Genomic DNA, 144,179 nt, shown 5'->3' on the forward strand with positions numbered 1-144,179 from the left:
GGACATATGTAATACTTTCAACAATACTTAAAAAGAAATTAAAAGAAAAAGAAAAGTCTGACTAGAACAGGTCATGACGCTTAAGGGAAAAAAAAAGCTGTGCTATTAATAGTGAAAATATTTATGACTGATAACTCTAAACTCCCAGTGCCTTTACACATTACAGTTTATTTCTCTCTTATGTAATGATCTGATGCAGGTGGGAGAGGGACCCAGGAACCATGCTCCTTTGCATCCTGTAAGTTTTGTTCAGCACACAAGTCAATGGAGAAGAGAGAGGAACACATGTTGGAAGTAAGGGCTGGATTGAAAATGGCTCACTTCACTTCCACTCAGCTTCTACTGGCCAGAACTAATCATAGGACCAGATTAGTTTCATGCCAAACTTTATGCCAAGGAAGTAAGAATTTTGTTGAGGAACCAGCTTTCTCTACACAGTTATAACAAAAAGGCATCTATATAGTTAACTAAATTGGCAAACCATTATGGACTCTAACAAGGCATTGTGCTAGAGTCAGAGCCTATAATGTCTGTCTACCACGAGAATGTTCTAGAGCCCAGCCAGTGTTGCTCAGTGGTTAAGAACTGACCCATGCACCAGGAGGACCCCGGTTTGATTCCTGATCAGGGCACACAGCTGAGTTTCAGACTCAATCCCCAGCAGGGGGCATGCAGGAGGCAGCTAATCAATGTGGATGCATCTATGTTTTTCTCTCTCTCAAATCACTTTTAAAAAATCAAAAAAAGAATGCTCTAGAGCAGTAGTTCTCAACCTTCTGGTCCTTTAAGTACAGTTACTCATGTTGTGACCCAACCATACAATTATTTTCATTGCTACTTCATAACTGTAATGTTGCTACTGTTATGAATCATAATGTAAATATTTGATATGCAGGATGGTTTTAGGCGACCCCTGTGAAAGGGTCGTTTGACCGCCAAAGGGGTCGCGACCCACAGGTTGAGAACTGCTGCTCTAGAGACTCAGCATCCTGTTTGTGGCTCCCACCAGAGAGTGACAGGATCACAAGCAACTTCCACAATTCTTCAGAGAATCGTGGCCTCACATATGATACAGTCCTTAAGTACTGGGCCTGGCTCACACCTTTCTAACAAAAAAGTTGTTAGGTGATAGGCATAGACATGAGGAATATGAGAACCCAATTTGTTTTCAGAGTATGAAACATTAGAAAAACGTATAATGTCTTTGGAATTTTCCTAAGACTTGCCAAGATAATAGGCTCTGGACAGTCTGCATGTGCTCAGCTGGAAGCCTCCCGGAATAAACTGTGGTTCTTCTATTTTTCATTCAAAATATATCTTGTCTCAAAGATGTTTCCTCATACTGGTTGAAAATAGAAGTCTAAGAAAGAAATGAAAATGGTTTTACAATGACAGGTCAAGGCAGGCAGCAATTATTGACAAGGCATGGAAGCTGTGATGGAATGAAAGTGATTTTACCGTCCTCTTACTTTAAAGAGAATAATTAAGGGCCAGATACTACTCTTTGAAAACTGTTTTGGTTTTGCACTGAGGCCACACTTCCCATGAGCAGTTCTCTGCTTCTGACAGCCACCTTTGGCTCAAGATCTCCCTGGTGCATTTGCTGAACTTTCCCTTGACTTTATGAAAAAATCAGACACTTCTTCCCAACTTTCTTTTTCTCTCTCACCTGAGATATGACTTGTGTCACAGTCTGATGTTCCTCAAAGCCTATCCTGGCTTCTTCCTTATTTCTTTTCATGTGGGCATTTTGTGTCAGACCCAGACTGTCACAAAAGCTCATGCTTAATATTACTTTGTTGACTATGACTTGAAAAGGAAACACATATACAAACATATGCATACCACAAATTTCCAGGAAGGTCAGTCCAAGAACCTGTGAAGAGGGATGTTGGAGAGCTCATGATCCTTGGGGGTACTGGAGAGTCGTATTTGGATAGGGGAACCAGGGAGTCTGAATTCTATCTCTAGAGGTCCTCAAGAAAAGAACATGTACAGGAAACAATAACAAGTGGGTAATAGTGTACCACTTTAATATTTATTATTGGCTGGCTCAAGCTCAATGAAGAACTCGCTAGTAGGCTGGGCTGGGTTGGGCTTGAGCACCCAACCTAACCTACTCTAAAGATCTAATAGACTCTTCAAAATCTTTAGCTCAAACCTAAATTTCAGAATCCACCTACCCTACATCCAGACACATAAGATCGGAGACAGCAAGATTACCTAAGCTCAGTTCAGCCAGTGTGGCTCAGTGGTTGAACATCAACCACTGAGGGCAAGATGGAAATATGGGAACCAGGAGGTCTCAGTTCATTCTGGGTCAGGGCACATGCTGGGTTGCAGGCTCCATACCCAGTAGGGGGCGTGCAGGAGACATTTGATCAATTATTCTCTCTCATTGCTGATGTTTCTATATCTCCCTCTCCTTTTCTCTCTGAAATATATATCCTTATCTAATAAAAGAGAAACATGGTAATGGGCGTACGACCGCTACCCTTCCCATTGGCTAATCAGCGAGATATGCAAATTAACTGAAAGCCAAGTTGGCGGCCGGCAGCCAGGCAGCTTGAAACTAACATGAGGCTTGCTTGCTTCAGTGACGGAGGACTCCAACGTTCCCCGCCTCCCTTGCAGGCCTCTGAGCCTGCAGTGTGCACATTGTAACAAATATAGAAGCTAAAAAAAAACCCAGAAACCAGCTTTCAGCGAACTGGGATCTCAGAGCTGGAGTCAGAGCTGGAGTTATACATTGTTTCGATAATAGAACCGAAACAAACCAGATACCTACTTTCAGCAGAGGAGGCCTAAAAGCTGGAGCCTTAGAGCTAAAGCTGGCCCAGAATTAAAAAAAAAAAAAAAAAGATAAAAAGGAGCGGTTGGGAGCTTCCGTCACCCGCCAGCCTGAAAACAGCCCTCAGCCCCTCACCCAGGTTGGCCAGGCACCCCAGTGGGGAATCCTACCCTGAAGAGTGTGTGACCAGCTGCAAACAGCCATCATCCCCTCACCCAGGCTGGCCAGGCACCCCAGTGGGGACCCCCACCCTGATCCAGGACACCCTTCAGGGCAAACCAGCCAGCCCCACCCTTGCACCTGGCCTCTATCCTATATAGTAAAAGGGTAATATGCCTCCCAGCACCGGGATCAGCGTGACAGGGGGCAGCGCCCAAACCCCCTGGTCACCCTGTGGCTCTGTGTGTGACAGGGGGTGGGGCTCCAACCTCCCTATCCGCCCTGCTCTGTTCGTGACAGGGGAAGGCACCCCAACCTCCTGATCAGCCCTGCTCTGTGCCTGATGTGAGGGAGCTCCCCAACCTCTGATCGTCCTGCACCTCTGTGTGTGACAGGGTGCGGTGCCCCAACCCCCCCTTCCCCGCCCTCCATGGGCCCTGCTCTGTGAGTGACAGGGTAGAGCCATAACCTCCCCATCGGCCCTGCCCTGAGTGTGACAGTTGCGGCATCCCAAACCCCTGATCAGCCCTGCTCTGTGGGTGATAGAGGGCAGCGCCCCAACCCCCTGATCTGCCCTGCTCTGTGTGTGACAGGGGGCGGTGCCCCAACTCCCCTGTCGGCCCTACTCTGTGAGTGACAGGGTGGAGCTCCTCAACCCCCTGATGGGCCCTGCTCTGTGCGTGACAAGGGGGAGCTCCCCAACCCCCTGATCGACCCTGCTCTGTGCGTGACAGGGTAAGGATCCCCAACCCTCCTGATGGACCCTGCTCTGTGTGTGACAGGAGGCAGTGCCCCAACCCCCTGATTGGCCCTGCTCTGTGCGTGACGGGCTGGCGCCGCAACCTCCCCATCAATCCTGCCTTGAGTGTGACAGGGGGTGGTGCCCCAACCCCCCAATCGGCCCTACCCTGAGCTTGACTGGGGGAGGCATCGCAATCTCCCAATCCGCCCTGCTCTGTGCATGACAGGGGGCGGCACCCCAACTCCCCACTTGGCCCTGCTCTGAGCCCGACCAGGGGCTACACCTAGGGATTGGGCCTGCCCTCTGCCACCCGGGAGCAGGCCTAAGCCAGCAGGGCGTTATCTCCCGAGGGGTCCCAGACTGCGAGAGGGCGCAGGCCAGGCTGAGGGACCCTCCCTTTCCCCCGAGTGCACAATTTTTTTTGCACTGGGACTCTAGAATATATATATATATATATATATATATTAAAAAAGAGTACCTCTCACCTGGGAGTTGATTTTGTCTTACTTTGCCACATAAACCACATGGAGAAAAGAAGGAATAAAGTGGGGCATCCTGGAATTTCACACTGATCCCACTCACTAGTCTTGGAAACCAGTCCAATCAGATTACTGTTGCCTCTTCTCAGAGTAGGAGAATAGGGAGGGGTGAATGATCCCCCCTCAGGGAGCATACCTAGATCCTTAATAAAATATATACCAGTAACCTAAGTGCTCCACGCATGTGTTTTGTGTCAGAAGTCTTATCAGTTAGTTCCCTTGAATTGAAAATTCAGTTGTGAGATGAAACAGATACAAACAGAGCAATCAGATCACAATTCAGTGTTCAGCTCTATGGTTCTGACCAATAGGATAGGTGGGAACAATGTGGGCCTGGCTGTCAGTCTGAGTTTCCAAAAAGCGTTAGGTCTCAGTGGGACCCCAGAAGTTATACCACAGAGATGGGAGGAAAAGCAGTTATTAAATGCTCAGATTCTGGCATGCAACAGACCTGGGTTCAAATCCTGGTTCCACATTTTGTGAGGTTTGTCAGGTTCCTGAGTCTGAGCCTTCATTTCCTTATCTATACAATAGGAATAATAATGCTATATGACAGATGATTGCATATATTGAGATACAGCATGGAAAATGTCCAGCCTTTGTGGTAGATGGCCACTTACCATGATGGGTGGTGGGGAGGAACCATTCTAGCTGAGAGGATCAGCAGCAGCAGAGATGAATATGAGGACAGGAGAAGACCAGCTGGACAGAGAGAATGCACTTTGCAAGGTCATGGGGAGTGAGGCTGGCTGATATAACAGCCTAGGTCAGTGATGGCGAACCCGTGACACGCATGTCAGAGGTGACACGCAAACTCATTTTTTGGTTGATTTTTCTTTGTTAAATGGCATTTAAATATACAAAATAAATATCAAAAATATAAGTCTTTGTTTTACTATGGTTGCAAATATCAAAAAATTTCTATATGTGACACGGCACCAGAGCTAAGTTAGGGTTTTTCAAAACGCTCACACGCAGAGCTCAAAAGGTTCACCATCACTGGCCTAGGTAAAACAGTCATGTAAGGCTGGATGAAATTCAAACTTGATGCAGAAAGACATAAGGAGACAGAGAAGTTTTTCTAGTAAAGAGTAGTGGTTGGGGATAGGTGTTTACTTAAAATGTTGGTTACAGTAGGGTATAAGAGTTCAAGGGGACTTTCTTTTTGTTTTGTCAGAAATGAGGCTGCATTCTTCTTTCTCTAAGGGTCCTACACACAGGATCCCAGACACAGGATCTACGGCATGGGAGGGAAGATTGCATTTCTTCATCTCAAACAATCAGGGATGCTATTAGAGAAACCTGCAGAAGGCTAAGCAGAGTTTGTCTGTTACAATACCAATTGCTTGCAGAATTGTTTTAGCATTCTCTAGCTATAGATGCACTTGCAATGAAGGTACATAAGGAAATAAATGTGACGTGACAGTGTGAAGTCTTATTGAAAAAGTTATTTCCCAAATGTTTACAATTTACATTTTTAAAATCACAACAAATCCAGATATCAGGCACTTGGCCTCTAATTTGTATTCCAACCTACAATACTTGCCTGGCAAGTATTAAGCCACCCACCGTATTCACCAGACCTTGATCCTTAAGATTACCACTTGTTCCAATCGATGGCACATGCACTTTCTGAGCAGCACTTCAAAACGTATGAAGAAGTGGAAAATTGGGTCTCAAAACAAGAAAAGTTCTATTGAGACAGTATCCACAAATTACCTGAAAGATGGGGGAAATGTGTAGCTAGTGATGTACATTACTTTGAATAAAGCATTTTTGATGTTTCTCTTGAAATTATCATTTTTTGATTACAAAATCCACCTTATTAACCGGTACACCTGGTATATAGGTATCAGTTTCAAACGGGACAGAACACATCAGACATCGTCCTGATGCTTTAGGTGGGCCTGCATCTGTTCACTCTAAGGGATGAAGTATGGACACAGACATGTATGTGTCTGATTGATTGCACAGGCAGAGGAAATGCTGTGAAGAAAAACCAAGCCAGAAGCATCCTTCCAAGTCAGGGCTCAGATAGACCTACCACAGTCTGTCTTTTGACAGTGTAATTGGAAAGGGCCCTTAAATTGGAGTGGCATCCAAGAACCTCAAAAACCTGGAAGAGAACAGGATGACACTTGGCAAATAACAACTCTACTTTCAGAGAAATGCGCAAAAAGTACTAGCATCAGAAATTCCCACCAGGATTTCTGGCCCTATGGGGGTTATGTCAAATACAAGTATTCAAAACATATTGAAGATTCACTATCAGCCTGGCACTCTACAAAAACTTGATAAGAATTATCTCATTTAAACCATCCAATGACTCTATGGTACAGTTTGCAGTTAATCCCATTTTATAGAAGGAAAAATTGAGGCACAAAGAGGCTAAATAACTTGACCAGGGTCTAAAGCTAGTAAGTGGTAGAATCAAAGAAGTATGACCCCAGAGCCTGTCCTCTTATCAGATTTGCTTTGCTGCCTTATGGGGATGAAATTACTGGGCAATGAACACTATTAAAACTCTCTAGGGACTGTAGGGCCCACACAGAAACACTTTCCCTGGGATATCCTCTAATACTGTTCTCTCTGCTTTGCTGGAATGTAAATGAGAAAATAACCTGGGTCAACCATGTCCTTGAATTATTTGTGGAAATGTGGTAAAAGGTATTGGTTTCCTGCTATTCACTAATCTAATGCAAGGAATGATTTAATTCATTTCTAACTAGCTTTACAAATGAATTTGGAGGCAGTGCCTCTGGAGCCAGCCTGCCAGGGACAACTACCAGCCTTGGCTCTTTCAGCTAATCTGCCTGACCCTCAGACACTTTATCTGTAGAATATAGTTCCCACTTCAGACGACTGCTGTGAAAATTCAAATACTTGGAAGTGTACTGGGCATGGGAAAGCCCTCAATTAACTGTTACCTTGCTTTCTTTAGAAATTAAGTATTGTTTCATAATGTTACACCTAAAATTCTTGTAGCCAGATATACTTTGGAATTAGAATTTGGGGGATTTTTAGAAAGGAAACAGGGCATCTAGACTGGACACATGTTATGAAAGTCACATAACACGTGGGATTTGGGACAGGGATATGTATGACTTTTTTAAAAAAATATATCTTATTGATTTTTTACAGAGAGGAAGGGAGAGGGATAGAGAGTTAGAAACATCGATGAGAGAGAAACATCGATCAGCCACCTTCTGCACACCTCCTACTGGGGATGTGTCTACAACCAAGGTACATGCCCTTGACCGGAATCAAACCTGGGACCTTTCAGTCGCAGGCCAACGCTCTATCCACTGAGCCAAACCGGTCAGGGCAGACTTTTTAATCTCAGTGGGATATCTAGAGATAATAAGCCTCATATCAGGTTTTGTGATGAAGTGAATTTGCTTGACACTACAAATAAATAAATAAATAAATAAATAAGCTCATTTTTAGAGCTTTTGCATTTCTGAATGGTGGACAAGAGACTGTAGATTTTAACTGCACTACAGGGGTTTTACTGGGCATCTGCTCCCAGCATTAGCCATGTCCTCATTGAAGCGGGTCTCTCATTTACTCTTCCAGGACTTGCTCACCTCCTCATGTCTCACTGCAGAAAGGACACTGCAGGCCTGACTCATTGTTTTCTTCCCCACCAAGGCTTCTTCCTTAGCCCATATTTCTTCTCTTGAATAATGGCTCCCCAGCATCCAGTCCCTTTGGAATCCCACCTCTCTACCCAGCCAACTGCTCTGAGCTGTTGCTGGTGCTTTCTAACTGTCCCTCTGCCTCTCCCACATTGTCTGGCTGGGACCCCCATTACTGCTATCCTCATTGGTCATTTGTACCTTTTGAAATCCAAGGATGTGTGTATTAAGAAATACACTCCATTGTAGTAGAGCTCAGGAAGTGTGTCTCAGCGCTGTGGCTGTTGCAATGGTGTGAGCACACTCCACCATGGCATGCTTCCTCGGCACACCAGGAAGTAGCAATGCCCGCCTGAACTAACTCCTAGAGCCATGTGCACAGTACCCCAGCCTTTCAGCCATTGGTCGCCTATAGCAATGTGTCTCCCTCTGATTGGTCGCCTATAGAAACGTGTCTCCTTCTGATTGGTCCCCTCATGCTATATATACCCCTGTAGTTCCTCAATTAAACGGATCTGCATCAATGAACCTGGTCCCCGGGGTCGTGCATGCAGATGCCCTAGTGCGTTGGGGCCCCGTCATCCTCACCCCCGAGGGATCCCCTGCTTCATCTGGAGCCCGAACGTGGGGCCCCCCGGAATGGCTGGACGGGTGAGCGACCCTCTACAGTAAAATGGGAATCTTTCCCCCTTTGGCGAGAGTGCCACAAGCGCGCGCGTGCTCCACGCCTTACTGCAGAGCAGGCAAGTTAAGGTCTCTGAAAAGGAACTCCAAACTCATTGGGAGTATCTATTAAAGTCCAATCTGTGGTTAATCAAGGCCCCCATTTGGGACCCCTCCACTTGGGAGAAGGTCTTGAAAAGGATTCGACCCGCTGAGGTCCACGAGGAAAAACTGTTACCCCCTTCTCTAACATTCCGGCCTCGTCGCCCGGAAGCCATGTCTCCATCCCTCCCTCCACCCTGCGCTCAGCTCCCAAACCGTCATGGTTTTGTTACTGTTGGTGGGATTTGCAAAAGGCACCACCAACTCCTCCATTCCACCTCCAACTGTCAACGGCTCCCTCAAAGGGCACCCAGTGCCTTCACTGACGCGGGGAAGCATTACTGTGCAGCAATAATAAAGTCCCCTAAAACGTCCACCAACCCCACTTATCTTAGATATACTTAACAAGGCTCAGCATAAGTAGGAGAACTCAGAGCTATAATATACGCCCTTCTCTACTGTCAAAATAGTCCAGTCAACTTATTCTCAGATAGTGCTTACACGGTGCATACAGCAAAAAAATATAGGGTATTCCACCTTAAGAGTTAAAGATACCCCGCTAGATCAGAGCCTCCAACTCCTAAAGGACATCCTAGAGAACCATAAACAGCCCTGATATATCCAACACTTACGGTCTCATACTGGCCTACCAGGCCCACTTTCCCTAGGCAACGCAGAAGCGGACAAGCTAGTTCTTACCCTACAACCCATAGAAGAGGCCAGACTCCTACACACCAAATTCCATATGTCAGCCTCCTCTCTCCATAAGCTCTTCCCCCATCTTCCCCTAGCTCAGTGCAAGCACCTCATACGTGCTTGCCGATCCTGTGGCCCTCTACTACCCCTCGGGCCTTTACAACCCAGAGGGGCCAATCCCCAAGGACTACAGCCCAATGCCATATGGCAAGCAAATGTCACGCATGTCCCAGCATTTGGCAAATCATATGTCCACACAGTCATAGATACTTGCTCAGGAGCTACGTTCGCCCAGGCCCAAACGGGGGAAAAAGTCAAACATAGCATTGCCACCTTCAAGGCTGCCTTTCTCATCCTTGGATTCCCGTGGGAGGTAAAAACTGACAATGGACCATGCTACACCAGCACTCTATTTCAAGACTTCTTAAAATCACATGACATCAAGCATACCATGGGCATCCCCTATAACCCCCAGGGACAGGCAATTATTGAAAGACTACACAGGGAACTCAAGGCCCAACTGATTAAAGAAAAAGGGGGAGTGATAGGGAAAAATCCTCATACACTGCTAACCCAAGCCTTAACTACCCTCAATTATTTTCATTTTGATGAGCATGGATTAACCCCTATGTATAAACATTGGGGAGGACTCCGGGACATACCATCACCTCTTCCTTTGGTCCGGTAGAGAGACCCACTCACTGGAGCCTGGAAAGGCCCTGACCCACTCTTAACCCAGGGGAGAGGGTTTGCTTGTATTTTTCCAGAAGGCGACAAAAGTCCCGCGTGGATCCCTGCTCGTGACGTCAAACCCTACACCATCAACGATGAGCCGTAGATCGCCACCATTGCCCCCCGTGGAGGAAATGGAGGACCTGACCATAGAAGAGAACCAGCCCCGACGGCGGAGACGACCTGGACACCGATGAGCTCACCCCATCACCTGGGGTGACATCAAGGCTCTACAGGACCAAGCTGCGCGCATGGCGCCAGAGGGGAACCCTTCGGCAGGAACGTTATTCTTATTAATGTGTGCTATCATCACTGGTAATAGCACAGGTGCACACAGATAAGGACTGTGGACTGTGATACCTCACCCTGGCGTTCTCATGCCAGTTAGTGTTTCCCAGTTTCCAGTGGCACGTGCCTCTGCCACTCCTTTTACCCGTCTATAAGGCCACCCTTCTATCTCCTTCTGAGTAGTGACAACTCCTTTGCTTTGGTGCCAATTAGGAAGGGGGAGATGTAGTAGAGCTCAGGAAGTATGTCTCAGTGCTGTGGCGGTTGCAATGGTGTGAGCACACTCCACCATGACATGCTTCCTCGGCACACCAGGAAGTAGCAACGCCCGCCTGAACTAACTCCTAGAGCCACGTGCACAGTACCCCAGCCTTTCAGCCATTGGTCGCCTATAGCAATGTGTCTCCCTCTGATTGGTCGCCTATAGCAACGTGTCTCCCTCTGATTGGTCGCCTATAGCAACGTGTCTCCCTCTGATTGGTCCCCTCATGCTATATATACCCCTGTAGTTCCTCAATTAAATGGATCTGGGTCAATGAACCTGGTCCCCGGGGTCGTGCATGCAGATGCCCTAGTGCGTTGGGGCCCCGTCGTCCTCACCCCCGAGGGATCCCCTGCTTCACTCCATCTCTTAATGAGAGGCAATTGATGCTTTTTTATTGAAGATTGCTTTGATGATTCCAGAAAGAAGTGTCCTCTCCTCACCTGACATCCTTTTGTTTGTTGCTTTGTTCATACTCCAGTTCTCCTGTTCATTGTGGATATTGGCTGGGAGGCTGTGTAGCATCATGGTCAGGAGTCCAGGCACACGGCCTCCATCCAGTCCTGCCTCTTGCTTTTGCTTATGTGGTCTCTTTATAAGCCTAGGCTTCCTCGTCTATCAAGTGAAGGGACTAAAACAGCTTCTTCATTATTTAGCTTCCCTCATGGTGACACAGTCACTGGTTTGCTATATGTAAAGGAAACCACTGAGCAGAGTGCCTGAGAACAGTATTATGTACATTATGCCAGGAGATCTCCACTGAAGAAACATGTCTCGTTCACGGTCCAAATCCTCCACAGTGCTTTTCATAATTTCTCACACATCATAGGTACAATGAACACTTGTCAAATTTAACTTTTCTCCATTATACTCTTCCTTAATATTTAAGTTGCTTCTAGCCCTTTTTGGAGTGAAGATCTCAGATACTCAAAACAATGAAAAGATTATAGACAAAGTAGGAAGATTAGGTTCACAGATATACACAGTGTTTTATTTAAATAGGCATGAGTCACAAAGAAACATATTTATTTTTTTTGAATAGCTCAACCTAAATAAAAAATGGAAAAGTCCATACCCATCATCGCTACTGAAGAATAACAGAGTGAGGAATGAAGGAAAGAAATCAGAATGACTATCTGGCTGAGACAATGGGAAGCTTCATTAAGGTCTGTTAAGCCCCAAATACTAGGTCAGTTATGGCGGGGGTGCTTTGAGCTCTGTGAAACTGTAAGTATACATAATTGCACTGTGTAATCCAGTCAAACCTTGGTCTTGTGGAACTCTGCTACCAATCCAGCTGCTGTTCCAGCTGTTTCTTTTCATCCCAAATGGCTCCTCTAGGTTCAAGTGACCCAAGGCAGCAAAGGAGATAGAAACCTTTCCTTTCTCTAGTTTTGGATACCTATGTGACTGACCCTCTGATTAGGTCATCCTCTGCTGTGGCTGTGAAAGCGGTAGCTGGGGAGATGAGGATAGAGGCATAACAGAGACCAAAACAGAAAAACAGCATCTAATCCAAGTTACCAGGTTCACAGAGGAATGCCCCCCTTTCCAGATGCCTGGCTTCTGGGCATACAGTTGACCTGCCATGTGAAAATGACAGAGTGACTGATGAAAGAGAGAGCTTGCCTTCACCTACCATCTTCAGCCCTCAAGGTAGGTGGGCACTTCCAGGACCCCTCAGAATTCCAAGCTGGACACAGTGAAGGCCTAAATATACTGCCCTGAGTGTGCAGGGCTTTTGATGGGGTTTTCTACCACTAGTCATTTATTCCTAAGAGCACCCAATTCCTTTTGGGGGGGAATTGTTTCATGCCATAGTGTGCAATCAAGATATGGTGGCAAATCTGGGTTGTGTGTCCTCCCATTTTCCAATGGAATATTTCAAACCAAGCCCTTGAGCCTTCAGTTTGATCCTGTAAGCAGCCCCAGAGCCTTTTAGAAAATTCCCTTTCTACTGGTTTCCCAGAATAAGTTTCTATGGTTTGAATCAAAGAATGCAAACTCAGACCCCATCTGAAACAAGAATTTTGACCTTGATCTTTCTACTAACATCACTTATATTCCTTCTAGACTAGAGGTGGGCAACCCCTGGCACCTGTGCCAAACATGGCACGCCAGTAACTTTTGCTGGCACGCTAAACCCTCTCTTATAATCTTCAATTTGCAATTTTTGTGAACATTTGAATGACTTCGATGTTAAATTACAAGGAACTGGCAAGACATTTGATGTTATGTTTGGTTACATAAAGGCTTTTGAAAAGAAACTGGAAGTCTTTAAGAGGGATGTGGATGGTGAGAGATTTAGATATTTCCCAAACCTCAAGAGGCACATCAAAGACCTCCCACAAGATGACAGAACAGACTGTCAAAGCCTTCAAAAGCTGGTTTTAAACATCATCGAGACAACTATTGAGCAGTTCTTCTCAAGATTTGCGAAATTCAGAGACCTGGAAGAGACAGCAAAATTCATGAGGTTTCCAGACAGCATGAAACTGGAGGAACTAAATTTCAAAATGCTTTCATGAATAGACATGGCTCACTTTGAAATGCAGTTGATTGAATTTCAGGAGTAGCTCAATTTGGAAGCAGAAATTTATTGACCTTAGAGTTGACTTGGAAAACATTGAAAAAAAGCTATTAAGAACAGGAGTACCAGAGAGAAGTGTCGAAAATAAACTATTGAGGACTTCCAATGCCATTCCAGAAAATTGTTTCTGTTTAAAAAACTTTGCAACAGCGTTAATCTCCATGTTTTCATCCACGTACGCTTGTGAATCTTTGTTCTAAGTGATGCATTTTGTTAAGTCTCGTAATAGGAGTAGCCTGACGGGTGAATGTAGTAGCTTGTGCATATCTATGAAGGTCATGAAATATAAACCTGATGTGAAATCTCTGTCATCAGTGATGCAGCAGCAAAAGTCCCACTGATAATGTCAAACGGAGTCATAAAGTTTTCTGTCGGACTATCAGTGTACACGTATACATTAAAAAATAAATGTATTTTTCATCATTATATACTGTGTTTTTGTCGCTCGAGTGAATTTTATTATTTCTTCAAGATTCTTCACATACGTACACCTTAAGAGATACCAAGTAGGCATAAAATGTTCTCAAAAAATTAGGGTTGGCACGCAGAAGAATTTTGAGTCAGAGATTTTGCTGGTTTTGGCACGCACTCACAAAAAGGTTGCCCACCCCTGTTCTAGACCTACTTTCCTTTCAAGCTTCCAGGTGTTAAGGGAGCATTCCCCAGAGAAGTAGGAAAAAAAATGAAAGACACCCATAAGCAAGTAAGCCAGGGAGCCGTGACAGGCAGTTTGAGGAGCAAGTCTGCGCTCACTGAGGGTCTGGAGCAGTTAGGCTGGATAGATCCTGTGGAACTGTGTGGGCTGAGCTTACCAGCTCACTGAAGGCTGGCCAAGCTAAGCATCCAAACTGAGTTTTTTTTTTTTTTTTGGTTGAAAACCTTTTCTCAAGTGAACTGATATGATTTAATTTTCAGTATCAAGATATAATGCAGTGGTGTCCTCAATGCTTATTTCTTGGGACACATGGACATGTTTGATTCTATACTAATCCCTGTACCACTTGAGTCCATATGTAATTTTTGGCATTCTCCCCTTCCCTGTTTTATTTTGAGTACTTATCTCTCATTTCTCATTACTAAATTCATGTCTGCACAATGTATGCCTCTTCTACTTTCATGCTGGCTTAGAAACAAGGAAATGAAGCTGGTTAAAACTAAGTGTAAAGCAAGAGTGAAGAGGGATTTGGTTGTGAGTACAGTCCGTACATCTCAGTGCAAGGCATCACTTTTCCTCCTATAAAACCAGTTTTGTGTTGTATTTTGAAATGACAAGGTTATCCTCCAGACACAGGAGATGTTACTGCGTTCAGAAACACATTTTATTTCTCTCAAATTTTACTCAACTTCCTCAGCTGCTTTCCCTCTCACATGAACTGTTCATCATCTCGGCAGAAATCACTGGAAATCACTGAGTTCTATTTTTGTGTAGATATATACATCAGAGTCTTGTCAGAGAGGAGGCATGGAAGATGTATCAGGTAGCTTTTGTTACTTAACAAGGCACTGTGAAACAGGCGTTTAAAGTCACAATCTTTTGTTTATTTGTTCATTTATGATTCTGTGGATCAGAAGTCAGGCTCCACTGAGGTCTTATTCTTGCTCCACTTGTGTCACTTGCAGACTTAAGCTGGGACATCTGAGATGGCTGGGAAGACTGGCCCTGTCTTACCTCAAGATCTCTCATCCTCCAGGAGGCCAGGGAGCCAGCTCAGGTTCTCCCTGTGGGTGCTGGGTTCTAAGATGGTGAGAACGGAAGCGGTGAGGCCACTTGAGACCTAAGCTCAGAAGTCCCACATTGTCACCTCAGCCATAGTCTGTAGGTCAAAGCAGGTCCCAAGACCAATCCCAACTCAAGTAGTGGAGAAATACACTACATCTCTGAATGAGAGAAGCTGCAAAGAAATTGTGAATATTTTCTCTGTTTGCCCCCAATTCTGTGAGAGAGGGCAATTTCCAAACGTATGAGTGGGGAAACAGTCTCTGAGGAGTTAAGTGGCTGTTCTAAATTCACAAATCTAGTCATGTCAAAGGAGGAGCTAAAAACCCATACTATGACTCCTTCCACCTGTCATATTGCTTTTAAAAATATATAATAAGTTATTTTTTTCTAAACATGAAAGAAACCAATGCACTTAAAAACAAAAGACTAAAATAGACAATAAAAATTACCTAGGATCCCCACCCAGAAATGACCCCTGTTCCTCTGCCATCATTTGGCTCTCTTTTCTTTGTGTTTAGTTTGACACAGTTATGTGAATATATAGATTTTACACCTGGTGTTTGTTGTTTAGCTTGTGTTTAAACTTAGGTCAGGAATATTTTTCCATGCTAGTAAAAAAAAATCTTTGGAAATGTAATTGTAAAATGCTGCAGTGATATGATGTCATATGTGTTTTCCATAAACCATTCAGTCCATGCTCTTTTGTTTGACACACAGAGAATATGTTACTTTTATTATAGTAAATAGCAATAGGGTGAAAAATTAAAGATAAATCTTCTTTTATATTTCTGGGTTTTTCCTTTGATCATATTTTTATGGGACTATATGGTAAAAGCTATTATGATTATGAAGGCACTGGGACATTTTTTTTAACTATGAATTCTGCATTAAACTCAAGTGTAATTCAGATTGTGCAAGAAAACATCTCAGTAGTAAACAGCAGGGTTCTAACTACTGGAAATTCTTTTCTACTAGAGTTGGGAACATATTCAATGGATAGGGGCTTCATCTCACAGATTAGATCCTCTTCTATAGATATTAATAATTTCCTTAATGGGCTTCACTGTATTACTTCTGTTCACTGTATCCCTGTTCCAAGATTCTGCTATCAAATCCACAAAATTTACCACTATGAGAGTAAAAAGGGGGAGTGAAAGAAATAACTCAAGGATAGAAAACTGGTGAGAAGGCTGTTGTAGTTATCCCTTCCTTTACATTTATTCCTTCTGCCTGAAATACTAAACATGGGGTTTGTTTGTAACCCCAACACTTGTTTATTTGCACACTCAATTAATACAAAGAAGTACTCTGCCCACTAGAAACCATAAGAGACTTTCATTTCTAATAAAGTTAATATCAATCTTTAATATCCCACATTCAAAAAAAAACAAAACAACTCTTTCGTGGTGCTTTTACTTTTTTACCAAAGTTTAAGGGTCATGGGACCACAAAGAGAGAAAACCACTGTGGTCCATCCCCAGCCCTGATTGGTCCATTTCTTGCTCTGACCTCATAAGGCGCCATTGTGATCCGATTGCCAACCAACCCTATATAAGGTGCTGGCTGAGCCCAGGAAGCTGTGGGTAGACGTGGTTGTTTGGATTTGTTGTTAGTAGTGGATTGGCGGATTGATTGGTTGTTGCTTTTGACCTCTTCCTTCTCCTCATTCTCCTCTTCCCCCTCCTCCTCCTCTTCCTCTTCCTCGCCCTCCTCCTCCTGCTCCCCTCCTACCACTGATCCCCTTCAGTGGAAATTTTTAAATCACCATGTGTGATTTTTTTGAAGACATCCCGGCCAAAGTGGACTGCCAGTTTGGCAATTATGCCCTCCTCAGTAAAATCGGGAGGGGCTCCTTTGGCCAGGTGAGACTGGCCCAGCACCTCATAACCAGCATGAAGGTGGCGGTGAAAATAGTCAACTGTGAAGATCCCGCAGACGTGGCCGAAGAAATTCATTGTCTGAAAGAACTAAACCACCCGAACATCATAAAACTATTTGAGGTGGTCAACACCAACCACCAGGTATACATGTTTATGGAATATGCCCGGGGAGGTACCTTATACAATTATCTAAAGAAGTGGGGTCCTATCTTGGAGACGGAAGCACAAGCCCCATTCCGGCAGCTGCTGTCGGCTGTCCACTACTGTCACCAAAAACATATCGTCCACCATGACATAAAACCCGAAAACATCCTGCTGGACATGGGGTTGAATATCAAACTGGCTGACTTCGGACTGAGTGCTGTGTTCTGCAAGGAGGAGAAACTCAGCATCTTCTGTGGCACTCCCAACTACAAGGCCCCAGAACTGTTCGGGCTTGAACCATACGAGGGCCCGAAGGTGGACGTCTGGAGCATGGGGGTTGTGCTATACAAGATGCTGACCGGAGTACGTCCGTTTGGGGGAAAAACCTTAGAAGAACTGGAGGAGCACATCTTGAGTGGGCACTTTTCTCTTCCGGCTTTTCTATCTGTACCGTGCCACACACTCTTAAAGACAATGATCGACATCGACCCCGGCCGAAGACCCAACGTGGGATTTCTTCTGCAAGATGCCTGGGTGAATATCGGGGAGGCTGACCAAATGACCCCATACATTGAACCAGTCTGCACTGACATCGACCCCCAGGTCACTGAAATCATGCGGACACTTGGGTATGAGCAGGAAGAGATAGAGTCATCCCTCACGGAGAAGAAGTTTAATAGTGTGATGGGCACGTACAGGATATTAAACATGCAACTTAACACCGGCATCCAAACAGTAAAAGTAAGCCCCAGGTCCTCCTGTGACTCCAACATAACAGTTTGTACATCCGAGGGGACTTGGAGATCAGAGACGGAAGGCAGCGACCCTCGGAATACACCAACGAGCCCAGAGTTCAGTGTGCCCACCAACACACCACCGGGGGGCCTGGACTGGGGTATTGCCACCCCTCCAATTAGAGTGGAGGTGAAGAGGGTCATCCGGTCATGCAGTGCGCACTTGCAGAACATCAGCCAGCCTGGCAGTGCGCACCTGCAGAACATCAGCCAGGCTGGCAGTGCGCACCTGCAGAACATCAGCCAGCCTGGCAGTGCGCACCTGCAGAACATCAGCCAGCCTGGCAGTGCGCACCTGCAGAACATCAGCCAGCCTGGCAGTGCGCACCTGCAGAACATCAGCCAGGCTGGCAGTGCGCACCTGCAGAACATCAGTCAGGCTGGCAGTGCGCACGTGCAGAACATCAGCCAGGCTGGCAGAGAACAGTTGCAGAACACCAGCCAGCATGCCAGCGAACAATTGAAGAGTACTTCCCAGCCAGACACCAGGGGGGAATTAAGGAAACAGAAACTGAAGCCAGAACTCCAAGGTGACAGTAACGTGTTGCCTGTCACCCAGAACAGTAGCAGCCCCAGAAGCTGCAGTGGAGGCACAGAGAGAACCACCAACAAAGGCGAAGCTAGGCCATCTTGTCAGGAGACCCGAGCCTCCTCACCTGACCATAGCCAGCGCAGAAAAGGGATGGTGAGGAGGCTTTTAGGGTTTTTAAAAAGATGCTACTGCTGCACAGGAGAAACTAAAAAACCACGCGTAAAAATTACGCGTGTGGTACCGATTTAACATTCAAACATGGAGTGTTGGTGGCCACGCTTCACACACCAAGACCAAGAGGAAAAGAGGGTTAAATTGGCCACAGAGTAAAGAGAAGACAATGAACTGAGTGAGACCATGACCGGACAGTACACCACAGCACACTAGACCAAAAGCGAGGGGAGGTCAGTTCACCGCCGCTCACATGCCAGAACCTGAGGGGAGGACGGCTAACCACAGCTCACTCGGCCAAGACGTGGGTAGGTCTGTTCACCTGCTACAATACAAAGAAACCTTGAGAAAATTATCCTAAGTGAAATATGTCAGACACAAAAACACAGATACTGTATGATTCCACTTATATGAGGTACCTAGTCAACCTCAGAAAATAGATTTGGTGGTTGTCATGGGTTGGTGGTAGGAGGAATGGGCAGTTCAAGGTATAGTTTCAGTTTTGCAAGGAAAAAATTCTGGGGGTTGGTTACACAAAAGTGTGAATATAGTTAATAATAATGAACTGCAACCATTTAAAAATAGTTAAGGTAATAAATTGTATGTCATGTGTACTTGACCACAATTAAAAGTTTTTTAAAAAAATTTTTTTAGAAGCAGAAGCAATAGAATCTCAATTTCCTGTTTTGGCAATATATGATATATAGGTAGGGTATTTTTTTTGTTGTTAGATATCTTTTTTTTTTATTGCTTAAAGTATTACAAAGGGTATTACATATGTATCCATTTTATCCCCCCGCCCTAGACAGTCCCCTAGCCTCCCCTATCCCCCAGTGTCTTATGTCCATTGGTTATGCTTATATGCATGAATACAAGTCCTTTAGTTGATCTCTTACCCCCCTACCTCCTGCCCCCCAACCCTCCCCGGCCTTCCCGCTGCAGTTTGACAATCTGTATAGGTAGGGTATTACCATTGGGGTCACTGGGTGATGGGTACAGAAACTTCCTGTGCTATTTTGCAATTTCTTGTGAGTTTATAATTATTTCTAGATAAAAATGTTTTTTAAACAATACTCAAAAATCATCATTTCCTAATTATTTTACTACAATTTGCAATGAACTGTATTCTTGAGATTTTTTTAAGTCTCTTGTACTTCTCTAGTGTTGCACATCACCCCTCAAAAATCTACATTCAGTTGGAAGCTGGAAATCAGTGGGAGTATTTATACCACGAAAATTAGTGAATGCTACAAGCAAGGGCTCCACACTAACAACCCCCAGCCGGTTGTTAAGCTTTTGCCAGGAGCCTGTGGTCCAGGTGTCCTCAGGATTAAAATTAGGTTAGCTCTGAATCCTATGCTTGTGAGAGGATGAGACAAATAAGTGGCGACTAGCTGACCATAGCAGTAACTTAGAAACTTCAAAGCTGGGGATTACACCCCTAGGGGTGTTTCTCCCTAGAGAGCTGTGATAGTTAATGTTTGTGTTCACTTGGCTGAGCTGAGGGAGGCCCAGATAGCTGGTAAAACATTATTTCTGGGTGAATTCTGGAGGCTGTTGCCAGAAGAGAGTAGCATTTAAATTGTGTATTAGACTGAGTACAGAGGATCTACCCTCACCAATGTGGACAGGTATCACCCAATGCATTTTGAGGGCCCGAATAGAACAGAAGGTGGAGGGGAAAATTCTGTTTCTCTTCTGGAGCTGGGATGTCCACTTTCTCTTGTCTTTCTCTGAGTATCAGACATCGGAGCTCCTGGTTCTCCAGCCTTCAGACTCTGGGACTTACACTAGCAGCCCTGGTTCTCAGGCCTTCACATTGGGCTGAATTATACAACCGCTTTCCTGGTTCTCTAAGCTTGCAGACGGCAGATCATGGGACTTCTCGGCCTCCATACCACGGTGAGTCAATTCCTATAATAAATGTCCTCTTACATATGTGTATCTATTTATCTATAGTTTCTCAACTGGCTCTGTTCCCCTGGAGAACTCTGACTCATACAGAGGGAAAGGGGACAGACCTGACCTGCAGGGTTGTTTTGAGAGGCGAGGGTCGACTGAGTGTGCGTTTTCTTGACAGCGGGTTTTCTCATGCTTGGAGCTCTCTCTCCCCCAGGGCTCACCTGCTCTCCATCTCCTGAATTCATTGGAAGTGAAGCAGAGTGGGGGGCGGCGGGGAGGGGGTCTGGCTTTCCTCCATTTCCTGCTCTTGTGGTGGAGACATCTCTTTTCTTTTCATTCCCATTGAAGATTTTATTACACCTGTGTGGCTCTTACATAAAGTGAGGTAAGAGTCCACGAGGGTTGAGGATCTCAGGGCAAGGCGTTCCACCAGCTAAAGCAGTGGTTCTCAACCTTCCTAATGCCGCGACCCTTTCATACAGTTCCTCATGTTGTGGTGACCTCCAACCATAAAATCATTTTCGTTGCTACTTCATCACTGTAATTTTGCTACTGTAAACAATATGTAATTATAGATGTGTTTTCCGATGGTCTTAGGCGACCCCTGTGAAAGGGTCATTCGACCCCCAAAGGGGTCGCGACCCACAGGTTGAGAACCGCTGGTCTAGAGGCAGTTCTCCCTGCAGTTCACTCCAGTGATGGGAAGGAGTCAGTTGCCCTAGGCTGAGCCCTTTTCTCCTTGATTGTGTCTCACGGAAGTTGGGAAACATTCCTTCCTGGGTGGTGCTCTTGCATGGCTGAATGTGGGAAAGAAACTCAGAATAACTGTTGGATAAGCCAGGTCAGATGCTTGAGTGAGTTTGTATCCGCATTGCTCAAAAGTTCCTATCGCTGCTCTTTTGAAGTTGCAGTTTTGACTGACAACTTGGGCCTTGGGTCTGCAGGCCTTGTCCACCCTGCTGGTAGAAAATCCTTATCCTCTTGCTTTGCGATGTGACTGCTCATAGTTGGGATGAGTTGGTTGAGCGGCCGGTCCGGTTCCTTCTCTTTCCCGCGGCGCCGCCGACCCTTCTCTCCCCCCCCCGGGGAAACCGACATGCCCACGAGCGAGGCGGCGCCCGGTGCCTACCTGGTCGTCCTCAAAAATGATTTTGGCGGGGATTTCCTTGCGAATGATCTTCCCGAAGATCGTGTGGCCACCAGGCCGAGCGGCCTCAGCCTTGGCGATCTCATCTGCCTTCGTTGTCTCGCTTCCTCAAGGCTACCAGGGGCGCAGCGCGGGCGGAGGGAGGAGCTGGGAGCAGGCCCAAGACCCAGCCTGGGGGAGGTCCTCCATCCCGGGCTTCAGGAGCCGGGGGAGACCGTTTTCTTTATTCTTTTTTTAAATTTATTTATTTATTTTTTAATATGTTTTTATTGACGTCTTACAGAGAGGAAGGGAGAGGGAGAGGGATAGAGAGAAACAACGATGAGAGAGAAACATCCATCAGTTGCCTCCTGCACACCCCCTCCTGGGGATGTGCCCGCAACCAAGGTGCATGCCCTTGGCCGGAATCGAACCTGGAACCCTTGAGTCCAAAGGCCGAGGCTCTATCCACTGAGCCAAACCGGTCAGGGCTTCTTTATTCTTTTCCTGTCTCTCAGAGTGGAGTTGCTAGTGTAAGCCGGCTCTCGCTGGCTTTAAGGACCCTTGCGGGGAACACTGGAGGCTGTGCCTGGGAAGATCCGCTAATCCAGGCAGGGTTTGCGGGGTGAGGCGCCCTGGCCCTTTCATTTCTCAGCTATGGGAGGTCTTGGCTCCAGGACGTAAGCCCTCCCTGCATCATTTTTATTTTTCTCCCTCCAACAGTGATTCTCAACCTGAACTGCGCGTTAAAATCACTTGGAGAGTTTTTAACAAAACCTGGCTGCAACCCAGGTCAACTCAACCAGACTCTGGGGTAAGACCCAGGCATCGGCGGTAAGGTAAGCCTCCCCACCCTGATGTACAAAGACTCTTTCCCAGCAGTCACCCACTTGATGTCAAATGCCCGACCTTAAAGTACCTAAACCTGCCCTAACCCCACATCCTCCTTCGCATTTTTGCTCCTTTTTAAGATATATATATATATATATATTTCTCATCTTTTTGGAGCCCATTTCCCTCTTGTTGAAACCATTGAGGACCGCTGCTTACAAAATCCTATAGGTAATTGCAGTTATCATACTGGACCTCTTGGCGTCATTGGCCACTGTTGGCCATTACCTCTCCCCACCCTCTCTGGGTGCTGTTTCTCCTTCACAGGGAGCCTCCTGTTCCAGCCTCTCGTGCACTCTGTTCTTGGTCCTCTTCTCTAGCTAGCAGTCTCCAAGTGTCCTTATTAAGAAGAATTAACCACACCTCCTGGACGACCCTAAATTATTGTATTTTACCACTCTGTCTTGGTAGAATGACTGATAGCGGCCCCCTTTCATATCAGCAGTTCCCCATTGGTTATTTTTGCTGTCAAAATTAATAGGGCAATTGGTAAAATCTAAATAATGCCTGTAAATTATATAATAGTTTTGAAAATCATGCTAATTTCTTCACATATCCACAGCAAAATTATCAAAATCAGTTGATATATGCTGGGGCTCTATAACTGAAGTTTCTAAAATGTTTCCCAGTGATGCAGTTGCTGCTGGGCCTGAAACCATACTTTGAGAACCACTGATGTAAGAGAGTGGCCTTTTTTATAGGAAACAACCCACTAAAATATTTAGGAGTATAAGGGTTTCATGTTTGCATGAAAGAGATTTTTTAAAAACCCACATCCGTATATAGATTAAAAAACTAAAGCAATTGTGGTAAAATATTAACATTTGGGGAACATGAGTGGAAGGTATATGCAAATTCTATTGCAATTTCCTGTAAGTCTGAAATTGTCAAAAAGTAAAAAGAAAAATATGTACTGGTTGAGATAATAAATGATATGGTCACCTTTCATTAAGTCTGAGGGCTGAGACTTACTGACTCTCCAGTATTTATCATCTAACCTATTCTTCACTTAATTCCAATTTGGTCTATGGTATATATTACTGCCCACTCACCACCTCCATTTGGGTGTCTATTAGGCACTTCAAATTTATTTTTGCTTTCAATTGTTTGTGTCACAATAAACAATCCAACAAAAAGCCCCTCCTGCAGAATTCCATATCTATTGTAATGCCATTCATGGAATTGCTCAAGCCAAAAGCCTTGAAATCAGCCTTAACTCTTCTGTCTGTACTTTCAGCACATTTCATGCGTGTAATCATTTCTCACCTCTACTCCACCACCTTAACCCAAGCTACTATCATATAGATGGCCATGTCCTAATCTCAGGAGCCTATGAGTATGTTACTTTATATGGTAATGGGGTTTTGCTTGTGTAATTAAGTTAAGGATCTTGAAGTAAGGAGATTCCTGGATTTTTTTTTTTCAAAACTTGAATATAATATACTATTGTCTTCTCACACTGACCTGAGAAGTCAGGTGCCATTCTGATCACATGCCAGTGTATGTGAACTGTTTTTTTTCTCTCCGATTTTTCCTTTTATCAGCATTGTGCTGACCTTACATCATGAGCCATAGTATGGGTTTTGTGTTGGGCACTTGGTGGAGCCCTTTCAATCTAGTAACTCAAGCACCTCACTTGGTGAAATTTTCTTAATTTATTCTCCCTTTTAATTTCTGTTTTCTCTGTTCTCTCTTGTTGGAGCCATCTAGATCACTCCCTTAATTATCTTTTCTCTCCTCAATTTTTATTTGTCAACTTAATCTCTGCTTTTACTAATTTGACATCCGTAAGCTTTTGGGAGTTACTGAACATTCCTTTTTAAAAAGTCCTCATCTGAGGATATGTTTACTGATTTTTTAGAGAGGGAGGAGAGAAAGAGAGAAACGTCAACGTGAAAGATAGACGTCAATCGGGCTGCCTCCCACACTCTCCCTGACCGGAGATCAAATCCAAAACCAAGCATCTGCTCCAACGGGAAATAGAACCTGAAGCTTTCTGGTGTGCAGGACGATGCTTCAACCAACTGAGCCACCCGGCCAGGGCCTAAAGGCTCCTTTTTAAATTTTTCTTTTTGTTTTTATTGCATGTTTGCAATAACTTGGGAGTTAAGTGTAGTTGTCTCTATGTTTTCTGCTCCTTGTTTCCTGTTTCTGTTTTGCTGTATGCCTTTGAAGTTAGAGGAGTTCAAAAATATATAAAATATTTAAAACAGTACCTAGCACACATGATATACTCAGTAAATGTTAGATATTGTCTGGTGAATGGACTGGAGAAAAGGAGGAATGGTGACAGAGTAACAAACCTTTTTAAGTAGTCTAAGAAACGGATGGGGCCCTAACCGGTTTGGCTCAGTGGATAGAGCGTCAGCCTGCGGACTGAAAGGTCCCAGGTTCGATTCTGGTCAAGGGCATGTACCTGGGTTGCGGGCACATCCCCAGTAGGGGGCGTGCAGGAGGCAGCTGATCGATGTTTCTCTCTCATCCATGTTTCTAACTCTCTATCCCTCTCCCTTCCTCTCTGTAAAAATTCAATAAAATATATTTTTAAAAAAGAAAGAAAGAAATGGATGGGGAGCATCTGAACTTAAATAGGTTGGGGCTATGGTGGATATACAAAAATTAGACATCCTAAAGTTCCCACAGGAAGAGTAAGGTACATTTAGAGATGATTTTAAAATTTCTGGCTTGAGAAAGACTGTGTCTTCCATTACTGAAATTGAGAAGACAGGAGAAAAAGCAGTATTGGGGGAATAACATTGAGTATTCTTTTGGACTTGAGAAGTATGAGGTGGCTTTTGGCTAGGCTCCGCCCTTCAGTACTGACTGGCTATGCGGGACTAGGTTGGGTCTTAGAGTCTAGGCTCGCACTTCGGAACTAGTGTCAGCCCTTAGGCCTTAGCTGGGCTAGTCCGGGCTAGGGCCATGACAATCATATTGATCCGGGCCTGGGGGAAGCCCCGGTCTCCACCAGAGTGCCTTACAGGAAAGGACCCATCAGGGAGCATCCTGGCCTAGGAGCCAGAGGTTGAAAGGGCTGCTGACTCTCAAGGAGAGGTGCCTGTGGAAATCACTGACACAGGCTGGGTTCCTTGGGCCTGCGGGAAGAACAGGTATTGCTTAGGGGCTGGGTCTTTGGGGCGAGGTTCCGCCCTCCAGACAGGGTTTGGCTGTTCGGGGCTGGGCTCTTTAGTGCTGGGCTCCCCAGTCAGGACTGGCTACAGCTGTTGGGGTTAGGGCTCAGCTGGGCTCTGCCAGGCTCCGCTCCGCCTTTCGGGACTAGTTTTTGTGTTTTTTAAAGAAGTGCGAGGTGGCCTCAGTCTTTCGCTAAATCCTCCTCACAATCTGACTCCTACCAAAGTGCCAGGCTCTTTTCTCTCCATTTTTTAACATAATCTTGTAAAAATCAGGTGTCAGCATTCTACTTATTTTTTGAGAAATCACAATGGAACTTGCCTGAATTACCCAAAACATCTTCCTTCTGAGCTGTCTTAAGATTTAATAAGTTCACGAATTTGTGTATACTAGTATGTGCCTCACTTTAAGAACAGAAGAAGGCCTCCATATCTTAAGAAAAATGATAAAACATACCAGACAGGTAGAGTTGTTTACCTTGGCAGACTGGTTTTGCAGGGGAATTACTAACTTTTTAACTATCTTTATATTGTTTTGTTTCAAAGACCTGGGTATTATTTTTGTAAATAAAGGTTTTTAATTTAAAGATAAATAATCAATGTAAAGGTATTTCCAGAAACCCTGGTTTTCATCAGCTACTTTGAAAAATAGTCAATGAAACGAACAGAACAGAATTACTACTTATGTAATTATGTAATTACATACTTGTAATTATGTAAAATGTGATTTTTTTTTCTTTTGCTGTCTGACTTCTTATTTTCTTGATAGGCTTTACAGCTCTTTAAAAGATTGCACAGGACCAGACAACCAGTTTTTAAAAATGATACCAGAGCATTAGAAGGTAAGCTGACTTATTTTCCTTTGGAACAAGTCTATTCTTCAGATGGCTGCTCATATATCCAAGAGACCCTGTATAGTCAAGCCTCATCTTATGGAATGGCCTTCACTACATCTTCCCTGATGTTGTTATGTGTTATAAAGATTAGTTTACAATTACACTGTTTTGAGGAGTATACACTTAAAGAAAATTAAAGTCCTTTCTCTATTTTATTATCACAATTTCACACACTCTAGGACTAGATACTACCATATTGTTAATGCCTTGTGTCATTCTAGAAGTGACAGCACCTAAGAAAGAGAATCTATTCCAAGCAATTCCACATTTAGCATTTCACTGTTTTAAGTGATTTCTATCTTACCTGGTTCTGTGTTGGTCATGTTCACTTCCAATCCTCATACATTTCTAAACCTCTTTACCTAGGTTAAGTGTCTCCACTGTCCCAGGAAATTCTAGTTTTTGTAATTCACCAAAAAGAATTTCTTGAATATTAAAATATATGCCATATATTGTACTTTACACAAATTCCTCATTTAATTATTATAACAACCCTGTGATATAGTTGCTATTACAGTAAACCCTTGATTTTGTGGAGATTGATTTAACAGAATTAGGATTTAATGGAAAAATTTCTAGCCTGGCCAAAACCGGTTTGGCTCAGTGGATAGAGCGTCGGCCTGCGGACTGAAAGGTCCCAGGTTCGATTCTGGTCAAGGGCATGTACCTGGGTTGCGGGCACTTCCCCAGTAGGGGGCGTGCAGGAGGCAGCTGATTGATGTTTCTCTCTCATCGATGTTTCTGACTCTCTATCTCTCTCCCTTCCTCTCTATAAAAAAATCAGTAAAATATATTTTAAAAAAAAATTTCTAGCCTGTATCTCATGTGAAATTAATTTAACACCCTATTAAGTTTAAAATGCTTTAAACCAAGATTTGTTTATAATTAAATTGATCAATTTGTTGTTTTGTTTATTTGTTATTAAAAAATTTATTTTTAACAAATTTTAGGGAATAAGCCATATGTTTGAAAAATACTAGTAATTTCACCAACGTAAATAAGTGTTACATATCTACAACCATAGTCTGCATATTTAAATCCAAGAGTGATTGCTCATAAACAATGTTCAGCAAATGATTAGCATTTGATCACAGATACCAAAGCATTAGAAGTTAAGTTTTTGTTTGTTTTTCCTTTGTAACATCCCACGGGGTAATTGGTTCTATTGTTGCATGGCGTGACTTTCTGCAGCAGTTTTAAGGCATGCCACCCATCTTCCGACATGAGCTAAGCCATGCCTGCCCCAGACGTGTGCATTTGTTTATTCACAGTGACTGGTGAATGCACACATTTACTAGACCTATTTAGTATAAATTTAAAAGTACAGTCATACATGTAGAAAAGTTTTCTGTGAAATTAAACTTTCATACATAATTTTAATTACACAAATGCATCTACATTTGTCAATTTTTTAACATAGACATTTGGAAAACCTGTCTACTACATATATATAAAAGGCTAATATGCATAGTGTCCCCTCGGGAGTTCAACCAGGAGACCGGGAGTTCGATCACTCACTATGTCGTGCGCTGACCACCAGGAGGCAGCACAGAACAAAGGAAGGCCCCGGCCGGCAGCCAGAAGGCCCCAATCGGCTCTGATCACCAGCCAGATCTAGGGACCCTACCTGTGCACGAATTTCGTGCACCAGACCTCTAGTTTTATTATAAAATGGACTGTCAGCTTTAACAGACACCCTGCCTCACCTGAATTAGTGCATTATATCGAGGTTTTACTGTATGATTTCTGTTAAGATAAGAAACTAAAAAATGTGAAAGAATTTTCCCCACATTTACTTAGCAAGAGGTAGAGCTAGGATTCAGCCTAAGCAGTCTGGTTCCAATGCCCAAACTCTGAACCACCTTGCATATTGAAATTCGGAAGCATAAAAGGAAGGTTTTATGACTATTCTCCCATCAAAATAGCATATTTTTGTTGCTTTAAATGTTTTTAAGTGAAGTAATTTTAAGAACAGGTAACATTGTATGTTTACTAAGCACTTTATATGGATCATTCCATTAAATGCTTACAGCAATACAGTAAGGCAGTTTGTCAGGTTCAACTGAATGATGCTGCTGTAATGATGCTGAAGTCTCAGTGGTATACATGAACAAAAGTTTTATTTATCATTTACTTTACATGTCAGCCACGGTGCTCAGAGCTGCTATATATTTATTTTAATTTGTATATGTATGTCTGGGTTAATGTGCTTGTAAGTATTGAGTTTTGCCATCTTAAAAACATTTTAAGTTAAATTCTTAGATTTATAGAAACAAAGAATTACATTGGATTTATTGAATCTAATATCTTGAAGTACACCAATGAAATTGGAAGTGAAAAGCAGGAAACAAAAGTATTAGAGTGCTGAAGGTTTATATTAGATTTCATTACAAACTTGCCCGCCTGTCATAAGTTCTCCAAGAGGCTTCTGTAATAAATTTCTGATTTTTATACTTTGTTTTACATGGAGCAAATATATTTCCTCTACTAGAGAAGTAGTCATTCATAATGAATAACATGTAAATTATTGGGGCAGGAATTACAAATTAGAAAAGCAAATAACTTTATGTATTTTTCTTACTGTAGCAGCCAGAATAAAAATAAATGAAGAATTCAAAAATAATAAAAATGAAGCTTCTTCTAAGAAAATAGAAGAGGTACAGTAATTGAATTTTTCAATTTTACAATAAAATGCTTGTAAATTGTATTAGCAACTAGAGCAGTGGTTCTCAACCTTCTGGCCCTTTCAATACAGTTCCTCGTGTTGTGACCCAACCATAACATTATTTTTGTTGCTACTTCATAACTGCAATGTTGCTACTGTTATGAATCGTCATGTAAATATCTGATATGCAGGATGGTCTTAGGCCACCCCTGTGAAAGGGTCGTTCAACGCCAAAGGGGTCGCGACCCACAGATTGAGAACCGCAGAACTAGAGGACATGATGAAAATAGAGGGGTTATGTGAAATACAAACCGGATAGTTAAAGCAACTGTAGATAACCTTCACTTGTTTGGTACTGCTCACCTCCTCTGGATCATCTCCCTACAGCCATAAGAAAACAAGTTGCCTGGTAAAAAGAACAAGGATGGTAGCCCTGGTCAAAACAAGAGCAGCTGAATCAACTCAGACACCCACAGAAGTGCTATCTTCACTTAAGGCAACTGACTGAAACTGAAAAGAATGAGTGCTGTGGTACCTCAGAACTATAGAGGAAACTCCTACTCATTTAGCTCAACTAGACAGATTTTTTTTTCAAAAAAATTCCTGTCTTGGCAATGGAAGTTAAACAGCCACAGTTCATGAACACTCTTGGTTTGCCTTTAATATCTGCATTTTAGTCAATTGTTTAAGACAGTCTACTGAAATTAGTCCGTGAGCTCCCTGGTACTCCCAATGCATATTCATTGAAAACATTCACAATGATTTGTTTCCTGTATAAAATCATGCTGCGTATATACACTATCTCAGTTTTGAGCTTCCTAAATATTCCTGTTTCTAACCTTGGATAAATATAGGGAAAGGACCCATAGGAAGAAAAAGAAAAATGGAAAACTATTTGCAGGGGTAGTTATGATTCCAGAATTGGTTTGATAAAAAGGAAAGTATAAATTAGAGAAATTCTTCTGTGTTTAAATAAAATTTCCGAATGTTAATTTTTTTATGAAAATCATTTATATTTTGAAAAAATGTATTTTTGAAATAGTAAATATCTATGATAATCCAACGAGACAAAATGAAATAGCTTAAGAATTTCTATTCCTGTAATATAAACAAAAAAGGGAAATATTTCCCTTAAGCATATGATAGGGCAAACAGGGACTATGAAATTTTTACTCATGTAGAAGTTAAGATGACATTAGAGTAAAGTTATGAATTGAAGTTAAAAGGTATATATGGAGGTTTGTCCTATTTGTTATTTAGTAAACTGATAACAATTTGGCAATTTCTAAATTTTTAAATCATGATTTAAACTTCTAAAATTTTTTACATTTTAAATTGTTCATATCAACTAAACTGAGAAAATGAACTAAAACCTCCCAAGTTCATTTTACTTTTAGAGTACTAATTTAACATTAAGCAATCTAGAAATTAGAGATTTGTTATATATAAATACATATGGTACTTTCTACAACTCTTCATATGTTAAATATTTAGTAGCTTTTGGATAATTACATTGTCATATATTAGAGGGTTTGTTAGACTTGGCACCAAAAGGAAACTTAAGCATCCTCTATACCAGCAGTTTTCAAACTTTTTGGTCTCAAGACCCCTTTACCTTCTTAAAAATTGAGTACCCTAAAAAGTGCTGTTTGTGTGTTATACTTATCAGTATTTACTATATTAGAATTTAAAGCTGAAAAATTTAAAATAGATATTGATTGAATCATTTGAAAACAATAGACCCATTACATGTTAAAAAATACATTATTTATGAAAAATACTACATTTTCAAAATAATTTAGAAGAATGGCATGCTTTACATTTTTTAAATCTCTTTCATGTCTGGCTTAATAGAAGTCAGCTATATTGTATCTGCTTCCTCATTCAACATGTTTTTTAGGTTGAAGTATATGAAGAAAATTCAGTCTCACACAAGTAGTTGGAAAGGTAAAGGAGTATATAATAGCCTTTTCCAGAAATTGTGAATATTCTCTGAAACTATACATCACCAAGTGATAAACTGCCTTAAAAGTTAGTTTCAATGTAGAACTCTATTCCTATTAGTCCAATGGAAGTTATATATTTAAAATATATATATATATTGGCTCTAGAATTCATACACACCACCTCTTGGTCTCCTCTAATCCCTTGCTCCTCATTTATCCTTGTTCCCAGCCTTAGACCTAGGACTCCACTCAGCTTCTGCACCTCCAAGGAGGAGGCCCTTTTTCCCCCATTCTCTGCCTTGCCAAGAAGCTTCTCAAGTCTGTCAGTGTGTGAGGTTTTGGTCACCCACAGGCTTTCATGTCAATTAATGGCAGCTCCCTCCTCTTGATGTTCAGACCAATATCCTTTGTGCTGTCTTGACTGCTTTCCTTCTCTCACACTTTAATCTGGCAGCAGATCCTATTGGCTTAACCTTCAAAATATACATAGAATTCAACCACTTCTCCCCCTCCTCATCATTATCTCCAGGTTCAAGTTACCATCATTTCTCACTGAGTTGTTACAACAGCCTCCTCCTGGGTCTTTCTTCTTTTGCCCTAAATTCCTACAGCCTGGTCTCAATACTTTTAAAGGCAGAGTGAACCTTTTTTTTTTTTTTTTAAAGGCATATTCTATCCTTCCTCTGCTCACAACCTCCATGACTCCTCATCCCATGACCTATAAGAGCATATCATCTGACCTCTGTTAACTTCCCTCCTCACTTCACTCATTTTCAAGAAAAAAATCTAGCAAATACCCAAGTCTGAATAATCATAGTTTGTCTGCCTATCAGTGGTTCATTCAAGGACAAATGGTATTTCATAGAGAAAACTCTACTTCTCACAACTCAAACAGTGTAGAAGTGTCTAGGCCAGTGGTCAGCAAACTGCGGCTCGCGAGCCACATGCGGCTCTTTGGCCCCTTGAGTGTGGCTCTTCCACCAAATACCACATGCGGGTGCGCACATACAGTGAGATTGAAACTTCATGGCTCATGCGCAGAAGTCGGTATTTTGTGGAAGAGCCACACTCAAGGGGCCAAAGAGCTGCATGTGGCTTGCGAGCCGCAGTTTGCCGACCACTGGTCTAGGCTCTAGTATCCTGAAAATAAATTTGACATCATGGATCCTCTGAAAGGGTGTTAAGGTGCCTCAAGGGGTCCACAGTGTTGAGAATTGCTGTTCTAGTCCATTTCTTCATTTTGCAAATAATGAGGTCTGAAAATCAGAGCAGGTTATTAAACCAAGGCCATACACTTAATGACAGAACCAGAATTGGAATCCAAGTATTCTGACTCCTAATCCAACACTCTTTCTAGTGTTCAGAACATCCAAGTCTATAAAAGAAAGATTCACTACCACCACCTCCAAAAAACTATGTGTTTTAAACACATTGTAAAATATATATGTACAACAAAAAAATACTCTAAACCTGTTTTGGATCAAAATATAAACGGGTGGATAAAAGTTAAAAGTATATGCCTGTCTGAGCTTTCTGCACACTTAGAATGGTTATAAAAAGTTAAAGGCAGATTATTACATAAAAAATTTGTAGTAAACCTATACTTTTCAAAAACAGTACATTCATATGAACCATTGAAAAACACCGGAAGGATTTATTCTGTGTTTGGTTTTCTTAACAGCTAATAAAAATAGGTTCTGATGTGGAATTGTTGCTCAGAACATCTGTTGTACAAGGTATTCACACAGACCACAATACACTGAGTAAGTAAAGTAAAAGAAAAATGTTTTCTGATTGCAATGTGTTTTAAAATATTGAGCAATTACAGTGCTTTTAATGCTGATTGGCAAAAGAGATTGATTTTGCCAATGTGGTATATATTATACATATTTGTAAGGCTACCATTTAAAAATACTCAAGTAAGAAACTTTGTTTTACCAGATTTTTTCTTTTTAAAGTTTTTTAAAAAAACTTTCCTGATTATATTACAAAACTACAGTTACACAAACAGTATGACTATTTTTATCATATTTATTTGGGGTTCTTAATATTTCTAGTACCATTTACCACTTACCTAGACTAAGTCTGTTTCTCTATCTTTTATCCTATGACTAGAGGCCTGGTGCACAAAAATTTGTGCACTGGCGGGGTGGGGGAAGGAGGATAGAGGGGTGTCCCTCAGTCCCACTTGTGTCCTCTCACAGTCTGGGACCCCTTGGGAGATAACCACCTCCTGGCTTAAGCCCGCTCCCAGGTGGCAGATGGCAGGCCGAACCCTAGGTGCCTGCCCTGCCTCCCCAGGTCGCACTCAGGGCAGGGCTGATCCGGGGGTTGGGGCGCCGCCCTGGGTCGCATACTCGGCAGGGCGGATCTGGGAGTTGGTGCCCTGGTCCCAGTCGCACACAGGGCAGGGCGGATCCGGGTGTTGGGGCCCCGCTCCTAGTCACACACAGGGCAGGGCGGATCTGGGGGTTGGGGCTCCTCCCTGGGTCGCACATGGGACGCCCGGGTGGGCTGGCGGATCACTGCTGCCCCACCCGGCAGCCTCGGGTCCGGTCGCACATAGGACCCCCCCCACCCCCCCGCCTAGGATCACAGATAGCAGGCCCAGATGGCGGCAGGGCAGGCGGGATGGCGCTGTCCCGCCTTGCCTGCAGTATGCAAAGTAGCCGCCATCTTTGTTGGTGGTTAATTTGCATATTGCGCTGATTAGCCCATGGGAGGTGTAGCGAAGGTACAGTCAATTACCATGTTTGACTATTATTAGATAGGATTAGAGTTATTTTAATTCAGAACAATTGGGATTATAAGAAATAAAAATAGAGCATAGGATCTGTCATTAGACCTCAAGACGCCTGGTGGGGCTCCGGCAGAATCTCATATTATACTAGAGGCCCGGTGCATGAAAATCCGTGAAATCGAAGGGGTCCCTCAGCCCGGCTTGCACACTCTCACAATCTGGGAGCCCTCAGGGGATGTCCAACATGCAGGAAGTGGGCTTAAGCCGCAGTCTGGCCTCCCTCTGCATGAGGTGACCAGCAGGCCGATCTGTGGACAGCAAGTGGCCGGCCCCGCCCCGGATCACACCGCCGCCATCACCGATGGCCTCCCTCTGTGGGAGGCAACCCTGGCAGGCCAATCTCTGGATGTTGAGTGGCCGGCCCCTCCCTGAATCACCCTGCCACTATGCTGCCACCCACCACCTCCCTCTGAGGGAGGTGACTGGTCGGGTGATCAGGGGATGGGATTTGTTTTTATTCCCTAGAGTTTCTGTGGGGACAACAATAACAACGAAGAAGATGACATTAGCATTGTTTGAAAGGCTTTTTTCTTTCAAGTATAACATGCAAACAGAAAAGTGCCCAATGTATAACTGTATAGCCCACTGAATTTTCACAAAGTGAAATACTCATGTAACCAACATCCATATCAAGCTATATAGTACTACCATACCTCAAAATCCCCCACATGACCTTATGCCCCTCCCGGTCATTCCACCCCACAAGCATTACCACTGTCCTGACTTTTAACACAATCAATTTTTAACCTAATAAATATTTTAACTTTATATAAATTACATCATACAGCATTACTGTTTTATCTGGCTTTTTTCAACATGATATTTGTGAGAATCTATATTGTTGTGTATAGCAAAATTTCTATAAATATTGCTTGAATATACTACAGTTTATTCATTCTACTATTGTTTGGGTTGTTTCTGATTTTGGACTATAATAAATAATGATTCTGTGAATATTTTATATGTACCTTCTGGTTTAAAAAATATGTATGTGCATGGATATATATATATATATGCACACACACACAAATACAAATATAATGCATTTCTTGGAGATATCAGTGAATTGTCCAGGTCAAAGGGATTATGTGTTTACTACAGGCACAGTGCACGACAATGTGCACTGGCGGGGGGGGGGCGTTTAGAGAAGGGAGGGTGGTGGCCCATCAGCCGGACTGCGCCATCTCACAATCTGGGACCCCTCAGGGGATGTCCACCTGCTGGCTAGGGCTCCAGTTGCTTTATATCCTAATACAAGAGTCTGGAACCAGGGACTGGCATTCTCTCTGTTCATTGCAACTAACACCTAGCAGGTACCTACATGGTGCCTGCACCTTTATCCTGGTCCCTGGAGAACCAGGGAGGACATGTGGCATGAACAAGAAAGAGACCTTCTTTAGTATAAGCTACTGAAGCTTTGGGCCTGTTTGATATTCACCATAACATCTAGCCCAGTGGTTCTCAACCTGTGGGTCGACACCCCTTTGGGGGTGGAACGACGCGACCCTTTCACAGGGGTCGCCTAAGACCATCCGAAAACACACATGTAATTACATATTGTTTTTGTGATGAATCACTATGCTTTCATTATGTTCAATTTGTAACAATGAAAATACATCCTGCATATCAGATATTTACATTCCGATTCATAAAAGGAGTAAAACTACAGTCATGAGGTAGCATCCAAAATAATTTTATGATTGGGGGTCACCACAACATGAAGAACTCTATTAAAGGATCGCAGCATTAGGAAGGTTGAGAACCACTGATCGAGCTGGTCCTAATGGGTGTGTATTAACAATTCTGCTCTCCAGGAGGCAGCAGAGCCTAATGATATAAGTCAGAGCTCTGTTATTAGAAACACTTGGGTTTGCCTTCCAGCCCTGCCTTTATTTAACTCTACTAACAGGCAATTTACATAAAGCCTCTGAGCCTCAATTTGCTGTACATAAAATCTCAGGTTGCAGAGAGGAATAAATGACATAATACTGCATGTAAAGCATTTAATTCCAGGCCTGGCTCATGTAGTAAACATGCGGTAGCTATTAGCTCCTAGTTCCACAATGTGTACTGAATACAAACATTCTAACAATTTACGAAGTGTTAACGTTTTGTTCTTTGTAGCATTTCAAATGTTGTTTATAAACAAATGAAATTGGATTGTATATATTCTCTCATAGCCTGATTTGTCTCTTAATAATGTGATATGTTTATATGAAATATAAAAAATCTGACAGCTAGAATAACCCAGATGTTTGAGCATCTTCCTGTGCTGGGAAGGTTTCTGGTTAAGTTGTTTATGAGGCAGAAGCCTGGTGTTCTGGCTGGATTCCCAGTGGGAGGGTGAGGGGTTGACAGGAGGCAGCTGATCCATATTTCTCTTTTTCCTGTCCCATCCTATCTCTCAAAAATCAACTTTACCAAAAAATCAGTTAGAGAGAACAAACCCCAGAAACTACCACCAGCCACACGATCCTAATATTATCATTTCCCAGCAACATTCTGGCTTCCAAACACCAATATTCACAATGTTCAGTGAGTGATTGGGATCCTGCTTACATCTGGGAGTCCTGGAAAGGTATATTACCCAAAGGGCTATGCGCCTAATGATGGCTGGATTTAGCCAATGAAAACCAAGGAGGGGCATATTATCCAGGTGTACGTGGGTGAGGGTGGGACTCCGTGCATCTACCTGGAATTCATGTTGACCTCTTTGGTCTGTTCACAGAGACTGAGGCTTCCCAGCGTCAGGTCCCCATTAGGACAAGGCATCGGAGGCAGTATCTCCCTATGCAGTGGTGTATCTGACGTTTTCTGAGACCCAACATGCCAGAATTTGGGATTTTGTGACTCCTGGACTCCTCTCTGCTTACAGAATTCCAAGCAGCCTCACTGGTGTTAACCCTCCCGCCTGGGGTGTGGACACCACTGGGATCCTGTAGTCCAGGTCACACTGCCAGGAACAGTGAGTAGCTCGTGTGTGACAAAAGGTTTGATGGGGAAAGAGGTTCATAGGCTGCAATACTTCCATGCGAGGACGTGATGGTGTGACCGAACCAGGAGAATTCGGGAAACCCAAGACTTGTTTTGTGTTTAAAGGAACAAAGAAGCCGAAACCGGTTTGGCTCAGTGGATGGAGCATCGGCCTGCGGACTGAAGGGTCCCGGGTTCGATTCCGGTCAAGGGCATGTACCTGGGTTGCGGGCACATCCCCAGTGGGAGGTGTGCAGGAGGCAGCTGAAAGATGTTTCTCTCTCATCGATGTTTCTGACTCTCTATCTCTCTCCCTTCCTCTCTGTAAAAAAATCAATAAAATATATTTTTTTTAAAAATAAAGGAACAAAGAAGATGAGGCAAAGTTTTGCATGAGGAGTTTTACTTTCATTCTCAGGAAATTGGGGACTTGAATGGTCCTGACCAAAAGAGGGACATTGTGTGAGGTAGTTCTTTAAACTTTTCCCAATGCAGCTCAGGAGAGGAACAGACTAGAAGACAGATGATAGCAGTTGAAGACAGGAGGCAAAAGTCGTATAAAAGATAAGGTAACTGGCAAGAGTGTGCACTGAGGACTGAGTCTTGAGATAATGTGGTCATCTCCAGGATCCATGGGCCTATTGACTGGGAGAGGGTTCTGAGCAGTCTGAGCCCATGGATCCTGGGGTTGGTGGCCAGAGTCTCAACAGATCTTTCTCTGAACACAGAATCGTACCCATGCAGAGTGATTTAAGGGTACCGTTTTGTGGAATTGATATCAGGGCCTCACATTCTTACAACTTCTGAGATCGTGATATCCTGGGATTGTCTTGCCTCTCTTCTAGTTCTTATAACTGGGTACCTTAAGACACCAAGCCTAGAATTCTAAGTACATGTCTAAGATTATATGAAATGGTCCCTGTTTTTGGCAATCCGTGGAATCATATGTGAGAAGACCTTCCAGTCATAGGTTCCTATATGTGCAAAGGATTAGAGTGAAGGCTGAGCTCATTCAGGAACCAACTGGTGTCCTTTTTAAAAATATATATGTTTTTATTGATTCCAGAGAGGAAGTGAGAACGAGAGAGAGATAGAAACATCAATGATCAGAAGGAATCATTGGTGGGCTGACTTCTGCAAGCCCCCCACTGGGGATCAAGCCACAACCCTGGCATGTGTCCCTGACCAGAATAAAACCCGGGATCCTTCAGGTCACAGGCTGGCTCTCTACCCACTGAGAAAAAATAGCTAGGGCTTCTGTTCATTTTTAAAAATCAGAACTGGTAACAATGGGACAGGAATGAGTTCTAGAGGAACTTGTGATACCTTTGGAGTCTGGTCTGCAGGTGATGGGAGTAATGGAAGATTTTTAGCAGCAGAGGAAGGTGATCTGACCTATGTCTCATTAGACTTTCTGTGGCTGGAGCATAACAAACCATATGTCTGTGAGGGAGGTGGTAGAAAGTCTAGGATGGAGGTTGCTGTGGTGAGCATGATGGTAACTGGCCCATGCTGGTGACTGTGGGGGTGAAATAAGCAGTTGGATTCTGGATTGGTGTTTTATCTGGGGCCAACTGGATTTTCATATTTTGAGGCTGAGAGAGAGGTAAGAGCCAGGATTGACTTGAAGTTTTGCATTTGGAGCTGCAGGTATGGAAGAACCAACAACTGAGATGCAGATATTCAGAGTAGAAGTGTAATGTTCATTGGGTATACCAAACTTGTTTTTTTATCTGTTTTGGGGTGCGATATTTCAGAGAGCATTTCATGAGCATCTGGTACTCTGAGGAGAAATTCAGGTGGAAAACTACTTAAAGTCGGGGGTGTAGTGAGCAGGGTAGAGTATTAGATCATCTTTTTACAAACTTTTATTTCTGTTTAATTGGAGAGCAAAGAGCAATTAAAACAAGAAGAGATGGCAGCTCTTGCATCTTTACTTGTGAATCGCACACCAGGATAGTGTTGAGAGCCTCGGTGGGGTCAGTAGTCTGACTGATATACAAACGGGAATTAGTGGTCATATGTGAGACACACTGGACCTGGGAGAGAGGGCCACAGGTGATGGGACTTGAGTGTTGAAGGCTGTGACTGGTGAAGGGACCTCAAGTGCAGCACCAGAAGAGGTGGGCTCTGGATCTGAGATTTAATGTAGTTCTCAATAGGTGAGGTTGAAGGGAAAAAAACAATCAGGGAGGGAAGTTATCATAGAAGGACTGAAGGCGCCTCATTGAGTGTGGACAATGAGAGTTGGTGTAGAACTTAATTCAGTTTGAATTTTCCAGGCATTAACAAAACCACACTTACTGAGTAATGATTAGGAAGTCAGGGAGATGACTATGGGTGCTGGGATTGTGGGAGTGTAGGTTTGAGAGAGTTATGGTAGAAAGAGTGATGTGTACTTGGAGAGAGCATGTGCATTCATGGCTGCAGGGCCACTGAAATCAACATAAGAGGAAATGAAGGTGGAGTTCATTTCTGGTGATATCTGGATAATGTGATATGGTGAATTTCAGATTAATTTCTGAAAAGAGGGTCTATTCCAGTGTTACTATCTTGGTCCAGAGATTAGGTGAAATATATGTGCAACCTGCCTTTTGTTGTGGAGGGCAGTCACAGTGATCAATAGGAATGAGAGAGCATACATCAGAGTCTTTTTTTCTGGCGTTGGGTAGGGTGAAGTATAAGAGAGAAATACACTACTGAAGGGTTGAATTGGAGTATTGGAAAAAAAGATGATTAAGATAAGCCGTCCAAGTCACGATGTATTTGTTATACCTTTGGCATTATGCCTCTGGGAATGAAGATGTGTGGTGCAAAGTTTTATGTTCGGCAGGAAGTGCAAAGTGATGGCTCAGCACCTAGGCTTGGTGTCAAAAGGGTAAAGTCTGATGCCAAAATGTTCATGGTCTTGGAATGAGAACCTAGGGAACAACAAGGTTATCGCCTGACAAGAACAGTGTCTGATCACTCACACTGGCATTATGGACAACATCTACCCATATCCTATGTTCATGACACCCACTGTATTGAAAACGCGCAGTGTGGAAAACGTGATTGTACAAGAGAGCAGGTAGGATCTTTATGCTCATTGCCCTTATTGTCGTGGGAAGACACTGTATCAGCAGGAATATAAGGAGTGAGTGTCTCTGATGAAACAAAGGCCTGATATCTTCTTCGTAGTCAGAAGTGTAGGGAGCAGATGGATATGGAAGTGGGGGTGTATGATGAATGTAAAATCCTAGGAGACAATCTGATAACGGACTAAACTTTCCCCATTATATGACAGGATATGAACTTTGAGGATGTGGCCATTGCCTTCTCTCCAGAAGAGTGGGGAATCCTTGATGAGGCTCAGAGACTTCTGTACTGCAAAGTGATGCTGGAAGTATTTGCTCTTGTATCATCTGGAGGTAAGACCCTCACATCTATCCTAATGGACTGAGATAATTGCATCTCTTCCTTTATATTCCACCTGTAGCTTTCTCTCTCCTACAGCCAGACCATGGACTCAGAAAACTTTCCTCACTCTCATGGGAAATGTGCTATGGATACCAGTGCTGAGCTATGTGGAGAGCCCTGAGAAATAAACTTCACAAAATTATTTAACACTATTTTCCTCAGAAAGTGCAGGATGTGTCTGGGAGCCACAAATCTTAGAGACAACTTAATGGGTCCCACTTGAGGTTTCACTCCCTGGGAGGGTGACTTGTCTAGATCCATGGCTTCCACTTCTGCACCTTTCCTCTGTATTAAGGTTCTGGGTGACTGCCTGTGCCAGGTTATGTTTTTTACTTACATGAACTATGGGCTGTTCTTGTAAGACCCTCCTTTTATTTGGTGTTTGTTATATTACCTTCCCTGAATACTAAACCAAGTGGATTTGCACTGGAACAGGCCTGGATGGTCACCTCTATCATCTTTCATTAATACTTGGCATATTGCCGTTTTATGTATTTGTAGAGAAGGTGGTACAGGGAGAACCCTGGTTTTTTTTCACAGGGTGAACATGCAGGATGGTCTTAGAGGAGGCCTGGCCCAGCTGAGTGGAAACTAGCAGAATGTATGACACAAGGGCTGTTTTCAAGTTATACCCGGAACCAGATCGATTCCATTACTGCTGAGATGCAGGTGCCACTGCCCACACCACATTTTTACCTTTCCCTTTACCTACTTTACACTTTCTGACATGTCATTTCACCTGTGATTTCCTAGCATTCCGCCATGTTCACCTTCGTGGCATTTTTACATCACCTGCTCCTCTGCACTGCTGCCTCCACAGTATTCTTCAACATTGACCTGCACCTGTGTTATGAGGTGCACATCCATACTAACGTAGTCCTGAAAAACAGCTACTCATTTACTGATATTTTCTTCGAATAAGACAAAAACAAAATTCTGCAGAGCTTGCCTATGTCACCAGCAGACAAGCCCTACTGAACACTGTTAGCCTGAGGAAGGGCTGGAAGTCTTACCTCGCTTCTATGTGGTGCTTGTCATCTCTGTGTCATATTCCTGGTGTGGTCTTCCTTCCTTTATGATCTTCAGAGGCCCAGAACGTCACAGAAGCCTCTTATTAATCCTTCCTGCATATGTCCTCTTTTCAGATAATTACATGGAGCCACGGTGTCATGGGCAACACACTTTTGTAATGGAACTTCCCTCTGTCACCACAATCAATATTCATTCCCTGACCTTTTATATTTTTCAGGTTGTTGGCATAAAAAGGATGATGATGAGGCCTGTTTTAATCAGAGCGTATCTATAGAAGGAGAGTCAAAAGTCAGAGCTTCTAAGACAGCTCCAGCACCCCAGAAGAACCATCCTTGTAAGCAGTGTTTCTCGGTGTTAAAAGATATTTTGCACCTGAATGACTTACAAGCAGCACACTTGGAGCACAAAGACTTCTTCAGTGAGGCATGTGTGAGAGACTTCTGTTTTAGTGCAAACCCTCACCAGCAACACAGGGATGCCTGGGGAAAGACGTTCTGGAAAGAAGCTATGGACAAGGCCTCATTTGTGACCAGGTGCAGCTTCAAATTATCAGAGGTTCCTTCAAACAGCAGGGTTGTTGGGGAAGATTCCCAAACTCCCTCAGAGCTTCTCCAGCACCAGGCAACGCATAACAATAAGGAGCAACACTGTGGCAGTGAGAATTCCCAGGATTTTCTCAGTGGAAAAAGTCCTCACCTGTGGGGAGATGTGAAAACGCTGCCAGCCACAGCCTCAACATTGTTGAATGTCAGGGTGTATGCTCTGGAGAGTGTGGAAAATGTAGGAAAAATTATAGACGAATCTTTAACCTCATTCGACATAAAAGAGTTCACACGGGAGAAAAGCGGTATGAGTGTACAGATTGTGGGAAGTCCTTCAGTGAGAGTTCCACCCTCATTCGACATCAGAGAGTTCACAATGGAGAAAAGCCATATGAATGTACAGATTGTGGGAAGTCCTTCAGTCGGAGTTCCACCCTCATTCAACACCACGGAGTTCACAGCAGAGAAAAGCCTTATGAGTGTAGTGAATGTAGGAAATCTTTTACGCGCAATAGTCAGCTCTTTATCCACAAGAGAGTTCACACTGGAGAAAAACCTTATGGATGTGGTGAATGTGGGAAATCCTTTAGGCAAAATAGTCAGCTCCGTATCCACAAGAGAGTTCACACTGGAGAAAAACCTTATGGATATAGTGAATGTGGGAAGTACTTTAGGGATAATAGTCAGCTCCTTATCCACAATAGATTTCACACTGGAGAAAAGCCTTATGTGTGTAGTGAATGTGGAAAGTCTTTTAGGCAAAATAGACATCTCATTATCCACAAGCTTGTTCACACTGGGGAAAAGCCTTATGAGTATACGGATTGTGGGAAATATTTTAGTCAAAGATATGTCCTTATGAGACACCTGCGAGGTCACACAGCAGAAAAGCCTTAAATGTGAAGGGAATGGTTCCTTAATCTTACTCAGAATAACAACCATGAAGGAGACTCTATGATTCACAGTTGCGGAAATCTGATCCCTTTTTATCAGCACAGACACTCTGCTAGATTCCTCATAAGTTTCAGGTACAAGTGAGGCTTTAAGGAACTACTTGAACTTGCCATTCTGTCCAGGCCTCCTATTCGATTGATGTCACTATGAGTGATTGTGGCTGAAGTGATTTCACCGCTACCACCTGTTCACCTGAAGAGTGTGGATCAGTCACAATCCCTGTGTGCTCTCTTGTGCTTTAATAAATTCTAAATACTCTTAACTCTTGGCAGGATCTTCATTCCTTTCTGTCTGACTAAGGTGTGGGCCTGGTCCAGAGTTGTCCAGAACAGCCATCCTCAGAAAAGAAGTGGTATCTCTCTCAGGGAGGTCGTGGTTCTCACATGATGATGTGATGATTGGCTTATGTTCCATTTCACCAATTTGAACAGCTCTGGCTCAGGTTTATGATATTTTGTTGGCAGTATCTTCATTTCTTTATCTCTGATGAGGGAATGCACCTGATACAGGCTTCATACGGGGCACTCATCCTCAGCTAAAAAGTGCTACCTCTGTCAGGAACATTGTGGTTTGCACATTATGCTGTGATGAATTGTTTCAGGTTCTAATTCACCAATCTGCAAACCGCTTGCTGTCCTCTGTTCTGGGTTATGATCATTCAGTAAAGGTGTTTTTTTTTCTTTTGCACCTTTAATTTTGGGGATTATATTCACTGCCTGGGATGGCTATAAAGGAAAGTTGTGACCTGTCAGCATGGAGAGGTGAACAGATATGAGGGGTTCCCAAACATTCTGTGCTTTGGAAGGCACATAGTAATGGCAGAAAATCAGTTTGTCCAATTTTGGCTTTTTTTTAACTTCTGCCCAAGGCCTTGTAAAATTATCTGCATGACTTTGTGGTTCTAATTTGCAGCCTGGTGCCTCTATTATTGGTGAAGTCAACATTCACACTGGAAAGGAGGCCTTTGTTGTCTTTCGGTGCACAATAGTAATTATAGTCTCTGGTCACAATAAGTATTACATAATTCTCAACAATGTTTAGGGGAATTCTTCCCAACAAACACTGAAGGAGCCATGTCCTGTGATGTATGAAATTTCATACACTGGTGTCATTCTTGATATATATTTTTTTAATTGATTTCACAGAGGAAGGGACAGGGAGAGAGAGATAGAAACATTAATGATGAGAGAGAATCATTGATTGGCTGCCTCCTGCATGCCCCCTACTGGGGATCAAGCCTGCAATCCATGCGTGTGCCCCTGACCAGAATTGAACCTGGGACCCTTCAGTCTGCAGGTTGATGCTCTATCACCTGGGCTCTGGTGTCATTTTTTGTATGACTCAGAGGTTTAAATATAACCACCAGTATGACAGAAACATTGCATTCATAGTGAGTGTGAAAGATTGTAGTGAATTAGATGAAAAGTGCCTCTTGACTTTGGTGTTGTTGAATCAAATCAATCTTAACACTATTCTTTTTAAAATGTTTTTATTGCTTTTTTAGAGAGTGAAGGAGATGGAGAAACATCAATGATGAGAGAGAATCATTGATCAGTTGCCTCCTGCATGCCCCCTGCAGGGATGGAGCTCTCCAACCTGGGCATGTGCCTTACCTGGATTCAAACCAGTGATCTCATGGTTCATGGGTCCACATCCAAGCACTGAACCATGCCATGTGGGAAAACTACTCGTTTTTATTATTGATTATTGACTCTATTACAGATGTTCCCAATTTTCCCCGTCTCCATCCTCTTTGCCTCCCTCTACCCTGCCCCCACTGCTTCTAGACCCTCAGCACATTATTGTGTATGTCCTTGGGATGATTATACTTTAAAAATATAATTTTATTGATTTTAGAGAAAGGGAGGGAGAAGGAGAGATAAAAACATCAATTATGAAAGAGAATCACTGATTAGCTGCCTCCTGCACGTATCTCTCCCCTATCTGAGAATAGAACCTACAGCCCGCATATGTTCCCTGACCAGGAATAGAACCATGACCTCCTGGTTCATAGGTTGCCGCTCAACCATTGAGTCACAGCAGCTGCGCTATATTATTTAAAAATTGAAAAAACAATGTATTCATTGTTGCTAGTTTACAGATGTCTCCCATTTTCCCCTGTGCATATATTCTTTGGGGGATCTCTCCCAGTCCTCCCCACGCCCCGCTCCTGGGAGATCTGCCCGTCTGTTCCAGTTAACCAGGTCTCTGGCCCCATCTTGTCCTTCCCCAGGGCCGCTTGCTGAACCACATCACCTTTATTCACTAGTGTCCTTGGCCTGGATGCTAGCCCTCCCCTTGGCGTTTGAGAAAACTACATTACCCAGAAAGGAATGGGCCCACGTGGGCGGAGCTTACGGGTGTTTTTGGTGTCCCTGCATCCGGTTAGGGCGGGACTTCCACCTTCCTCCTCCTGGCGGGCATTTTGACCTCTTCAGTTCAAGGTCTCACAGGCTTCAGCCCACTGGATGTGAGTAGGAGGAGGCCTGGGAGGCAGCGTCCTTGCTGTGCGGGGTGTGTGTGAAGCTGGTTGAGCACCAACAGGCCGGGAGTGGGGCCTCCGTGCCTCCGGGACTCCTCTCTGCCCACAGCATTCCCGCAGCCTGACCCCGTTTAACCCCCCAGCCTTGGGGACCGGCGCCTCTCAGGTCCCGCCCCCCAGGAAGCCGCATCCAGAACAGTGAGTCTCTCCTGGGTGACACAGGGTGTGATGGGGGATGAGGGCCACAGGCTGCAGTGCCACCTTTAAGGACACGGTGGTGGGGCTGAGGCAGGAGGATTAGGAAAACCCGGGCCTGTTTTGGGTCTAAAGCAACAAAGAGATGGGGTGTGGTTTTGCACGAGGAGGTTTACTTTCACTCTCAGAACGCTGGGAGCATAGATGGTTGTGAAAAAAGGAGGGACATTTTGTGGGGTAAGATTCTAACTTTTCCTGACATTGCTCAGAGGAAGGACAGACTAGAAGATTGTGGACAAGAAGGTGAAGTCCTGTAAATGGTCAGGTAACTGGCAGGAGTGAGCACTGAGGACTGAGCCCTGAGATAACACAGGCATCTGGAGGGCACCTGGCCTGTGGGCTGGGCAAGGGCACTGAGCAGCCTGAGCCCATAGATCCTGGCGGTGTTTGCCAGGCTCTCAACAGACCATTTTCTTTACAGGAATTCCTACAAATGCAGAATGAGTTGGGTGTACTGGACGGTGAAGATAATTTCAGGGCTTCACACTCTTGTGGCCTCTGAGATGTTGTGTCCAGGGGCTGTCCCGCTGCTCTTGTATCCCTTGGACCTGGGGACTTTGAACAGACACTAGGCCAGACTCTTAAGGTCATGACTAGGGCTTCATGTAGTGGACCTTGTATTTAGCAACCAGTGTACTGAGTGGTACGTCCTGCAGGGCATTGGTTACAGATTGTGCAAAGGCTTGTAGGGAAGAGTGAGCTGGTTTAGGAACTGGCAGGTAATTAAATATATATATATATATATATATATATATATATATATATATATATATATGTAAATTTTAGATATAGAAAGGCAGGGAGAGGGAGAGGGACAGAGAAACACTGATAAGCAAGAAACAAGCATTGTTTGCAGCCTGCACAACCCCTATTGTGGATCTAGCCTACAACCAAGGCATGTGACTTCACCAGTGCATGGGTCTATACCAGTGATGGCGAACCTTTTGAGCTCAGCGTGTCAGCATATTGAAAAACCCTAATTTAACTCTGCTGCCGTGTCACATATAGAAATTTTTTGGTCTTTGCAACCATCGTAAAACAAAGATTTATATTTTTGATATTTATTTTATATATTTAAGTGCCATTTAACAAAGAAAAATCAACCAAAAAAATGAGTTCGCCAGTCACCTCTGACACACTTGTCATAGGTTCGCCATCACTGGTCTATACTCAACCAACTGAGACGCATCAGCCAGGACTGTAGATCACTTGAATACAGGAGCCCTGGCCAGTTTAGTTCAGTGGATGGATCATGGGCCTGTGGACTGAAGGCTCCCAGGTTCGATTCTGGTCAAGGGCACATGCCCAGGTTGCAGGCTTGATCCCCAGTAGAGAGCATGCAGGAGGCAGCCAATCAGTGATTCTCTCTCATCATTGATGTTTCTATCTCTCTCGCCCTCTCCCTCTCTGAAATCAATAAAAATATATTTTTAAAAATATATAGAAAATCATGGTCAGGTTGGTAACGGTAGTAGTAGCAGCTCAGAACGGACAGTGTGATCCTGAGGTCTAGCTTTCCTGCTGTGGCCACTGTGGAAGGTGGGTGTCACAAGACAGCAGAGAGATAGAAGTTGTCATGTAGAGTGTCGGGGAGAGGTAATCATTTTGCAGTGGCCAAGGCCTTTAGAAGATGAGTGGACCTGATATTATTTAGAGGCTGAAGAGTTATTCAAACAAAGTAAGACTAGGGCTGGTACATATTAACTTTTCTAAACACTCACCAGGATTTTGTTGTGACCCTTGGTGTGGCCTGGTTTTGGAGAGTTGAAAACAGTCTTGTGGATTAGCTTAGAGGCTTGAGTGGTCATCTGTGAAACTCACTGGGCATGGTCAGAACGCCATCGAGTATGGGACTTGAGTTGCGGTTAAGTGAGAGATGTTGGTAAGCATTCTCTGGACAACAAATGCTGAGTTAACTCAGAGGCAAAGGACAGCACTATAGGGGCTGGGGCTGGGGGAGTGCAGGTGTGAGCCATGTGTGGAAAAGAGTGATGTGCACTTGAAGAGGGAATGTGAATTGATGGCCACAGCCCCCTGACATTGACATAAGAGTGAATGATGAGAGAGTCCCCCTGTGGTGGTGTCTGGATGATCCAATACAGTGACTTTTAGGGTGATTGCCTCTAAAGAGGGGTGTTTTGGTGCTACATTCTAGGTACAGAGCTTCGTTGCCATTTAACTAACCACCTGTCTTTTGTTGTTGAGGGTGACACACAGGTTGATAGGAATGAGATAGCCTACACCAGTATTTCCCAGGCTTCAAAATCTCCACGGAATGGGTAAGGGAGAAGGGTAAGGGGTAAGAGATTATGGATGTGGTGAAGTATAATTTTGGAAAAAAGTGATTAGGAAACTATTTTCCTCACCACAGTAAATTTGCATTACCTTCAAGTTGTGCTTCTGCGAATGAAGCTGTGTGAGAGAAGTGTTGTTCAAAGAACTCTGTGCAACAGGTAGTGCAAAGCCATGGCCTCAGTACCTTGGGATTGTACTCAAGAGGGTGCAGTGTGATGCCATGTATTTGGTGTCCTTGAGAAACAATATGAGGGTATTGCCTGACAAGACCAGTATCAAATCACTCACACTGTCTTAATGGCCAGCATCTCTCTTGAACCTATGGTTTTGACACCCACTCTGTTGATAAAAGTCAGTGTGGTGCACACAGGAGTCCATAGCTCAGGTGTCTTATCTGCCTTTATTATAGTGGGAAGACAAAATGTCAGTAGGAATAAAGAAGACAATGGCTTTCATGGGATGAAGGCCTGGTATTTTCTCTGATGTGTGGAGTGGCCAGAGCAGATGGATGTGGAGGGTGGGGAGTATGACAGACTAAGAATCTTAGGAGTGAAGCTGATCTTGGGCTGTACTGTCCCCATTATGACAGGATATGAACTTTGAGGACGTGGCGATTGTCTTCTCTCAGAGGAATGGGGGCTCCTTGATGAGGCTCAGAGACTTCTGTACTATGATGTGAGGCTGGAAGTGTTTGCACTTGTGTCATCTGTAGGTAAGACCTGGATGTTCTCCCAGTGTCCTGAGGTGATGACCTCTCTTCCTTTATTCCTCAGGCAGAGCTTTCTCTCTCCCACAGTGGGGACATGGCCTGTGCTAATTTTCTCCACTGCCTTGTCAAATGTGCTGTGGCTGCCAGGGATGAGCTGGATGGAGAGCCCTAAACAAAGGACTCCATGAACATCCCTAACACCTGTTACCTCAAGGAGTAGAGGAAACAGAGAGTCAGGAGTCTTGCAGTGAACTTCATAGGTCCCAGCTTGCACTTTCTCTTCATGGGAGGCTGACAGTGTCCATATGCATGGCTTCAACTTCTGTACTCTTTCTCTGGGTAACGGTTCTTTGTGGCAACCTGGGTCATGTTATGGTCTTCACTTACATGAACTGTGGGCTGTTCTTTTAAGGCTTTCATTCAATTGTTTGTAATATTCTCTTCCCTGAATACTATAGCAAGCTGTGTAGCTCTCGCCCAGTGATCACTGCTCACCTCTTCATCACCTGTTTCTCTGCACTGGTTCCTCTGCAGTCATCTGGAACATTGACATGCACATGTGTTATGTGGTGCACATATGTGGTAATTAGTCCTCGAAACCAGCTACTCCTTTCTTGAATTTTACTCGGAGTAAGACGGAACCAACCTCTTGCTCAGCTTGACCCCTTCCCCAGTCAACAAGCCATGCTGAATGCTGTTAGTTGAAGGATTAGCCGGAGCACCATATTCTAATCCATGTGGTGCTTGCCATGTTTGTGTCATATTTCTGGCGAGGCCTTTCTGTTTTTTGATCTTCATTACCCAGAAAGTTATAAGAGCCTCTTATTAATCCTTCCTGCACATCTCTTATTTTCAGACAATTGCATGTACCAACTGTGATGTGTAACACACCTTTGCAATGGGAATTCCCCCTGTCTCCACATTCAACATTCATTTCCTCACCCTTTCTCACTTTTCAGGTTGTTGGCACAACATGGGTGATAAGGAGGCCTGTTCTGGTCAAAGTGTACCTATACAAGGAGAGTCACAGGTCAGGGCTTCTAAGACAGCTCCAGCCACCCAGAAGACCCTTCTGTGTACGCGGTGTTTCTCTGTGTTACAACATAATTTGCACCTAACTGAGTCAGATGTAGCATATTTTCAGCAGAAAGCATTCTGTAGTGATGCACGTGTTGGAGACATCTGTTTCAGTGCTAACCCTCACTGTACTGGGCTGCATATCTGGCACTATGGCCAGAAGGGGCGTGCTGTGCTGCCTGTTCCTAAAACACATAGATAGGAAGGTAGTGACATCATGCCTGGTCTTGAGATATGGTCTCATGGCCCCTTCCCGGCACTCTGTACTCTCTGTTCCTAGAACACATAGGAAGGTAGTCACTGTATGATGCTATACTGTGTCAAGAAGTAATAATGTAAACAAGGCTTTGTAACTTTGTGGTTTTTGCAAATAAAAATGCTGTAATTTTTGTAGTCTGGGCTGCAATTTGGCCTCTGCTCCGGCAGGGTGCTGTAACTGTAGTCGCTGGCCATGGAATTCCCTGGCTTTTTCTGGGAGACTCCAGTGAACCCCCTGGCTTCACGTTTCTGTCTTATCACCTGTTGTACCAACCTTGCCCAATTTGTTTTGGGATGTCCTCCACTAGAACTCTAGCTCCCTAGGAAATAGAACTAGATACTTCCCGAATCATCAATGTCCACACACTCAGTCCTTACAGGTCACAGCTGTGCCTTCCTGAGAAAGCTGCCTTCCGTGAAGCCTAATTCATTTTCTGATGCATACAGATGAATATGAGGCAACGCTGAAAGGATGAACTCGTAGGACCATAATTATCCCTTTAAGGAATAGGGAACTGGACATTCCTGGAGAGGACAGGGACAGTCCTGTGAACTCCTGTTCTCTGGAGAACAGGTCACACATCCTTGCCCATGTGACAAAAGGTGTGATGGGGAAAAGAGGTTCATAGGCTGCAATACCTCCAGCTCAAAAGAGGAACAGCCTTGAAGAGAGATGATAGCAGTTGGGGACAGGAGGCAGAAGTCCTATAACAGATAAGGTAACTGGCAAGAGAGTGCACTGAGGACTGAGTCTTAAAGTAATGTGATCATCTCCTAGACACATGGGCCTATTGACGGGGACACAGTACTGAGCAGTCTGAGCCCATGGGTCCTGGGGTTGGTGGCCAGAATCTCAACAGATCTTTCTCTGAACACAGATTGCTGCCCATGCAGGGTGGTTTAAGGATGCTGTCTTTTGGAACTAATATCAGGGCCTCACACTCTTACAACTTCTGAGATAGTGGTATCATGGGATTGTCTTGCCTCTCTTCTAGCCCTTATATCTGGGGACCTTGATGAGACCCCAGCCCAGAATTCTAAGTACATGTCTAAGTTTGTCTGAAATGATTCCTGTTTTGGCCAACAGTTGAATCAGATGTGAGTTGACCTTCCAGTAATAGGTTCCTTTATGTGCAAAGGCATAGAGTGAAGACTGAGCTCATTCAGGAACCAACCGGCGTCCTTTAAAAAAGTAGTTTTTATTGATTCCAGAGAGGACGGGAGAAGGAGAAATAGAAACAAGAATGATCAGAGAGAATCATTGGTGAGCTGACTCCTGAACGCCCCACACTGGGGATCAAGCCCACAAGCCTGGCATGTACCCCTGACCCGAATCAAACCCGAGACCCTTCAGTTCATAGGCTGGTGCTCTATCCACTGAGGGAAACCAGCTGAGGATTGTCTGTATTTTTTTTCCTACCAATGCCCACTGATCAAGCCGGTCCTAATGGGTGTGTAGTAACAAGTCTGCTTTCCAGGAGGCAGCAGAGCCTAACGTTATAAGTCAGAGCTTTGTTATTAGATACATTTGGGTTTGCCTTCCAGCCCTGCCTTTGTGTAACTCTACTATCAGGCAATTTACATAAAGCCTCTGAGCCTCAATTTGCTCTTCATAAAATCTCAGCTTGTAGAGACGATTAAATGACGTAATAATGCATGTAAAGCATTGAATTCCAGGCCTGGCACATGTAGTAAGCATTCAGTAGCTATTAGCTGCATAGTTCCACAATGTGTAATGAATACAGACATTCTAAGAATGTATGAAGTGTCAACATTTTGTTCTCTGTAGCATTTCAAATGTTGTTTTTAAGCAAATAAAATTGGATGGTATGTATTCTCTCATAGCCTGCTTTATCTTAATTATGTGATCCTCCTATCTAATAATAGACAAACATGGTAATTAACCATAACTTCGCTACCCTTCCGATTGGCTAATCAGGGCTATATGCAAATTAACTGCCAACTAAGATGGAGGTTAACCACCAACAGTGATGGCGGCTAATTTGCATACTGCAGGCAGGGCGCCACAGCGCCATCCCTCCTGCCCCGCTGTAATCTGGGCCTGCTATTTGCGACCCGGTCTGCAGGCAGCCGGTATTAAAACAGACCCAGGGCTGGCAGCGGGACCACAGCTATTGGCCACTGGCCATGCCCACAAGCGGCCCTCCCGCAGGGATCCCCGGCTGACAGTTGCTAACGCACTGATCCCCCACCAACCACACCCACAAACGTCCATCCCAAGGGAATTCGAGGCTGGTGGATGGTAATGCACCGACCGATCTGCCACCGGCCACGTCCACAAACGGACCTCCAGTGCGGATCCCTGGCTGACAGGTGCTCGTGCACCGATCTGCCACTGGCCACGCCCACAAACCGCCCTCCAGCAGGGATCTCTGGCTGACCAGTGTTAACGCGCAGATCCGCCACCAGCCACACCCCCAAACGTCCATCCCAAGGGGATCCGAGGCTGGCGGGTGCTAATGGACCAATCTGCCACTGGCCACACCCACCAACGGCCATCCAGCAGGAATCCCCGTCTGACTGGTGCTAATACACCGATCTGCCACCGGCCATGCCCACAAACCGCCCTCCAGCGGGGATCCCCGGCTGACCAGTGTTAACGCGCAGATCCGCCACCAGCCACACCCCCAAACGTCCATCCCAAGGGCATCCGAGGCCGGTGGGTGCTAATGGACCAATCTGCCACTGGCCACACTCACAAACGGCCATCCAGCAGGGATCCCCGGCTGACAGGTGCTCATGCACCGATCTGCCACTGGCCACACCCACAAACAGCCCTCGGAGGGATCCCTGGCTGACAGGTGCTAATGAACCGATCTGCTACTGGCCACCCCTACAAAAGGCCCTCCCAGGGTCATGTGGGCTGGCAGGTGCTAACACACTGATCCGCCACCAGCCACACCTGCAAACGTCCATCGGGAGGGTATCCGAGGTTGGCGGGTGCACATGCACAGATCTGCAACTGGCCACGCCCAAATATGGCCCTGGGGGGGGAGGAGATCCCTGCCTGACAGGTGCTAATGCATCGATCTGCCATAACGCACACCCTGGCCACCTTTGCCCTGCGGGAACTATGCAGCCAGGAGAGGAGAGTGGGGTCACTGGGAGGAGGGCGGAAACTTCCCGGGGTTTGCGACAGGCAGCCCATAGCAGAGTGTGAACTATTCCCACCAGTAGTTGCTTGCTCATTCACTTACTTGCTCATTCATTCACTCATTCACTCACTCATTATTCACTCACTCAGCAAACCTTCTCAGGTCCCTGGCACCAGGGCAGGCACTGAAGTTGAAGCAGGATAAGACGGAGCTATGTCCTCAAGGTGTCAGTAATTCAGTAGGGCGAAGCAGGCACATGAACGAGACAGTTGTATGCACAGATGCAGTGTACTGGGTTCTGTGAGGGCTGCAACTAACACCGACTTTGTTCTCTTGATAAAATGAAGCCCCGGGAGCCAGGCCGCCCCAAGCCTGTAGGCCTGTGCCTAGGCCAGGAGTGGCCGGAGTCCCGGAACATGACAGAGGGTGCAGGTCGGGCTGAGGGATCTGGCCCCACTCTTCACCCTCACCCCCGAGTGCACAAATTTTTGTGCACGGGGCTACTAGTATGTTTATAAGAAACATAAAAAATCGGACAGCTGGAATAGCTCAGATGTTTGAGCATTTTCCCATGCACAGAAAGGTTCTGGTTAAAATTCTTCATGAGACACAAGCCTGGTGTTCTGGCTCGATTCCAAGTGGGAGGGTGAGGGGTTGACAGGAGGCAGCTGATCCATGTTTCTCTCTTCCCTGTCCCATCCTATCTCTCAAAATAAATTCACAAAAAAATCAGTTGGAGACAACAAACCCCAGAGACAACCACCAGCCACACAATCCTAATGTTGTCATTTCCCAGCAACATTCTGGCTACCAAACACCAATAGTCAGTTAGTGATTGGGATCCTATTCACACCTGGGAGGCCTGGAAAGGTATATTACCCAAAGGGCTATGCGCCTAATGATGGCTGGATTTAGCCAATGAAAGCCCAGGACAGGCATATTATCCAGGTGTACGTGGGTGAGGGTGGGAGTTCCTGCATCTACCTGGTGCTCCTGTTGACCTCTGTGGTCTGTGCACAGAGACTGAGTCTTCCCAGCGCCAGGTCTCCAGTAGGACAAGGCATCAGAGGCAGCATCTCCCTATGCAGTGGAGTGTCAGAGGTTTGCTGCACCCCAACACGCCAGAATTTGGGGTTTTGCGACTCCTGGACTCCTCTCTGCTTACAGAGTTTGACCCAGCCTCATTGGAGTTAACCGTCCAGCCTGGTGTGTGGACACCACTGGGATCCTGCAGTCCAGGTCACACTGCCAGGAACAGTGAGTAGCTCGTGTGTGACAAAAGGTGTGATGGGGGAAAGAGGTTCATAGGCTGCAGTACCTTCATGAGAGGACATGATGGTGTGACCGAACCAGGAGAATTTGGGAAACCCAGGACTTGTTTTGTATCTAAAAGAACAAAGAAGATGAGGCAGAGTTTTGCAGGAGGAGTTTTACTTTCATTCTCAGGATACTGGGGACATGAATGGTTCTGACCAAAAGAGGGATATTGTGGGAGGTAGTTCTTTAAACTTTTCCCAAAGCGGCTCAGAAGAGGAATAGTCTAGAAGAGAGATGATGAGAACTTAGAAGTCAGAACCAAGAGAGACAGAACCTAGGCACAGAACCTACACAGAACGTTCTCTAGAGACAGAAGAACTTCGCTGGAGAGAACATGGCAAAAGATCCTGGACTGAACCTGACTACAGAAATTGGCAAGAGAACCTGACTATAACCTGGTGACTGAACCTGGATGGAGAACCTGGACAGAACCTGGCTGGAGAACCTAGCGAGGGAACATGGCTACAGAACCTGGCTGGAGAACCTGGAGAACCTAGCAAGAGAACATGGACACAGAACCTGGCTGGAGTTCCTAACCAGAACTTTGCCGGAGATCCTGACCAGAACTTGGCTAGAGGTCCTGGCTAGGCTGCTGATCAACTGAACGCTATCTCCATGTCATTCCTTCTTCGCCGACTCCGTCCACACCTTTGGGGACCCCTGGACCTGCTGGGGTTGGACCTCGGCAAGCAGACACTTAGAAAGGAGTGACTTACATTTAACTAAAATCTGCTTCCTGAGAAACTGCACATTCAAGACAACTCAGCTGTGACATCTGCCACTTAACCTTCTGAAGAAAAGAGACTCGGGGTTTCAGGTGTAACTTTTCAACCATCTGAGTGATGACCAGATACTGCCTCTTCCCCTCCACTGCATACATGCTCTTTGATGGTCAAAATGTGTTTAGGAGAGAAACTAAGAATGCGGCATAGGGAAACGCCGAGATTGGTGCCTCCTACAACAACTTCGAAACACAATAAAGGGACAGAACAGACATCGTCCGGAACTTACAGGAGGGCTGGCGGAGTGGAAATTCTACAACTAGAAGGAAAGAGGAAAGCACATTGAGGGTCAGGAGCTTCGGAAGTAAAGTGCAGAGGTACGGAGGCTCGAGAGTGCGCAGAAAGGGGCTGGTACCTGAGGACACGGCTGTCTTTTTGAATCGGGAGGGAGTCACAAGCTCCCGACTGCTCTGAACTCCGGTTCCGGGAAGTATCTGGGGACCCAAGACTCCTTCATGGAGAGACTGGACTGTCTGGCAGCGGGCAGAACTCGGAACTCGGGGGCGGCTTTCCCTCAGAGGTGCTTGCAGCAATTATCTGGACACTGAGACGCACGCGGCCCCTAAGGCAGGGCTGAGAATCCACCATAGTTCCTTGCTCCGCCCTTTGATTCCCTGAGACCCCGCCCCACCCAGGCTCTGGCAGAGGCTTTTGCATATGAATGCCCTGGCCCTTTGCAACCTGAAAATTACCTAACAAACCACAGCTGGGCCACAGACCCAGAACTTCCAAGAGAAGGCCCAAGGCCCCACAGCAGCTTGCATTGCTTCACAGCTGGGCCTCGTCAGGGCATCTCCAAACTCCAAAAAAGGAAGGGGAATCTGCAGTTCTCTTCATAGCTCCTGCTGGGTAACCTCCAAGTGCCAGTGTACCCAGCAGTCAGAGGGGGCCCATCCAGATTACAACTCCTCAGATCCATAAGGGACACACCCAGGGGGCAGACTCAGTGAGCACCAAAGCCCCACTGAAGCAAGTCTTGCCCCAGAAGGGTGTCTTCAGCACAGAAGTTCTCCCACTGCAGACACAGCCGATTCTCACTGCCAATTGGCGTGGAGGTCAACTCCTCCCAGTGATCCTACAACAATCAAGGCATAACTAGTCTTGTTGTAGGTGCACCAAGAGTGTCCACCTCAGGTAACGGGGGAGGCTGAGCCACTGGGCCCTACAGGACACCTAGCACACAAAACCACTCTACCAATACAGGGAAGCATAAAAAAATGCGGAGACAAAGAAACAGGTCACAAATGACAGAAATGGAGGAAAGCAAATGACTGAATGTAGAGTTCAAACCCACGTTTATTAGGTTTTTCAAGAATTTTATGGAAACCGCCGATAAATTTAGTGAGACCCTCAAGAAATCTAGTGAGACCCTCGAGGATATGAAAAAGGACCAACTAGGAATTAAGCATACACTGACTGAAATAAAGAATAATATACAGAGATCCAACAGCAGACAAGAGGATCCCAAGAATCAAGTCAAAGATTTGAAATACGAAGAAACAAAAAATACCCAACCGAAAAAGAAAAAAGATTCCAAAAATATGAAGATAGTGTAAAGAGCCTCTGGGACAACTTCAAGCGTACCAACATCAGAATTATAGGGATACCAGAAGAAGAGAGAGGGCAAGATATTGAAAACCTATTTGAAGAAATAATGACAGAAAACTTCCCCTACCTGGTGAAAGAAATTGACTTACAAGTCCAGGAAGCGCAGAGAACCCCAAACAAAAGGAACCAAAAGAGGACCACACCAAGACACATCATAATTAAAATGCAAAGAGCAAAAGACAAAGAGAGAGTCTTAAAAGCAGCAAGAAAAAAACAGTCAATTACCTACAGGGGAGTACCCATACGACTGTCAGCTGATTTCTCAACAGAAACCATGCAGGCCAGAAGAGAGTGGGAAGAAATATTCAAAGTGATGAATAGCAAGAACCTACAACCAAGATTACTTTATCCAGCAAAGCTATCATTCAGAATAGAAGGTCATATAAAGAGCTTCACAAATAAGAAAAAGCTAAAGAAGTTCATTACCACCAAACCAGCATTATATGAAATGCTGAAAGGTATTCTTTAAGAAGAGGAAGAATAAAAAGGAACTCTTACCATTTGCCACAGCATGGATGGAACTGGAAAGCGGATAAATACCACATGATCTCACTCATTTGTGGAATATAATGAACAACATAAACTGATGAACAAGGACTGATCCAGAGATGGAGAGGCATTGATTGGACTGTCGGGCCTTGGAAGGAAGGTAGGGGAGGGTGGGGGTAAGGGGGAAAGATCAACCAAAGGACTTATATGCAAGCATATAGGCCTAACCAATGGACACGGACAACGGGGGGGAGGGAGGTGAGGGCATGAGTGGGGGGGGTAGGGGGTAACGTGGGGATAAGGACACATATGTAATATCTTAATCAATAAAAAATATATTTAAAAAAAATAGAAGAGAGATGATAGCAGTTGGGAACAGGAGGCAGAAGTCCTATAAAATATAAGGTAACTGGCAAGAGAGTGCACTGAGGACTGAGTCTTAAAGTAATGTGATCATCTCCTAGACACATGGGCCTATTGACGGGGACACGGTACTGAGCAGTCTGAGCCCATGGATCCTTGGGTTGGTGGCCAGAATCTCAACAGATCTTTCTCTGAACACAGATTCCTGCAAATGCAGGGTGGTTTAAGGATGCTGTTTGGTGGAACTGATATCAGGGCCTCACACTCTTACAACTTCTGAGATAGTGGTATCATGGGATTGTCTTGCCTCTCTTCTAGCCCTTATATCTGGGGACCTTGATGAGACCCCAGCCCAGAATTCTAAGTACATGTCTAAGTTTGTCTGAAATGATCCCTGTTTTGGCAAACAGTGGAATAAGATGTGAGTAGACCTTCCAGTCATAGGTTCCTTTATGTGGAAAGGCTTAGAGTGACGACATCTCATTCAGGAACCAACCAGCGTCCTTTAAAAAAACACTTTTATTGATTCCAGAGAGGAAGGGAGAAGGAGAAATAGAAACCAGAATGATCAGAGAGAATCATTGGTGGGCTGAATCCTGCAGGCCCCCCACTGGTGATCAAGCCCCCAAGCCTGGCATGTGCCCCTGACCCGAATCAAACCTGAGACCCTTCAGTTCACAGGCTGGTGCTCTATCCACTGAGCCAAACCACCTGGGGCTTATGTCCATTTTTCAAAATAGGAACTGGTAACAAAGGGACAGTGGTGAGGTCTAGAGGAGTGTGTGCTACCTTTGGAGTCTGTTCTGCAGGTGATGGGAGTAATGGAAGATTTGGAGCAGCAGAGGCAGGTGATCTGACCCAGGTCTCATTAGACTTCTGGTGGCTAAAGAATAACAAAGCAAATGGATGTGAGGGAGGGGGTACAAATTCTATGATGGAGGTTGCTGTGGCGAGCATGACAGTAAGTGGCCCATGCTGGTGACTGTGGGGGTGAAATAAAGTGTTGGATTCTGGGTTGTTGTTTTATGTGCAGCCAAGTGGATTTTCTAATTTTCAGGCTGAGAGGGAGGTAAGATCCAGGGATGACTTGAAGGTTTGCATTTGGAGCTGCAGGTATGGAAGCACCATCAACTGAGATGCATATATTCAGAGTAGAAGTGTAATGTTCATTGAGGAAAGAAAACTTATTTTTTGTCTGTTGTGGTGTGCGATATTTCAGAGAGCATTTCATGAGCATCTGGTACTCTGAGGAGAAGTTCAGGTAGAAAACTACTTAAAGTCGTGGGTGTAGTGACCAGGGCAGAGTAGTAGATCATCTTTTTAAAGCCTTTTTTTTTTCTGTTTAATTGGAGACAAAGAGCAATTAAAACAAGACAGGAAGGCAGCTGTTGCATCTTTACTTGTGAATCACAAAGCAGCATTGTGTTGAGAGCTCTGGTGTGGTCAGTAGTCTGACTAAATTACATACAGGAATGAGTGGTCATATGTGAGACACACTGGACCAGGGAGAGAGGGCCATAGGTGATCGAACTTGAGTGCTGAAGGCTGTGACTGGTGAAGGGATATCAAGTGCAGCACCAGAATAGGTGGGCTCTGAATATCTGAGATTTGATCAGGTTCTCAATAGGTGAGGTTGAACGGAAAAAACACAATCAGGGAAGGAGGTTTTAATAGAAGCACTCAAGGCACCTCATTGAGTGTGGACGGAAGGACTGGAGGCGCCTCATTGAGTGTGGACTATGAGATTTGGTGTAGAACTTAATTGAGTTTGAATTTTCCAGGCATTAACCAAACCACACTTTCTGAGTAATGAGTAGGAAGTCAGGGAGATTACCATGGGGGCTGGGACTGTGGGAGTGTAGGTTTGAGAGAGTTATGGTAGGAAGAGTGATGTGTATTTGGATAGGGCATGTGCATTCATGGCTCCATGGCCACTGAAATCAACATAAGAGTGAATGAAAATGGAGTTCATTTCTGGTGATACCTCGATAATGTGATATGGTGAATTTCAGGTTAATTCCTGAAAAGAGGGTCGATTACAGTGGAACTTTCTTGGTCCAGAGATTAGGTGAAATATATGTGCAACCTGCCTTTTGTTGTAGAGGAGAGGTACAGTGATCAATAGGAATGAGAGAGGCTACATCAGTGTCATCTTGGCTGGCTTTGGGAAGGGTGAAGCGTAAGAGAAAAATACATTACTGAAGGGGTGAATTGGAGTATTGCAAAAGAAGATGATGAAGATAAACCGTCCAAGTCACGACGTATTTGTGTTACCATTGGCATTATGACTCTGTGAATGAAGCTGTGTGAGAGAAGTGTGGTGCAAAGATTTATGTGCGGCAGGAAGTGCAAAGAGATGTCTCAGCACCCTAGGATTGGTGTCAAATGGGTAAAGTCTGATGCCAAGATGTTCAGGGTCTTGGAATGAGAATCTAGGGAACAACAAGGTCATTGCCTGACAAAAACAGTGTCAAATCACTCACACTCTCATTATGGACATCATCTCTCCGTACCCTATGTTCATGACTCCCACTGTATTGAAAGATGCAGTGTGGACAACATGTTTGTACTAGAGAGCAGGTATGATCTATATGCCCATTGCCCTTATTGTCGTGGGAAGACACTGTATCAGTAGGAATGTAAGGAGTGAGTGTCTTTGATGAAACAAAGGCCTGATATCTTCTTCGTAGTCAGAAGGGTAGGGGGCAGATGGATATGGAAGTTGTGGTGTATGATCAATGCTAAATCTTAGGAGAGAAGATGATAATGGACTAAACTATCCTCATTATGACAGGATATGAACTTTGAGGATGTGGCCATTGCCTTCTCTCCAGAGGAGTGGGGAATCCTTGATGAGGCTCAGAGACTTCTGTACTGCAAAGTGATGCTGGAAGTATTTGCACTTGTATCATCTGTAGGTAAGACCCTCACATATCTCCTAATGGACTGAGGTGATGGCATCTCTTTCTTTATATTCCACCTGTATCTTTCTCTCTCCTGCAGCCAGACCTTGGGCTCTGCAAATTTTCCTCAACCTCATGTGAAATGTGCTTTGGATGCCAGTTCTGAGCTGTGTGGAGAGCCCTGAGAAATAAACTCCACAATCTTCTTTAACATTATTTTCCACAGAAACTTCAGGATGCCTCTGGGAGACAGGCGTCTTACAGACAGCTTAATGGGTCCCACTTGCTGTTTCTCTCCCTGGGAGGGTGACTATGTTCAGATCCATGGCTTCCACTTCTGCACCTTTCCTCCAGATAAAGGTTCTGGGTGACTGCCTGTGCCTGATTATGTTCTTTACTTACATGAACCATGGGCTGTTCTTGTAAGACCCTTCTTCAATTGGTGTTTGTAATATTACCGTCCCTCAAAACTATTCCAAGTGTATTTGCTCTAAACCAGGGCTGGATGGTACCCTCTGTCATCTTTCATTAATACTTGGAATATTTCGGTTTTGTGTATTTGTAGAGAAGGTGGTACAAGAAGAACCCTGGTTTTTTTCACAGGGTGAACATGCAGGATGGTCTTAGTGAAGGCCTCGCCCAGCTGAGTGGAAACCAGGAGAACGTGTGACACAAGGGCTCTTTTCAAATTATACCAGGAATCAGCTGGATTTCATCACTGCTCAGATGGAGGTGCTACTGCCTACACCTCATTTTTACCTTTCCTTTTAACTACATTACACTTTCTGACATGTCCTTTCACATATGACTTCCTAGCATTCAGTCATGTTCACCTCTGTGGCATTTTTCCATCGCCTGATCCTCTGCACTGTTGCCCCTGCAGTATTCATCAACTTTGACCTGCACATGTGTTATGAGGTTTACATACATACTTAAGTAGTCCACAAAAAACAGCTACTCGTTTATTGAATTTTTTTTGGAATAAGATATAAACAAAATTCTGCAGAGCTTGTCTATGTCACCTGCAGACAAGCCCTACTAAACACTGTTAGGGTAAGGAAGAGCTGGAAGTCTTACCTCTCTTCCATGTGGTGTTTGCCATCTTTGTGTCATATTCCTGGTGTGGTCTTCCTTCCTTCATGTCTTCAGAGGCCCAGAACTTCGCAGAAGCCTGTTCTAAACCTTCCTGAACATCTCTTCTTTTCAGAAAATAGCATAAAGCCGAGGTGTCATGGGAAACACACTTTTGTAATGCAACTTCCCTCTGTCACCAAAATCAACATTCATTTTCTCACCTTTTTTCTGTTTTCAGATTGTTGGCATAAAAAGGATGATGAGGAGACCTGTGCTTCTCAGAGTGTATATTTAGAAGGAGAGTCACAGGTCAGGGATTCTAAGACAGCTGCATCAACCCAGAAGAACCATCCTTGTAAGCAGTGTTTCTCGGTGTTAAAAGATATTTTGCACCTGAATGAGTTACAAGCAGCACATTGGAGCACAAAGGCTTCATAAGTGAGGCATTTGTGAGCGAATTCTGTTCCAGTGAAAACTCCCACCAGCAACAGAGGGATCTCAGGGGAAATATATCCTGGAAAGAAGCTACGGACAAGGTCTCATTTGTGACGAGGTGCAGCTTTTACTTATCAGAGCTGACTTCAAGCAGCAGGGTGGTTGAGGAACATTCCCAAACTTCCTCAGAGCTTCTCCATCACCAGGCAACTCATAACACTGAGGAGCTACACTGTTGCAGTGAGATTTCACAGGAATTTCTCAGTGGAAATAGTCATCACCAGTGGGATGAATGTGAAAACGCTGCTAGCCACAACTTGAAAGTTGTTGGATGTCAGGATGTGTGTTCTGGAGAGTGTGGCAAATGTAGGAAAAATTATGGAGGAATCTTTAACCTCATTCGACATAAAAGAGTTCACTCTGGAGGAAAGCGGTATGCGTACACAGATTGTGGGAAGTCCTTCAGTCAGAGTTCCAACCTCATTCGACATCAGAGAATTCACACTGGAGAAAAGCCTTATGAGTGTTGTGAATGTGGGAAAACTTTTACACGCAATAATTCCCTTCTTGTACACAAGAGAGTTCACACTGGAGAAAAACCTTATGAATGTGGTGAATGTGGGAAGTCTTTTAGGGATAATCGGCAGCTCCTTATCCACAAGAGAGTTCACACTGGAGAAAAACCTTATAAATGCAGTGAATGTGGGAAAGGTTTTACCAGCAATAAATCCCTTCTTATCCACAAGAGAGGTCACACTGGAGAAAAAACTTATGAATGTTGTGAATGTGGGAAATCTTTTAGGGGTAATATGCAGCTCCTTATCCACAAGAGAGTTCACACTGGAGAAAAACCTTATGAATGTGGTGAATGTGGGAAGTCTTTTAGGGATAATAGTCAGCTCCGTATCCACAAGAGAGTTCACACGGGTGGAAAGCCTCATGTGTGTAGTGAATGTGGGAAAGCTTTTAACCGCAATTATTCTCTTCTTATCCACAAGAGAGTTCACACTGGAGAAAAACCTTATTAATGTGGTGAATGTGGCAATTCTTTTAGGTATAATAGTCAATTTCTTATCCACAAGACAGTTCACAGTGGAGGAAAGCCTCATGTGTGTAGTCAATGTGGGAAAGGTTTTACCCGCAATAAATCCCTTCTTATCCACAAGAGAGTTCACACTGGAGAAAAACCTTATAAATGTGACCAATGTGGGAAGTCTTTTAGGGATAATACGCAGCTCCTTATCCACAAGAGAGTTCACACTGGAGAAAAACCTTATGAATGTGGTCAATGTGGGAAGTCTTTTAGGGATAATACGCAGCTCCTTATCCACAAGAGAGTTCACACTGGAGAAAAACCTTTGGAATGTTGTGAATGTGGGAAGTCTTTCAGGCAAAATAATCACCTCCTTATCCACAACAGAGTTCACACTGGAGAAAAACCTTATGAATGTGGTGAATGTGGGAAGTCTTTTAGGGATAATAAGCAGCTCCTTATCCACACGAGAGTTCACACTGGAGAAAAACCTTATAAATGTTGTGAATGTGGAAAGTCCTTTAGGCAAAATAGTCACCTCCTTATCCACAAGAGAGTTCACACTGTAGAAAAACCTTATGAATGTGGTGAATGTTGGAAGTCTTTTCCCTACTATAATTCCCTTCTTAGCCACAAGAGATTTCACACTTGGGAAAAACCTTATGAATGTTGTGAATGTGGGAATTGCTTTAGTGAAAATTGTCAGCTCCTTATCCATAAGAGAGTTCACAGTGGAGAAAAGCCTTATGTGTGTAGTGAATGTGGGAAGTCTTTTTTGCAAAATAGTCACCTCCTTATCCACAAGCAGTTCACTCTGGGGAAAAGCCTTATGAGTGGACAGATTGTGGGAAATCTTTTAGCCAAAAATATAGCCTTATGAGACACCTGTGACTTCACACTGGAGAAAAGCCATAAATGTGAAGGGAATGTTCCATTTTTCTTACTCAGAATAACAACACTGAAAGAGACTCTATGAAACACAGTTGGCTTAATATGATCCCTTTTGATCAGGACAGACACTCTGCTAGATTCCTCATAAGTTTCAGGTACAAGTGAGTTTTGAAGGAGCTACTTGAACTTACTATTCTGTCCAGGCCCTCTATTCGATTGATGTCCCTATGTGTGATTGTGGCTGAAGTGATTTCACCTCTGCCACCTGGCTCAACTGAAAAGTGTGAATCAGTCACAATCCCTGTGTGCTCCCTTGAGCTTGAATAAATACTGAATACTCTGAACTCTTGGCAGGATCTTCATTCCTTTCTCTCTGACTAGGGAATGGTCCTGGCCCATGGTTTTTTCAGTACACCCATCCTCAGAAAAGAAGTGGTACCTCTTTCAGGGAGTTCGTGGTTCTCACAGTATGCTGTGATGATTGGCTTAGGTTCTATTTCACAGATCTGAACATCTCTGGCTCAGGTTTATGATATTTTGTTAAAGGTGTTTTTCCTGTTGAATCGTTAATTGTGATGGTTCTATTCACTGCCTGCAATGTTTTGAAAGCACTGTTGAGATTTGTCAGCATGTAGATGTGGCGCAATATTGTGGGGACATTAAACCTTCAGTGCTTTGGAAAGGAGAATATGACGGCAGAAAATCATTCTTCATCCAAAACTGGCTTATTTTGCATTGCTGCCCAAGGTTTTGAAAGATAGATTGCATACCTTTGTGGTATTAATTTATATCCTGGTACCTTGGTTATGAGTGGGGTTAATGATCACCCATAAGGGGAGGCCTTTGCTCTCCTTCCGTGAACAATATTAATTATGTTCTTTGTTCACAGTATGTATTACTTAAATCTTATCAATGTTTAGGAGAACTCCTCCCCACGTACTGCAAAGAAGCCAAGTGCCATGAAGTACGAAATTTCATAATCTTGTAACATTTGTTGTAAGACTCTGACGTTAACCTACCATTGAGACAGAAAGAAACACTGTATTCATAGTGATGAGAGAGACTGCAGTGAATTATATGGAAAGTGTCTCTTCTGAACATAAATCCACACTCTCTCTTGTGGCATTCCTATGAATTCCATGGCAGTAGTCTTCACTGCTTGCCAACATTTTCTGCCACTGAGGCAAAGCTGTTCCTCCCAGGAAATGAGCACTGATATGCAAGAAAGCGCACGTTTCTAAAGTGTGTTATTTTCTGAGCCTTTACCTACAGATAAAGCTGTGAAACATCACAGGTGAAATAATTTTATCTGTCACTATATTCAAGGTGTGGCATAAGGTGTCTTTGAGTTATGAGTACACAAACCGCAGCACTTGTGCTTTTAAAAAATACCTTTATTTTATTTTTTTAGGAAAAGAGGTGGGAAGGGGGAGATATATAGATAAAAATACATGAGCTGCCTCCTGCACACTCCCTACTGGGGCCACAGGTGTGGCTGTGCACCGACCTGGAATTGAACCAGGACTTGTCAGTGCACTGGATGATAGCCACCCAACTGAGGTGTGTCTGTGCACAATATTAATTATAGTCTCTGGTCACATTATTATTACATAATTCTCAACAATGTTTAGGGGAATTGTTCCCCACATACACTAAAGGAGCCATGTCCTGTGATGTATGAAATTTCATACACTGGTGTCATTCTTGATATATATATTTTTAATTGATTTCAGAGAGGAAGGGACAGGGAGAGAGAGATAGAAACATTAATGATGAGAGAGAATCATTGATTGGCTGCCTCCTGCATGCCCCCTACTGGGGATCAAGCCTGCAATCCATGCGTGTGCCCCTGACCAGAATTGAACCTGGGACCCTTCAGTCTGCAGGTTGATGCTCTATCAACTGGGCTCTGGTGTCATTTTTTGTATGACTCTGAGGTTTAAATATAACCACCAGTATGACAGAAACATTGCATTCATAGTGAGTGTGAAAGATTGCAGTGAATTAGATGAAAATTGATTATTCACTTTGGTGTTGTTGAATCAAATCAATCTTAACACTATTATATTTTAAACGTTTTTATTGCTTTTTTAGAGAGTGAAGGAGATGGAGAAACATCAATGATGAGAGAGAATCATTGATCAGTTGCCTCCTGCACGCCGCTGCCGGGATGGAGCTCTCCAACCTGGGCATGTGCCGGACCTGGAATTAAACCAGTGATCTCATGGTTCATGGGTCCACGTCCAAGCACTGAACCATGCCATGTGGCAAACTATTCTTTTTATTATTGATTATTAACTCTATTACAGATGTTCGCAATTTCCCCCATCCCCATCCCTCTTTGCCTCCCTCTACCCTGCCCCCACTGCTTCTAGACCCTCACCACATTATTGTCTCTGTCCTTGGGCTATGCATATATGATTACACTTTAAATATATAATTTTATTGATTTTAGAGAAAGGGAGGTAGGAGAGATAAAAACATCAACGATGAGAGAGAATCACTGATTAACTGCCTCCTGCATGTACCTCTCCCCTAACTGAGAATTGAACCTACAGCCCATGTATGTTCCCTGACCAGGAATACAACCATGACCTCCTGGTTCATAGGTTGCCGCTCAACCATTGAGTCACACCAGCAGCGCTATATTATTTAAAAATAAAAATAAAAAACAGTGTATTAATTGTTGCTAGTTTACAGATGTCTCCCATTTTCCCCTGTGCATATATTCTTTGGGGGATCTCTCCCAGTCCTCCCCACGCCCCGCTCCTGGGAGATCTGCCAGTCTGTTCCAGTTAACCAGGCCTCTGGTCCCATCTTGTCCTTCCCCAGGGCCACTTGCTGAACCACATCACCTTTATTCACTAGTGTCATTGGCCTGGATACTAGCCCTCCCCTTTGCTTTTGAGAAAACTACATTACCCAGAAAGGAATGGGCCCACGTGGGCGGAGCTAACGGGTGTTTTTGGTGTCAGTGCATCCGGTTAGGGCGGGACTTCCACCTTCCTCCTCCTGGTGGGCATTTTGACCTCTTCAGTTCAAGGACTTGCAGGCTTCAGCCCACTGGACTTGAGTAGGAGGAGGCCTAGGAGGCAGCGTCCTTGCTGTGCGGGGTGTGTCTGAGGCTGGTTGGGCACCAACAGGCCGGGATTGGGGCCTCCGTGCCTCCGGGACTCCGCTCTGCCCACAGCGTTCCCGCAGCCTGACCCCGTTTAACCCCCCAGCCTTGGGGACCGGCGCCTCTCAGGTCCCGCCGCCCAGGAAGCCGCATCCATAACAGTGAGACTCTCCTGGGTGGCACAGGGTGTGATGGGGGATGAGGGCCACAGGCTGCAGTGCCACCTTTAAGGACACGGGGGAGGGGCCGAGGCAGGAGGATTAGGAAAACCCAGACCTGTTTTGGGTCTAAAGCAATGAAGAGATGGGGTGTGGGTTTTACACGAGGAGTTTTACTTTCACTCTCAGAACTCTGGGAGCATAGATGGTTGTGAAAAAAGGAGGGACATTTTGTGGGGTAGGGTTCTAACTTTTCCTGACATTGCTCAGAGGAAGGACAGACTAGAAGACAGAGGACAGGAAGGTGAAGTCCTGTCAATGGTCAGGTAACTGGCAAAAGCTGAGGACTGAGCCCTGAGATAACACCGGCATCTGGAGGGCACCTGGCCTCTGGGCTGGACAAGGGCACTGAGCAGCCTGAGCCCACAGATCCTGGCGGTGTTTGCCAGGCTCTCAACAGACCATTTTCTTTACAGGAATTCCTACTAATGCAGAATGAGTTGGGTGTACCGGATGGTGAAGATAATTTCAGGGCTTCACACTCTTGTGGCCTCTGAGATAGTTGTGTCCTGGGGCTGTCCCGCTGCTCTTGTATCCCTTGGACCTGGGGACTTTGAACAGACACTAAGCCCAGACTCTTAAGGTCATGACTAGGGAGGGTTTCATGTAGTGGACCTGGAATTTAGCAACCAGTGTAATGAGTGGTAGGTCCTGCAGGGCATTGGTTACAGATTGTGCAAAGGCTTGTAGGGAAGGAAGAGGGAGCTGATTTAGGAACCGGCAGTTACTTAAATATATATACATATATATGTATGTGTGTAAATTTTCGATATAGAAAGGAAGGGAGACGGAGAGGGACAGAGAAACGCTGATAAGCAAGAAACAAGGATTGGTTACAGCCTGCACAACCCCTATTGTGGATCTAGCCTACAACCAAGGCATGTGACTTCACCAGTGCATGGCTCTATACCAGTGATGGCGAACCTTTTGAGCACAGCGTCTCAGCATTTTGAAAACCCTAATTTATCTCTGCTGCCGTGTCACATATAGAAATATGTCACATATAGAAATATTTTGGTCTTTGCAACCATAGTAAAACAAAGATTTATATTTTTGATATTTATTTTATATATTTAAGTGCCATTTAACAAAGAAAAATCAACCAAAAAAATGAGTTCGCGTGTTACCTCAGACACGCGTGTCATAGGTTCACCATCACTGGTGTATACTCAACCAACTGAGACACATTAGCAGGACTGTAGATCACTTTAATATAGGAGCCCTGGCCGGTTTAGCTCAGTGGATGGAGTGTCGGCCTGTGGACTGAAGGGTCCCAGGTTCAGTTCTGGTCAAGGGCACCTGCACATGTTGCAGGCTTGATCCCCAGTAGAGAGCATGCAGGAGGCTGTCAATCAGTGATTCTCTCTCATCATTGATGTTTCTATCTCTCGCTGCCTCTCCCTCTCTGAAATCAATAAAAATATATTTTAAAAAATGTATAGGAAATCATGGTCAGGTTGGTACCAGTAGTAGTAGCTCAGAAGGGACAGTGTGAGCCTGAGGTCTAGCTTTCCTGCTGGGGCCAGTGTGGAAGGTGGGTGTCACAACACAGCAGAGAGATAGAAGGTGTCATGTAGAGTGTGGGGGAGTGGTAATCATTTTGCAGTGGCCAAGGCCTTTAAAAGATGAGTGGACCTGATATTATTTAGAGGCTGAAGAGTTATTCTAACAAAGTGAGACTGGGGCTGGTACATATTAACTTCTCTAAACACTCAGCAGGATTTTGTTGTGACCCTTGGTGTGTCCTGGTTTTGGCGAGTTTCAGACAGTCTTGTGGATTAGCTTAGAGGCTTGAGTGGTCATCTGTGAAACTCACTGGGCATGGTCTGAACGCCATCGGGTGTGGGACATCAGTTGCGGTTAAGTGAGAGATGTTGGCAAGCATTCTCTGGACAACAAATGCTGAGTTAAGTCAGAGGCCAAGGAGAGCACTGTGTGGGCTTGGGCTGAGGGAGTGCAGGTGTAAACCACGTATGGAAAAGAGTGATGTACACTTGAAGAGGGAATGTGAATTGATGGCCAAGCACCCTGTCATTGACATAAGAGTGAATGATGAGAGAGTCCATTTCTGGTGGTGTCTGGATGATTCAGTACAGTGACTTTTAGGGTGATTGCCTGTAAAGAGGGGTGTTTTGGTGATACATTCTAAGTGCAGAGCTTCGTTGCAATTTAACTAACCATCTGCCTTTTATTGTTGGGGGTGACACACAGATTGATAGGAATGAGCTAGCCTATACCAGTATTACCCAGGCTTCAAAATCTCCACTGGAATGGGTAAGGGAGAAGGGTAAGGGGTAAGAGATTATGGATGTGGTGAACTATAATTTTGGAAAAAAGTGATTTGGAAGTAATTTGTCCTCACCACAGCAAATTTGCATTACCTTTGAAGTTGTGCTTCTGAGAATGAAGCTGTGTGAGAGAAGTGTTGTTCAAAGGACTCTGTGCAGCAGGTAGTGCAAAGCCATGGCCTCAGTACCTTGGGATTGTAGTCAAGAGGGTGCAGTGTGATGCCATGTATTTGGTGTCTTTGAGAAACAATATGAGGGTATTGCCTGACAAAACCAGTATCAAATCACTCACACTATCTTTATGGCCAGCATCTCTCTTTAACCTATGGTTTTGACACCCAATCTGTTGATAATATTCAGTGCGGTGTCCACAGGAGTCCATAGCTCAGGTGACTTATCTGCCTTTATTATAGTGGGAAGACAAAATGTCAGTAGGAATATAAGAAGACAATGGCTTTCATGGGATGAAGGCCTGGTATTTCCTCTGATGTGTGGAGTGGCCAGAGCAGATGGATGTGGAGGGTGGGGAGTATGACAGACTAAGAATCTTAGGAGTGAAGCTGATCTTGGGCTGTAATGTCCCCATTATGACAGGATATGAGCTTTGAGGACGTGGCCATTGTCTTCTCTCAGGAGGAATAGGTGCTCCTTGATGAGGCTCAGAGACTTCTGTACTATGATGTGATGCTGGAAGTGTTTGCACTTGTGTCATCTGTAGGTAAGACCTGGATGTTCTCCCAGTGTCCTGAGGTGATGACCTCTCTTCCTTTATTCCTCAGGCAAAGCTTTCTCTCTCCAACAGTGGGAACATAGCCTCTGCTAATTTTAATTTTCCCCACTGCCTTGTCAAATGTGCTGTGGCTGCCAGGGATGAGCTGGATGGAGAGCCCTGAACAAAGGACTCCATGAACATCCCTAACACCTGTTACCTCAAAAAGTAGAGGAAACAGAGAGTCAGGAGTCTTGCAGTGAACTTCATAGGTCCCAGCTTGCACTTTCTCTTCATGGGAGTCTGACAGTGTCCATATGCATGGGTTCAACTCTGTACTCTTTCTCTGGGTAATGGTTCTTTGTGGCAACCTGGGTCATGTTATGGTCTTCACTTACATGAACTATGGCTGTTCTTTTAAGGCTTTCATTCAATTGTTTGTAATATTCTCTTCCCTGAATACTATAGCAAGCTGTGTAGCTCTGGCCCAGTGATGACTGCTCACCTCTTCATCACCTGTTTCTCTGCACTGGTGCCTCTGCAGTCATCTGAAACATTGACATGCACATGTGTTATGTGGGGCACATATGTGGTAATTAGTCCTCAAAACCAGCTACTCCTTTCTTGAATTTCACTTGGAGTAAGAGGGAGCCAACCTCTTGCTCAGCTTGCCCACTTCCCTAATCAAGAAGCCCTGCTGAATGCTGTTCGTTGAAGGATTAGCTGGAGCTTCATATTCTAATCCATGTGGTGCTTGCCATATTTTGTGTCGTATATCTGGCGAGTCCTTTCTGTTTTGTGATCTTCATTAGCCCAGAAAGTTTCAAGAGCCTCTTATTAATCCTTCCTGTACATCTCTGATTTTCAGAGAATTGCATGTACCAACTGTGATGTGTAACACACCTTTGCAATGGGAATTCCCCCTGTCTCCACATTCAACATTCATTTCCTCACCCCTTCTCACTTTTCAGGTTGTTGGCACAACATGGGTGATAAGGAGGCCTGTTCTGGTCAAAGTGTATCTATACAAGGAGAGTCACAGGTCAGGGCTTCTAAGACAGCTCCAGCCACCCAGAAGACCCTTCTGTGTATGCGGTGTTTCTCTGTGTTACAACATATTTTGCACCTGACTGAGTCAGATGTAGCATATTTTCAGCAGAAAGCATTCTGTAGTGATGCACATGTTGGAGACATCTGTTTCAGTGCAAACACTCACTGTACTCTGCTGCATATCTGGCACTTTGGCCAGAAGGGGCGTGCTGTGCTGCCTGTTCCTAAAACACATAGATAGGAAGGTACTGACATCAGGCCAGGCCTTGAGATATGGTCTCATGGCCCCTTCCCGGCACTCTGTACTGTCTGTTCCTAGAACACATAGATAGGAAGGTAGTCACTGTATGACGCTATACTGTGTCGAGAAGTAATTATGTAAACAAGGCATTGTAACTTTGTGGTTTTTGCAAATAAAAATGCTGTAATTCTTGTAGTCTGGGCTGCAGTTCGGCCTCTGCTCCAGCAGGGTGTAACTGTAGTCGCTGGCCATTGAATTCGGGGCTGCAGTTCAGCCATTGCTTCGACAGGGTGCTGTAACTGTAGCCAGCTGGACAGCTGAATAAAGGCTCTTAAATTTAAATTCTGAGTTGGTGGTCTGTCTCGCTGAGTGAACCCATAACTTTTAGAGGTCCCACCGAGATACCCCACCCACATCCCTGTGGGAAAAGACTACCAAGGAGGCGTCCAGTCTCCGTTCCGGGTTCCAGGGAGGTGGAGGAGACTCCACCCAAAACTTTCAATTCAGAAACCGAGCCACCTGGACTCTCGAGAGAGGTAAGGAAGACCAGTCGTTAAACAGGAATTGGGACGGCCCATAGAAGGACCTATATGGAGGGCTGAATGCAGCGGTACTCATGGTCCTGACCCGCGGCCACCATGGTGGCCCTGGTCTCTGGTTTGTGCTGCTTTAGACTGCACCAGGTTTGTCTGTCTGGTGTTTGTTATCTTGGTGTTTGTTGTCAAAAAGTCATCTGCTTCTGTGTGCACACCGCTGCAATGTTTTTTGAAAAATTTTCATGACTTCAAGGAGCGAGCTGCAGGTTCTGGGCAACCTTCGGTTGCATTTGTCTAGTTTGTTTTGTCTTTGTTCTTTGTTGTCTTTGTCTTTGTCTAAATGGGTTAGGGTCAGTCGTCTTCTTCGACCCCCTATCAATTAGGCCCACTCCAAGCAAGTGGAAGGGAACTTGATAACCTCCCGGGAAACCATAGAGCTCCCTTAGGCGATTAGTCAGGAATTGGTGGAAGTCAAAAACTCACACTGTCTGGTGTATGAATATAAGATGAGAGTCCGTGTGAAGCGAAAGCTACTTTGTGCTGTCTGGCTGTACACATGAGAGGATTTGTTATCTCTTTCTATTTCTCTATCCATTGAGCCAAACCAGCCAGGGCTACACAGATATTTTGGGATTCAACACAAAAGCTTATGTGAATATTGAATTTGTTTTGTTCTTGATTAGTATTGTGTACTATGAATAACTACCTCATCTATTGATCTGTCTATAAAATTGGTTATTTCCAGGTTTGGGGTATTATAAATCAATCTGTTTGCAATATTTGCATTCAGTTATCTTTATAGATATGCATTCGACTAATCAGACTATTGTAGTGTAGGTGGATATTTCACATTTTAACATATGCAGAACTGTGATTTAAAATTGTCATGCACCTTGCCTTCCCACCCATACCTAGCATATTAAAATTCCAGTTTTGTTCAACCCTGCAAGGACAGGCAGTGGTTAATCTTTTTAAATAGTAGGTCCAGAATTATCTATCTGTGAACTTGGTTTTGCTTTCATTTCATTTCCAACAGGTTTTGGTGGTGAACATTTTTTCATACATTTACTTTCATTTTCTTTATCTCCTCTCTTGAGATGTTGGCTTATAAATTTGCCTAATTTTAAAATTACTTATTATTTTAACCAATATCCGGAGAGTTCACAATCTAAGACATATGTTTGAATTTCACTCATTCCTCCATAACTGAATGACTTCTTGCTTTATGGAACTATGGGTTTTGAATACTGTTAGGAAAATGTTTTTCTCAATTTTTAACCTATGTACAGTTTAAATCCACATGTATCATATACTGACAGGTTTTATATGCATTGTTCACATTCTCCACCACACTTTTCTAAGTATAAGCATTCAGTAACACATTAAGTGAAGTCTAGGTTTGTGATCTTTGTTGACTTCCTTCATGTAAATACCCTCTTTGTGATTAGTTTCAAAATGCCGAAATGATGGCCATGAACAAGGATATGATAAGATATTTCAGTAGGCAAATCATCGTATTTTATTTCCCACATATGATAAAGTAGCAGTCGGTATCCGCAAAAACATCTATATATCTAAAAGCCTAATATCCAAATTGTCCCCACAAGAGTTTGACTGGGAGACTGGTCACTCATATGACATGTGCTGACCACCAGAGGCCAGCATGGAATGAAGGAAGTCCCCCGGCTGGCAGCCTGAAGGCCCCAATCAGCACTGACTGCTGCCCAGGTTTGGGACGCTACTCATGCATGCATTTTGTGCACCAGGCCTCCAGTTTATAATAAAATCAACACTAATAAAAGAGAAAAATGGTAATTGGCGTACGAGCTACTCTTTTCATTGGCTAATCAGGGCTATATGCAAATTAACTGCCAACTAAGATTGGCAGTTAACTGCCAACAAGATGGCGGCTAATTTGCATATGTAGGCACAATGCAGGGAGGCGAAAGGGAAAGCAGGAAGAAGCTCCCTGCCACTGACAGTGATCGGAAACCCAGGGGGGAGCTAAGAGCTGGGGGGCAGGGCAAAGGCGGCCCTGGGGCCGCCTTTGCCCTGCCCCCCAGCCATGATCGGAGAATCAGGTTCCTTTGCTGCCCTGGCCAGTGATAGCAGGAAGTAGGGGTGGAGCCAGCGATGGGAGCTGGGCACGGTCGAAGCTGGCAGTCCCAGGAGCTAGGGGTCCCTTGCCTGGGCCTAAAGCGAAGCGCACGATCGCGGGGCCACTGAAGCTGCGGGTCCCCGCTGCCCGGGCCGGACGCCTAGGCCAGAGGCGTTAGGCCTGGGCAGGGGCGGAGCAGGAGATCGCGGGGAGCTGGGGGTCCCCTGCCCAGGCCTGACACCTCTGCTGGAGGCCTCAGGCCTGGTCAAGGGGCCGATCCGGTGATTGGTGATTGGACGGTGATGAGGGTCAACTCCTCTGGCCAAGGCATCAGGCCTGGGCGGGGGGCTGAGCTGGGGATTGGGGGGATATGATGGTCCCCTTGCCCAGGCCTGAAGCCTGGGTCAGAGGCATCAGGCTTGGGTGGGGGGTGGAGCAAGCAATCAGAGGGAAATGGGGGTCCCCTGCCCAGGCATGATTCCTGGGCCAGAGGCCTCAGGCCTGGGCGGGGGCCAGAGCCAGTGATTGGGGGGAGATGGGGGTCCCCTGTCTAAGCCTGACACCTCTGGCAGAGGCGTTAGGCCTGGGCAAGGGGCCGATCAGACGATCGGAGGGTGATGGGGGTCTACGCCTCTGGCCGAGGCATCAGGCCTGGGCAAGGGCCAGAGCCAGCAATCGGAGGGGTCTGGGGGTCCCCTGCCCAGGCATGACGCCTGGGTCAGAGGCATCAGGCCTGGGCTGGGGGCAGAACCAGTGATGGGGGAAAATGAGGGTCCCCTGCCCAGGCCTGACACCTCTGTCTGAGGCGTCAGGCCTGGGCAAGGGGTCGATCCTGCGATTGGAGGGTGATGGGGGTCAACACCTGAGGGCTCCCAGTATGTGAGAGGGGGCAGACTGGGCTGAGGGACACTCCCCCCGACACACACACCCGGTGAACGAATTTCGTGCACCAGGCCCCTAGTAGTAAAGTAATTGGGAAATGCAGGTGGTAAATATTTCTTTATAGTTTTGTTTACATATTATTGATTTTAAAAATACATTTCAAAATGTTTTCATTGATTTCAGAGAGGTTAGGGAAAGAGAGAGACATAGAAATATCAATGATGAGAGAGAATCATTGATAGGCTGCCTCCCACAGACCACTGACTGGGGTGGAACCCACCGTTCAGCATGTGCTTTGACCAGGAAGCTGACGAGAGTCACCGTGGTTGGTTTTGACAACCCGGATGAGAAAGTGGGGTCATGGCTGAACTGTGGGCACTGTGGACGGTCTTGTCCTTCACTGCAGGAGGCCTCACAGTTTGCCTTGAGGCCCAGACTGCCTTCTGATGGGTACCTCTGTACCAGAGGGAACTTTTCAGAACTGAATACAAATAAAAAGTCCAGTTGCTGTCACTTTTGCTTCAAGGTGTATCTGTAAGGTTCTTTAGTATACACACCACAATGATAGTACCCCAGAAGAAAATGACTTACACAGAGGCATCCACAGAAGTTCAGAGGATCTACCCAAAATTCACAACAATGGGACAGGACATGGAATAAAAGAGACAAAATTTGAGATAATGAACAGCCTCAGACATTCACAATAAATCAGGCTCAATAAATCATATTTAGAAAGCCAAAATCAGCCTCCAAGATGCCGCTATTGCATTCCTGTTTTTTAAGTAAGACTGCAAGACCTGGCCAGTTAACTCAGTGGTTATAGCTTTGGCTTACGAGAGAATGGTCTCTGGTTCCATTACAGTCAAGGGCAAAGACCTCAGTTTCAGGTTGAATAACAGGGCCATGTCAGGGCACATTAGGGAGGCAAGCCATTGATGTGTCTCTCTCTTGCGGATGTTTCTCTCCCTCTCTCTCTTTCTGTCTCTCCACCTCCTTCTACCATTCAACTCTCTCTAGAACTAAATGGAAAAAGAATTGTAGGGTCTGGGGGTGGGGGAAGAAAACAGAAAGACTGCTAGTTGGCCTTTTCATGCTACCAACTTAGTGTTTTTAGACATTAGAAACAGGGTTTCTCTAGGGAAAGCAGTTTCTACTACAGCATGGGCTCTACACTCTCCAGTTTCCAAAGTTATGTTGCAATCCCTCAGAATCACCTTCTCTCACAGGTCAGTTAATTTTTATTACTCAAAGACTAACCTAAGTTAAAAAATGAACAGATTATTTTATTCAAAAAGCATTGGGGATTTTTGTCCTTAAATGAAAGCAATGAGGGGATCATGACGATAGCACAAATTGTGTGGGTTTATTCTGAGATTCCTGGTCTTCATTCTAGTAGCCTCTTATGTGAAAGAAGACAGACTTCCACTGAGATCAGATGATTCTGGTAAATGTTCTTTATATAGTTGTATGTTTTACTTATCAAACTGTTGAAGTATAGGTGAATGTTTTACCTTTTCATATATGCAGAACTGTGCTCAGAGAACATATGCCCCGTATGCACTTATCCTGGCCCTATCACCTCTTCCAGGCTTTTTCTGGGAGACTATAGTGACCCCCCTCACTTCACATTTCTGTCTTATCATCTGTTGTACCAACCCTGCCCCATTGTTTTTGGGATGTCCTCCACTAGAACTCTAGCTCCCAAAGAAAGAGAACTAGATACTTTCCGAATCGTCAGTGTCCACACACTCAGTCCTTACAGGTCGCAGCTGTGCCTTCCTGAGAAAGCTGCCTTCCATGAACCCTAATTCATTTTCTGATGAATATGGATGAATATGAGGCAACGCTGAGGGGAAGAACTCTTAGGACCATAATTATCCCTTTTAGGAATAGGGAACTGGACATCCCTGGAGAGGACAGGGACAGTCCTGTGAACTCCTGGTCCCTGGAGAAGAGGTCACATCCTTGCCCATGTGACAAAAGGTGTGATGGGGAAAAGAGGTTCATAGGCTGCAATACCTCCATGCGAGGATGTGATGGTGTGACCGAACCGGGAGAATTTGGGAAACCCAGAGCTTGTTTTGTGTGTAAAGGAACAAAGAAGATGAGGCAGAGTTTGGCACGAGTTGTTTACTTTCATTCTCAGGAAAATGGGGATATGAATGGTCCTGACCAAAAGAGGGACATTGTGTAAGGTAGTTCTTTAAACTTTTCCGAAAGCAGCTCAAAGGAGGAATAGACTAGAAGAGAGATGATAGCAGTTGGGGACAGGAGGCAGAAGTCCTATCAAGGATAAGGTAACTGGCAAGCGTGTGCACTGAAGACTGAGTCTTGAAGTAATGTGGTCATCTCCAGGACACATGGGCCTATTGACTGGGAAACAGTACTGAGCAGTCTGAGCCCATGGATCCTGAGGTTGGTGGCCAGAGTCTCAACAGATCTTTCTCCGAACACAGATTCCTGCAAATGCAGGGTGGTTTAAGGATGCTGTTTTGTGGAACTGATATCAGGGCCTCACAGTCTTACAACTTCTGAGACAGTGTTATTCTGGGATTATCTGGCCTCTCTTCTGGCCCTTATATCTGGGGACCTTGGCGAGACACCAAGCCCAGAATTCTAAGTACATGTCTAAGTTTGTCTGAAATGGTCCCTGTTTTTGGCAAACAGTGGAATCAGTTGTGAGTAGACCTTCCAGTCATAGGTTCCTTTATGTGCAAAGGCTTAGAGTGAAGACTGAGCTCATTCAGGAACCAACCGGCATCCTTTAAAAAAAAAGTTTTTATTGATTCCTGAAAGAAAGAAAAAGCAGAAATAGAAACCAGAATGATCACAGAGAATCACTGGTGGGCTGACTCCTGCAAGCCCCCCACTGGGGATCAAGCCCACAAGCCTGGCATGTGCCCCTGACGAGAATCAAACCCGAGACCCTTCAGTTCACAGGCTGGTGCTCTATCCACTGAGCAAACCAGCTGGGGCTTGTGTCCATTTTTTAAAAAATAGGAACTGGTAACAATGGGACAGGAGTGAGGTCTAGAGGAGCTTGTGATACCTTTGGTGTCTGTTCTGCAGGTGATGGGAGTAATGGAAGATTTCGAGCAGTAGAGTCAGGTGATCTGACCCAGGTTTCATTAGACTTCCGGTGGCTGAAGAATAACAAAACAAATGGCTGTGAGGGAGGTGGTAGAAAGTCTAGGAAGGAGGTTGCTGTTGTGAGCATGATGCTTAGTGGCGCATGCTGGTGACTGTGGTGGTGAAATAAGCTGTTGGATTCTGGGTTTGTGTTTTATGTGCAGCGAAGTGCATTTTCTAATTTTCAGGCTGAGAGAGAGGTAAGAGCCAGGGATGACCTGAAGGTTTGCATTTGGAGCTGCAGGTATGGAAGCACCATCAACTGAGATGCAGACATTCAGAGTACAAGTGTAATGTTCATTGAGGATACCAAACTTATTTTTTATCTGTTTTGGTGTGTGATATTTCAGAGATTACTTCATGAGCATCTGGTACTCTGAGGAGAAGTTCAGGTTGAAAACTTCTTTAAAGTCGAGTTACAGTGAGCAGGGTAGTGTTGTACATCATCTTTTTAAAAACTTTTTTTTCCTGTTTAATTGGAGACGAAGAGCAATTAAAACAAAGTGAGAATGCAGCTATTGCAACTTTACTTGTGAATCACACACCGCGATTGTGTTGAGAGCTTTGGTGTGGTCAGTAGTCTGACTAATTTACATACGGGAATGAGTGGTCATATGTGAGACACACTGGACCTGGGAGAGAGGGCCACAGGTGATAGGACCTGAGTGCTGATGGCTGTGACCTGTGAAGGGACATTAACTTCAGCACCAGAAGAGGTGGGCTCTGGATATCTGAGATTTGATGTGGTTCTCAATAGGTGAGGTTGAAGGAGAAAAACAATCAGGGAGGGAGGTTTTCATAGAAGCACTCAAGGCACCTCATTGAGTGTGGATGGAAAGAGTGAAGGCGCCTCATTGAGTGTGGACTATGATGTTGGTGTAGAACTTAATTGAGTTTGAATTTTCCAGGCGTTAACCAAACCACACTTACTGAGTAATGAGTAGGAAGTCAGGGAGATGACTATTGGTGCTGGGATTGTGGGAGTGTAGGTTTGAGAGAGTTATGGTAGAAAGAGTAATGTGTACTTGGATAGGGCATGTGCATTCATGGCTGCAGGGCCACTGAAATCAACATAAGAGGGAATGAAAGTGGAGTTCATTTCTGGTGATATCTGGATAATGTGATATGGTGAATTTCAGATTAATTCCTGAAAAGAGGGTCTATTGCAGTGGTACTTTCTTGGTCCAGAGATTAGGTGAAATATATGTGCAACCTGCCTTTTGTTGTGGAGGGCAGTCACAGTTAGCAATAGGAATGAGAGAGCATACATCAGTGTCACCTTGGCTGGCGTTGGGAAGAGTGAAGGGTAAGAGAGAAATACATTACTGAAGGGGTGAATTGGAGTATTGCAAAAGAAGATGATTAAGAAAAATGGTCCAAGTTACGACGTATTTGTGTTACCATTGGCATTATGCCTCTGGGAATGAAGCTGTGTGAGAGAAGTGTGGTGCAAAGATGTATGTGCAGCAGGAAGTGCAAAGCGATGGCTCAGCACCCTAGTATTGGTGTCACACGGGTAAAGTGTGAGGCCAAAATGTTCAGGGTCTTGGAATGAGAATCTAAGGAACAATAAGGTTATTGCCTTACAAGAACAGTGTCAAATCACTCACAATGTCATTATGGACATCATCTCTCCGTACCCTATGTTCATGACTCCCACTGTATTGAAAGACGCAGTGTGGACAACATGTTTGTAGTAGAGAGCGGGTAGGATCTATATGCTCATTTCCCTTATTGTTGTGGGAAGACACTGTATCAGTAGGAATATAAGGAGTGAGTGTCTTTGATGAAACAAAGGCCTGATATCTTCTTTGTAGTCAGAAGTGTAGGGAGCAGATGGATATGGAACTTGTGGTGTATGACCAATGCAAAATTCTTGGACAGAAGCTGATAATGGACTAAACTATCCCCATTATGACAGGATATGAACTTTAAGGATGTGGCCATTGCCTTCTCTCCAGAGGAGTGGGGAATCCTTGATGAGACTCAGAGACTTCTGTACTGCAAAGTGATGCTGGAAGTATTTGCACTTGTATCATCTGTAGGTAAGACACTCACATGTCTCCTAATAGACTGAGGTTATGGCATCTCCTCCTTTATATTCCACCTGTATCTTTCTCTCTGCTGCAGCCAAACCTTGGGCTTTGCAAATTTTCCTCAACCTCATGTGAAATGTGCTTTGGATGCCAGTTCTGAGCTGTGTGGACAGCCCTGAGAAATAAACTCCAAAAACTTCTTTAACATTATTTTCCACAGAAACTTCAGGATGCCGCTGGGAGCCAGTCGTCTTACAGAAAGCTTAATGGGTCCCACCAGCTGTTTATCTAACTGGGAGAGTGACTATGTCTAGATCCATGGCTTCCACTCTTGCACCTTTCCTCTAGATAAAGGTTCTGGGTGACTGCCTGTGCTTGATTATGTTCTTTACTTACATGAACCATGGGCTGTTCTTGTAAGACCCTCCTTCAATTGGTGTTTGTAATATTACCTTCCCTCAAAACTATTCCTAGTGGATTTGCTCTAAACGTGGGTTGGATAGTACCCTCAGTCATCTTTCATTCACACTTGGAATATTTCGGTTTTATGTATTTGTAGAGAAGGTGGTACAGGGAGAATCCTAGTTTTTTTTTTTCACAGGGTGAACATGTAGGATGGTTTTAGTGGAGGCCTGGCCCAGCTGAGTGGAAACCAGGAGAACGTGTGACACAAGGGCTCTTTTCAAATTATACCAGGAATCAGCTAGATTTCATCACTGCTCAGATGGAGGTGCTACTGCCTACACCTCATTTTTACCTTTCCTTTTAACTACATTACACTTTCTGACATGTCCTTTCACATATGACTTCCTAGCATTCAGTCATGTTCACTTCTGTGGCATTTTTCTATCACCTGCTCCTCTGCACTGTTGCCTCTGCAGTATTCATCAACTTTGACCTGCACATGTGTTAGGAGGTGCACATACATACTTAAGTAGTCCTCAAAAAACAGCTACTCGTTTATTGAATTTTTTTTTTGAATGAGATATAAACAAAATTCTGCAAAGCTAGTCTATGTCACCTGCAGACAAGCCCTACTAAGCACTGTTAGCGTAAGGAAGGGCTGGAAGTCTTACCTCTCTTCCATGTGGTGTTTGCCATCTTTGTGTCATATTCCTGGTGTGGTCTTTCTTCCTTTATGATCTTCCCTGGCCCAGAACTTCGCTGAAGCCTGTTATAAACCTTCATGAACATCTCTTTTCAGAAAATTGCATGAAGCCGAGGTGTCCTGGCCAAAACACTTTTGTAATACAACTTCCCTCTGTCACCAAAATCAACATTCATTTCCTCACCCTTTTTCTGTTTTCAGATTGTTGGCATAAAAAGGATGATGAGGAGACCTGGGCTTCTCAGCATGTATATATAGAAGGAGAGTCACAGGTCAGGGATTCTAAGACAGCTCCAGCACCCCAGAAGAACCATCCTTGTAAGCAGTGTTTCTCGGTGTTAAAAGATATTTTGCACCTGAATGAGTTACAAGCAGCACACTTGGAACATAAAGGCTTCATAAGTGAGGCATTTGTGAGAGACGTCTGTTCCAATGAAAACACTCACCAGCAACAGAGGCATGCCAGGGAAAAGATATCCTGGAAAGAAGTGACGGATAAGGCCTCATTTGCGACCAGTTGCAGCTTTTACTTATCAGAGCTGAGTTCAACCAACAGGGCGGTTGAGGAACATTTTCAAACTTCCTCAGAGCTTCTCCAGCACCAGGCAACTCATAACACTGAGGAGCTACACTGTGGCAGTGAGATTTCACAGGAATTTCTCAGTGGAAAAAGTCTTCACCAGTGGAGTGAATGTGAAAACGCTGCTAGCCACAACTTGAAAGTTGTTGGATGTCAGGATGTGTGTTCTGGAGAGTGTGGCAAATGTAGGAAAAATTATGGAGGAATGTTTAACCTCATTCGACATAAAAGAGTTCACTCTGGAGGAAAGCGGTATGAGTACACAGATTGTGGGAAGTCCTTCAGTGAGAGTTCCAAGCTCATTCGACATCATAGAATTCACACTGGAGAAAAGCCTTATGAGTGTTGTGAATGTGGGAAAGCTTTTACCCGCAATAGTTCCCTTCTTATACACAAGAGAGTTCATACAGGAGAAAAACCTTATGAATGTAGTGAATGTGGGAAGACTTTTAGGCAAAATAGTCACCTCCTTATCCACAGGAGAGTTCACACTGGAGAAAAACCTTATGTGTGTCGTGAATGTGGGAAGTCTTTTAGGGATAATAGTCAGCTCCTTATCCACAAGAGAGTTCACACTGGAGAAAAACCTTATGAATGTAGTGAATGTGGAAAGACTTTCAGGCAAAATAGTCACCTCCTTATCCACAGGAGAGTTCACACTGGAGAAAAACCTTATGAATGTGGTGAATGTTGGAAGTCTTTTAGGGATAACAGTCAGCTCCTTATCCACAAGAGTGTTCACACTGGAGGAATGTGTGTAGTGTGTAGTGAATGTGGGAAAGCTTTTAACTGCAATTATTCTCTTCTTATCCACAAGAGACTTCACACTGGAGAAAAACCTTATGAATGTGGTGAATGTGGAAAGTCTTTTAGGGTTAGTAGGCTGCTCCTTATGCACAAAAGAGTTCACTCTGGAGAAAAACCTTATGAATGTAATGAATGGGAAAGTCTTTTAGGCAAAATAGTCACCTCCTTATCCACAAGAGAGTTCATGCTGGAGAAATACCTTATGAATGTGGTGAATGTGGGAAGTCTTTTAGGGATAATACGCAGCTCCTTATCCACAAGAGAGTTCACACTGGAGAAAAACCTTATGTGTGTCGTGAATGTGGGAAGTCTTTTAGGCAAAATACTCAGCTCCTTATCCACAAGAGAGTTCACACTGGAGAAAAACCTTATGAATGTAGTGAATGTGGGAAGACTTTCAGGCAAAATAGTCACCTCCTTATCCACAGGAGAGTTCACACTGGAGAAAAACCTTATGAATGTGGTGAATGTTGGAAGTCTTTTCGGGATAATAGTCATCTCCTTATCCACAAGAGAGTTCACACTGGAGAAAAGCCTCATGTGTGTCGTGAATGTGGGAAAGCTTTTAACTGCAATTATTCTCTTCTTATCCACAAGAGACTTCACACTGGAGAAAAACCTTATGAATGTGGTGAATGTGGAAAGTCTTTTAGGGTTAGTAGGCTGCTCCTTATCCACAAGAGAGTTCACACTGGAGAAAAACCTTATGAATGTAGTGAATGCGGAAAGTCTTTTAGGCAAAATAGTCACCTTATCCACAAGAGAGTTCACACTGGAGAAAAACCTTATGAATGTGGTGAATGTGGGAAGTCTTTTAGGGATAATACGCAACTCCTTATCCACAAAAGAGTTCACACTGGAGAAAAACCTTATGTGTGTCGTGAATGTGGGAAGTCCTTTGGCCAAAATAGTCAGCTCCTTATCCACAAGCATGTTCACACTGGGGAAAAGCCTTATGAGTGTACAGATTGTGGGAAATCTTTTAGCCGAAAATATGGGCTCATGAGACACCTGACCGTTCACACAAGGGAAAAGCCTTAAATGTAAGGGGAATGTTTCCTTAATCTTACTCAGCATAACAACCATGAACGAGACTCTATGGTACACAGTTGCCGTAATATGATCCCTTTTTATCAGGACAGACTCTCTGCTAGATTCCTCCTCAGTTTCAGGTACAAGTGAGGCTTTAAGGAGCTACTTGAAGTTGCCATTCTGCCCAGGCCTCCTATCCGATTGATGTCACTATGTGTGATTGTGGCTGAAGTGATTTCACCTCTACTACCTGGCTCAACTGAACAGTGTGAATCAGTCACAATCACACTGTGCTTTTTTTGCTTGAATCAATTCTAAATATTCTGACCTCTTGGCAGGATCTTCATTCCTTTCTGTCTGACTAGGGAATGGGCCTTGTCCAGTGTTTTTCCAGAATAGCCATTCTCAGAAAAGAAGTGATACCTCTTGCAGGTAGTTGTGGTTCTCACATTATGCTGTGATGATTGTCTTAGGTTCTATTTCACCTACCTGAACATCACTGGTTATGAAATATGATATTTCGGTAACATTCTTTTTCCTGTTGTACCTTTAATTGTGATGATTCTATTCACTGCCTGCAATGTTTTGGAAGCACTGTTGTGATCTGTCACCATGTAGATGTGAAGCAATATTGTGTGGATGTCAAACCTTCATTGCTTTGGGAAGGAGACCATGATGGCAGAAAATCATTTTTCATCCAAAACTGGCTTATTTTGCATTGCTTCCTAAGGTGTTGAAAGAAAGACTGCATACCTTTGTGGTCTTAATTTATATCCTGGTACCTTGGTTATGCGTGCAGTCAATGGTCACCCAGAAGATGAGACCTTTGCCGTCATTCTGTGAGCAATATGAATTATGTTCTTTGTTCACAGTTTGTATTACTTCATTCTTGTCAATGTTTAGGGGAACTCCTCTGCACATACTACAAAGAAGCCAAGTGCCATGAAGTTCAAAATTTCATCGTCTTGTGACTTTTATTGTAAGTCTCTGAGGTTAACCTACCATTGACACAGAAACACTGTATTCATAGTGATGAGAAAGACTGCAGTAAATTATATGCAAATTGTCTCTTCTGACAATGAATCCACAAATGTTCCTGGGCCTGTCTCTTGTGTGACCTTTTTGTACACACATTCTCAGCACATCCAAAAGTGTTTCCTGTAGCTGAAGTCATTGGCAGGTAAAATAATTGAATGGATTTGTGGATTCCCCTGGTCCCTGTAAGGTGTTCACCACAAAGTCATTTCTCAATATGTAAGAACTCAAAGCTAAAGGAAGGATAATCCTGTAATCAGTCCCAGGATGTCTTTTTTCACCAGTCAGCATTGTTGTTGATTCCATGGCAGCAGTCTTCACTGCCTGCCAATATTTGCTGCCACTGAGGCAATGATGTTTCTCCCAGGATATAGAAACTGACGTGCAAGAAAGTGCACTAACTCTGTGAAGCCATCACACGTGAAATAATCTCTGTAACTATATATAAGATGTGGCAAAAGTAGGCTTTTAGTTGTGAGTACACAAAACACAGCTCTTGTTCTTTAAAACATATTTTTAAAAATAGCTTTGTTTTATTTTGCTTAGATAGAGAGGAAGGCATGGGGGGAGAGAGATAAACATCCATGAGCTTTCTCCCACACACCCCTTAATGAGGACCCAGTTGTGTCTGCGGACTGACCTAGAGTTCAACCAGGAACCTTTTAGTTCACTGGATGACACCCATCCAACTGTGGCACAAGGTGAAAGCAGAGTTTATTCCTGTATTTTTTATTCGTTAGTTATTATTTTCCATACAACAACTCTAAATCTACATTTCCCACACTCTTCATTTTCCTCCTGCCCTTTTATAATCCCTCTTTCCGGCTTTCCCATTGTTTCATGCAATCATTACTTTTCCATCATTTACATTAGATTAGTTTATATTCTTCATAGTTTAGTATGTGCGATATAGTGTGTACTTTTTAACAAGCACCGTTGTTCATAATGCTACACAGATATATTTTAACAATATAGTTTATTTCTTATCAGAGAGGAAGGTGGGGGGGGGAGGGAAAGAGAGGGAAAGAGATAGACATCAATGATGCGAGAGAATCATTGATCAGGTGCCTCCTGTTTGCTCCATACTGGGGATCAAGGCTTCAACCCAGGCATGTGCCCTTGACTGGAATTGGACTTTGGATCCTTCAGTTCACAGGCCGATGCTCGTCTATCCACTGAGCCAAACCAGCCTGGGCTACACAGATATTTTGAGATTCAACACAAATGCTATGTGAATATTGAATTTGTTTTGTTTCTGATTAGTATTGCATTCTATGAATCACTACTTCAGCTATTGATCTGCCTATGAAATTGGTTATTTCCAGGTTTGGGGTATCCTATCTAATAATAGACAACCATGGTAATTGACTGTACCTTTGCTACACCTCCCATTGGCTAATCAGAGCGATATGCAAATTAACCACCAACATAATGGCAGCTAATTTGCATACTGTAGGCAGGGAGGGACAGTGGGTGCCACCATCCCCGCCCCCAAGTGAGGCCACACGTGGTGTGTGGCTCAGGCGAGGCACGGCGATCATGGGGTAACCACCCTGCGTGTGGTCCCAGCCGGCCCAGGGCTCAGGAGGTGCAAGGCAGACCTCCTGATCCTTTCCCTCAGCAGGCAGGTTCCAATCAATCTTCAGTTTCTACTGAAAGGAATGTGGTGCCTCCATGGGTAGCCTCCCAGGATTCGGACTCGCAGGCTCTGGAGTGGAGACTTCAACAAGGACTTCAGCAACTGCTCAGGGGAAAAACCACCACCTCCCTACTCCACAGCTGCTTCTGTGTCTGCAAGAAACTGTGCATGCTCCTCCCTGTGACATGGGCAGGGCCAGAGGCTGAGTTGAGTGGTTCCACACTAACGATAGCAGCTGGACCAGTGCAGGGTTGGAGGGCGGGAGGGCGGCGAAGGAGCAAGGAAGAAGCCCTGGTTCCCTGCTCCTCCTCCCAAAGGCATGGCCCTTGCTGCTGTTATGATAAAAGGAGTTATGTTTTTCTAACTCTGTCTGGGTAAAGGAAACAAGTGTCTGCTGACTTCTGATCTTACTCTCAGACCTGCCAGTTAATCCCTCTGGATGCAGCATATCCAACCTCCAAAGGATCCGAGGGGCAGGATCACCCTCCGTTCCATAGCTGAGGAAACTGACCAATAAACACATGTGTCTCATTCCTCAGTGTCAAATCCCACAGAAATCTCTGGGTAATGACTCAGATTCTATATCTAAGGGTATATTTTCTTCTGCTTTCATGTTTAATTCAGCCCCAGGAATCAAATAATACAATAAAGAATAAAATGTGTTCAGAGGGCTCAACATTGTACTCCCAGGGCCTTTGGTCCTGCACAAAACACAGAGCTCAGTCATCCTTAGATGAAAGGAAAGGAAAGAGAAATGTGAAAGGTTTCCAAGCTCAGTTAGAGAGACATCTGATAACCACATATTAAGGACACAACATTAACTTAGGGGTGGAAAGGACACAAGTGAAATAGGAGATGGAGCCATTTGGAGTGAGCAGGCCAGCAGGGAGGCAGTTGGGGGCAAGCAGGCCAGCAGGAGGCGGCAGTTAGGGGTGAGCAGGCTGGTAGGGGCGGGGGGGTAGAGGGGGTGAGGACACTGGTACAGGGGGCAGTTGGAGGTGATCAGGCTGGCAGGGAGTAATTTGGGGGCAAGTAGGCTGTCAGTGGGGGGGGGGGGAGTTGGGGACAAGCAGGCTGGCAGGCAGAGTGGTAAGGGGCAATCAGGCAGGCAAGCAGGTGAGTGGTTAGAAGCCAGCAGTCCCAGATTGTCAGAGGGATGTCCGACCACCAGTTTAGGCCTGATCCCTGTAAACCGGCAGGAGGACATCCTTCCATGGGTCCCAGATTGGAGAGTGTGCAGGCCAGGCTGAGGGACAACCCGCCCACCAAGAGCACAAAGTTTTGTGCACCAGGCCTCTAGTTATAAATAAATCTGTTTGGAATATTTTCATTCAGGTACCTTTACAGATATCCATTCAACTAAAACTGTTGCAGTATAGGTGAATGTTTCACATTTTAACATATGCAGAACTGTGATTTAAAATTGTCATGCACTTTGCCTTCCCACCCATGCCCAGTGTATAAAAATTCCAGTTTTTGTACAACCCTGCAAGGACATGCAATGGTTAATCTTTTCAAATAGTAGGTCTGAAGATGGCGGCGTAGGTTAACGCAGGAGATCGCTGCCTCGAACAACCACTTCAGAGATATAACTACAGGACAGAACGGACATCATCCAAAACCACAGGAAGGCTGGCTGAGTGGAAATTCTACAACTAGGAGGAAAGAGAATATCATACCCAGACTCAGAGGAGGCGCAGTGCTGAAGTGAAATACTCAGGTGCGGAGTGCGCGTGAGGAGCAGGCTGGTGGCGGAGGGCGCGGTTGTTGTTTTCAATCGGGAGGGAGTTTCAGACTCTGAGCTCCAGATCCGGGCGAGTCTCTGGGGAGCAAGACTCAAACGGGAGAAGCGGGACTGTCTGGCTTCGGTCAGAACTCGAAGGCAGCTTTCTCTCCAAGGTTTGCAGCCATTGCTGGGACTCTGAGAGGCAGAGCCCCTGGGGAAGGAACTGAGAGCAGCCATAACTGCTCGCTCCGGCCCGCCCTGTAGATCCCCTGGGACCCGCCCCGCCCAAGCCCTGCGCAGAACCATTTGCCGGATAGCCTCAGGCAAAGGCTAGATTAGCACCGCCTTAGAGATCCAGCACAGAAGCCCTCCCACTGCAGACCCAGCGGACTCTCATAGCCAGTTAGCCTGGAGGCCAACTCACCCCCGGTATTGCCGACATCAATCAAGGCTTAAAGGCAACAAGACTGCACACAAAGACCACTAGGGGGTGTACCAAGAAAGCATAAAAAATGCGGAGACAAAGAAACAGGACAAAACTGTCAATGGAGGATATTGAGTTCAGAACCACACTTTTAAGGTCTCTTAAGAACTGTCTAGAAGCTGCCGATAAACTTAGTAAGGCCCTCGAAAAGACTGGTGAGACCGCCGATAAATGTTGTGAGATCCTCAAGAAATCTAATGAGACCCTCGATGTTATATTGGGGAACCAACTAGAAATTAAGCATACACGGACTGAAATACGAATATTATACAGACTCCCGACAGCAGACCAGAGGAGCGCAAGAATCAAGTCAATGATTTGAAATGCGAGGAAGCAAAAAACACCCAATGGGAAAAGCAAAATGAAAAAAGAATCCAAAAATGCGAGGATAGTGTAAGGAGCCTCTGGGACAGCTTCAAGCGTACCAACATCAGAATTATAGGGGTGCCAGAAGATGAGAGAGACCAAGATATTGAAAACCTATTTGAAGAAATAATGACAGAAAACTTCCCCCACCTGGTGAAAGAAATGGACTTACAGGTCCAAGAAGCACGGAGAACCCCAAACAAAAGGAATCCAAAGAGGACCACACCAAGACACATCATAATTAAAATGCCAAGAGCAAAAGACAAAGAGAGAATCTTAAAAGCAGCAAGAGAAAGAAACCCAGCTACCTACAAGGGAATTCCCATACGACTGTCAGCTGATTTCTCAACAGAAACTTTGCAGGCCAGAAGGGAATGGCAAGAAATATTCAAAGTGATGAATACCAAGAACCTACAACCACGATTACTTTATCCAGCAAAGCTATCATTCAGAATTGAAGGTCAGATAAAGAGCTTCACAGATAAGGAAAAGCTAAAGGAGTTCATCACCACCAAACCAGGATTATATGAAATGGTGAAAGGTATCCTTTAAGAAGAGGAAGAGGAAGAAAAAGGTAAAGATACAAATTATGAACAACAAATATGCATCTATCAACAAGTGAATCTAAGAATCAAGTGAATAAATAATCTGATGAACAGAATGAACTGGTGATTATAATAGAATCAGGAACATAGAAAGGGAATGGACTGACTATTCTTGGGGGGGAAAGGGGTGTGGGAGATGTGGGAAGAGACTGGACAAAAATCGTGCACCTATGGATGAGGACAGTGGGTGGGGAGTGAGGGCGGAGGGTGGGGCGGGAACCGAGAGGAGGGGAGTTATGGGGGAGGGGGGAAAGAGGAACAAATGTAATAATCTGAACAATAAAGATTAAAAAATTAAAAAAAAATAGTAGGTCTGGAATTGTCTATATATGAACTTGCTTTTGCTTTCATTACATTTCCTAAGAATTTTTGATGGTGAAAAGTTTTTCATACATTTATTTTCGTTGTCTTTATCTCCTTTGTTAAGATGATGGCTCAGAAATTTGCCTATTTTTAAAATAAATTATTATTTTAACCAATATGAGGACAATTGACAATCTAAGATATATATTTGACTTTCACTGATTCCTCAATAACTGAATGACTTCTTCCTGTATGGAACTATGGGTTTTGAATATTGTCAGCAAAATGTTATTCTCAATTTTTAACTTATGTACAATTTGAATCCACATGTACCATATACTTACAGGTTTTATATGCATTGTTAACATTCTCCACCACTCCTTTCTAAGTATAAGCATTCAGCAATACATTAAGTGAAGTCTAGGTTTGTAATCTTTGTTAACTTCCCTCATGTAAATCCTTTCATTGTGGTTAGTTTCAAACTGCCAAAATGATGGTACTGAACAAGGATATGATAAGATATTTCAGTAGCAAATCATCATATTTTATTTCCAACATATTGATAAGGTAGCAATCGGTATCCTCAAGAACATCTACACTAATAAAAGACAAAGATGTTAATTGACTGTACATTCACTACACCCACCAGCCAATCAGAATGACTACATGGAAATTAACCCTACCAAGATAGCAGTTAATTTGCATATACCGGCTGGGAGCGAAGACTGCAGACAATGTAGAAGGAAGTGAAGCACTGCAGAAGAGAGCAAAGTAGAGGCAGTGGAGACAGTAACAGAGCCAAGCGGCGGAGGCCCCAGGGAAACAAGGCGGGAGTGAAGCCTGCCTCAGTGGGTTTCGGTCCCTTCTCTTCTTCGCTCCAGCCGCAGGAAGCCCTATTCTTGCAGGAATCTTCCTGCAATGGGCCTCTAGTCTATATATATATATAAGCCTAGTATGCAAGTTGTCCCCACAGGAGTTTGACTGGGTGATTGATCACTCAATATGACATGCGCTGATCACCAAGGGGTGGCGTGGAATGAAGAAAGGCCCTGCTCACAGCCAAAAGGAAGGGCCCGGCTGGCAGCCGGAAGGCCCTGATCAGCCCTAATTACTGGCCAGGTATGGGGACACTACTCGTGCATACATTTTGTGCACCAGATTTACAGTTTATAATAAAATAGTAAAAGAGAATAGAGAAAGCAAGATGGCGGCGTAGGTTAACGCAGGAGATCGCTGCCTCGAACAACCACTTCAGAGATATAACTACAGGACAGAACGGACATCATCCAAAACCACAGGAAGGCTGGCTGAGTGGAAATTCTACAACTAGGAGGAAAGAGAATATCATACCCAGACTCAGAGGAGGCGCAGTGCTGAAGTGAAATACTCAGGTGCGGAGTGCGCGTGAGGAGCAGGCTGGTGGCGGAGGGCGCGGTTGTTGTTTTCAATCGGGAGGGAGTTTCAGACTCTGAGCTCCAGATCCGGGCTAGTCTCTGGGGAGCAAGACTCAAACGGGAGAAGCGGGACTGTCTGGCTTCGGTCGGAACTCGAAGGCAGCTTTCTCTCCGAGGTTTGCAGCCATTGCTGGGACTCTGAGAGGCAGAGCCCCTGGGGAAGGAACTGAGAGCAGCCATAACTGCTCGCTCCGGCCCGCCCTGTAGATCCCCTGGGACCCGCCCCGCCCAAGCCCTGCGCAGAACCATTTGCCGGATAGCCTCAGGCAAAGGCTAGATTAGCACCGCCTTAGAGATCCAGCACAGAAGCCCTCCCACTGCAGACCCAGCGGACTCTCATAGCCAGTTAGCCTGGAGGCCAACTCACCCCCGGTATTGCCGACATCAATCAAGGCTTAAAGGCAACAAGACTGCACACAAAGACCACTAGGGGGTGTACCAAGAAAGCATAAAAAATGCGGAGACAAAGAAACAGGACAAAACTGTCAATGAAGGATATTGAGTTCAGAACCACACTTTTAAGGTCTCTTAAGAACTGTCTAGAGGCTGCCGATAAACTTAGTAAGGCCCTCGAAAAGACTGGTGAGACCGCCGATAAATGTTGTGAGATCCTCAAGAAATCTAATGAGACCCTCGATATTATATTGGGGAACCAACTAGAAATTAAGCATACACGGACTGAAATAACGAATATTATACAGACTCCCGACAGCAGACCAGAGGAGCGCAAGAATCAAGTCAATGATTTGAAATGCGAGGAAGCAAAAAACACCCAATGGGAAAAGCAAAATGAAAAAAGAATCCAAAAATGCGAGGATAGTGTAAGGAGCCTCTGGGACAGCTTCAAGCGTACCAACATCAGAATTATAGGGGTGCCAGAAGATGAGAGAGACCAAGATATTGAAAACCTATTTGAAGAAATAATGACAGAAAACTTCCCCCACCTGGTGAAAGAAATGGACTTACAGGTCCAAGAAGCACGGAGAACCCCAAACAAAAGGAATCCAAAGAGGACCACACCAAGACACATCATAATTAAAATGCCAAGAGCAAAAGACAAAGAGAGAATCTTAAAAGCAGCAAGAGAAAGAAACCCAGCTACCTACAAGGGAATACCCATACGACTGTCAGCTGATTTCTCAACAGAAACTTTGCAGGCCAGAAGGGAATGGCAAGAAATATTCAAAGTGATGAATACCAAGAACCTACAACCACGATTACTTTATCCAGCAAAGCTATCATTCAGAATTGAAGGTCAGATAAAGAGCTTCACAGATAAGGAAAAGCTAAAGGAGTTCATCACCACCAAACCAGGATTATATGAAATGCTGAAAGGTATCCTTTAAGAAGAGGAAGAGGAAGAAAAAGGTAAAGATACAAATTATGAACAACAAATATGCATCTATCAACAAGTGAATCTAAGAATCAAGTGAATAAATAATCTGATGAACAGAATGAACTGGTGATTATAATAGAATCAGGAACATAGAAAGGGAATGGACTGACTATTCTTGGGGGGGAAAGGGGTGTGGTAGATTCGGGAAGAGACTAGACAAAAATCGTGCACCTATGGATGAGGACAGTGGGTGGGGAGTGAGGGCGGAGGGTGGGGCGGGAACTGAGAGGAGGGGAGTTATGGGGGGGGAAAAAGAGGAACAAATGTAATAATCTGAACAATAAAGATTAAAAAAAATAAATAAATAAAATAAAATAGTAAAAGAATTGGGAAATGGCAAGTTTTAAATATTTCTTTAAGGTTTTGTTTACATCTTATTGATTTTAAAAATACATTTCAAAATGTTTTTATTGATTTCAGAGAGGTTTGAGAGAGGGAGAGAGAGATAGAAACATCAATGATGAAAGAGAATCATCGATATGCTGCCTCCCACAGGCCACCTACTGGGGTGGAACCCACAGTTTAGCATGTGCTTTGACCAGGAAGCTGACGATAGTCACTGTGGTTGGTTTCGACAACCACGATCAGAAAGTGGGGTCATGGCTGAACTGTGGGCCCTGTGGACGGACTTCTCTGCAGGAGGCTTCACAGTTTACCTTGATCCTCAGGCTACCTTCCTTTGGGTACCTCTGTACCAGAGGAATTTTCCATAACTGAATGCAAATAAAAAGTCCAGTGTCTGACACTTTGCTTAAAGGTGTATCTGTAAGGTACTTTAGTATACTCACCACAATGATAGCACCCCAGAAGAAAATGACATACACAGAGGCCGTATTGATGATAAGCATCCACAGAATTTCAGAGGATATGCCCAAAATTCACAACAATGGGAAAGGATATGGAATAAAAGCGATAAAATTTGAGATACCGAGGAGCCTCGGACATTCACAATAACTCAAGCTCAATAAATCATCTCTAGAAAGCCAAAATAAGCCTCCAAGATGCCCCTATTGGATTCCTGTGTTTTAAGGAAGACTGCAATACCTGGCCAGATAATGCAGTGGTTAGAGCTTTGCCTCCAGGAACCAATTGCCTCTGGTTCCATTACGGTCAAGGGCAAAGACCTCAGTTGCAGGTTTAATACCAGGGCCATGTCAGGGCACATAAGGGAGGCAAGCCATTGATGTGTCTCTCTCTCACGGCATTCCTATGAATTCCATGGCAGTAGTCTTCACTGCTTGCCAACATTTTCTGCCACTGAGGCAAAGCTGTTCCTCCCAGGAAATGAGCACTGATATGCAAGAAAGCGCACGTTTCTAAAGTGTGTTATTTTCTGAGCCTTTACCTAGAGATAAAGCTGTGAAACACCACAGGTGAAATAATTTTATCTGTCACTATATTGAAGGTGTGGCATAAGTGAACTTTCAGTTATGAGTACAGAAACCGCAGCACTTCTGCTTTTAAATAATACCTTTATTTTATATTTTTAGGAAAAGAGGAGGGAAAGGGAGACAGATAGATAAAAATACATAAGCTGCCTCCTGCACACTGCCTACTGGGGCCACAGGTGTGGCTGTGCACCGACCTGGAATTGAACCAGGACGTGTCAGTGCACTGGAAGATACCCACCCAGCTGAGGTGTGTCTGTGCACAATATTAATTATAGTCTCTGGTCACATTATTATTACATAATTCTCAACAATGTTTAGGGGAATTGTTCCCCACATACACTAAAGGAGCCATGTCCTGTGATGTATGAAATTTCATACACTGGTGTCAGTCTTTATATCTATTATTTTAATTGATTTCAGAGAGGTAGAGAGAGGGAGAGAGAGATAGAAACATTAATGATGAGAGAGAATCATTGATTGGCTGCCTCCTGCATGCCCCCTACTGGGGATCAAACCTGCAATCCGGGTGTGTGCCCCTGACCAGAATTGAACCTGGGACCCTTCATTCTGCAGGTTGATGCTCTATCAACTGGGCTCTGGTGTCATTTTTTGTATGACTCTGAGGTTTAAATGTTACCACCCGTACGACAGAAACACTGCATTCATAGTGAGTGTGAAAGATTGCAGTGAATTAGATGAAAAGTGCCTCTTCACTTTGGTGTTGTTGAATCAAATCAATCTTAACACTATTCTTTTTAAAATGTTTTTATTGCTTTTTTAGAGAGTAAGGGAGATGGAGAAACATCAGTGATGAGAGAGAATCATTGATCAGTTGCCTCATGCATGCCCCCTGCCGGGATGAGCTCTCCAACCTGGGCATGTGCCTGACCTGGAATCAAACCAGTGATCTCATGGTTCATAGGTCCACGTCCAAGCACTGAACCATGCCATGGGGCAAACTATTCTTTTCATTATTGATTATTGACTCCATTACAGATGTTCCCAATTTTCCCCGTCTCCATCCTCTTTGCCTCCCTCTACCCTGCCCCCACTGCTTCTAGGCCCTCACCACATTATTGTCTCTGTCCTTGGGCTATGCATATGTGATTATACTTTAAAAATATAGTTTTATTGATTTTAGAGAGAGGGAGGGAGGAGAGATAAAAACATCTATGATGAGAGAGAATCACTGATTAGTTGCCTCCTGCACGTACCTCTCCCCTAACTGAGAATTGAACCTACAGCCCATGTATGTTACCTGACCAGGAATAGAACCATGACCTCCTGTTCATAGGTTGCCGATCAACCATTGAGTCACACCAGCTGCGCTATATTATTTAAAAATAAAAAAAACCAATGTATTCATTGTTGCTAGTTTACAGATGTCTCCCATTTTCCCCTGTGCATATATTCTTTGGGGGATCTCTCCCAGTCCTCCCCACGCCCCGGTCCTGCGAGATCTGCCCGTCTGTTCCAGTTAACCAGGCCTCTGGTCCCATCTTGTCCTTCCCCAGGACCACTTGCTGAACCACATCACCTTTATTCACTAGTGTCCTTGGCCTGGATGCTAGCCCTCCCCTTGGCTTTGGAGAAAACTACATTACCCAGAAAGGAATGGGCCCACGTGGGCGGAGCTAACAGGTGTTTTTGGAGTCAGTGCATCCGGTTAGGGCGGGACTTCCACATTCCTCCTCCTGGTGGGCATTTTGACCTCTTCAGTTCAAGGACTCACAGGCTTCAGCTCACTGGATGTGAGTAGGAGGAGGCCTAGGAGGCAGAGTCCTTGCTGTGCGGGGTGTGTCTGAGGCTGGTTGAGCACCAACAGGCCGGGAGTGGGGCCTCCGTGCCTCCGGGACTCCTCTCTGCCCACAGCGTTCCCGCAGCCTGACCCCGTTTAAACCCCCAGCCTTGGGGACCGGCGCCTCTCAGGTCCTGCCGCCCAGGAAGCCTCATCCAGAACAGTGAGTCTCTCCTGGGTGACACAGGGTGTGATGGGGGATGAGGGCTACAGGCTGCAGTGCCACCTTCTAAGAACACGGTGGTGGGGCTGAGGCAGGAGGATTAGGAAACCCGGGCCTGTTTTGGGTCTAAAGGCAACAAAGAGATGAGGTGTGGTTTTGCACGAGGAGTTTTACTTTCACTCTCAGAACCCTGGGAGCATAGATGGTTGTGAAAAAAGGAGGGACATTTTGTGGGGTAAGATTCTAACTTTTCCTGACATTGCTCAGAGGAAGGACAGACTAGAAGACAGAGGACAGGAAGGTGACGTCCTGTCAATGGTCAGGTAACTGGCAAGAGTGAGCACTGAGGACTGAGCCCTGAGATAACACCGGCATCTGGAGGGCACCTGGCCTGTGGGCTGGGCAAGGGCACTGAGCAGCCTGAGCCCATAGATCCCGGCGGTGTTTGCCAGGCTCTCAACAGACCATTTTCTTTACAAGAATTCCTACAAATGCAGAATGAGTTGGGTGTACCGGACGGTGAAGATAATTTCAGGGCTTCACAGTCTTGTGGCCTCTGAGATAGTTGTGTCCTGGGGCTGTCCCGCTGCTCTTGTATCCCTTGGACCTGGGGACTGTGACAGACACTAAGCCCAGACTCCTAAGGTCATGCCTAGGGCTTCCTGTAGTGACCTTGTATTTAGCAACCAGTGTAATGAGTGGTAGGTCCTGCAGGGCATTGGTTACAGATTGTGCAAAGGCTTGTAGGGAAGAGTGAGCTTATTTACGAACCGGCAGATACTTAAATATATATATGTGTGTGTGTGTGTGTGTGTGTGTGTGTGTGTGTGTGTGTGTAAATTTTAGATATAGAAAGGAAGGGAGAGGGAGAGGGACAGAGAAACGCTGATAAGCAAGAAACAAGCATTGGTTACAGCCTGCACAACCCCTATTGTGGATCTAGCCTCCTACCAAGGCATGTGACTTCACCAGTGCATGGGTCTATACCAGTGTTGGCGAACCTTTTGAGCTCAGCATGTCAGCATTTTGAAAAACCCTAACTTAACTCTGCTGCTGTGTCACATATAGAAATTTTTTGGTATTTGCAACCATAGTAAAACAAAGGTTTATACTTTTGATATTTTATATATTTAACTGCCATTTAACAAAGAAAAATCAACCAAAAAAAATGAGTTCGCGTGTTATCTCTGACACACGTGTCATAGGTTCGCCATCACTGGTCTGTACTCAACCAACTGAGACACAACAGCCAGGACTGTAGATCACTTGAATATAGGAGCCCTGGCCGGTTTAGCTCAGTGGATGGAACATCGGCCTGTGGACTGAAGGCTCCCAGGTTCAGTTCTGGTCAAGGGCACATGCCCAGGTTGCAGGCTTGATCCCCAGTATAGAGCATGCAGGAGGCAGCCAATCAGTGATTCTCTCTCATCATTGATGTTTCTATCTCTCGCTCCCTCTCCCTCTCTGAAATCAATAAAAATATATTTTAAAAAATATATAGGAAATCATGGTCAGGTTGGTACCAGTAGTAGTAGCTCAGAAGGGACAGTGTGAGCCTGAGGTCTAGGTTTCCTGCTGGGGCCACTGTTGAATGTGGGTATCACAACACAGCAGAGAGATAGAAGTTGTCATGTAGAGTGTGGGGGAGAGGTAATCATTTTGCAGTGGCCACGGCCTTTAAAAGATGAGAGGACCTCATATTATTTAGAGGGTGAAGAGTTATTCCAACAAAGTGAGACTAGGGCTGGTACATATTAACTTCTCTAAACACTCACCAGGATTTTGTTATGACCTTTGGTGTGGCCTGGTTTTGGCGAGTTGCAGAGTCTTGTGGATTAGCTTAGAGGCTTGAGTGGTCATCTGTGAAACTCACTGGGCATGGTCAGAACACCATTGGGTGTTGGACTTGAGTTGCGGTTAAGTGAGAGATGTTGGCAAGCATTCTCTGGAAAACAAATGCTGAGTTAACTCAGATGCCAAGGAGAGCACTGTGGGAGCTTGGGCTGAGGGAGTGCAGGTGTAAACCACGTATGGAAAAGAGTGATGTGCACCTGAAGAGGGAATGTGAATTGATGGCCACAGCCCCCTGACATTGACATAAGAGTGAATGACGAGAGAGTCCATTTCTGGTGGTGTCTGGATGATCCAGTACAGTGACTTTTAGTGATTGCTTGTAAAGAGGGGTGTTTTGGTGCTACATTCTAGGTACAGAGCTTTGTTGCCATTTAACTAACCATCTGTCTTTTGTTGTTGAGGGTGACACACAGATTGATAGGCATGAGCTAGCGTACACCAGTATTATAGAGGCTTCAAAATCTCCACTGGAATGGGTAAGGGAGAAAGGTAAGGGGTAAGAGATTATGGATGTGGTGAACTATAATTTTGGAAAAAAGTGATTTGGAAGTAATTTGTCCTCACCACAGTAAATTTGCATTACCTTTGAAGTTGTGCTTCTGAGAATGAAGCTGTGTGAGGGAAGTGTTGTTCAAAGAACTCTGTGCAACAGGTAGTGCAAAGCCATGGCCTCAATACCTTGGGATTGGAGTCAAGAGGGTGCAGTGTGATGCCATGTATTTGGTGTCTTTGAGAAACAATATCAGGGGATTGCCTGACAAGACCAGTATCATATCACTCACACTATCTTTATGGCCAGCATCTCTCTTTAACGTATGGTTTTGACACCCACTCTGCTGGTGTACACAGGAGTCCATAGCTCAGGTGTCTTACCTGCCTTTATTATAGTGGGAAGACAAAATGTCAGTAGGAATATAAGAAGAGAGTTGCTTTCATGGGACGAAGGCCTGGTATTTTCTCTGATGTGTGGAGTGGACAGAGCAGATGGATGTGGAGGGTGGGGAGTATGACAGATAAGAATCTTAGGAGTGAAGCTGATCTTGGACTGTACTGTCCCCATTATGACGGGATATGAACTTTGAGGACGTGGCCATTGTCTATAAAAGATAAGGTAACTGGCAAGAGTGTGCACTGAGGACTGAGTCTTGAAGTAATGTGATCATCCCCTGGACACATGGGCCTATTGACTGGGAGACGGTACTGAGCAGTCTGAGCCCATGGGTCCTGGGGTTGGTGGCTAGAGTCTCAGCAGATCTTTCTCTGAACACAGATTCCTGCAAATGCAAGGTGGTTTAAGGATGCTGTTTTATGGAACTGATATCAGGGCCTCACACTCTTACAACTTCTGAGATAGTGGTATCATGGGATCGTCTGGCCTCTCTTCTAGCCCTTATATCTGGGGACCTTGATAAGACACCAAGCCCAGAATTCTAAGTTAGTCTGAAATGATCCCTGTTTTGGCAAACAGTGGGATAAGATGTGAGTAGAACTTCAAGCCATAGGTTCCTTTATGTGCAAAGGCTTAGAGTGAAGACTGAGCTCATTCAGGAACCAACCGGCATCCTTTAAAAAAGTAGTTTTTATTTATTCCAGAGAGGAAGGGAGAAGGGGAAATAGAAACCAGAATGATCAGAGAGAATCATTGGTGGGCTGACTCCTGCAGGCCCCCCACTGGTGATCAAGCCCTCAAGCCTGGCATGTGCCCCTGACCCGAGTCAAACCCGAGACCCTTCAGTTCACAGACTGGTGCTCTATCCACTGAGCCAAACCACCTGGGGCTTATGTCCATTTTTTAAAATAGGAACTGGTAACAATGGGACAGTGGTGCGGTCTGGAGGAGCTTGTGCTACCTTTGGAGTCTATTCTGCAGGTGATGGGAGTAATGGAAGATTTGGACCATCAGAGGCAGGTGATGTGACCCAGGTCTCATTAGACTTCTGGTGGCTAAAGAATAACAAAGCAAATGGCTGTGAGGGAGGTGGTAAAAAGTCTAGGATGGAGGTTGCTATGGTGAGCATGATGGTTAGTGGACCATGCTGGTGACTGTGGCGGTGAAATAAGCTGTTGGATTCTGGGTTTGTGTTTTATGTGCAGCGAAGTGGATTTTCTAATTTTGAGGCTGAGAGGGAAGTAAGAGCCAGGGATGATTTGAAGGTTTGCATTTGGAGCTGCAGGTATGGAAGCACCATCAACTGAGATGCAGATATTCAGAGTAGAAGTGTAATGTTCATTGGGGATAGAAAACTTTTATTTTTTGTCTGTTTTGGTGTGCGATATTTCAGAGAGCATTTCATGAGCATCTGGTACTCTGAGGAGAAGTTCAGGTAGAAAACTACTTAAAGTCGTGGGTGTAGTGACCAGGGTAGAGTAGTAGATCATCTTTTTTAAGATTTTTTCTGTTTAATTGGAGACAAAGAGCAATTAAAAAAAGACAGGAAGGCAGCTGTTGCAACTTTACTTGTGAATCACAAACCAGGATAGTGTTGAGAGCTCTGGTGTGGTCAGTAGTCTGACTAAATTACATACGGGAATTAGTGGTCATATGTGAGACACACTGGACCTGGGAGAGAGGGCCATAGGTGATGGAACTTGAATGCTGAAGGCTGTGACTGGTGAAGGGATATCAAGTGCAGCACCAGAAGAGGTGGGCTCTGAATATCTGAGATTTGATGTGGTTCTCAATATATGAGGTTGAACGAAAAAAACAATCAGGGAAGGAGGTTTTCATAGAAGCACTAAAGGCGCCTCATTGATTGTGGATGGAAGGACTGAAGGGATCTCATTGAGTGTGGACTGAAGGACTAAAGGGCGCCTCATTGAGTGTGGACTATGTGAGTTGGTGTAGAACTTAATTTTGTTTGAATTTTCCAGGCATTAACCAAACCACACTTACTGAGTAATGAGTAGGAAGGCAGGGAGATGACTAATGGGGCTGGGACTGTGGGAGTGTAGGTGTGAGAGAGTTATGGTAGGAAGAGTGATGTGTACTTGGATAGAGCATGTGCATTCATGGCTGCATGGCCACTGAAATCAACCTAAGAGGGAGTGAAAGTGGAGTTCATTTCTGGTGATACCTCGATAATGTGATATGGTGAATTTCAGATTAATTCCTGAAAAGAGGGTAGATTACAGTGGAACTTTCTTGGTCCAGAGATTAGGTGAAATATATGTGCAACCTGCCTTTTGTTGTAGAGGAGAGTTACAGTGATCAATAGGAATGAGAGAGGCTACATCAGTGTCATCTTGGCTGGCGTTGGGAAGGGTGAAGCGTATGAAAGAAATACATTACTGAAGGGGTGAATTGGAGTATTCCAAAAGAAGATGATTAAGATAAACCGTCCAAGTCCCGACGTATTTGTGTTACCATTGGCATTATGCCTCTGGGAATGAAGCTGTGTGAGAGAAGTGTGGTGCAAAGATTTATGTGTGGCAGGAAGTGCAAAGTGATGGCTCAGCACCCTAGGATTGTTGTCAAACGGGTAAAGTGTGAGGCCAAAATGTTCACGGTCTTGGAATGAGAATCTAAGGAACAACAAGGTTATTGCCTGACAACAACCGTGTCAAATCACTCACACTCTCATTATGGACATCATCTCTCCGTACCCTATGTTCATGACTCCCACTGTATTGAAAGATGCAGTGTGGACAACATGTTTGTAGTAGAGAGCGGGTAGGATCTATATGCTCATTGCCCTTATTGTCGTGGGAAGACACTGTATCAGTAGGAATATAAGGAGTGAGTGTCTTTGGTGAAACAAAGGCCTGATATCTTCTCTGTTGTCAGAAGTCTAGGGAGCAGATGGATATGGAAGTTGTGGTGTATGATCAATGCAAAATCCTTGGACAGAAGCTGATAATGGACTAAACTGTCCCCATTATGACAGGATATGAACTTTGAGGATGTGGCCATTGCCTTCTCTCCAGAGGAGTGGGGAATCCTTGATGAGACTCAGAGACTTCTGTGCTGCAAAGTGATGCTGGAAGTATTTGCACTGTTATCATCTGTAGGTAAGACCCTCACATGCCTCCTAATTGACTGAGGTGATGGCATCTCTTCCTTTATATTCCCCCTGTATTTTTCTCTGTCCTGCAGCTAGACCTTGGGATCTGCAAATTTTCCTCAACCTCATGTGAAATGTGCTATAGATGCTAGTTCTGAGCTGTGTGGAGAGCCCTGAGAAATAAACTCCACAAACGTCTTTAACATTATTTTCCACAGAAACTTCAGGATGCCTCTGGGAGCCAGGCGTCTTACAGACAGCTTAATGGGTCCCACTTACTGTTTATCTAACTGGGAGAGTGACTATGTCTAGATCCATGGCTTCCACTTCTGCACCTTTCCTCCAGATAAAGGTTCTGGGTTACTGCCTGTGCCCAGTTATGTTCTTTACTTACATGAACCATGGGCTGTTCTTGTAAGACCCTCCTTCAATTGGTGTTTGTAATATTACCTTCCCTCAAAACTATTCCTAGTGGATTTGCTCTAAACGTGGGCTGGATGGTCACCTCTGTCATCTTTCATTAATAATTGGAATATTTCTGTTTTGTGTATTTGTAGAGAAAGTGGTACAAGAAGAACCCTGGGTTTTTTTCACAGGGTGAACATGCAGGATGGCCTTAATGGAGGCCTGGCCCAGCTGAGTGGAAATGAGCAGAACGTATGACACAGGAGCTCTTTTCAAATTATACCAGGAATCAGCTAGATTTCATCACTGCTCAGATGGAGATGCTACTGCCTACATCTTTTTTCCTTTTTTAATATATTTTATTGATTTTTTATAGAGAGGAAGGGAGAGAGATAGAGAGCCAGAAACATCGACAATAGAGAAACATCGATCAACTGCCTCCTGCACATCCCCCACCAGGGATATGCCCGCAATCCAGGTACATGCCCTTGACCAGAATCGAACCTGGGACCCCTCAGTCCGCAGGCCGACACTCTATCCACTGAGCCAAACCAGTTTCAGCTACTGCCTACATCTTATTTTTACCTTTCGTTTCAACTATATTACACTTTCTGACATGTCATTTCACATATGACTTCCTAGCATTCAGTCATGTTCACCTCTGTGGCATTTTTACATCGCCTGCCGCTCTGCACTGCTGACTCTGCAGTATTCATCAACTTTGACCTACACATGTGTTATGAGGTTTACATACATACTTAAGTAGTTCTCCAAAAACAGCTACTCGTTTATTGAATTTTTTTGGAATAAGATATAATCAAAATTCTACAGAGCTTGTGTATGTCACTTGCAGACAAGTGCTTCTAAACACTGTTAGCGTAAGGAAGGGCTGGAATTCTTACCTCTCTTCCATGTGTTGTTTGCCATCTTTGTGTCATATTCCTGGAGTGGTCTTCCTTCCTTTATGTCTTCAGAGGCCCAGAACTTCGCATAAGCCTGTTATAACGATTCCTGCACACCTCTTCTTTTCAGAAAATTGCAGGAAGCCGAGGTGTCATGGGCAACACACTTTTGTAATGAAACTTCCCTCTGTCACCAATATCAACATTCATTTCCTCACCTTTTTTCTGTTTTCAGATTGTTGGCATAAAAAGGATGATGAGGAGACCTGTGCTTCTCAGAGTATATTTATAGAAGGAGAGTCACAGGTCAGGGATTCTAAGACAGCTGCATCAACCCAGAAGAACCATCCTTGTAAGCAGTGTTTCTCGGTGTTAAAAGATATTTTGCAGCTGAATGAGTTACAAGCAGCACACTTGGAGCACAAAGGCTTCATAAGTGAGGCATTTTTGAGCAAATTCTGTTGCGGTGAAAACTGTCACCAGCAACAGAGGCATGCCAGGGGAATGATATCCGGGAAAGAAGCTACGGACAAGGCCTCATTTGTGACGAGGTGCAGCTTTTACTTATCAGAGCTGACTTCAACCAATAGGGTCTTTGAGGAACATTCCCAAACTTCCTCAGAGCTTCTTCAGCACCAGGTAACTCATAACACTGAGGAGCTACACTGTGGCAGTGAGATTTCACAGGAATTTCTCAGTGGAAAAAGTCGTCACCAGTGGGATGAATGTGAAAACGCTGCTAGCCACATGTTTAAAGTTGTTGGATGTCAGGATGTGTGTTCTGGAGAGTGTGGCAAATGTAGGAAAAATTATGGAGGAATCTTTAACCTCATTCGACATAAAAGAGTTCACTCTGGAGGAAAGCGGTATGAGTGCACAGATTGTGGGAAGTCCTTCAGTCAGAGTTCCAAGCTCATTCGACATCATAGAATTCACACTGGAGAAAAGCCTTATGAGTGTTGTGAATGTGGGAAAGCTTTTACCCGCAATAATTCCCTTCTTATCCACAAGAGAGTTCACACTGGAGAAAAACCTTATGAATGTGGTGAATGTGGGAAGTCTTTTAGGGATAATGGTCAGCTCCTTATCCATAAGAGAATTCACACTGGAGAGAAGCCCTATGTGTGCAGTGAATGTGGGAAAGCATTTAACCGCAATTATTCTCTTCTAATCCACAAGAGAGTTCACACTGGAGAAAAACCTTATGAATGTGGTGAATGTGGGAAGTCTTTTAGGGATAATAAGCAGCTCCTTATCCACAAGGGAGTTCACACTGGAGTGAAACCTTATGAGTGTGGTGAATGTGGGAAGTCTTTTAGGGATAATAAGCACCTCCGTATGCACAAGAGAATTCACACTGGAGAAAAACCTTATGAATGTAGTGAATGTGGGAAGTCTTTTAGGAGAAATAGTCACCTCCTTATCCACAACAGAGTTCACACTGGAGAAAAACCTTATGAATGTAGTGAATGTGGGAAGTCTTTTAGGAGAAATAGTCACCTCCTTACCCACAACAGAGTTCACACTGGAGAAAATCCTTATGAATGTGGTGAATGTGGAAAGTCCTTTAGGCAAAATAATCACCTACTTATCCACAAGAGAGTTCACACTGGGGAAAAACCTTAGGAATGTGGTGAATGTGGGAAGCCTTTTAGGCAAAATAGTCACCTCCTTATCTACAACAGAGTTCACACTGGAGAAAAACCTTATAAATGTGGTGAATGTGGAAAGTTCTTTAGGCAAAATAGTCACGTCCGTATCCACAAGAGACTTCACACTGGAGAAAAACATTATGAATGTGGTGAATGTGGGAAGTCTTTTATCCACTATAATTCCCTTCTTAGCCACAAGAGATTTCACACTGGAGAAAAACCTTATGACTGTTGAGAATGTGGGAAGTGCTTTAGTCAAAATTGTCAGCTCCTTTTCCATAAGAGAGTTCACACTGGAGAAAAGCCTTATGTGTGTAGTGAATGTGGGAAGTCTTTTAGGCAAAATGGTCACTTCCTTATCCACAAGCAAGTTCACTTTGGGGAAAAGCCTTATGAGTGTACGGATTTGGGAAATATTTTAGTTGAAAATATAGACTGATGAGACACCTGCGACTTCACAGTGGAGGAAAGCCATAAATGTGAAGGGAATGTTTCATTTTTCTTACTCGGAATAACAACACTGAAAGAGACTCTATGATGCACAGTTGCCTTAATATGATCCCTTTTTATCAGGACAGACACTCTGCTAGATTCCTCATAAGTTTCAGGTACAAGTGAGTCTTTAAGGAGCTACTTGAACTTGCCATTCTGTCCAGGCCTCCTATTCGATTGATGTCACTATGAGTGATTGTGGCTGAAGTGATTTCACCTCTACCACCTGACCCAACTGAAAAGTGTGAATCAGTCACAATCTCTGTGTGCTCCCTTGAGCTTGAATAAATAGTGAATACTGTGAACACTTGGCAGGATCTTCATTCCTTTCTCTCTGACTAGGGAATGGGCCTGGTCCATGGTTTGTTCAGAACACCCATCCTCAGAAAAGAAGTGGTACCTCTTTCAGGGAGTTCGTGGTTCTCACAGTATGCTGTGATGATTGGCTTAGGTTCTATTTCACCATTCTGAACATCTCTGGCTCAGGTTTATGAATATTTTGTTAAAGGTGTTTTTCCTGTTGAATCGTTAATTGTGATGGTTCTATTCACTGCCTTCAATGTTTTGAAAGCACTGTTGTGATTTGCAGCATGTAGATGTGAACCAATATTGTGGGGACATTAAAGCTTCAGTGCTTTGGAAAGGAGAATATGCCGGCAGAAAATCATTCTTCATCCAAAACTGGCTTATTTTGCATTGCTGCCCAAGGTGTTGAAAGAAAGATTGCATACCTTTGTGGTATTAATTTATATCCTGGTACCTTGGTTATGAGTGGGGTCAATGGTCACCCAGAAGAGGAGGCCTTTGCTCTCCTTCCGTGAACAATATGAATTATGTTCTTTGTTCACAGTATGTATTACTTAAATCTTATCAATGTTTAGGGGAACTCCTCCCCACATACTGCAAAGATGCCAAGTCCCATGAAGTACGAAATTTCATAGTCTTGTGGCATTTGTTGTAAGACACTGAGGTTAACCTACCATTGAGACAGAAACACTGTATTCATAGTGATGAGAGAGACTGCAGTAAATTATATGGAAAGTGTCTCTTCTGAACATAAATCCACAAATGTTCCTGGGCCTGTCTCTTGTGTGACCTTTGTGTACAGACATTCTCAACACCCCCAAAAATGTTTCCTGTAGCTGAAGTCATTGTCAGAGAAAATTATGTAATGAATTTGTGGATTCCCCTGGTCTCTGTAAGGTGTTCACCACAAAGTCATTTCTCAATATGTAAGAACTCAAAGCTAAAAGAAGGATAATCCTGTAAACAGTCCCAGGAGGTGTCTTTTGTAACCAGTCATCCATCCTTTGGATTCCAAGACAGTAGTCTTCACTGCCTGCCAATATTTGCTTCCGCTGAGAAAATGATGTTCCTCTCAGGATATAGAAACTGACATGCAAGAAAGTGCACTGAAGCTGTGAAGCCATCACACGTGAAATACTCTTATCTGTTACTATATTCAAAGTGTGGCAAAAGTAGACTTTCAGTTGTGAGTACAGAAAACACAGCTCTTGTTCTTTTAAAAAATATTTTTAGAAATACCTTTGTTTCAGTTTACTTAGGAAAAGAGGAAGCCTCTGAGGGGAGAGAGAGATAAACATCCATGAGCTCTGTCCCACACACCCCTTCCTGCGGACCCAGGCGGGTCTGTGCACTGACCTGGAATTCAACCAGGAACCTTGTAGTTCACTGGATGTCACCCACCCAACTGAAGCACAAGGTGAAAGCAGAGTTTATTCCTGTATTTTTATTTCTTATTATTTTCCATACCAACTCTAACCCTATAATTTCCACACTCTTCATTTTCTTCTTGCCCTTTTATAATTCCTTTTTCTGACTTGCCCAGTCTTTCATGCAATCATTAATTTTCCATCATTTACATTAGATTAGTTCATATTCTTCATAGTTTACTACGTGCTATATGGTGTGTACTTTTGAACCAACACTGGTGTTCATAATGCTACACAGATATATTTTAAAACATTTTATTTGTGTTCAGAGAGGAAGGGAGGGACAGAGAGAGAGGATGGGGAAGAAAGAGGGAGAGAGATTTACATCAATGATGAGAGAGAATCATTGATCAGCTGCCTCCTGCATTCTCCCTACTGGGGATCAAGCTTTCAACCCAGGCATGTGCCCTTGACTGGAATTTGTCCTGTGACACTTCAGTCCACGGGCCGACGCTCCTCTGTCCACTGAGCCAAACCAGCCAGGGCTACACAGATATTTTGAGATTCAACACAAATGTTATGTGAATATTGAATTTGTTTTTTTTTCCTGATTAGTATTGCATTCTATGAGTAACTATTTCAACTATTGGTCTGTCCATAAAATTGTTTATTTCCAGGAAATGGGTATCCTATCTAATAATAGACAAACGTAGTAATTGATTGTACTTAACTATGCCTCACATTGGCAAATCAGAGCGTTGTGCAAATTTGCCAACAATAAAGTTGGCGGTTAACTTTCATACTTTAGGCAGGGAAGTACAGTGGGAGCGACCATCCAGGCGCCTGTGTGCGGCCCCAGGGGGTGCGGGGCTCAGGCTAGGCATGGCGAATGTGGGGGCCCCACTCCATGTGTGGCCCAGGGTGGCGTGGGGCTTAGGATGTGCGATCAGTAAAGCTGGACTGGGGATTGGTGAATAGGCGCAAGGCAAACCTCCTGGTCCTTCCCTTCAGCCAGCAGGCTCCTATCAATCTTCAGTTTCTACTGAAAGGAGTGTGGCGCCTCCACTGTGCCACCTCCCAGGACTCGGACTTGCAGGTTCCAGAGTGGACACTTCAGCAAGGCCTTTAGTGTCTGCTCAGAGAAAAACTGCCACCTCCCTACTCCACAGCTGCTTCAGTGTCTGCAAGAAACTACACATGCTCCTCCTGTGACATGGGGGGGTCAGAGCCTGAGTTGATCGGTTCCACTATAGTGATAGCAGCTGGACCAGTGCAGGGAGGGAGGGCGGGAAAGGGGCATGGGGGAAGCACTGGTTCCCTGCTCCTCCTCCCACAGGCATGGCCCTTGGTGCTGTTATGATAAAAGGAGTTGTGTTTTTCTAACTCTGTCTGGGTAAAGGAAACAAGTGTCTGCTGACTTCTGATCTTACTCTCAGAGCTGCCAGTTAATCCCTCTGGATGCAGCATATCCAACCTCCAAAGGATCCGAGGGGCAGGATCAACCTCCGTTCCATAGCTGAGGAAACTGAGCAATAAACACATGTGTCTCATGCCTCAGTGTCAACTCCCACAGAAATCTCTGGGTAATGACTCAGATTCTATATCTAAGGGTATATTTTCTTCTGCTTTCATGTTGAATTCAGCCCCAGGAATCAAATAATATAATAAAGAATAAAATGACTTCAGAGGGCTCAGCATTGTATTCCCAGAGCATTTGGTCCCACACAAACCGCAGAGCTCAGTTATCCCAAGATGAAAGGAAAGGAAAGAGAAATGTGACAGGTTTCCCAGCTCAGTCACAGAGACATCTGATAACCACATATTAAGGACATGACATTAACTTAGGGTAGGAAAGGACACAACTGAAATAGGAGATGGAGCCATTTGGAGTGAGCAGGCCGCAGGCGGGCAGTTGTGGGCAAGCAGGCCAGAAGGGTGGGACAGTTAGGGGTGAGCAGGCTGGTAAAGGGTGTTGTGGGGTGAGGACACTGGTACAGGAGGCAGTAGGAGGTGATAAGGCTGGCGGGGCGGCATTTGGGTGCGAATAGGCCAGCGGCCGGGGGGGGGGGGGGGATGGGGGCAAGCAGGCTGGCAGGCAGAGTGGTTAGGTGCAGTCAGGTAGACACACAGGTGAGTGGTTAGGAGCCAGAAGTCCCAGAGTGTCAGAGGGATGTCCGACTGCCAGTTTAGGCCTTATCCCTGTAAACCGGCAGTAGGACATCCTTCCAGGGGTCCCAGATTGGAGAGGGTGCTGGCTGGGCTGAGGGACCCCCACCCCCCACCCCGAGTGCACAAATTTTTGTGTACCAGGCCCCAAGTTATAAATAAATCTGCGTGGATTATTTGCATTCAGTTATTTTTAAAGATATGCATTCTACTAATCAAACTGTTGCGGTGTATGTGAATGTTTCACATTTTAACATATGCAGAACTGTGATTTAAAATTGTCATGCAATTTGCCTTCCCACCCATGCCCAGCATATAAAAATTCCAGTTTTTGTTCAACCCTGCAAGGACATGCAGTGGTTAATCTTTTTAAATAGTAGGTCTGGAATTATCTGTATATGAACTTGCTTTTGCTTTCATTTCATTTCCCAAGAATTTTTTGTGGTGAACATTTTTTTCATACATTTACTTCCATTTTCTTTATCTCCTTTGTTAAGATGTTGGCTCAGAAATTTGCCTATTTTTAAAATTACTTTTTATTTTTTACCAATAAAAGGACAGTTCACAATCTAAACTATATATGTGAATTTCACTCATTCCTCAGTAACAGATTAACTTCTTGCTGTACGGAATTATGGGATTTGAATACTGTAAGGAAAATGTTTTTCTCAATTTTTCACCTATGTACAATTTAAATCCACATGTACCGTATACTCACAGGTTTTATATGCGTTGTTCACATTCTCCACCACACTTTTCTAAGTATAAGCATTCAGTAATACATTAAGTGAAGTCTAGGTTTGTAATCTTTGTTAACTTCCCTCATGTAAATACCCTCGTTGTGGTTAGTTTCAAAATGCCAAAATGATGGCACTGAACAAGGATATGATAAGATATTTCAGTAGCAAATCACCATATTTTACTTCCCACATATTGATAAGGTAGCAATCGGTATCCCCAAGAACATCTATATATCTAAAATCCTAATGTGCATGTTGTCCCCACAAGAGTTTGACTGGGATACTGATCCCTCACTATGACATGTGCTGACCACCAGGGGGCGGCATGGAATGAAGGAAGGCCTCCATCAGCCCTGATTGCTGGCCAGTTCTGGGGGGGATACCCATGCATGCATTTTGTGCACCCGGCCTCCAGTTTATAATAAAATAGTAAACTAATTGGGAAATGCAAGTTTTAAATATTTCTTTTAAAGTTTTGTTTATATATTACTGATTTTAAAAATACATTTGTAAATGTTTTTATTGAGTGCAGAGAGGTTAGGGAGAGAGAGAGAGAGATAGAAACATCAATGATGAGAGAGAATCATTTTTTTTTAATTAAATCTTTATTGTTCATATTATTACATTTGTTCCTTTTTTTTTCCCCCCCATAACTCCCCTCCTCCCAGTTCCCGCCCCACCCTCTGCCCTCACTCCCCACCCACTGTCCTCATCCATAGGTGCACGATTTTTGTCCAGTCTCTTCCCACATCTCCCACACCCCTTTCCCCCCCAAGAATAGTCAGTCCATTCCCTTTCTATGTCCCTGATTCTATTATAATCAACAGTTCATTCTGTTCATCAGATTATTTATTCACTTGATTCTTAGATTCACTTGTTGATAGATGCATATTTGTTGTTCATAATTTGTATCTTTACCTTTTTCTTCCTCTTCCTCTTCTTAAAGGATACCTTTCACCATTTCATATAATCCTGGTTTGGTGGTGATGAACTCCTTTAGCTTTTCCTTATCTGTGAAGCTCTTTATCTGACCTTCAATTCTGAATGATAGCTTTGCTGGATAAAGTAATCGTGGTTGTAGGTTCTTGGTATTCATCACTTTGAATATTTCTTGCCACTCCCTTCTGGCCTGCAAAGTTTCTGTTGAGAAATCAGCTGACAGTCGTATGGGTATTCCCTTGTAGGTAACTGAGTTTCTTTCTCTTGCTGCTTTTAAGATTCTCTCTTTATCTTTTGCTCTTGGCATTTTAATTATGATGTGTCTTGGTGTGGTCCTCTTTGGATTCCTTTTGTTTGGGGTTCTCTGCGCTTCTTGGACCTGTAAGTCAATTTCTTTCACCAGGTGGGGGAAGTTTTCTGTCATTATTTCTTCAAATAGGTTTTCAATATCTTGGTCTCTCTCATCTTCTGGCACCCCTATAATTCTGATGTTGGTACGCTTGAAGCTGTCCCAGAGGCTCCTTACCCTATCCTTGCATTTTTGGATTCTTTTTTCAATTTGCTTTTCCGGTTGGATGTTTTTTGCTTCCTCGCATTTCAAATCATTGACTTGATTCTTGCGCTCCTCTGGTCTGCTGTCAGGCGTCTGTATAATATTCGTTATTTCAGTCCGTGTGTGCTTAATTTCTAGTTGGTTCCCCAATATAAGATCGAGGGTCTTATTAGTTTTCGTGTAGATCTCATTAAGTTTATCGGCAGCTTCTAAACAGTTCTTGAGAGACCTTAAAAGTGTGGTTCTGAACTCTATTTCTTCCATTGACAATTTTGTCCTGTTTCTTTGTCTCCGCATTTTGTTATGCTTCCTTGGTGCACCCCCTAGTGGTCTTTGTTCGCAGTCTTATAGTTAAATCTTGATTGTTGTAGCTAATTCCAGGGAGGGTTTGACCTCCAGGCCAAGTGGGTGTGAGAATCAGCTGTGTCAGCAGTGAGAGAACTTCTGTCCTCTAGGGAGGTGCTAATCTAGCCTTTGCCTGAGGCTATCCGGCAAATGCCTCTGTGCAGGGCTTGGGCAGGGCGGGTCGCACAGGATCAACAGGGTGGGCCTGAGAGAGCAGTTATGGTGGCTCTCAGCCCTGTCCCAAGGGGCTCTGCCTCTCTGAGTCCCAGCACCCGCTGCAAAGCTCGGAGAGAAAGCTGCATTCGCTCTGACCGAAGCCAGACAGTCCCGCTTCTCCCGTTTGGGTCTGGGTCCCTAAAGACTCGCCCGGATCTGGTGCTCAGAGTCTGCGACTCCCTCCCGATTGAAAACAACAACCGCGCCCTCCGCTGCCAGCCCGCTCCACGCACTCCACACCTCAGAATTTGACTTCAGCACTGCGCCTCCTCTGAGTGTCCGTGTGCGTTTCTCTTTCCTCCTAGTTGTAGGACTTCCACTCAGCCAGCGTTCCTGTGGTTCTGGGTGATGTCCCTTCCGTTTTTTGGTTTCACTTTTGAAGTAGTTGTTCAAAGCAGCAAACTCCGGCGTTAACCTATGCCACCATCTTGGTTCTCGAGAGAGAATCATTGATAGGCTGCCTCCCACAGGCCACTGACTGGGGTGGAACCCACAGTTCAGCATGTGCTTTGACCAGGAAGCTGACGATAGTCACTGTGGTTGGTTTTGACAGCCAGGATCAGAAAGTGGGGTCATGGCTGAACTGTGGGCACTGTGGACAGACTTGACCTTCTCTGCAGGACTTCTCACAGTTTGCCTTGAGCCTCAGATTCCCTTCTGATGGGTTCCACTGTACCAGAGGGAAATTTCCAGAACTGAATGCAAATAAAAAGTCCAGTGGCCGACACTTTGCTTAAAGGTGTATCTGTAAGGTACTTTAGTATACTCACCACAATGATAGCACCCCAGAAGAAAATGACATACACAGAGGCCGTGTTGATGACAAGCATCCACAGAATTTCAGAGGATATGCCCAAAATTCACAACAATGGGGAAGGATATGGAATAAAAGAGATAAAATTGGAGATACTGAGGAGCCTCGGACATTCACAATAAATCAAGCTCAATAAATCATCTCTAGAGAGCCAAAATAAGCCTCCAAGATGCCCCTATTGGATTCCTGTGTTTTAAGCAAGACTGCAAGACCTGGCCAGATAATGCAGTGGTTAGAGCTTTGCCTCCAGGAGCAAAAGGTCTCTGGTTCCATTACGGTCAAGGGCAAAGACCTCAGTTGCAGGTTTAATACCAGGGCCATGTCAGGGCACATAAGGGAGGCAAGCCTTTGATGTGTCTCTCCCTTGCGGATGTTCCTTTCCCTATCTCTCTCCCTCTCTCTCCAACTCCTCCCACCATTCAACTCTCTCTAGAAGAAATGGAAAAAGAATCGTAGGGTGAGGGGGGCAAAAAGAAAAGGAAATACTGTGAGTTGGCCGATTCATGCTTCCTACTTAGTGTTTTTAGACATTAGAACCCTGGGTTTCTCTAGGGAAAGCAATTTCTAGTTCACCACGGGCTCTACACTTTCCAGTTTCCAAAGTTATGTTGCAATCCCTCAGAATCACCTTGTGTCACAGGTAAGTTAATTTTTATCACTCAAAGAGTAATCTAAGTTAAAAATAAACAAATTATTTTATTCAAAAAGCATTGGGGCTTTTTGTACTTAAAAAAAAGCAGTGAGTGGATCATGACGATAACACAAATTGTGTGGGTTTATTCTGTGATTTGTGGTCTTGTTTCTAGAAGCCTCTTATGTGAAAGAACACAGACTTCCACTGAGATCAGATGATTCTGGTAAATTTTCTTCATATAGATGTGTGTTTTACTCATCAAACTGTTGCAGTATAGGTGAATGTTTTACATTTTAATATATGCAGAACTGTGCTCAGAGAACATATGCCCCATATGCACTTATCCTGGCCCTACCATCTCTTCCCAGACTTTCTCTGGGAGACTCCAGTGACCACACTGTCTTCACGTTCCTGTCTTATCACCTGTTGTAGCAACCCTGCCCCATTGTTTTTGGGATGTCCTCCACTAGAACAATAGCTCCAAAGGACAGACAACTTGATACTTCCCGAGTCATCAGTGTCCACACTCTCAGTCCTTACAGGTCATAGCTGTGCCTGCCCTTCACTGCTGCCCTCTGTGCAGCCTGATTCATTTTCTGATGCATATGGATAAATATGGGGCAACGCTGATGGGAAGAACTCTTAGGCCCATAATTATCCCTTTTAGGAATAAGGAACTGGACATCCATGGAGAGGACAGGGACAGTCCTGTGAGACTCCTCTTCCCTGGAGAACAGGTCACACCCTTGCCCATGTGAAATCTCTGCTGACACCTAATAGAGGAAGGTACCTAGGGATGCTCAGTGCATCACTCCAGAACTTCTGCGTCCTGGTAATTAGTGGGAGTGCATGGCCATCCGGGAGCACTGTGACCAGCAGGAGGAAGGAACCCCAGTGGGGATGGGGTGAACAATGGAGAAACCACATTGAGCACATGTTCATGCACAGAATGATTGGAAAGCACAGGATCACCATTGATGTAATAGTCAGCATATTTTACTGTGATCCCCAGTGGGAGGGCCCACCAGGGCAATTGAAATGATCAAGAGACTTGGATGCTGGGTAGTGACTGATGTTGATGTAAAAGAACATCGATGCTGGAATGCTTGCAGTCCTGTGTGCTTCCCGATCAACTCTCTTATCATATGTGTCTTCTCCCTCACCACAGTGTAGGAACTGAGACAGCCAGGGATTTAAACAACTTCTCACTCAATAGTAGTTCTGAGTTTACTGCCAGTGAATAATGACCAAACGCCTTTTTTTGAAGTTCACGCCTTTGAATCTTGCCCCTGATGGCTTAGGGCAGTGGTCTGCAAAGTCATTAGTCACCAGAGCCAATTATCAACAGTACAACGATTGACATTTCCTTTAGAGCCACATTTTTTAAACTTAAACTATATAGGTAGGTACATTGTTACTCACTTAATTAGGGTACTCCTCAGGCTTATGAAGAGCCACACTCAAGGGGTCTAAAAGCTACATGTGGCTCGCGAGCCGCAGTTTGCCCACCACGGGCTTAGGGAATCTAAGGGAAAAAGAGCACCTGGATGAAGAGAAAGCAATCCATGCTGACTCATGCAGTTATTTCCTACCAATGCACGTTCCTCTCCTTCACCCTGTACAGTCCCCCAGATTGATTGGCACCATGCGGTGTCCTTCAAGGGTCGCATTACGTTTATCAGGTTCGTTCCCCTACAGACCCCATGAATTTGGCTGCAGCCCCGTGATGTGCTTTGACCAATGAAGCGTGTTGGAGTGAATACTGTCACTACTAATACAAGAGTTTGGAACCAGCGACTGGCATTCTCTCTGTTCATTGCTGCTAACACCTAGCAGGTACCTACATGGTGGCTGCACCTTTATCCTGGTCCCTGAGAACCAGGGAGGACATGTGGCATGAACAAGAAAGAGACCTTCTTTAGTATAAGCCACTGAAGCTTTGGGCCTGTTTGATACTCACCATAACATCTAGCCCAGTGGTTCTCAACCTGTGGGTCAACACCCCTTTGGGGGTCGAACGACACGACCCTTTCACAGAGGTTGCCTAAGACCATCGGGAAACACATAAGTAATTACATATTGTTTTTGTGATGAATCACTAAGCTTTCATTATGTTCAATTTGTAACAATGAAAATACATCCTGCATATCAGATATTTACATTATGATTCATAAAAGGAGTAAAATTACAGTGATGAAGTAGCATCGAAAATAATTTTATGATTGGGGCTGACCACAACATGAAGAACTCTATTAAAGGGTCGCAATATTAGGAAGGTTGAGAACCACTGATCGAGCTCTTCCTAATGGGTGTGTATTAACAATTCTGCTCTCCAGGAGGCAGCAGAGCCTAATGATATAAGTCAAAGCTCTGTTACCAAAAACACTTGGGTTTGCCTTCCAGCCCTGCCTTTATTTAACTCTACTAACAGGCAATTTACATAAAGCCTCTGAGCCTCAAATTGCTCTTCATAAAATCTCAGGTTGCAGAGAGGACTAAATGACATAATGATGCATGTAAAGCATTGAATTCCAGGCCTGGCACATGTAGGAAACGTTCGGTAGCTGTTAGCTCCATAGTTCCACAATGTGTACTGAATACAAACATTCCAACAATTTACGAAGTGTTAACGTTTTGTTCTTTGTAGCATTTCAAATGTTGTTTTTAAACATATAAAATTGGATTGTATATATTTTCTCATAGCCTGATTTGTCTCTCAATAATGTGATATGTTTATATGAAATATAAAAAATCTGACAGCTGGAATAGCTCAGATGTTTGAGCATCTTCCCATGCTGGGAAGGTTTCTGGTTAAGTTGTTTATGAGGCACAAGCCTGGTGTTATGGCTGGATTCCCAGTGGGAGGGTGAGGGGTTGACAGGAGGCAGCTGATCCATATTTCTCTTTTTCCTGTCCCACCCTATCTCTCAAAAATCAACTTTACCAAAAAATCAGTTGGAGAGAACAAACCCCAGAAACTACCACCAGCCACACGATCCTAATGTCATTTTCAAGCAACATTCTGGCTTCCAAACACCAATATTCACAATGTTCAGTGAGTGATTGGGATCCTACTTACATCTGGGAGGCCTGGAAAGGTATATTACCCAAAGGGCTATGCGCCTAATGATGGCTGGATTTAGCCAATGAAAACCCAGGAGAGGCATATTATCCAGGTGTACGTGGGTGAGGGTGGGACTTCCTGCATTTACCTGATGCTCCTGTTGACCACTTTGGTCTGTTCACAGAGAGTGAGGCTTCCCAGCGCCAGGTCTCCAGTAGGACAAGGCATCAGAGGCAGTATCTCCCTATGCAGTGATGTGTCTGAGGATTGCTGAGCCCCAACACACCAGAATTTGGGCTTTTGTGACTCCTGGACTCCTCTCTGCTTACAGAGTCGGACGCAGCCTCACTGGAGGTAACCCTCCAGCCTGGGATGTGGACTCCTCTGGGATCCTGCAGTCCAGGTCACACTGCCAGTAACAGTGAGTAGCTCATGTGTGACAAAAGGTGTCATGGGGGAAAGAGGTTAATAGGCTGCAATACTTCCATGTGAGGACGTGATGGTGTGTCCGAACCAGGAGAATTTGGGAAACCCAGGACTTGTTTCGTGTCTAATGGAACAAAGCAGATGAGGCGGAGTTTTGCACGAGGAGTTTTACTTTCATTCTCAGGAAAATGGGGACTTGAATGGTCCTGACCAAAAGAGGGACATTGTGTGAGGTAGTTCTTTAAACATTTCCCAAAGCAGCTCAGAAGAAGAACAGACTAGTAGAGAGATGATAGCAGTAGAGGACAGGAGGCAGCAGTCCTATAAAAGATAAGGTAACTGGCAAGAGTGTGTACTGAGGACTGAGTCTTGAGATAATGTGGTCATCTCCAGGACACATGGGCCTATTGGCTGGGAAACGGTACTGAGCAGTCTGAGCCCATGGGTCCTGGGGTTGGTGGCCAGCGTCTCAACAGATCTTTCTCTGAACACAGATTCTTGCAAATGCAGAGTGGTTTAAGGATGCTGTTTTCTGGAACTGATATCAGGGCCTCACACTCTTACAACTTCTGAGATAGTGGTGTCCTGGGATTGTCTTGCCTCTCTTCTGGCCCTTATATCTGGGGACCTTGATGAGATACCAAGTCCAGAATTCTAAGTAAATGTCTATGGTTGTATGAAATGGTCCCTCTTTTTAGCCAACAGTGGAATCAGATGTGAGAAGACCTTCCAGTCATAGGTTCCTATGTGTGCAATGGCTTAGAGCAGCCGTGGCAAAGTACAGCCTGCGTGTCGGATCCGGCCCCTTTGAAATAAATAATACTAAAAAACAAAACAAAACAAAAAACAAAAAAAACACTGTACCCTTTTATGTAATGATGTTTCCTTTGAATTTATATTAGTTCACACAAACACTCCATCCATGCTTTAGTTCCGGCCCTCCGGTCCAGTTTAAGAACCCATTGTGAACCTCGAGTCAAAAAGTTTGCCCACCCCTGGCTTAGAGTGAAGACTGAGCTCATTCAGGAACCAACTGGTGTCCTTTTTAAAAAATATATGTTTTAATTGATTCCAGAGAGGAAGGGAGAAGGAGAAATAGAAACAAGAATGATCAGAGAGAATCACTGGTGGGCTGACTCCTGCACGCCTACCCTCTGGGGATCAAGCCCACAAGCCTGGCATGTGTCCCTGACGAGAATCAAACCCGGGACCGTTCAGTTCACAGGCTGGTGCTCTATCCACTGAGCCAAACCAGCTGGCACATGTGTCCATTTTTTAAAATAGGAACTGGTAACAATGGGACAGTGGTGAGGTCTAGAGGAGCTTGTGCTACCTTTGGAGTCTGTTCTGCAGGTGATGGGAGTAATGGAATATTTGGAGCAGCAGAGGCAGGTGATCTGACCCAGGTCTCATTAGACTTCTGGTGGCTGAAGGATAACAAACCATATGGCTGTGAGGGAGGTGGTAGAACGTCTAGGATGGAGGTTTCTGTGGTGAGCATGATGGTTAGTGGCCCCTGATGGTGTCTGAGCAGTTGAAATAAGCTGTTGGATTCTGGGTTGGTGTTTTATGTTCGGCCAACTGGATTTTCTAAATTTGAGGCTGACAGAGAAGTAAGAGCCATGGACTGAAGGTTTGCATTTGAAGCTGCAGGTATGGAAGCACCATCAATTGAGATGCAGATATTCAGAGTACAAGTGTAATGTTCATTGGGGATACCAAACTTTTATTTTTATCTGTTTTGGTGTGCGATATTTCGGAGAGATCTTCATGAGCATCTGGTACTCTGAGGAGAAGTTCAGGTTGAAAACTCCCTTAAAGTCAGGGGGAAAGTGACCAGGGCAGAGTTGTAGATCATCTATTTACAAACTTTTTTTTCTGTTTAATTGGAGACCAAAGAGCAATTAAAACAAGATGAGAATGTAGCTGTTGCATCTTTACTTGTGAATCGCACACCAGGATTGTGTTGAGAGCCTTGGTGTGCTCAGTAGTCTGACTGATTTATATACAGGAATGAGTGGTCATATGTGAGACACACTGGACCTGGGAGAGAGGGCCATAGGTGATGGAACTTGAGTGCTGATGGCTGTGACTGGTGAAGGGACATCAAGTGCAGCACCAGAAGAGGTGGGCTCTGGATATCTGAGATTTGATGTGGTTCTCAATAGGTGAGGTTGAAGGAAAAAAACAATTAGGGAGGGAAGTAATCAGGATTGAAGGCGCCTTATTGAGTGTGGACTGAAGGACTGAGGGAGCCTCATTGATTGTGGACTATGAGAGTTGGTGTAGACCTTAATTCAGTTTGAATTTTCCAGGCATTAATAAAACCACACTTACTGAGTAATGAGTAGGAAGTCAGGGAGATGACTATGGGGTCTGCAACTAAGGGAGTGTAGGATTGAGAGAGTTATGGTAGAAAGAGTGATGTGTACTTGGAGAGGGCATGTGCATTCATGGCTGCAGGGCCACTGAACTCAACTTAACAGGAAATGAAGATGGAGTTCACTTCTGGTGATGTCTGGATAATGTGATATGGTGAATTTCAGATTAATTCCTGAAAACAGGGTTGATTACAGTGGTACTTGCTTGGTCCAGAGATTTGGTGAAATATATGTGCTACTTGCCTTTTGTTGTGGAGGGCAGTGACAGTGATTAATAGGAATCTGAGAGCATACATCAGTGTCATCTTGGCTGGCGTTGGGAAGGGTGGAGGGTAAGAGAGAAATACATTACTGAAGGGGTGAATTGGAGTATTGGAAAAGAAGATGATTTAGATAAGCTGTCCAAGTCACGATGTTTTTGTCTAACCTTTGGCATTATGCCTCTGGGAATGAAGCTGTGTGAGAGAAGTGTGGTGCAAAGATTTATGTGCGGCAGGAAGTGCAAAGTGATGGCTCAGCACCCTTGGATTGGTGTCACATGGGTAAAGTGTGATGCCAAAATGTTCAGGGACTTGCAATAATAATCTAGGGAACAACAAGGCTATTGCCTGACAAAAACAGTGTCAAATCAATCACACTCTCATTATGGACATCATCTCTCCGTACCCTATGTTCATGACTCCCACTGTTTTGAAAGGTGCAGTGTGCACAACATGTTTGTAGTAGAGAGCGGGTAGGATCTATATGCTCATTGCCCTTATTGTCGTGGGAAGACACTGCATCAGTAGGAATATAAGGAGTGAGTGTCTTTGATGAAACAAAGGCCTGATATCTTCTTCGTAGTCAGAAGTCTAGGGAGCAGATGGATATGGAAGTTGTGGTGTAAGATAAATGCAAAATCCTTGGAGAGAAGCTGATAATGGAATAAACTGTCCCCATTATGACAGGATATGAACTTTGAGGATGTGGCCATTGCCTTCTCTCCAGAGGAGTGGGGAATCCTTGATGAGGATCAGAGACTTCTGTATTGCAAACTGATACTGGAAGTATTTGCACTTGTATCATCTGTAGGTAAGACCCTCACATCTCTCCTAATGGACTGAGATGATGGCCTGTCTTCCTTTATATTCCACCTGTAGCTTTCTCTCTCCTGCAGCCAGACCTTGGGCTCTGAAAATTTTCCTCAACCTCATGTGAAATGTGCTATGGATGCCAGTGCTGAGCTGTGTGGAGAGCCCTGAGGAATAGACTCCACAAACTTCTTTAACACTCTTTTCCTCAGAAAGTGCTGGATGTGTCTGGGAACCAGGCATCTTACAGACAGCTTATTGGGTCCCCCTTGCTGTTTTTCTCCCTAGGCGGATGACTATGTCTAGATCCATGGCTTCCACTTCTGCACCTTTCCTCTAGATAAAGATTCTGGGTGACTGCCTGTGCTAGGTTATGTTTTTTTACTTACATGAATGATGGGCTCTTCTTGTAAGACCATCCTTCAATTGGTGTTTGTAACATTACCTTCCCTGAATACTATTCCAAGTGTATTTGCTCTGGACCAGGGCTGGATGGTCACCTCTGTCATGTTTCATTAATACTTGGAATATTTAGGTTTTATGTATTTGTAGAGAAGGTGCTACCGGGAGAACCCTAGTTTTTTTCCACAGGGTGAACATGCAGGATGGTCTCAGAGGAGGCCTGGCCCAGCTGAGTGGAAACTAGCAGAATGTATGACACAAGGGCTGTGCTCAAATTATACCAGGAACCAGCTCGATTCCATCACTGATCACATGCAGATGCCACTGCCTGCACCTCATTTTAACCTTTCCTTTTAACTATTTTACACTTTCTGACATGTTACTTCACCTGTCATTTCCTATCATTCTGCCATGTTACCTTCGTGGCATTTTTATATCACCTGCTCCTCTGCACTGCTGACTCCTCAGTATTCTTCAACATTGACCTGCACATGTGTTATGAAGTGCCCATACATACTTAAGTAGTCCTCAATAAAATGCTACTCATTTATTAAATTTTTCTTCGAATAAGACATAAACAAATTTCTGCAGAGCTTGTCTATGTCACCTGCAGACAAGCCCTACTGAACACTGTTAGCGTAAGGAAGGGCTGGAAGTCTTACCTCTCTTCCATGTGGTGTTTGCCTTTGCCATCTCTGTGTCATATTCCTGGTGTGGTCTTCCTTCCTTTATGATCTTCAGAGGCCCAGAACTTCGCAGAAGCCTGTTCTAAACCTTCCTGCACATCTCTTCTTTTCAGAAAATTGCATGAAGCCGAGGTATCATGGGCAAAACAGTTTTGTAATGCAACTTCGTTCTGTCACCACAATCAACATTCATTTCCTCACCTTTTTTCTGTTTTCAGATTGTTGGCATAAAAAGGATGATGAGGAGACCTGTGCTTCTCAGAGTGTATATATAGAAGGAGATTCACAGGGCCCCAGAGCACTGCTCAAATAAGTCACAATCTGAGTCCAAGTCCCTAACTCCCAAGGCAGCCTTTCTTTTACTTACACAAAGATGTTGGTTTATGCCTCTAAAGAAAAACCACTTACCAGACTGATGTTAAGAAAGGCCTATCAAAATGGAATAAAGAAAAAGTATCATGACTACATCTGACAATTACATGTTTTTTCTCTATTTTTAACATTGGAAGAAAAATGATGCTGACTAAATTATAAAAATAATAAAGCGTAATTATGTATTGTATTATATATTAACTAGCGGCCCAGTGCACGAAATTCGTGCACAGGAGGAGGTGTCCCTCAGCCCAACCTGCATCCTCTCCAATCTCGGACCCTTTGGGGGATGTCAACTGTTGGTTTAGGCCTGATCCCAGGATGTCCGACTGCCGGGATCGGGCCTAAACCGGCAGTTGGACATCCCTTTCACAATCCTGGACCGCTGTCTCCTAACCACTCACCTGTGTGCCTGCCTGATTGCCCCTAAGTGCTTCAGCCTGCCAGCCTGATCGCCCCCTAACAGCTCCCCTGCCGGCCTGATCATCCCCAACTGCCCTCCCCTGCTGGCCAGATCACCCCCAAGGCTTTTATTAGTATAGATATGACCCCTCATAGAAAATTTCACTAACCCTGCAGCCCCTGCTCTACTCAGCTCTCCTGCCGCCCACCTGTCAGAAAGCTGCCAGGAGCCTTGATGCGGGCAGTGTGGTTCTGGGGCAGGAGCGGGAGTGTGGGGAGCAGCTCCAGAAAAGTTTAGTAAACCCCAGGCCCCCAGCCCCTCCTTGAGCAGAGCTCAGGGCAGGCTGGAGGCCTGGGTCCAAACACTGCAGCTGCGGAGGCCCCACCCGCCCTGGGCCCCACACTGGGGTCCCGGCTGGGGGTGTGGTTTAGGCGGCTTGTTCGTGCCACCAAGCCCCCCCAAGCCCCCCTCACGCCCCCCTCCCCTGCCGCCCAGGGTGCACACAGGGGCCTTGGTGGTCTGACGGTGAAAGCGGTCGGGGCGTCTGCCTGCAGTCATGCCCCAACCCGCTCTACCTGGAGAGCGGGTTGGGGGTGTGACTGCAGGCAGACGCTGCAGCTGCCCCGCCAGCCCTGGTCTGCCAGCGGGGAGCGGGTTGGGGTCTTGGCCAGTGGGGGACAGCTGCGGTCATGCCCCGCCAGCCCTGGGTTGGGTCGCCCGCCATCCAGGTCACAGATAGCAGGCCTGGATGGCGGAGGGTCAGGCAGAATGGCACTGTCCCATCCTGCCTGCAGTATGCAAATTAGCCGCCATCTTTGTTGGTGGTTAACCGCCATCTTACTTGGCAGTAAATTTGCATATCACCCTGATTAGCCTATGGGAAGGGTAGCGGTTGTATGCCAATTACCATGTTTCTCTTTTATTAGATAGGACTAGAGGCCCAGTGCACGAATTTGTGCACAGGTAGGGTCCCTCAGCCTGGCCGGTGATAGGGGCCTATGGGGACCTTCTCGCACAGTCCCGATCAGGCCAGCTGGCTGGGGGGAGGGCCCACGAGAGGTTGGCCAGCTGCGGGAGTTTGGCTGTGGGAGCGCACTGACCACCAGGGGGCAGTTCCTGAATTGAGCGTCTATCCCAGGGGTGGGCAAACTTTTTGACTCGAGGGCCACAATGGGTTCTTAAACTGGACCGGAGGGCCGGAACTAAAGCATGAATGGAGTGTTTGTGTGAACTAATATAAATTCAAAGTAAACATCATTACATAAAAGGGTACTTTTTTTTTTTTTTTTAGTTTCATTCATTTCAAACGGGCCGGATCCGGCCCGCGGGCCATAGTTTGCCCACGGCTGGTCTAGGATATAGGGTGGAAATGATTGTAAAATACCCTACGGTGAGTGAGTAGGAAGGCCGCCAATGCTGTTCTGTGCCAAGATTGACTGTCCCACAGCAGTTTCTCTCCATCACCTGCTCCTTTTGTCCACTCTTCTAAGATGATGCCCAACAGAGATCAGGAAGATTTTATGCTCCAGAAATAGGACTCTGATAGTCCTTTACATGAAAAACCAGTCACAGTTTTGTGGTGCAGGGTCTGGCTGGGACTTCTAAAGGGAGGAGGGATGTGACACCACTAAGGGGCAGGGGCAGAAGTGGGGCAGGGTTTTTTTGTCAGAAGGGAGGTGTCTAGCTCTAGTCTTGATGGGGAAGGAGGTTCAGCATAGATTATGGGGTCTGACATTCAGGACTGATGTGTTGAAACCACTTACTCAGTGGTGTCATTGCCCTTTTAGGGTCAAACTTTCCCACTCCTGATGCAGTGATGTATTAGGAAAGACTCAGAAGTCTGCTGAATAAGGAAATTGCCTCTGGGTCAGCCAAACATCTTAATCAGAGAACCTCTCCCAACACACACACACATACACACACACACACACACACACACACACACTCAATGTCTCCAGGCTAAATGGGCTCCTGTATTAGAGAACCTATTCTAACAACCTTGGAATCACTCTAGACTATGCATTCTTTTCATGCTGCACATCAGATTTCTTCACTCCTTGAAATGTTCCCCTCCTATGTTTCCCTTCTTCTACTTTAAGTCATGCTACCTTTATTTCTTTGTAATGGCAAAGAACTTCCACTCCAATAAATTCTTTATAGACCTGTCAGTTTAATATTATTAAAACAATTCTTTCATCACCTCATGATGAAAAGCTCAGAAAGGCTATCATTTATCTATGTAATAATACCCAAATTCCTCAGCCTGGAACTCAAGGCCATTCACAATCCACCAATTTTTCATTCTCATCTCCCAACATTTCTCAGTGAATCCTCTTTTACATAATAGGGGGATTCATTGTCCCTGTAACAAACTCCACCCTTTGTTCATCCATGGCTCATCCTCTAACACCATTCACTTTCTTTCCCTCTTCTATCAAAGCCAGTATTGCCAAAGTGTGATGTGTGTATATCTCTAGTGTTAACATAATATAATTAGGTATTAGACAAAAATTTAAATAACTTTAAGATATAAAGTTGAAATAAGTATGTATTAGGGAATAAACAAATGGTCACATCACACTCACAACTTCATGGATATCATTGTCCAGGACTGGCAAGAGCTGGTAATGCCACAGGTAACCCACTTCTACAAACCCTGTAATTATGGGTATTTTTGCATTATAAGGTTTTAAATGGGGTAATTCCATATCCTTGCCAAACTGAATGGTTCAGGAAGGGGCACATGGTTCAATTAAGTCCAATGACAAGAAGTCCAACAGGGACTTTGAGAAAGAAATTTCCTCTCAAGAGCTAGCCAGCAAGCGTGACAGCTTCCCTTGCCCCCCCCCCACCTTTTTCTGGATGTAGAAGCTGTAGATATGAAGAGAGAAACTTCTGTACTTACTTTGGTACCATAAGGGAAGGCAGCCTGAGGACAAAGACAGCCCCCATGGTGAGGACAAAGTTGAGAGAACAGAGTATCAAATCTCAGGAAGGTGGGGGTGGGTAGGTGGGAAGAGATCAACCAAAGAACTTGTATGCATTTATGCATAACCCATGGACATAGACTATAGGATGGTTAAGGCCTGGAGCAGTGGGCAGGATCAGGTTAGAAGTGGGCAATGGGGAAAAAAGGGGACATATGTAATACTTTCAACAATACTTAAAAAGAAATTAAAAGAAAAAGAAAAGTCTGACTAGAACAGGTCATGACGCTTAAGGGAAAAAAAAAGCTGTGCTATTAATAGTGAAAATATTTATGACTGATAACTCTAAACTCCCAGTGACTTTACACAGTACAGTTTATTTCTCTCTTATGTAATGATCTGATGCAGGTGGGAGAGGGACCCAGGAACCATGCTCCTTTGCATCCTGTAAGTTTTGTTCAGCACACAAGTCAATGGAGAAGAAGAGAGAGGAACACATGTTGGAAGTAAGGGCTGGATTGAAAGTGGCTCACTTCACTTCCACTCAGCTTCTACTGGCCAGAACTAATCGTAGGACCAGATTAGTTTCATGCCAAACTTTATGCCAAGGAAGTAAGAATTTTGTTGAGGAACCAGCTTTCTCTACACAGTTATAACAAAAAGGCATCTATATAGTTAACTAAATTGGCAAACCATTATGGACTGTAACAAGGCATTGTGCTAGAGTCAGAGCCTATAATGTCTGTCTACCACGAGAATGTTCTAGAGCCCTTCCAGTGTTTCTCAGTGGTTAAGAACTGACCCATGCACCAGGAGGACCCCGGTTTGATTCCTGATCAGGGCACACACCTGAGCTTCAGACTCAATCCCCAGCAGGGGGCATGCAGGAGACAGCTAATCAATGTGGATGCATCTATGTTTTTCTCTCTCTCTCAAATCATTTTTAAAAAATCAAAAAAAGAATGCTCTAGAGCAGTAGTTCTCAACCTTCTGGTCCTTTAAGTACAGTTCCTCATGTTGTGACCCAACCATAACATTATTTTCATTGCTACTTCATAACTGTAATGTTGCTACTGTTATGAATCATAATGTAAATATTTGATATGCAGGATGGTTTTAGGCGACCCCTGTGAAAGGGTCGTTCGACCGCCAAAAGGGTCGCGACCCAGAGGTTGAGAACCGCTGCTCCATTGACTCAGCATCCTGTTTTTGGCTCCCAACAGAGAGTGACAGGATCACAAGCAACTTCCATGATTCTTCAGAGAATCGTGGCCTCAGATATGATACAGTCCTTATGTACTGGGCCTGGGTCACACCTTTCCAACAAAAAAGTTGTTAGGTGATAGGCATAGACATGAGGAATATGAGAACTCAATTTGTTTTCAGAGTATGAAACATTAGAAAAAGGTTTAATGTCTTTGGAGTTTTCCTAAGACTTGCCAAGATAATAGGCTCTGGACAGTCTGCATGTGCTCAGTTGGAAGCCTCCCGGAATAAACTGTGGTTCTTCTATTTTTCTTTCAAAATATGTCTTGTCTCAAAGATGTTTCCTCTTACTGGTTGAAAATAGAAGTCTAAGAAAGGAATGAAAATGGTTTTACAATGACAGGTCAAGGCAGGCAGCAATTATTGACAAGGCATGGAAGCTGTGTTGGAATGAAACTGATTTTACCGTCCTCTTACTTTAAAGAGAATAATGAAGAGCCAGATACTACTCTTTGAAAATTGTTTTGGTTTTGCACTGAGGCCACATTTCCCATGAGCAGTTCTCTGCTTCTGTCAGCCACCTTTGGCTCAAGATTTCCCTGATGCATTTGCTGAACTTTCCTTGACTTTATGAAAAAATCAGACACTTCTTCCCAATATTCTTTTTCTCTCTCACCTGAGATATGACTTGTGTCACAGTCTGATGTTCCTCAAAGCCTATCCTGGCTTCTTCCTTATTTCTTTTTATGTGGGCATTTTGTGTCAGACCCAGACTGTCACAAAAGCTCATGCTTAATATTACTTTGTTGACTATGACTTGAAAAGGAAACACATATACAAACATATGCATACCACAAATTTCCAGGAAGGTCAGTCTAAGAACCTGTGAAGAGGGATGTTGGAGAGCTCATGATCCTTGGGGGTACTGGAGAGTGGTATTTGGCTAGGGGAACCAGGGAGTCTGAATTCTATCTCTAGAGGTCCTCAAGAAAAGAACATGTACAGGAAACAATAGCAAGTGGGTAATAGTGTACCACTTTAATATTTATTATTGGCTGGCTCAAGCTCAATGAAGAACTCGCTAGTAGGCTGGGCTGGGTTGGGCTTGGGGACCCAACCTAACCTACTCTAAAGATCTAATAGACTCTTCAAAATCTTTAGCTCAAACCTAAATTTCAGAATCCACCTACCCTACATCCAGACACATAAGATAGGAGACAGCAAGATTACCTAAGCTCAGTTCAGCCAGTGTGGCTCAGTGGTTGAACATCAACCACTGAGGGCAAGATGGAAATATGGGAACCAGGAGGTCTCAGTTCATTCTGGGTCAGGGCACATGCCAGGTTGCAGGCTCCATACCAAATAGGGGGTGTGCAGGAGACATTTGATTAATTATTCTCTCCCATTACTGATGTTTCTATATCTCCCTCTCCTTTTCTCTCTGAAATATATGTATATCTCCTTATCTAATAAAAGAGAAACATGGTAATGGGCGTATGACTGCTACCCTTCCCATTGGCTAATCAGCGAGATATGCAAATTAACTAACAGCCAAGATGGCAGCTGGCAGCCAGGCAGCTTGAAACTAACATGAGGCTTGCTTGCTTCAGTGACGGAGGACTCCAACGTTCCCCGCCTCACTTGCAGGCCTCTGAGCCTGCAGTTTGCACATTGTAACAAATATAGAAGCTAAAAAAAAACACCCAGAAACCAGCTTTCAGCGAGCTGGGATCTCAGAGCTGGAGTCAGAGCTGGAGTTATACATTGTTTTGATAATAGAACCGAAAGAAACCAGATACCTACTTTCAGCAGAGGAGGCCTAAGAGCTGGAGCCTCAGAGTTAAAGCTGGCCCAGAATTAAAAAAAAAAAAAAGATAAAAAGGAGCGGTTGGGAGCTTCCGTCACCCGCCAGCCTGAAAACAGCCCTCAGCCCCTCACCCAGGCTGGCCAGGCACCCCAGTGGGGAATCCTACCCTGAAGAGTGTGTGACCAGCTGCAAACAGCCATCATCCCCTCACCCAGGCTGGCCAGGCACCCCAGTGGGGACTCCCACCCTTATCCAGGACACCCTTCAGGGCAAACCAGCCAGCCCCACCCATGCACCAGGCCTCTATCCTATATAGTAAAAGGGTAATATGCCTCCCAGTACCGGGATCAGCGTGACAGGGGGCAGCGCCCAAACCCCCTGATCGCCCTGCGGCTCTGTGTGTGACAGGGGGTGGGGCCCCAACCTCCCTATCCACCCTGCTCTGTTCGTGACAGGGGAAGGCACCCCAACCTCCTGATCAACCCTGCTCTGTGCCTGATACGAGGGAGCTCCCCAACCTCTGATCGTCCTGCGGCTCTGTGTGTGACAGGGTGCGGCGCCCCAACGCCCCCTCTCCCGCCCTCCATGGGCCCTGATCTGTGTGTGACAGGGTAGAGCCATAACCTCCCCATCGTCCCTGCCCTGAGTGTGACAGTGGCAGCGTCCCAAACCCTTGATCAGCCCTGCTCTGTGGGTGATAGAGGGCAGCGCCCCAACCCCCTGATCTGCCCTGCTCTGTGTGTGACAGGGGGCGGTGCCCCAACTCCCCTATTGGCTCTACTCTGTGAGTGACGGGGGAGCTCCTCAACCCCCTGATGGGCCCTGCTCTGTGGATGACAGGGGGCAGTGCCCCAACCCCCGGATTGGCCCTGCTCTGTGCGTGACAGGGGGTGACGCTGTAATCTCCCCATTAACCCTGCCTTGAGTGTGACAGGGGGTGGTGCCCCAACCCCCTAATCGGCCCTACCCTGAGCTTGACTGGGGGTGGCATCGCAACCTCCCAATCTGCCCTGCTCTGTGCATGACAGGGGGCGGGACCCCAACTCCCCACTCGGCCCTGCTCTGAGCCCGACCAGGGGCTGCACCTAGGGATTGGGCCTGCCCTCTGCCACCCGGGAGCAGGCCTAAGCCAGCAGGGCATTATCTCCCGAGGGGTCCCAGACTGGGAGAGGGCACAGGCCAGGCTGAGGGACCCTCCCTTCCCCCCGAGTGCACAAATTTTTGTGCACTGGGACTCTAGTATATATATATGTATATATATATATATGTATATATATTAAATTATATATATTAATTATTAAATTAATTATTAAATTAATATATATATATATTAAAAAAGAGTACCTCTCACCTGGGAGTTGATTTTGTCTTACTTTGCCACATAAGCCACAAGGAGAAAAGAAGGAATAAAGTGGGGCATCCTGGAATTTCACACTGATCCCACTCACTAGTCTTGGAAACCAGTCCAATCAGATTTCCTCTTCTCAGAGTAGGAGAATAGGGAGGGGTGAATGATCCCCCCTCAGGGAGCATACCTAGATCCTTAATAAAATATATACCAGTAACCTAAGTGCTCCACGCATGTATTTTGTGTCAGAAGTCTTATCAGTTAGTTCCCTTGAATTGAAAATTCAGTTGTGAGATGAAACAGATACAAACAGAGCAATCAGATCACAATTCAGTGTTCAGCTCTATGGTTCTGACCAATAGGATAGGTGGGAACAGTGTGGGCCTGGCTGTCAGTCTGAGTTTCCAAAAAGCGTTAGGTCTCAGTGGGACCCCAGAAGTTATACCACAGAGATGGGAGGAAAAGCAGTTATTAAATGCTCAGATTCTGGCATGCAACAGACCTGGGTTCAAATCCTGGTTCCACATTTTGTGAGGTTTGTCAGGTTCCTGAGTCTGAGCCTTCATTTCCTTATCTATACAATAGGAATAATAATGCTATATGACAGATGATTGCATATATTGAGATACAGCATGGAAAATGTCCAGCCTTTGTGGTAGATGGCCACTTACCATGATGGGTGGTGGGGAGGAACCATTCTAGCTGAGAGGATCAGCAGCAGCAGAGATGAATATGACAGGAGAAGACCAGCTGGACGGAGAGAAGAATGCACTTTGCAAGGTCATGGGGAGTGAGGCTGGCTGATATAACAGCCTAGCTCAGTGATGGCGAACCTGTGCCACGCGAACTCATTTTTTTGGTTGATTTGTCTTTGTTAAATGGCATTTAAATATACAAAATAAATATCAAAAATATAAGTCTTTGTTTTACTATGGTTGCAAATATCAAAAAATTTCTATATGTGACACAGCACCAGAGTTAAGTTAGGGTTTTTCAAAACGCTGACACGCCGAGCTCAAAAGGTTCACCATCACTGGCCTAGGTAAAACAGTCATGTAAGGCTGGATGAAATTCAAACTTGATGCAGAAAGACATAAGGAGACAGAGAAGTTTTTCTAGTAAAGAGTAGTGGTTGGGGATAGGTGTTTACTTAAAATGTTGGTTACAGTAGGGTATAAAGGTTCAAGGGGACTTTCTTTTTCTTTTGTCAGAAATGAGGCTGCATTCTTCTTTCTCTAAGGGTCCTACACACAGGATCCCAGACACAGGATCTACGGCATGGGAGGGAAGATTGCATTTCTTCATCTCAAACAATCAGGGATGCTATTCGAGAAACCTGCAGAAGGCTAAGCAGAGTTTGTCTGTTACAATACCAATTGCTTGCAGAATTGTTTTAGCATTCTCTAGCTATAGATGCACTTGCAATGAAGGTACATAAGGAAATAAATGTGACGTGACAGTGTGAAGTCTTATTGAAAAAGTTATTTCCCAAATGTTTACAATTTACATTTTTAAAATCACAACAAATCCAGATATCAGGCACTTGGCCTCTAATTTGTATTCCAACCTACAATACTTGCCTGGCAAGTATTAAGACACCCACTGTATTCACCAGACCTTGATCCTTAAGATTACCACTTGTTCCAATCGATGGCACATTCACTTTCTGAGCAGCACTTCAAAACGTATGAAGAAGTGGAAAATTGGGTCTCAAAACAAGAAAAGTTCTATTGAGACAGTATCCACAAATTACCTGAAAGATGGGGGAAATGTGTAGCTAGTGATGTACCTTACTTTGAATAAAGCATTTTTGATGTTTCTCTTGAAATTATCATTTTTTGATCACAAAATCCACCTTATTAACCGGTACACCTGGTATATAGGTATCAGTTTCAAATGGGACAGAACACATCAGATATCGTCCTGATGCTTTAGGTGGGCCTGCATCTGTTCACTCTAAGGGATGAAGTATGGACACAGAAATGTATGTGTCTGATTCATTGCACAGGCAGAGGAAATGCTATGAAGAAAAACCAAGCCAGAAGCATCCTTCCAAGTCAGGGCTCAGATAGACCTACCACAGTCTGTCTTTTGACAATGTAATTGGAAAGGGCCCTAAAATTGGACTGGCATCCAAGAACCTCAAAAACCTGGAAGAGAACAGGATGACACTTGGCAAATAACAACTCTACTTTCAGAGAAATGCACAAAAAGTACTAGCATCAGAAATTCCCACCAGGATTTCTGGACCTATGGGGGTTATGTCAAATACAAGTATTCAAAACATATTGAAGATTCACTATCAGCCGGGCACTCTACAAAAACTTTATAAGAATTATCTCATTTAAACCATCCAATGACTCTATGGTACAGTTTGCAGTTAATCCCATTTTATAGAAGGGAAAATTGAGGCACAAAGAGGCTAAATAACTTGACCAGGGTCTAAAGCTAGTAAGTGGTAGAATCAAAGAAGTATGACCCCAGAGCCTGTCCTCTTATCAGATTTGCTTTGCTGCCTTATGGGGATGAAATTACTGGGCAATGAACACTATTAAAACTCTCCAGGGACTGTAGGGCCCACACAGAAACACTTTCCCTGGGATATCCTCTAATACTGTTCTCTCTGCTTTGCTGGAATGTAAATGAGAAAATAACCTGGGTCAACCATGTCCTTGAATTATTTGTGGAAATGTGGTAAAAGGTATTGGTTTCCTGCTATTCACTAATCTAATGCAAGGAATGATTTAATTCATTTCTAACTAGCTTTACAAATGAATTTGGAGGCAGTGCCTCTGGAGCCAGCCTGCCAGGGACAACTACCAGCCGTGGCTCCTACAGCTAATCTGCCTGACCCTCAGACACTTTATCTGTAGAATATAGTTCCCACTTCAGACGACTGCTGTGAAAATTCAAATACTTGGAAGTGTACCGGGCATGGGAAAGCCCTCAATTAACTGTTACCTTGCTTTCTTTAGAAATTAAGTATTGTTTCATAATGTTACACCTAAAATTCTTGTAGCCAGATATACTTTGGAATTAGAATTTGGGGGATTTTTAGAAAGGAAACAGGGCATCTAGACTGGACACGTGTTATGAAAGTCACATAACACGTGGGATTTGGGACAGGGATAGATATGACTTTTTTTAAAAAATATATCTTATTGATTTTTTACAGAGAGGAAGGGAGAGGATAGAGAGTTAGAAACATCGAGGAGAGAGAAACATCAATCAGCCGCCTTCTGCACACCTCCTACTGGGGATGTGTCTGCAACCAAGGTACATGCCCTTGACCGGAATCGAACCTGGGACCTTTCAGTCACAGGCCAACGCTCTATCCACTGAGCCAAACCGGTCAGGGCAGACTTTTTAATCTCAGTGGGATATCTAGAGATAATAAGCCTCATATCAGGTTTTGTGATGAAGTGAATTTGCTTGACACTACAAATAAATAAATAAATAAATAAATAAATAAATAAATAAATAAATAAATAAATAAATAAATAAAGCAAGCTCATTTTTAGAGCTCTTTGCATTTCTGAATGGTGGACAAGAGACTGTAGATTTTAACTGCACTACAGGGGTTTTACGGGGCATCTGCTCCCAGCATTAGCCATGTCCTCATTGAAGCGGGTCTCTCATTTACTCTTCCAGGACTTGCTCACCTCTGCATGTCTCACTGCAGAAAGGACACTGCAGGCCTGACTCATTGTTTTCTTCCCCACCAAGGCTTCTTCCTTCGCCCATATTTCTTCTCTTGAATAATGGCTTCCCAGCATCCAGTCCCTTTGGAATCCCACCTCTCTACCCAGCCAACTGCTCTGAGCTGTTGCTGGTGCTTTCTAACTGTCCCTATACCTCTCCCACATTGTCTGGCTGGGACCCCCATTACTGCTATCCTCATTGGTCATTTGTACCTTTTGAAATCCAAGGATGTGTGTATTAAGAAATACACTCCATTGTAGTAGAGCTCAGGAAGTATGTCTCAGCGCTGTGGCTGTTGCAATGGTGTGAGCACACTCCACCATGACATGCTTCCTCGGCACACCAGGAAGTAGCAACGCCCGCCTGAACTAACTCCTAGAGCCACGTGCACAGTACCCCAGCCTTTCAGCCATTGGTCGCCTATAGCAATGTGTCTCCCTCTGATTGGTCGCCTATAGAAACGTGTCTCCTTCTGATTGGTCCCCTCATGCTATATATACCCCTGTAGTTCCTCAATTAAACGGATCTGCATCAATGAACCTGGTCCCCGGGGTCGTGCATGCAGACGCCCTAGTGCGTTGGGGCCCCGTCATCCTCACCCCCGAGGGATCCCCTGCTTCATCTGGAGCCCGAACGTGGGGCCCCCCGGAATGGCTGGACGGGTGAGCGACCCTCTACAGTAAAATGGGAATCTTTCCCCCTTTGGCGAGAGTGCCACAAGCACGCGCGCTCCACGCCTTACTGCAGAGCAGGCAAGTTAAGGTCTCTGAAAAGGAACTCCAAACTCATTGGGAGTATCTATTAAAGTCCAATCTGTGGTTAGTCAAGGCCCCCATTTGGGACCCCTCCACTTGGGAGAAGGTCTTGAAAAGGATTCGACCAGCTGAGGTCCACGAGGAAAAACCGTTACCCCCTTCTCTGACATTCCGGCCTCGTCGCCCGGAAGCCATGTCTCCATCCCTCCCTCCACCCTGGGCTCAGCTCCCAAACCGTCATGGTTTTGTTACTGTTGGTGGGATTTCCAAAAGGCACCACCAACTCCTCCATTCCACCGTCAACTGTCAACGGCTGCTGCAAAGGGTACCAACTCCCGCATTCCACCTCCAACTGTCAACGGCTCCCTCAAAGGGCACCCAGTGCCTTCACTGACGCGGGGAAGCATTACTGTGCAGCAATAATAAAGTCCCCTAAAACGTCCACCAACCCCACTTATCTTAGATATACTTATCAAGGCTCAGCATAAGTAGGAGAACTCAGAGCTATAATATACGCCCTTCTCTACTGTCAAAATAGTCCAGTCAACTTATTCTCAGATAGTGCTTACACGGTGCATACGGCAAAAAAAATATAGGGTATTCCACCTTAAGAGCTAAAGATACTCCGCTAGATCAGAGCCTCCAACTCCTAAAGGACATCCTAGAGAACCGTAAACAGCCCTGATATATCCAACACTTACGGTCTCATACTGGCCTGCCAGGCCCACTTTCCCTAGGCAACGCAGAAGCAGACAAGCTAGTTCTTACCCTACAACCCATAGAAGAGGCCAGACTCCTACACACCAAATTTCATATGTCAGCCTCCTCTCTCCATAAGCTCTTCCCCCATCTTCCCCTAGCTCAGTGCAAGCACCTCATACGTGCTTGCTGATCCTGTGGCCCTCTATTACCCCTCGAGCCTTTACAACCCAGAGGGGCCAATCCCCGAGGACTACAGCCCAATGATATATGGCAAGCAAATGTCACGCATGTCCCAGCATTTGGCAAATCGAAATATTTCCACACAGTCATAGATACTTGCTCAGGAGCTATGTTCGCCCAGGCCCCAACGGGGGAAAAAGTCAAACATAGCATTGCCACCTTCAAGGCTGCCTTTCTCATCCTTGGATTCCCGTGGGAGGTAAAAACTGACAATGGACCATGCTACACCAGCACTCTATTTCAAGACTTCTTAAAATCACACGACATCAAGCATACCATGGGCATCCCCTATAACCCCCAGGGACAGGCAATTATTGAAAGACTACACAGGGAACTCAAGGCCCAACTGATTAAAGAAAAAGGGGGAGTGATAGGGAAAAATCCTCATACACTGCTAACCCAAGCCTTAACTACCCTCAATTATTTTCATTTTGATGAGCATGGATTAACCCCTATGTATAAACATGGGGGAGGACTCCGGGACATTCCAACACCTCTTCCTTTGGTCCGGTGGAGAGACCCACTCACTGGAGCCTGGAAAGGCCCCGACCCGCTCTTAACCCAGGGGAGAGGGTTTGCTTGTATTTTTCCAGAAGGCGACAAAAGTCCCGCGTGGATCCCTGCTCGTGACGTCAAACCCTACACCATCAACGATGAGCCGTAGATCGCCACCATTGCCCCCCGTGGAGGAAATGGAGGACCTGACCATAGAAGAGAACCAGCCCCGACGGCGGAGACGACCTGGACACGGATGAGCTCACCCCATCACCTGGGGTGACATCAAGGCTCTACAGGACCAACCTGCGCGCATGGCGCCAGAGGGGAACCCTTCGGCAGGAACGTTATTCTTATTAATGTGTGCTATCATCACTGGTAATAGCACAGGTACACACAGATAAGGACTGTGGACTGTGATACCTCACCCTGGCCTTCTCATGCCAGTTAGTGTTTCCCAGTTTCCAGTGGCACGTGCCTCTGCTACTCCTTTTACCCGTCTATAAGGCCACCCTTCAATCTCCTTCTGAGTAGTGACAACTCCTTTGCTTTGGTGCTAATTAGAAAGGAAGGGGGAGATGTAGTAGAGCTCAGGAAGTATGTCTCAGCGCTGTGGCTGTTGCAATGGTGTGAGCACACTCCACCATGACATGCTTCCTCGGCACACCAGTAAGTAGCAACGCCCGCCTGAACTAACTCCTGTAGCCACGTGCACAGTACCCCAGCCTTTCAGCCATTGGTCGCCTATAGCAATGTGTCTCCCTCTGATTGGTTGCCTATAGCAACGTGTCTCCCTCTGATTGGTCGCCTATAGCAACGTGTCTCCCTCTGATTGGTCCCCTCATGCTATATATACCCCTGTAGTTCCTCAATTAAATGGATCTGCCGCAATGAACCTGGTCCCCGGGGTCGTGCATGCAGACGCCCTAGTGCGTTGGGGCCCCGTCGTCCTCACCCCCGAGGGATCCCCTGCTTCACTCCATCTCTTAATGAGAGGCAATTGATGCTTTTTTATTGAAGATTGCTTTGATGATTCCAGAAAGAAGTGTCCTCTCCTCACCTGACATCCTTTTGTTTGTTGCTTTGTTCACACTCCAGTTCTCCTGTTCATTGTGGATATTGGCTGGGAGGCTGTGTAGCATCATGGTCAGGAGTCCAGGCACATGGCCTCCATCCAGTCCTGCCTCTTGCTTTTGCTTATGTGGTCTCTTTATAAGCCTAGGCTTCCTCGTCTGTCAAGTGAAGGGACTAAAACAGCTTCTTCATTATTTAGCTTCCCTCATTGTGACACAGTCACTGGTTTGCTATCTGTAAAGGAAACCATTGAGCAGATTGCCTGAGAACAGTATTATGTACATTATGCCAGGAGATCTCCACTGAAGAAACATGTCTCGTTCATGGTCCAAATCCTCCACAGTGCTTTTCATAATTTCTCACACATCATAGGTACAATGAACACTTGTCAAATTTAACTTTTCTCCATTATACTCTTCCTTAATATTTAAGTTGCTTCTAGCCCTTTTTGGAGTGAAGGTCTCAGATACTCAAAACAATGAAAAGATTATAGACAAAGTAGGAACATTAGGTCCACAGAAATACACAGTGTTTTATTTAAATACGCATGAGTCACAAAGAAATATATTTATTTTTTTTTAATAGCTCAACCTAAATAAAACCTGGAAAAGTCCATACCCATCATCGCTACTGAAGAATAACAGAGTGAGGAATGAAGGAAAGAAATCAGAATGACTATCTGGCTGAGACAATGGGAAGCTTCATTAAGGTCTGTTAAGCACCAAATACTAGGTCAGTTATGGCGGGGGGTGCTTTGAGCTCTGTGAAACTGTAAGTATACATAATTGCACTGTGTAATCCAGTCAAACCTTGGTCCTGTGGTACTCTGCTACCAATCCAGCTGCTGTTCCAGCTGTTTCTTTTCATCCCAAACGGCTCCTCTAGGTTTAAGTGACCCAAGGCAGCAAAGGCGATAGAAACCTTTCCTTTCTCTGGTTTTGGATACCTATGTGACTGACCCTCTGATTAGGTCATCCTCTGCTGTGGCTGTGAAAGCGGTAGCTGGGGAGATGAGGATAGAGGCATAACAGAGACCAAAACAGAAAAACGGCATCTAATCCAAGTTACCAGGTTCAAAGAGGAATGCCCCCCTTTCCAGATGCCTGGCTTCTGGGCATACAGTTGAGCTGCCATGTGAAATTGACAGAGTGACTGATGAAAGAGAGAGCTTGCCTTCACCTACCATCTTCAGCCCTCAAGGTAGGTGGGCACTTCCAGGACCCCTCAGAATTCCAAGCTGGACACAGGGAAGGCCTAAATATACTGCCCTGAGTGTGCAGGGCTTTTGATGGGGTTTTCTACCACTAGTCATTTATTCCTAAGAGCACCCAATTCCTTTTGGGGGGAATTGTTTCATGCCATAGTGTGCAATCAAGATATGGTGGCAAATCTGGGTTGTGTGTCCTCCCATTTTGCAATGGAATATTTCAAACCAAGCCCTTGAGCCTTCAGTTTGATCCTGTAAGCAGCCCCAGAGCCTTTTAGAAAATTCCCTTTCTACTGGTTTGCCAGAATAAGTTTCTATGGTTTGAATCAAAGAATGCAAACTCAGACCCCATCTGAAACAAGAATTTTGACCTTGATCTTTCTACTAACATCACTTATATTCCTTCTAGACTAGAGGTGGGCAACCCCTGGCACCTGTGCCAACATGGCACGCCAGTAACTTTTGCTGGCACGCTAAACCCTCTCTTATAATCTTCAATTTGCAATTTTTGTGAACATTTGAATGACTTCGATGTTAAATTACAAGGAACTGGCAAGACATTTGATGTTATGTTTGGTTACATAAAGGCTTTTGAAAAGAAACTGGAAGTCTTTAAGAGGGATGTGGATGGTGAGAGATTTAGATATTTCCCAAACCTCAAGAGGCACATCAAAGACCTCCCACAAGATGACAGAACAGACTGTCAAAGCCTTCAAAAGCTGGTTTTAAACATCATCGAGTGAACTATTGAGCAGTTCTTCTCAAGATTTGCGAAATTCAGAGACCTGGAAGAGACAGCAAAATTCATGAGGTTTCCAGACAGCATGAAAGTGGAGGAACTAAATTTCAAAATGCTTTCATGAATAGACATGGCTCACTTTGAAATGCAGTTGATTGAATTTCAGGAGTAGCTCAATTTGGAAGCAGAAATTTATTGACCTTAGAGTTGACTTGGAAAACATTGAAAAAAAAGCGATTAAGAACAGGAGTACCAGAGAGAAGTGTTGAAAATAAACTATTGAGGACTTCCAATGCCATTCCAGAAAATTGTTTCTGTTTAAAAAACTTTGCAACAGCGTTACTCTCCATGTTTTCATCCACGTACGCTTGTGAATCTTTGTTCTAAGTGATGCATTTTGTTAAGTCTCGTAATAGGAGTAGGCTGACGGATGAAAGTAGTAGCTTGTGCATCTCTCTGAAGGTCATGAAATATAAACCTGATGTGAAATCTCTGTCATCAGTGATGCAGCAGCAAAAGTCCCACTGATAATGTCAAACGGAGTCATAAAGTTTTCTGTTGGACTGTCAGTGTACATGTATACATTACAAAATAAATGTATTTTTCATCATTATATACTGTGTTTTTGTCGCTCGAGTGAATTTTATTATTTCTTCAAGATTCTTCACATACGTACACCTTAAGAGATACCAAGTAGGCATAAAATGTTCTCAAAAAATTAGGGTTGGCACGCAGAAGAATTTTGAGTCAGAGATTTTGCTGGTTTTGGCACGCACTCACAAAAAGGTTGCCCACCCCTGTTCTAGACCTACTTTCCTTTCAAGCTTCCAGGTGTTAAGGGAGCATTCCCCAGAGAAGTAGGAAAAAAAAATGAAAGACACCCATAAGCAAGTAAGCCAGGGAGCCGTGACAGGCAGTTTGAGGAGCAAGTCTGCGCTCACTGAGGGTCTGGAGCAGTTAGGCTGGATAGATCCTGTGGAACTGTGTGGGCTGAGCTGACCAGCTCACTGAAGGCTGGCCAAGCTAAGCATCCAAACTGAGTTTATTTTTTTTTTTTTGGTTGAAAACCTTTTCTCAAGTGAACTGATATGATTTAATTTTCTGTATCAAGATATAATGCAGTGGTGTCCTCAATGCTTATTTCTTGGGACACATGGACATGTTTGATTCTATATTAATCCCTGTACCACTTGAGTCCATATGTAATTTTTGGCATTCTCCCCTTCCCTGTTTTATTTTGAGTAGTTATCTCTCATTTCTCATTACTAAATTCATGTCTGCACAATGTATGCCTCTTCTACTTTTATGCTGGCTTAGAAACAAGGAAATGAAGCTGGTTAAAACTAAGTGTAAAGCAAGAGTGAAGAGGGATTTGGTTGTGAGTACAGTCCGTACATCTCAGTGCAAGGCATCACTTTTCCTCCTATAAAACCAGTTTTGTGTTGTATTTTGAAATGACAAGGTTATCCTCCAGACACAGGAGATGTTACTGCGTTCAGAAACACATTTTATTTCTCTCAAATTTTACTCAACTTCCTCAGCTGCTTTCCCTCTCACATGAACTGTTCATCATCTCAGCAGAAATCACTGGAAATCACTGAGTTCTATTTTTGTGTAGATATATACATCAGAGTCTTGTCAGAGAGAAGGCATGGAAGATGTATCAGGTAGCTCTTGTTACTTAACAAGTCACTGTGAAACAGGCGTTTAAAGTCACAATCTTTTGTTTATTTGTTCATTTATGATTCTGTGGATCAGAAGTCAGGCTCCACTGAGGTCTTATTCTTGCTCCACTTGTGTCACTTGCAGACTTAAGCTGGGACATCTGAGATGGCTGGGAAGACTGGCCCTGTCTTACCTCAAGATCTCTCATCCTCCAGGAGGACAGGGAGCCAGCTCAGGTTCTCCCTGTGGGTGCTGGGTTCTAAGATGATGAGAACGGAAGCGGTGAGGCCACTTGAGACCTAAGCTCAGAAGTCCCACATTGTCACCTCAGCCATAGTCTGTAGGTCAAAGCAGGTCACAAGACCAATCCCAACTCAAGTAGTGGAGAAATACACTACATCTCTGAATGAGAGAAGCTGCAAAGAAATTGTGATTATTTTCAATCCACCACAGCAGGAAACCCCAATTCATTATTTTATGAAGGACCAATTAGGCAAAAAGTCTTCTGATTTTAAAATAATCATCATCTCTGGCCCTGTCTAACCTCTCATTATTTGATTAGTGCTTGTGAATTTACAAAATGCTTTCTGTATTTCATTTATCCACATGACAAACTTTTGAAGTGTGTCTTCTCCTGTTTTCAGATAAAAGATTAGAAGCCCAGAGAAGTTAATGACTCCCTCAGGGTCCCAAAGCTATGACGTGGGGGCACCTCCAGTCTATGCTTGTCCCCTGCACTTCTTATGAGGAACTCTATTTCTTTCAAAAGAGTGTGGTCTGCTTGGTTATTATATTCAAGATCAGAAGGGAAGCTGGTTCTTTCCCCCAGTGTGAAGATTGCCAGTTCGGGGCTACCTGTTACAGATGGGCACAGTTTCATCTGGGAGGCACTTTTCCCTAACCATGCATCTGTGCTGACAAATTTCAGAAGAGTTTCGTGGGAGCTCTTTTATACCAGTAACTAAATTGACTGAACTTCACCTAGAAGCATAGACAGCTGCTGCTACTCAGAAAAGCAGGGCTAACAGCCATCTCCCTCAGAAAAGGTAGAAGTCGATAAGGAACTTTCATGGCTGCTAAGCGTATACAGTGAAATTTGCCAAACCTATTCCCTTCAGAAAGCTACAGTAGCTACCCACTCATTGAGTTATGCCTGCCATGGTTCTCTCACACAACTATTTTTATATTCAGCTGGAAACATGTTTGACCTGTTAAATACTCATCTTTTAAAAAATGATGAAAGGAAAGCTCTGGCCAATTCCGTGAAAATCTTGAGAATTTATTAAAGGGATGTTTTAAAAATGAAATATGCATCATTGAAACAGAACCTCTACACTGGAAAAACAGTGTGAGGGCATATAGAGGGATCAGAGATCATTATTACCCACTGAGAGGGAATGCCAACCTTCACTGACTATTTTGATACATTAGTTACTTACCGAGTGCATTTCTGTGCTTCCTGTGGTTTTTCATCTTAGATGCCAAGGAATCAGAGGTCAGGGTTCTTGGGAAATTGTTCATTGTCCAACACTGTGAATGACAGCACTGAGTTCTCAATTATGTTGTTTTGCAGCTCCCACATTTTTATTGTTGAAGCATTCTTATTTATAACTTCTCTGTTTGCCCCCAATTCTGTGAGAGAGGGCAATTTCCAAACGTATGAGTGGGGAAACAGTCTCTGAGGAGTTAAGTGGCTGTTCTAAATTCACAAATCTAGTCATGTCAAAGGAGGAGCTAAAAACCCATATTATGACTCCTTCCACCTGTCATATTGCTTTTAAAAATATATAATAAGTTATTTTTTTCTGAACATGAAAGAAACCAATGCACTTAAAAACAAAAGACTAAAATAGACAATAAAAATTACCTAAGATCCCCACCCAGAAATGACCCCTGTTCCTCTGCCATCATTTGGCTCTCTTTTCTTTGTGTTTAGTTTGACACAGTTATGTGAATATATAGATTTTACACCTGGTGTTTGTTGTTTAGCTTGTGTTTAAACTTAGGTCAGGAATATTTTTCCATGCTAGTAAAAAAAAAATCTTTGAAAATGTAATTGTAAAATGCTGCAGTGATATGATGTCATATGTGTTTTCCATAAACCATTCACTCCATGCTCTTTTGTTTGACACACAGAGAATATGTTACTTTTATTATAGTAAATAGCAATAGGGTGAAAAATTAAAGATAAATCTTCTTTTATATTTCTGGGTTTTTCCTTTGATCATATTTTTATGGGACTATATGGTAAAAGCTATTATGATTATGAAGGCACTGGGACATTTTTTTAACTATGAATTCTGCATTAAATGCAAGTGTAATTCAGATTGTGCAAGAAAACATCTCAGTAGTAAACAGCAGGGTTCTAACTACTGGAAATTCTTTTCTACTAGAGTTGGGAACATATTCAATGGATAGGGGCTTCATCTCACAGATTAGATCCTCTTCTATAGATATTAATAATTTCCTTAATGGGCTTCACTGTATTACTTCTGTTCACTGTATCCCTGTTCCAAGATTCTGCTATCAAATCCACAAAATTCACCACTATGAGAGTAAAAAGGGGGAGTGAAAGAAATAACTCAAGGATAGAAAACTGGTGAGAAGGCTGTTGTAGTTATCCCTTCCTTTACATTTATTCCTTCTGCCTGAAATACTAAACATGGGGTTTGTTTGTAACCCCAACACTTGTTTATTTGCACACTCAATTAATACAAAGAAGTACTCTGCCCACTAGAAACCATAAGAGACTTTCATTTCTAATAAAGTTAATACCAATCTTTAATATCCCACATTCAAAAAAAAAAAAACAAAACAACTCTTTCGTGGTGCTTTTACTTTTTTACCAAAGTTTAAGGGTCATGGGACCACAAAGAGAGAAAACCACTGTGGTCCATCCCCAGCCCTGATTGGTCCATTTCTTGCTCTGACCTCATAAGGCGCCATTGTGATCCGATTGCCAACCAACCCTATATAAGGTGCTGGCTGAGCCCAGGAAGCTGTGGGTAGACGTGGTTGTTTGGATTTGTTGTTAGTAGTGGATTGGCGGATTGATTGGTTGTTGCTTTTGACCTCTTCCTTCTCCTCATTCTCCTCTTCCCCCTCCTCCTCCTCTTCCTCTTCCTCGCCCTCCTCCTCCTGCTCCCCTCCTACCACTGATCCCCTTCAGTGGAAATTTTTAAATCACCATGTGTGATTTTTTGGAAGACATCTCGGCCAAAGTGGACTGCCAGTTTGGCAATTATGCCCTCCTCAGTAAAATCGGGAGGGGCTCCTTTGGCCAGGTGAGACTGGCCCGGCACCTCATAACCAGCATGAAGGTGGCGGTGAAAATAGTCAACTGTGAAGATCCCGCAGACGTGGCCGAAGAAATTGATTGTCTGAAAGAACTAAACCACCCGAACATCATAAAACTATTTGAGGTGGTCAACACCAACCACCAGGTATACATGTTTATGGAATATGCCCGGGGAGGTACCTTATACAATTATCTAAAGAAGTGGGGTCCTATCTTGGAGACGGAAGCACAAGCCCCATTCCGGCAGCTGCTGTCGGCTGTCCACTACTGTCACCAAAAACATATCGTCCACCATGACATAAAACCCGAAAACATCCTGCTGGACATGGGGTTGAATATCAAACTGGCTGACTTCGGACTGAGTGCTGTGTTCTGCAAGGAGGAAAAACTCAGCATCTTCTGTGGCACTCCCAACTACAAGGCCCCAGAACTGTTCGGGCTTGAACCATACGAAGGCCCGAAGGTGGACGTCTGGAGCATGGGGGTTGTGCTATACAAGATGCTGACCGGAGTACGTCCGTTTGGGGGAAAAACCTTAGAAGAACTGGAGGAGCACATCTTGAGTGGGCACTTTTCTCTTCCGGCTTTTCTATCTGTACCGTGCCACACACTCTTAAAGACAATGATTGACATCGACCCCGGCCGAAGACCCAACGTGGGATTTCTTCTGCAAGATGCCTGGGTGAATATCGGGGAGGCTGACCAAATGACCCCATACATTGAACCAGCCTGCACTGACATCGACCCCCAGGTCACTGAAATCATGCGGACACTTGGGTATGAGC

At 44.5% G+C, this 144,179-nt stretch overlaps 1 protein-coding gene across 1 annotated transcript; it reads left to right on the forward strand.

The window, feature by feature from the left end:
• The first annotated feature begins 16,688 nt into the window (after positions 1 to 16,688).
• On the forward strand, positions 16,689 to 83,688 carry LOC132223041 (zinc finger protein ZFP2-like). The gene is made up of 4 exons (XM_059678420.1): positions 16,689 to 17,309; positions 17,418 to 17,687; positions 82,184 to 82,531; positions 82,783 to 83,688. Exons 1-4 carry the CDS (start codon positions 16,689 to 16,691, stop codon positions 83,686 to 83,688), a joined length of 2,145 nt encoding a protein of 714 aa, XP_059534403.1.
• The last annotated feature ends 60,491 nt before the right edge of the window (positions 83,689 to 144,179 follow it).

The sequence above is a fragment of the Myotis daubentonii genome, chromosome 21 (genome assembly GCF_963259705.1).
Source record: "Myotis daubentonii chromosome 21, mMyoDau2.1, whole genome shotgun sequence".
NCBI lineage: Eukaryota > Metazoa > Chordata > Mammalia > Chiroptera > Vespertilionidae > Myotis > Myotis daubentonii.

What these genes read in the sequence shown, in the direction of transcription:
- LOC132223041 (XM_059678420.1), top strand. Translation starts at nt 16,689, where the DNA reads ATGTGTGATTTTTTTGAAGACATCCCGGCCAAAGTGGACTGCCAGTTT. An exon ending in TATACAAGATGCTGACCGGA is followed by an intron (nt 17,310 to 17,417) that starts GTACGTCCGTTT and finishes ACACTCTTAAAG; the next exon opens with ACAATGATCGACATCGACCC. An exon ending in CCGGCATCCAAACAGTAAAA is followed by an intron (nt 17,688 to 82,183) that starts GTAAGCCCCAGG and finishes AAGCCTTATGAG; the next exon opens with TGTTGTGAATGTGGGAAAGC.